At 44.0% G+C, this 141,373-nt stretch overlaps 7 protein-coding genes and 1 long non-coding RNA gene across 9 annotated transcripts in view; 3 read left to right on the top strand and 5 right to left on the bottom strand.

Annotated features, from left to right (window-relative positions):
* NOS2 (nitric oxide synthase 2) overlaps positions 1–10,563 on the top strand; it is a 72,023-nt gene extending 61,460 nt beyond the window's left edge. Inside the window, exon 29 of the mRNA XM_057416688.1 lies at positions 10,411–10,563. Within this exon, the coding sequence (XP_057272671.1) occupies positions 10,411–10,467 (57 nt within the window). The 3' untranslated portion in view covers positions 10,468–10,563. The remainder of the gene's footprint in view (positions 1–10,410) is intronic.
* The window catches only part of KSR1 (kinase suppressor of ras 1), a 52,567-nt gene extending 24,660 nt beyond the window's left edge, over positions 1–27,907 (bottom strand). Inside the window, exon 1 of the mRNA XM_057416697.1 lies at positions 27,499–27,907. Within this exon, the coding sequence (XP_057272680.1) occupies positions 27,499–27,756 (258 nt within the window). The 5' untranslated portion in view covers positions 27,757–27,907. The remainder of the gene's footprint in view (positions 1–27,498) is intronic.
* Positions 27,908–44,949: 17,042 nt separating this feature from the next.
* LOC130603164 (uncharacterized) lies at positions 44,950–62,619 on the top strand. Of its 2 annotated transcripts, none has more exons than XR_008973066.1 (2): positions 44,950–45,167; positions 62,001–62,619. It is a non-coding gene; the product is annotated as an uncharacterized LOC130603164 (long non-coding RNA). The 2 variants fall into 2 exon arrangements; XR_008973065.1 differs by lacking the exon at positions 44,950–45,167 and adding an exon at positions 60,865–61,314.
* WSB1 (WD repeat and SOCS box containing 1) lies at positions 51,776–60,295 on the bottom strand. The gene is made up of 9 exons (XM_057416681.1): positions 60,142–60,295; positions 59,430–59,598; positions 58,257–58,525; positions 57,355–57,486; positions 56,948–57,048; positions 54,604–54,776; positions 54,136–54,249; positions 53,420–53,527; positions 51,776–52,872 (listed from the first exon to the last, which is right to left on the bottom strand). Exons 1-9 carry the CDS (start codon positions 60,179–60,181, stop codon positions 52,713–52,715), a joined length of 1,266 nt encoding a protein of 421 aa, XP_057272664.1. The 5' UTR covers positions 60,182–60,295; the 3' UTR covers positions 51,776–52,712.
* Positions 62,620–75,894: 13,275 nt separating the features above from the next.
* NF1 (neurofibromin 1) lies at positions 75,895–139,302 on the top strand. Its single transcript, XM_057416680.1, has 59 exons — positions 75,895–75,932; positions 76,302–76,494; positions 77,744–77,827; positions 80,069–80,259; positions 82,503–82,609; positions 82,873–82,940; positions 83,181–83,256; positions 83,743–83,900; positions 84,534–84,707; positions 84,888–85,010; positions 85,308–85,382; positions 86,517–86,648; positions 87,562–87,606; positions 89,504–89,638; positions 90,183–90,296; positions 90,954–91,033; positions 92,323–92,446; positions 92,856–92,999; positions 93,422–93,668; positions 93,998–94,071; positions 94,184–94,267; positions 94,838–95,278; positions 95,712–95,851; positions 96,219–96,341; positions 96,753–96,836; positions 97,453–97,569; positions 98,123–98,304; positions 98,410–98,621; positions 99,240–99,401; positions 99,662–99,765; positions 100,613–100,748; positions 103,715–103,777; positions 105,682–105,840; positions 106,659–106,756; positions 106,885–107,031; positions 107,134–107,280; positions 107,395–107,505; positions 124,458–124,890; positions 125,113–125,453; positions 126,172–126,374; positions 127,090–127,283; positions 127,556–127,696; positions 127,924–128,203; positions 129,291–129,505; positions 129,707–129,768; positions 129,886–130,000; positions 130,844–130,945; positions 131,871–132,011; positions 132,328–132,454; positions 132,606–132,737; positions 133,270–133,405; positions 134,104–134,261; positions 135,157–135,279; positions 135,965–136,092; positions 136,786–136,886; positions 137,716–137,858; positions 138,273–138,319; positions 138,436–138,652; positions 139,011–139,302. Exons 1-59 carry the CDS (start codon positions 75,895–75,897, stop codon positions 139,151–139,153), a joined length of 8,574 nt encoding a protein of 2,857 aa, XP_057272663.1. The 3' UTR covers positions 139,154–139,302.
* OMG (oligodendrocyte myelin glycoprotein) lies at positions 110,259–114,382 on the bottom strand. The gene is made up of 2 exons (XM_057416699.1): positions 113,901–114,382; positions 110,259–113,160 (listed from the first exon to the last, which is right to left on the bottom strand). The coding sequence occupies exon 2, from the start codon at positions 113,152–113,154 to the stop codon at positions 111,844–111,846; it is 1,311 nt and encodes a 436-aa protein (XP_057272682.1). The 5' UTR covers positions 113,155–113,160; positions 113,901–114,382; the 3' UTR covers positions 110,259–111,843.
* On the bottom strand, positions 115,598–118,259 carry EVI2B (ecotropic viral integration site 2B). Its single transcript, XM_057416701.1, has 2 exons — positions 118,065–118,259; positions 115,598–116,931 (listed from the first exon to the last, which is right to left on the bottom strand). Exon 2 carries the CDS (start codon positions 116,808–116,810, stop codon positions 116,157–116,159), a length of 654 nt encoding a protein of 217 aa, XP_057272684.1. The 5' UTR covers positions 116,811–116,931; positions 118,065–118,259; the 3' UTR covers positions 115,598–116,156.
* On the bottom strand, positions 120,171–123,798 carry EVI2A (ecotropic viral integration site 2A). Its single transcript, XM_057416700.1, has 2 exons — positions 123,658–123,798; positions 120,171–121,547 (listed from the first exon to the last, which is right to left on the bottom strand). The coding sequence occupies exon 2, from the start codon at positions 121,529–121,531 to the stop codon at positions 120,767–120,769; it is 765 nt and encodes a 254-aa protein (XP_057272683.1). The 5' UTR covers positions 121,532–121,547; positions 123,658–123,798; the 3' UTR covers positions 120,171–120,766.
* Positions 139,303–141,373: the final 2,071 nt, after the last annotated feature.

Here is a 141,373-nt window from a genome sequence, read left to right as displayed (position 1 = left end):
TCTGAAACTGGTACAGCCAGCAAAGGCCCTGACAGGTCTGTGTGTAAAAGTCATGGCTCAGCTCCTCAGTCTGATTGTGATCTGTTACTTCAGTGTAGGGCCTCCCATCAGGCAAGAGCCATATTCCTGAATGAAGGATGAAATATCAGGATACTCTCTAATGCTAGAGCTCCATGCTTAGTTATATGTAACTCTAATTTTATGCCAATGCCTTAAAAGTAGCACATGACCCAGTACAAAGCAGGGAACTGAAAGCACTGACAGTGGCAAGAAGAGGTGTGGGAATCTGTTCCAAAACCCACAGTGGAAAGCAAGAAGCACTTAGCAGCTATTTATAAGTGGAAAATCACAAATTAAGTAAAAGAGATTATACAAAACTGTATGCCCCACATACACACATGCAGTATCATAAGGACAGCATGCTGCTTTGAGGAAGGATATTCCTGAGGTACAGCCACGATTCTTGCATTCCCCACTAAAGTTCTCCTCACCCATTCAAATGTAACCCCAGAGCATCACATTTAATGGGTAAGAGAACGGGCCTGGGCTGCAGGGAGCTGGACTTCACTCCCAGCTCTGCCACTGACCTGCTGGCTGACCATGAGCACAGTAACTAACGTGCCTCCTCCTCCCCACCCTGCCCATGGCTCTCCGGCTCCTACTGCACCAGCTCCCTGGAGCACGTGTCATCCTGAACTCCTTTTGTGCTGCTCAAGAAAACATGGTCAAGTATTTTCACTTGACAAGTCCTATCCGTAGCATAATCTCCTAGAAGGATACTGCTGGAAGGCTCTCTGTGCAGCACAGATTTCAGTGTCAAACTTCTCATCATTGTTGGGACATAACAGAAGGGGAAAGCAGGCTGACAACACAAGCCTGAGGATCTCGGATCACCAAGTCCCGTTTTCCCATGGTAACTCCTTCACATTTACTCTTCAAGTCCAAATTTGTTGTCTATAAATAGTGTATGTGAATTCTCTCCCACCCTCCTCGCACCACGCTTCTCCCCTAGGATGAGTTTAATTTTGTTATTTCCTGCCCAGACTTTAACTAAACTACAGGGTTCAGCTTTAATGGCTGAGCTCTTGCAAAACCCTTTTCTGAGAATATAATAAAAATTCTGGGTTCAGTGACGCACATAAAAAGCCACAAACAACATGCAGGTCTCCAACCACAACCTAGACAGAGCGATAAAGCCAATAGTAAGCTACTCACTGCCTGCCTGCCAAACGGCACATCCTACTCATCACAAATGGCAAACCCCACAACAGAAGCGGCAATACTCCAGCTGCCTCAAACCCACAGAGATGGGAAAGAGCAAGAGCAGAGACAGGATATGGAGCAGCTGGAGTACGTGGCTGCTCGCAGGGTGTGCTCCAGCAGAGCCCTCCTCCTCTCACTCTGCTGTAGCTGATGGCCAGGACACCCCGTTCATGTTTGCTCCAAGAACTGCACATGCTGCGAGGTCTGCTCCTGGGTGCACGCTGATCTCCTCCTACTCCACTCCTAAAATGAATGTCCCTTCACAGCCTGTGTGAGAATCAGGCCCAAGATGTTTAGGAAAAAGCTGCCAAGCTTGTACTTTTTTATTTATTTATACAAACTAAACAGCAGATCTCTTGAGATACAAGTGTGCCCATTTCCAGGACCTTAAGCCAATGGTTGGGAGTTTAAATGGTGATGAACAAAAGCCAAATACACACAAGTTCTTCAGTTCACTTCTGCAGGCATGGCACAAGAAAGCAATGGCATCTGTGAAACCACTGGCACTGGGGTGCAGAATTCAAGAGCCCTTGCCAAGCAAGGAGATACGAGCTGGAAGAATTCAGTATTCCAGCTGGAGCCCAAAAATTACTGACCTCTGGTTCATTGATCAAAATCACATCCTGACTCTGTCAGGGAATGTTAACAGTGGTGGTCCCTAACCAGAGAAACTGTTTCACACGTTTGGGGGTCAAGCTTCTTGTCAATTGTGGTTTATTCGTGTTTAGAAAAGTGGCATCTTATTCCAGCAGGCACTGAAGGGGAAGCACATTAAACCTGCTGCAGCTTTTGCACTTGGCCCAAACCCAATCGGTCTGAATTCAATGCAACTCATCCAAATAATCTGGGAGGAAGAAACAGAGGATAGAAGAGCGCATTTTTCTGAAGTCTTGACTAGCTTTTCACATGCTTTCAATCCACATATCTTGGAATACCCTATAAATGCAGAAAGAAGAATTCTTTTCCGTTCACAAAAAAAGGAAACCGAGGCACAGAATGGGAATTATACATTAGGCATCTTGTGGGCAGCCAGAGGGTTTCTCCCTTACCAATGTGCAAGCCCAGATTTCTTCGGAACATCAAGAGTTTGAGCCCAACTTTGTTTCAGTCACACATTTCACAACCAAATGCCATGTTTTCACACTTTCACAAACGGTTCTGCTCGCTGATGCCTACAGCTTTTCTCGATGACTTGAAACATATGCAATGTTTAGAAGAGGGGGTTTCACAATACCTAAACCAAACAATTGTCATTTAATCAACGAATCAAGCACTTGTTCAAAAGCAGATCATATTTCTCCTGTCCCAGGAGATGAAATCTCATGGAGTCTGAAAGCACTTGAAAAGACAATAAATATGAGCTCACACCAGTGCTCCCGATCCTACAGCCACTCACTGCCCTGCAATTTAACAAGCTGGCAGCTGAAGCTTTAAAAGGATCAGATCAATGCATGACCCAGCTCTTACATGTGGCCAAGAAAAATGCAAATCATCTATCTTCCTCCAGACAGGAATTAATCAGGAAGGAACTCCTCTATTAACCTCCTGCCAGGAACAGGCCCAGAGGGCAAGGGTGCACTCCCCGAAGCACCAGCAGTAGCTGCTGTGGGTGCAGGACACTGCATCAGGAGGTTCTGCCCTTCTGCATCCTGAACCAGAGACAAAACTTCTGAACTCAGAGCATGTCTGCATGGGACACTGGGGAAAGGAAGATGAGTCACTGTAAGGCATCCAGTGAAAGTGGATTCACTTCACACCTTTAGCTGACTCTTATCTATTTTCCCCAGTGCTGTTATATAGAGAAACCCTAAGCCAGGCAAGAAAAAAACCTTGAGCAACCTGAGCACTGAAGAGAACATAAAAAGGTCAGAATCTGACTTGCCAAATTTGTCTCTGAAATCATGCTCAGCAACCATGTGAGAATATGATAAAGATCTCAGCAGCATCAGGAGCCTGGCAGCGGTGCGGGTGTGCTTCAGGACACCTTTGTCCAAGTCAGCGGAGTTAAAAAGGCAGAGAGGTGCAGCTGAATTGATCCATGCAAAGGGAAGAACCACTGTTTCATTTCAGACCTTCTTCCTTGGGTTTGGAAAAGATGATCATAACAGAGCTAATAAGTCATCTGGATACCACAGCAACAGGGTGGGAATACCCAATCTATGGAAAGTAGCAAACACCAAAGCAGCAGAAGTGCTGGTCAGGATGCTGCATTTAGGGCCGAAGCGCAGTGATACCAGGTGTGTCCAAACTCAAACGTGTCTGCAGCTCCTGCACCACACAACCCAACACTGAACTGCTCCTTTTGTGAACTTAAGCTTCTAGCAGCTGATTCATGTGAATGCCTCCTGGCTATCTGAGCTGTTATCATCTGATCACAGCATCACCAAGTGGCAACCCAAGACTCAGAAAGTCTCATTTCCCCTCTGTGTTCAGAGAGCTAAGTTATTCTGTGTGTAGGTATAAAAATACCTTACAACAGCATGAACTGTTCCCTTTCCAATATAAGGCGAACTAAACTAATGCCTGATTTTGAGTGGTTTAAAACCAAGTCTGCCTGGTGAGACATGGAGAGTGGGTCTGTACCCTTTTAACATGGCATATGCTTGTTTAGCAGTGCAAACTCATCCAAACCTGTTCATAGAACATTTCGTTCAACACAGAAACCCATCGTTCCATCTGTCCTTTCATTAGGAACACTCAGATGATGCAGGATTCAGCTGGAGAGCCTCATAATCCCACAAACTTTAAAGCTACATTGAATTCAGCATGGAATTCAAACAGCTCTGCTCAAGGCAAGCACAAAAGCTGTACAGGAGGAAAATGCACAACTCAGAAAAATAAGAAAAGATAGAAAAAAAAGACATTTCAAGGAATTATTTGTAGCCTAAAAGAGTGAGGCCACTCAATGTCTCATCCATGTGGCTTTGCCCTCAAAACCAGGAGAACTGAATCCACTAAAGGATAGTACTTTAACATCTATCTTCATCGGCCCTATATGAGTAAGGCCACGCCAGCAGATAAAACATTACAAAGAACTATCAGGTAGCAGATTCACTTTTTATTTGGGATGATACCCAAGAAGAGGAGCTCACATTGTCAGACACTGACTTGCAGTTTGTGGAATTCATGTTCTCTTCCTTGGACCCATCTGATTCCTTCAGCAGGACTCCAAAGTGTGAAGCTTGGCTTCCAGCTCTGCTCTGCTGAAACAGTGGCCAGAGCACTCGCTTCCTTGGCTCTGTTTCCTGTCCCCACTGATGAGACAGGGCAATCAAAGGCACCAGGTATGTAGGTTACCGCTCTACTGGACCACTGGCACAGCTCCCTTAGAAGCAGACAGTTGGTAGAGCATAGCCACTGCTTTGAATGCCCAAACCAACCTATGACCATTAACATATTCACAAGACCTCATGTGGCAGCACCTTATTAAAAGTAAGAAAGAGGAAGAAGGATTAAAAATAATTTGCACAAAGTGAAGGAGCAGCTCTAAAAACAGGTCACAAAAGAGCGAACTCTCAGTGCTCTGATCTAACCACCAGATCACGGCAGCATCGACTGCACCAGAGCTGCTGAAGCACAGAGGAAATCAGCACAATGAAAGGCCGGGAACAGGCACTCCGAGTGGCACCAGAACTCCCTGGTCCCATCTGCAGGCTGCTAGGGCAGGGAGCATCACATCACTGGGTCACTCACATCACCGAGAGGCTAGCTCAGGGAGTTCCAGTGCCACCAGTCTCACTTGCAGCAGCTTCTGCACAGGAATGGCCGAGTGCCTGTGCAGAACCTACATGCCTGGGCTGGACTGAGGACTTTCAGTTTTGCTTACAGAAGAAAAGGAAATACTTTCTCAATTGCTAAACAAACGCTGCAAAACAGCACTCAGCACAAGCAGAAAAGTACACAGAGAAAGTCTGCAGAAGGAGGGGGGAAAGCCTTAAGAGAAATTAGTATATAAAAGCACGGAGAGGTAGATGGATAGGGAGAGCTGGAATACCAGATGGATGGATTTTCCTTTGAACCTTCAGTCATGCCTGAGGCTGACACAATAGCCACTGCCCAAACACTACAGTATGTTATTTCTGCTTTGTCAGATGATGCAGACGACATCATTTCTGGGTCACTTGGAGGCCACATACCACTGCTTTTCTTTCCCCTTCTTTCCTTTTCACAATCCCAGCAACTGAGAGCTGTAAACACTCAGCTGAGGCCTCCCAGCGAAGAGCATGAGTGGGAGGATGAAACTGCACAAGCAAGTGGTTCCCTGTGCCTGAAAACGATTTTCTTCAAGGATTTCATCCTAGAGAGGCACCCAAGCCTAATGCAGCTACAGGAACAGTCCTTTGCTTAAATATCAAAGATTTCACACCCACTGAACACTAAAAAAGGAAAGCCCTCCCCCTTCCTTTTTAACCTCAGGACATGCAACTGCAACAAAATGATTGAGAGGCCCTGCAGGACTGAGAACTTACCATTTGCTGAGCACAACCCTGCTGCTGCCACATCAGATCTGCAGCTCAACCTCCTCTCAGCTCAGACATCTCTCCAGCACCCATCTAGCTTCCTTAGCTCAGCCATGCTTCATTAGGCTTAACTGCATTTCCATATGGAGCACAGGAAGACTAATTCTTTCTCTTGCACAAAGCATATATACTGAAGGATATCATTACTCCAAGCTGGCCTACAGAACTGTTAAGGTTTCCCATCCACTCATTACATTAGTGCCTGTGCCATTTAACAGGCTTACGGGTTTACCCTGCTATGAAGAACTCTTCTGTTCAGGCACAGCACACCTCCTGTTCTCACTATTCAATCCCTTCTACAGGGTCCCCAGATCTTGTGTTTATTCACACGCAGCCAGATCAAAAAGAGCTCAGGCAAACCCAGTGACCATCTGGAAGAGAATCACCATCAGTCCGGAACCTAGTCCTCAGCAGCTGAGGCTTCACAAAGCCTAGTTCAACACAGTCTTGGCCCTCAACCAAGGTCTTTAACAATAAGTTAACAAGCATCTGTCAGAAATGCACTAGGCATAGTGGCTCATGCCTTTGGCAAGACAGCAAAAAGGATCTCCTGAGATCCCTTCCAGAGATTCTCTGTTGGCTGAGACACTGACCCACATTGTAACAGCACTGAAAAAATCCAGAGGCTCAGGAGCTCAAAACCTTCTATCTCCATGCAGCAAGCAAAGATCAGCCCTGGACAGTTGGGGAAACCTCAGCTCAGATCCTTCCTCTTCTTCCCGTGCCTTGCACGTTCCCAAGCAAACCACTGCGGAGCCCCTGCAGACTTCAATAGTGAGTTAGGAGCTTACATGCTTTGATGGTTCTACATCTTACAGTCTTCAAGGCTCAGTTCCTAGTTCATTAGAGCATACACAGTGCTCTAACCCTGCTTCACCCAGCTGGGGAAGAGGGAGGAGTTTAGACCATGCTCAGATGCTAATGCAACCCAGGCTTCTCAAAGGATCATGGCAGGTGAACAAGTACTTGTCCAATTCAGCTGTGCTAGTCCATAAAGCTGTAGAGAGGTGAATGCAGCCCAGAGATAACACTAATACTATGCTTCTCCCTAGAACTATAGTTATTTAATGTCTTGGCAAATTCATTGTATCTCTCCTCACATAAAGAAAACTACCCCACATTCCGTTCCCACCTACAGTGACTGCAGCCAGAGAGCAGCAAGTGATAGGGAGAAAGATTATGAAAGGTTCATAATCTGGGGAGGAAGCAGCAGGTCATGTTTTGGGCATCGGGGCTGTGTTACAACTCACAGATATATTTGTAAGATTTAAAACTTAAAGTGCCTTTAGAAAGCATATACTCCATCATTTTTATGACTGCACTGATCGTTCTCACACATCTGTAAAACAACTCTCAAATACATTTGGTTGTCTGGAGGGGGAGGCAAAGAACCCAACAGCCTGTGCATGTGTGAACTTACAGCACAAATACAGAATCAAGAGTTTACAGCAAAAAATGTAAAGCCAGACATTTCCTTCTGCAAGGTCAGGAAGGGAATGACTAATGCTGGGTCCCCGGCACATTCTTGCACTTCCCTTTCCTTCCCGTTGCAAGCCTCATCCTGCAAGGTACTGAGCACCAGCAGAGACAGCGAGTAACCACGGGGCAGGACATCGCATGTGTAGCAGTACTCTGAAGGAACTGAGCTCCTTTAATGAAGCAGTTTACTGCCCAGATGCTGTCCCTAATCCCAAAAGGGTTTTTCTTTTCTCTTCCCCTGCCCTCCCAGCCATCTCCCTTCAGTCTTCCACGTTTCTATTTGTGTAGCCTCAATAAAACACATTACCATTCCCTCAGGAACTGGCTGGGGAATGAGGTGGATTAGCAGCTTGTTCTCGACAGGACTCGGACTTATTATTAGGCCAAGGGAAAAAAACAAAACACAATCCAATCCTCTGCTTCTTTGACTCGATTACCTGAGCACTTCAAGAGTTCCAGCTTCCCCTCCTCACTCTGACACACACTTCCCCAACCTGCTGCTTTGGGGAAGAGAAAGTCACACAGAAAGAGAATCTTAGGCAGAAAAGTTTAAGCCTGTGCAGGAGCAGGTTGCAGGTCTCAGAGCTGAAGATGTTACGTCTCTGCACCCTGGGAAATCTCAACTAAGAAACCTTATTCTCTGAAATGATCCAAATTATTAGCTTTCCACTAGAAAGAATGGAGCTATTTTGGCAAGGGCTGGGGTCACATTTCTCCTTTCACAGACACTGCCTGAGAAAGCTGCCATGGCTCACTGCTCACATTCTGTCCTCCCAGAAATCTGTCTTGCTGGTTACCATTTGCCCAGAGCAGCCACATGGGGTTTCAGTCATTAGTTCAAGCATAGAAATGGTATTTAGAGTGGAGACACCTGAACTCAGATTCCCACCCAGAAAAGAACAGTTTCAGTTTGTGACTCTGAGACTTTCATCCAGACATTGCTGTGCCCATTTAGAAAGTGAAGGAAAATACAGCTGCTGACCTGGTAACAGTTGTATGGGGAAGAATACACAGGAGACTGATAAGCAACAATTGGCCATACAACAGACAGCCTTGCAACAGCTATTTGGCATCATAGAGCAGCCAGGAAAGATTTTAATCAACACTTGAAAAATGATCACACACATGCACAAAGACAAGCTCCAAGCTGAGGATCCTTAAGCCAGATACAATATCCATTATTTCTGGGACTTTCCACAGAAGCTCCACACAGCACATTTGTCCCTGAGCCTCGTCAGAGCAGGAGCTGGGCTCTGGGATGGTTTTTCTTTGGTTTTGTTTCAGAGAAGTGTATTGTCACAGTCACTCAGTGAAAACCAAGGCTTCTCCATGGAAGTGGGTTAGGTAGGTTGCTCATTTTCAAAGGGTTCTATGGAAACAGATCAAAGTTCTCAAACTGTATTTTTCCAATAGAAGCCTGCATTAAATGTATAATAAAAGGAAACGTGCCAGCGCAGGATCAGAATTGAAGCATTTTGTGTATGTGTGTTGTGAAACCTGAGCCTGAGTTTTCTCCTCAGCTGGGGATTGGGAAGAAATCTTTGGACCAGGGAAGTTCATTTGCCACCCCTTCCACCCAGATCACTCCAACAGTCAGAAAACAACCCCAGAGCATCAACCTGTAGAATCATTTCTAAAGTGATCTATAGACTTGCTCACCATCCCCTTTCTCTGCTGAGCTTTGCAGTGTTTTACATCTTTCACTTTTTGTGCTGTAGAGTCTCCTTCGGAAACACTCTTCAAAACACTTCATCACCCCTTTTGCATTCCATGTGCTTAGTTAGATCCTTTTTGTCTTAAAGTATCTCTGATCATCACTTGGTGAGTAAATCCAGCAGCCTTTGGGCTTCAGGATTTCTGCTCTGAGGAGGGGCTGCTGAGGGACAGCAACCAGACATGAGAAAAAACCATGACTGCTTAAGGGAAAATAAAAAGCCATTGTAAGAAGCCTGTGTGCTATTCTGTACTGGAAATCCTCCCCTCCTCAGGAGCAGGGGAAAGACAAAGGGATTCTATGTTGTATCTTTCTGCCTGTGAACTGACAGTTTTGAGTGCTGGATACAAATTCATTCCTTAAGCTTTGAGACTTTTCACTGCAGCAAACCAGCTCTTGGTCGTTACACAAAGATCACTCATGGGGTTTTTAGACTCATTTGCAGTGTTTAATCTTGACCTTTCCAAAAGGGACATGAATAAGTTGGGCATTACTGAAAATGCTAACTTCCTTAGGATGCTTTGAAAACTGAAGCACCACACCTGTACAGTGGAAGACTCTAAACACCACTGGTACCCTACTGCACCTCCTGCTAGGTGGGATATAAAACCCTGCTGGGAGTAAATCTTACAACACTCCTCCAGTGTAACAAGGCCAGAAATAGAAGAAGGCCTGCAGAGAATTCTCACTTCACGTGTTTAAGTACAGGGACGGGGGTTCTGTGTTGTGGTTCAGTTTTGCTGGGTGTGCTTTTGTTGTTGTTTTCCTCCTTGCAGTCAAATGGAGGAGGGAGATGGCTGAGAAAACCACGTGGGGTGTTTTTAAATATGTCAACTGTAGGAAATTGCTTAACTGGAATGTGGCAACTTGCCACGATCTCTGAAAGTGTCTTAAAACAGCAAAGCAGCTTTATTTTAACAAGCTGCAATGAGACTGCACTTTCTGATTGTCAGAAAGAACAAAATGCGCTAAACCTGCTCTGTTCAAAATGCTTGGAACCTACAAAGCAAACTTCCTTATTTCAGCTTTTAAGAGGAAAAGGGAAAATCTTTGGTATGTTCTGCCATGGAGCAGGGATCAGAGGGTTTCAGTTTGCTCATCAGTTCTGCAGAACACTTCCAGAGTGCTATGGACAATGTGCTGAGGCACGAAATACAGGAATGAAAAATCTGTGCAAGCATATCCGGGATTCAGCTGCCAACCAGAAAGCAGCTCCCCCACAGCTCGGCTCTGGAGAAGGCTCCTAAAGCAATGAAAAATAAAATGGAGTCAATGGATTATATGAGTTTTCTTTATCTTTCCTCTAGGTCTGGCCTGTCAGTAGTAAGGGGGATTCATACTGAGTTTGCTTCCTTAGTCAGCTCGCTCTCAGAAAACAAACACATAAACCCACACAACTTGTCATTCTGATTCCCTCTCTTTCTGTGTCCTCAGGTTTGCCTCCCTGTTCTCTCAAGATCAGGATCATCAGTCTCAGGAGATCTTCTGTGAGGTGTAGTTGAAGACAACGTAGGGAAGGAGCACCAAGCCTTAGGACATGCCTCCCATCAGTCAAGCATCCCCAGGCCTCCACTCACGCAACACAGTGAGTAAGCACATCTCCCAGTTAGGTTACAACACAATGAACACAAATTCCAGTGATGCCTGAGGCAGCCTCAGCTGAAGAATCACTTCTCCAAAGCACTCCTGGTTTCCTAGTGTGGAAGTGTATTCCCTTCACTGTGCTGGCTGCAGAAGGCTGATGATTCATGAGATATACCACACTTTGAGAAATTTACTTCCATGCAATCAGGAACAAGAGAGAACAGAATTCTGGATAGCTAAGCACCCCAAAACACAGCAGGGACAGGAGGGACTTCCCTGCAGGGGACTACAGGTAGAAAAGCCCTCTCTGAAACTCCAGCACCGCCCCCTGAAGCAGTCAGTGTTATTGTAATGAGAATGAAGGACTAGGTGAAGAAGTTTGGGTTTAATGTGAGATGGAGGGGAATGCTCTGAAGCAGAAGAGTGGTGTTGCAGGATGGATGTATTGATTGGCCTTTTCCTGATTTGGTTTGGCAGTTTCTGGGGTGAGCTGTGTGCATAAGCTTTACTGGTTTGCTCTGTTTTAAAACTCCTGTTTAGTTGCTGGGTTTCTTTGACTGTGTTGAATGAAGTTTTGTGCTGGACCCGTTCTCCTTCCTTCCTACTCCCCCTGCTATTCTGCAGGGACACGGACAGAAAGAGCGAGGCAACAGGAAGAGTAGGAGTTGCCTCTACAGAGACAAAGCAGGATATGACCTCTGTTCCCTAAATAGGGAACATGACATCCAAGCTGGTGTCTCCCCAAAGGAAAGACTATAGCAAAGTGAAGCTGTTAATGTTAGGTTAGAAACTGTTGATTTAATGACATCAGTGGTGCTTTGTAGGAGGAACTTAAGTATTAACTGCACAGAACTTAAATTAGTGACTGTTCTGATGGACTCTTGCTAAACAAAGCTCAAACACTCTAGTGGTACTTGATGGAGCCTTGACTTTGCTAAACTTTGATCTTACCAAGTACTGGTGCTGCTCCTACCTGAGAGCATCCAGCTTCCGCAGTCTTGGTGCTCTGCTCAGCTGGGACAGTGTCTGGAAACCAGTGGGACCTGTTTGTCCAGCTCAGAGGCTCCCCTTCCCCACTGTGGCTGCCCTATTAAACTTTGCCTTTGAATTTAACAGCCTATGACACTGGTTTGTTCCCATGAGCTGCCTGACCTCTGTTTCCCAGGGCAGCACACAGATTACTAGCTGGGACAAGGCAATGACACTGAATTACCCTAAGGTAGTCTCATCTCCAGGTACAGACACTGAGCTGTACTAAGCGTCATTTCTGCCTCAAATCTGCATTAGCATGCAGCAAAGTACAGCTGAAGGAGGCTTTACTGCTAGTAGCCAAGCATCTTTACTAACTCAGTGCTCCCGTGCTGCCTGTAGTTAGTCAGATCACTGATGCTGGGACTGTACAGACACCCACGATAGAACCCCAATACTAGAAGTTCATATTCTGAGGGTAATGATTCACCTAGTTCAGCTTCTTTAATCCCCAGTCTAGGAGAGCAAGCCAACAACTTCTGAATATGCCTTCCTTCAAAGCTAGGGCCTTGGGTGATCTTGTCTGTGAAGGATTCCTAGTAGTGTCCTAGATAATAAGCAAACAAAAGAGCATTGCAGTCAAGATGACTAGCCTGGTTAGTGTAGGTAGGATGCCTGAACTCCAGAGCAGCAACACCCACACACATACCACCACAGGGGTGTGACTGCAGGTGTAATTGCTCACGCCATTAGTCTCCAATAGCCACATCTACTGGGGCCACTGACATCTGGTCCCAACCCAGCCAAGTAATCCTGATGTGTTCTATTCAGCCATAGCCCAGTTCAAACATGGACTGAGACAAAGCTAAGAACTGTCCTCAGTATATCTCTAGAGACTAAAAAGGTAAACTTCCACTGGTGTTTTAGAGCTTAGTCCTCCATGTACATCTTTTCTACTGGAAGGGACTTTACTCAGTTTAGCATGGACATCTGAAGCGCTTCAACTCCATCTTACTATTCCTGTTTAGCTGTAACACTTGTGTATGAAGTTAAGTAAAACTGACCTAGAGTTTGTTTATGCTTTCAAATGGTGTATGTTCTATGCCGGAAATGAGCACCTCTAACCAGACTGACTCTGTACTACGATAATAACTGGAAATGAACTCTGGACCATTGGTTCCCAGCCACTCTGTGCTAGATCATGTTGCATAAATAATAGCCAAGTCTGGGGGGAGGGAACACTCAGTGACAGGGAGCAACCTGCCTTCTGCAGCCTTCTTCTAGCAGCTGCAGAGTGCTTCAGACCAGTGATGACATACGTGAAACCAGCAAGCACAGCAGTGGGAGAAAAGGAGAGAAAAAACCTTTTGGGTTACACAGCAGCTGAAAGGGATGAGGCTATAAAGCCAACCCTCTATAGTTTCACTTTAGCTTGAACCTTGAGACTAGCAGATAACCTGTCAGGAGTGTGCGCCAGATATCTAACCCAGATAAGCAATGCTAAGGCTCCATTTGTCTCATAACCGTGCCATCCGTAACAGCCATTCCAATACAAGTGCAGTTAAGTCCCCTTTTATCCCAACTTCCACATTGTTTTGTCCTTCAAATACGAAATAACTGAGTACCAGCCATTCTCTGAAAGGCACCTGCCCAGCTACTTGCCAAGAGAGGTTAGAAAACCTGTGGTTAACTGAAATGCTCTCACAAACAGGCAGGCTGCTTTCAGTTCCCTCCAGCTGAGACTATGGTGTCCTCAGCTTTCACTACAAACACCAAAACTTCCCTTCTTGTTGGTCATTCTGGAGAATGAGGAAGGATAAAAGAGCACAAGTTAAGTGTAACCAGTCCTCCCTCTTATTGCATGGGGAGAATTGTAGAGTACACAACTTCTCACTCCAATTGTTCATTCTGAGGAGCCTTTCAAAACATGCATCCAGTGTGCCTACGCAATAAGAGTGTAAATTTCTTTTCCTTCACAAAAAGCTTATAACAAATGATAATGACAATACACCATGGTCTGCTAAATTGTCCCTTGGTCCCTTATGGGACCTCTCTGAACATCACTTCCTAAATTCAAACATCTGCACTTATCCACTGAAAGGATACATGGCTTGTGTCATAGGAGAGTCACTTTCCTACATGCTATTCTTGATTCCTAACTATATTGATAAGTTCATTATCAGCCTCAGGGAAAGGTTCAAGCTCTTAAAAATGCAGAGAAAGACCTTCAGAGGAACTGGACTTTAAAGCATTCCTGTCATCATTTCAGTGGCAGAGATTTTAAAGCCAGGTATGAGCAAAGGAAATATTTATACAAACAGTGAATATCATTTAGGTCATGAGTAGCAGTAGTTGCATGTTTATGGGGGCATGGATGAGAGCATCATGTAAGAGATTTCTTGCCACTTACATATCTCAAAAGGGAGGAACACAAATACGAGCTGATTCTGGATGCTGTGAAGGGGCTGAATGAGCTGGAGCAGCAAAGCTGGCACACAGAGATAGGAACTAGGAAGAAGACAATAAGGGAGGGTCAAGAGCAAGACACAGGCTTCGAAAGGTAAAACACCTCTGATAGCATACTGTCATTGTCAAGGCGTTATGTCAATTTACTGTGGTATTGGTCCTGTATGTAAGTTAGTAGCCCTTGTCACATGGTCTTGTAATCTTGGTAACAGTTATTTGTCCTTATGCAGTGGTGTGGACATGTAGCAAGTTGCAACTTTTGGTCTCAAAGCATCCTCCTTTTGAGGGCAGGGCACTTTCTGTGTGAATGATTCAGGTTTTTATAGGATGGAGTCCTGCAGTGACAGAATAGCTGGAAACAGGATTCTGACAAACACTGTATTCCCTTTAAGCCCAGTTTTAAATACTGCGCAAGATCACTACATCAGATTTTGTACTTGGCTGTGCAACTACAAAGTCTGCACAATTTCTGCATCAACTTTTATAGATCAGATGTAGAGGGTAAGCCAAGCCAGGATTTACTGCCTTAACATGCATATGGCAGAAATAAAATCACAGTGAAGTCATAGGGCTAATGTCAGATATGGCCTTCATAGTGTATTAAATAGCCTTTCTCCAAACACCCAGTTGAGATTTGTGCTTCAAAATGACTATTACTGTCCTCTGTCTAGTTCAGATCACAAAGGTTCAGCTGAGCTGTATTTCTGTATCTCAGCACTATGAACCCATCAAGTGAAGTAAGACACCACCAAGAACCTGCAAAACTATTCTTTTAAATACTACACTGGAAGGAATTTGACAGAAACAAGAGACAAACTCTTCTTCAAAAGGACTTAGTAATTTTCCAGTCATGAATGGAACCTGAGCTGCACCCACAGACTGCACACTAAGTGTTAAAACCACACCCAAGCTCATGCTCATTGTAAATACCAAATAAGCATAACAAATACCTGGAATGAGGTTTCCATAGGTGACAGATCTGTAAGACTGATTATATACCTTCAAACTGCACCTCACTTCAGAGGCTATATGTAAGCAGGAATAGCAGATGGTCATTTCTGTGAACCCAGGCTGGGATCCTCCAGTGCTGGAGCTCTTACAAAGAGTGGGAGCTGAACTGGGGAAAAGTAATGTTGCTGAAACAAACATCCAACAGCATGGAAGGAGATGAGATATCCTATACCTGTAAAATTATCACCACTTAAGGGACAGGTGAAATGAGGCAGAGAAAGACTCCTTCTGTATTCTAAAAATACCCACATTCTCAATTTATTATCCACTGCTATTTGAGTGTTGTTTTTTACTACCTTGCCCATTCAAAAACCACTTACTTTACATCAGACCAAGCCTGAAGACAGCACAACAGCACTTCTGTTTAAATAGCTGGAGCTTCAAGTGAGGGTCAAGGCCACGCTGTTTAAGGTATTCAACCTTGAAAGGCACTTAGAAAAGAACTGAGCCAGCAGAGACTAGAGCTAAATTCAGCTCTTACCCTAGTTTTGAACTGCTTCAACAACTTTGTTTTCAGCACAGTCACACTCAGTTTCTACTATTGTAAAGGAAAGTGTGCTCACATAACCCCAAGGAACACAAGCAGGGTCCTAAGTTAAAGCCAACTGTACTCTTTGCTACAGATATGTCACTGAAGTGATCCCTTTAGCAGACCAAGTGTTCCATCAAGTGATACGGCTGTAAATAATTTACCAGCAACCCCATAATAGTTGATTAAAACCTACTGAAAGAAGATCTAATTAAATTGTCCCTGAAAGAACAGATCCTGAAATGACGACTGTGTAAGAGGCAGATGGCAAGCAGAAGCTCATCAGAACATGAGAGAATAATTTAGCAGAAGGTACCTTTATTTGTACTGAGCTGTGGTGATCCCCACCTGTCTGATGCTGGCTGTCCTGGAGGTCATTCCTTCTTTCTGCCTTAGGGCATCTGAAGTGACAGCAAGAGTACTGGCTGTCCTCAGGAGTGGCATTTGGGTACCTGTAGAGTTAAGTACCTAATCTCTTAGGCAACCAGGTTAGAAAGTGCTTACTGCATGTGTTAGTGATGAGCAGCAGACAGCAGGTCAAGTTGGAAACTGCAGGAGGCACAGAACAAGCAGTCTTTTTATAGAGGAGGTAGAGAGGACTGTTGGTAGCAGTGAAGCCATGAAGGAGTACAGGACTTGGTAGCCAGCACTGTAAGTGCTGCAGGAGGTGGTACCAGCCTTCTTAGATGAAAAGATCTCAAAATATTTTTTCTCAGAGAAATGAACCTTTCTTACTGATAAATTCAAAATCCCTCATCCATTCAGGATGGCTTCCAGATTTTCCCATGTTCTCTGCCCCAAAACTTGAGGCCAGACCAACCTCAGAGCCACAGCTACTTGTATTAGGGGCTGAAGGCTTCCAGATTTTCCCATGTTCTCTGCCCCAAAACTTGAGGCCAGACCAATCTCAGAGCCACAGCTACTTGTATTAGGGACTGAAGGCTCAGCATTTAGAACTCTAAAGAATTCCAGCAATGTGGAGACTTGCAGTGCCTGCTGGCACTGTTCCCACAGCACTGAGGCTTTGTCAGGAAAGCTGACACAGACCATGCTGCTAACCCACCCTGCAAAACACTGTTTGAGTGTGAGGACTTTATCCTGCGCAGCATAAAGGCGCCATGCCTGGATTGAAGAGACCTCACACCAGGCTCTTCTTGTCAGGAATACAGGAAGATGGAAAAGGCTGAGCCAGCCTATTTACATATAAGATCTATGAGGAGTGAAAGGGAGAGGCAGGGATCAGACCACGCATTTCCTCGTGTGTTTCCCCTTCCCCCCTGCACCTTGGTTTTACAGCTGCAGGAAAGATCAAGCCAGAACTGTGGAAAATTGCTGAGTCAGGCTATGGCTGTGGGGCCTCAGGGAGTCTGTCCACAAGGCTTTGGCCAGAGGAACAAGCTGAGTGGCTGGGAAAGCACTGCTGGGTAGAGACACTTGAGCTGTATGGGGCACCCACTGCAGGCACAAACAGGATTCATTGGGCTGAAGGTACATAGTGGAGCTCTGCCTAGGAAAGATTAAGAACTGGAAACATTTTGCATTAACAGAACTGGAAAAAGAATGCAGGTTAAGCCTAGTAGAAGGATTTAGGTAGTCCTGGCTAAGTTAGTGCAATGAAGGTAGACAGAAATGAGCATGGATGCTTCTCTGAGCTCCCAAGCAGCCCGCTCTTTCCAAAGCCCTGCACATCAGCAGTGTGTTAACCCTGAGCTCTCTGGGCAAGAGCACCCACAACCCTGCATGGTCAGCATGTTTTCCAGCTCTTACTGTCCAATTCCTACAGGACCTGGCATGCTGTCACAAACGCCAGCATGGGTTGATGCTTCCTCTCCTCAGTCTTCCTCACCCCCCCCCCCCATTCCAAATAGCTCCCAGTTGCTCCACTGCATCAAAGTTGACTACCACAGCAACAAGATTTCTGTACATAGCTTTAAGAAGGAATATCTTGTAGTTGTCAGCTCTGCGTCTTCTGCCAGTGCTGCCACAAAAAACCTGGGTACCTCGAAGACAGTTGTTAAACCTCTCCCAACTCACCCTTCTTGGCACAACAGTTCAAAAGGACACTGAAAAATCTGTTAGTAAAATGCTACAGGCAGGATCTGTTCCTTCATTAAGAACACAGTAAAGGCAGTTTGAGTGGACCCCAGAGAGGAGCTGTAAGGAGCACTAGCACTACCACAGGCTTCAGCTAAGAGCTGCATCACCACTGCACTGCTGCTGCCAAGCTACTCATTTCTCACTCAGTGAAGGGACAGACGCCACCACCTTCAATTTGAAAGCCAGTGTTGGAGGTGTCCATTAACGTCAAAGCTCTTCACCTCAGACCACAAACTAGTTATTCTTGGCAACTGGGGCAATTTGAACAACACAGTAGAAAAAATGAGGGAAAGAACACATCAGTGGAACTGGAGCATGCCTTGGCAGCAGAGTAGTGTTGTAGATTCAGTTTCCATAAGAATAAAAAGCTAAATATTAGTGTCACCCTAGTAGAGATACTCAGCTAGCTTCTTGCTGCTAGCTACGCCTTCAGTTAGAGATTGGCAGATGATAACTGATAAGGCCCATTTAGTTAGATGCAAATGGGTAATTACTGCTACAGTGGTGCCTTCAGCATCATTATAGAAAACATCTTCCCTTAAAGTAGGATTGTATTTCCTACAGATATGGTCTCAGCACAAGTTCAGCCAGTGCTTCAGTGCAACAACCTGGACTTAGAGCAGCTCTCCTTCCTCCTGCCAAACCTCAGTTTCCAGACTCCAATCAAGTCACTGGCCATGACTGCAAATGGCCCAGGAATTTAGAGTGCACACAGAGGTGTCCCACAGAAACTCTGCCTCGTTAATAGCCATACAAAATGCCACCAATACAACAGTGCTTACATGGGGCCTGTAGCCATCAGCCAGTGGTTCTTCAAATATTACACTTGACCCACAAAGCAAGACCAAACCAGTTTTAACACACATAATATCCTGGTTTGACACAAATGAGGCTGACAAGCCCTTTGATAACTACTTCGTTTTTTTTCCCAGCTTAGTTGTGTGAGCAAGTGCTAAGAGACTTTGGTGCTTGTGCTCACCTTGGTTTACTTCAACACTATGACCTCCTTCCTCTTCCAGAGAGCTTCCAGACACCCTGTGCTTCAAGGGAGAAAGAAGGGGGGAGAAGAAACCTTTCTTTTTCCAAAGGGAGCAGGCTGAAACCTATGCAAACCTCTCCAGCCAGATCAATCTCCTGATAACAATACCTGTGTATTTTAGTCAGTTGTTTCCTTAAAACAAGGGGGTAAAGGGCATAGCTTCCAGAATTGATTAAAATGAGGCAGGGGGGAAAGTACTGTCATTGCTCTACAGTCGGAGAGTTTGATACTACTAGCTGGTGCTGGCCTGAGGCACATGAACGGTCTCTAGAAACTGTGGGAGAGTTAAAGTCAGAAGCCTTCATAAGAAACGTTTTACTCTGTGGAAAGTTTCAGGTTTGGTCAGCAAGACAAAAGGCCCATAAACTGAAATGTTTTGCTTGGCAGATGAAGAACAGTTTATATGAGGGAGACATCTAAAAAAGTCAGGAAGCTTTAACAACAAAATCTTACTACTTCTGCTTATTTCAGTGGAGCTATGCAAGTGTATCCTAAAGCAGAACATGGTCCGCTAGCTTACTGGAAAGGTAAAAAGAAGAAAACACTGCTCTGGAAGATGAAAACTAGAAAAATTGCTAGAATATTCTCCATGCTTTAAGCCTGGGCAGGGAAACAGGTAGAAAGGTTCTGTTACGGCAGCCTGAGAGGCACTGACACACAGCTTCCAGTACTGTATTGACAGGTCCATGTACCTCCCCTACCCAGTATCTTTTAGCAGTAATGCTTAGCTGAAGTTCACACTCTGTAAACCAGAATAATTATTACTTCTTTCCACTTTATTCAGCATCATTAATAACTAAAAATAAAACCTCACACTGGAATCTCCAAGCCTTAACAATAGCCCACACACAGCAGCAGTGAGAAGCTTAAGACTTCCTTTCTAAATTTAGATTGCTTCAAACAGAAGTGAAAGTTATTTGAGAAATCAACAAACCATGTTTCAGAAGCACATCGGGAGAGCAGAACTGGGCAGGAAAATGCTTGTCTGCCTGTTAAACTCACTTGCAAAAGGCTTCTGAAAGTTTTCAGGGACAGGCTCCTGCTGCATTCTGAACACTGTGCTCAATTACCTGTCTTGGCAGTGTCAGATCAGATCCTGGATCTGCTCCATCCCAGCAAGAGTCCTCGGTGTCATGTTAATGACTGCTCTAAAGTGGATCGTGCAGCTTCTGCTATTAGAGGTCTTCCATTTGGGATAACTAATAATCATGAGAGGCAGTCCATAGCCCCTGATCAAAGCATGATTCCTTATGCTACTGATTAAGTGTCCTGTGATTCCTCTCTGCTTCTCCAAGGTGCACACAGTACAAATTAGATGATCTCCAGGCAGAAAGGCAACGACAGAGACCTGGCCCCTGTTCACTTTGGAATACATTCCGAGAGAAAAGACAGCTATGCTTTAACTTTAAAGCCAAATTTAAAAGTACCAAAAGCCAGCTGGCGGCAGTGGATCCAATTCTGCCTGCAGACCCTGAAAGCAGACAGGGAATGGCTAATGGGCATGAAGCAGCTTCACTGCAACTCCTCTCTGAGTTAGACCAGCAAATATCCAGGCAGGTTCTACAGAGGGTATTTGTAATTCCATTTACACTGACATTAAATGAATAACTACTCTTTAGCTACCTCTTGGACAGTCACTGCCCTACCTTGAGGCATGCTAGCGTTTCCCTGTAGACACATGCCCCAGTGGCAAGTCTGCAGACTTGGAATTAGTCCTTTAAAACATAGAGCATCAAGATAGATTCTCCCTACTGAAATTTAAAAGTAGGACATGCTGGAGAGTGGCTTGTTTAGCACTGTGATGGGCCAGGGCAGCTTTGTCTCTGCGGGGAGGGTTCAGAAGATGATGATGATACAGTCACAGAAAAAAGTTTAAGGCAATGACAAAGAGTCACTGATCTTATTCTTACACAGAGGATACCATGGGCCTGCAGTGGGGTTCAGTCCCGGCCCTTACTACTGACCCCCCAAGGATAGCCAAAAGAAACCCCTGAAACTCCTTGTTTTCTCCTTTTAGGAAAATCACTGCTAGAAAACCCCACAACAGGAAGCTGTCTCGTTTTTTCCTCTCATTCATTAAAGCATGGAAAGTGTACTTGAGTCACAGCCACCTAAGTCCACACTCTGCAGGCACCACCTGTGACACCCCTTCCCCACATCATGTTTGCTTGACCAGAAGTGTTGCCAGTCAAGCTACAAAAGTCACAGCCTGTATTTAGATGGGGAGAGTTCTATTGTAAAGCTGCTGCTTTTACCTGCCATTGTGGCTTTACTTCGTAGGAAGCAAGTAATTTTAGGTATTTTGAACAATATCCTGAGTAACATCTGAAAATGCTCAAATAGAGCCAAAGCAAGTAAATGTTCTGGCTTTGAGTTCTGTTTCAGTCTTTTCCACACTAATGTCTTCCTGCTATCATGTGCTTTAGAAGCAAAGCCACTAACCAGCTCCTCATCTCCTGTGCACCTGCATAACCACCTTGATTTCAGCAGCAATTTAAAGCATCACCATACAGGTTGTGTTGCTAGTTGAACAGTCTGGAGCTGAGGTGCATAAATCCAATGCGATTTGCACCTTCCATCTTCCTACAGCCCCAACAGCCCCGACTTAAGATACATGTGCTGCACTTGGAGAAAGATGAACAAAAGACTCTACTGTCAGACTGGGCTGTGATATTCACATGCCCAGAGAGATTAGGGCCTAAGCTAAGGTTTGAGTTTTCACTTCAGGAATGCTCCAGTTAAACAGTTAAACAGCTTGTGCGAAAGCAGGTTTAGAACACAGACAGTGAGCTCAGCCACAGAACCAGTGCCTGTCAACTAGCACAGGTTCCAGTGAGCACTACAGCACCACCAATTAATTACTTCATGTTCCTTGGACTGAGTACAGCAGGAGTACAGCTGGGCTGGGACATGCCTCCAGGATCTGTAGGTGGCACAGTTCTGTGCTGCTCTGGCTTGAGGCAAGACAGTATCTGACCACCTCTGTACGTTGGTGGTTCTCAGTTGTCCTCCCACTGTAGCAGCAATATAGAGTTTCTCTAGTTTAACTTGGTACTGCTCTTGTCCTAGATTCTGGGGGCTATGCCAGTAAGAAATAGCTGCAGTCAAAGGCAAGCGAGATTGCCAAGCTGTTTCTTAAGCATGTTGAGCTAGTTCTTGACTAGGTTCAGACTCCTAACAAGAAGCAGGAGTGCCCAGGACGCTTCTCTGCACAATTGCTCTCGAGTTACGTCTTGGAAGAACTGCCCACTTCTTTTGGAAGAGGTGTGTTCCCAAAGAGTCTCTGTTCCCCCCATTTGCTAGCTGTGGCAACACTGCTGCTGGTAGCATTGACTGTGTGGGATTACTCCATGGGAGCGAGAAATGAGGAGGGAGGGAAGTCTCTAAGAGATGTCTGAGTCAGTATCTCTGGGTGGTGTCATCTATATTTCATTCTGTGCCTTTCACCACAGCAGTAATCTAGCCAATACGTTCTCAACCCCCAAAAGGGTGAGAGATAGCCAGGTTTGCTTTCATTACATTTTCCTTTGAGAAGAATATTCCCTATGGGCTGAAAACAAGGATAAGAAGTCTTAGCCTTAAAGGAAAGGTGAGGGGTTTCCCTCAAGCATCGGAAAGATTACATGCTCTATGCTGGAAATATCATTTTAAGCATAACTACTCCCTAAATAATTTGGTGTGCCACATGGTTCCTTTTGTTAAGTGTTCCTATTTATGAACAGAACCAGGTGATACATCTGTGTGCCACCATGCTGACTCAGAGCTGTAAATGTGTCACTAGTGTGCAGCTGTAACACTAACCGGGGCTTTCCTGATGTAAGGTGCAGTGAAGAGCTCGCATTTGAACTTGAGTAGCAGACTCCGCTCAGGTGGTATCTGTGCAAGCATGAGTTCAGCAAGATAGAGCTGAGGTTCAAGTCAGACAACTTCACTGATTAGATCAATTCTGACCACGCAATAAACACCAGAAATGGTACATGGAGCCTGAGGTTTGCCTGGCATGACAGACTGGGGTTCCTGTCAGTGTGTGCAGGCACGTACGTACAGAGGTCTCAACTCCAGGCTCTGCCTAACCTCTTTATTGGAGTTCAGTTGCTGAAAAGGGTCTCTGAGCTGACTCTCCATGAAGATGAGCAGGAGTAATTTTATTTTAACATAATACAGTGAGCAAACAAGCAGCCTTCGAAAGACAAAGGCAGAACAAAGGCTTACTCTGATGCTTTCTTTCTTGCTTCTCAATCAGTGCATCTTAGAATCCAACCCAAGGCAAGAAGTACATTGACAGAAAAGTGAAGAGTCTCTTGTCATATCTTCATCTTGATGACAACCTACTCATCAGAGCTTGTCCAGAAACCCCATGTAAGTTACAACACTGCTGCTGACTTTTTGTGTCAACATTAATGCAAAAATCAATGGTAGGAGACGAGATAAATTCCTTTATGACATGCAAATTCTGATCGTATACTGAGATACACTATCACAAAGAAAAGGTGATGTCTACAGACTTGATGACAATAGATGATTCTCCCTCAACCAGAATCTCTGCTGAACCCTATCTTATACAAACAAGCACAAGTCTAAGAAAAAAGAAAAAGTCCTAAAAAAAAAAAAAAAAGACACCTTTAAGAAAACCAAATATCCTGCATATATGCAAAAAGTAAGATGAAGTAAGAGACTCTCTTCTTCTCTTACGTAAGGTCTGCTGGAAAAGGAAGTCTTTTCCGCTGAACAGGACTTATAAACATGTGGCTACAGGTTGCAGTTTGGCCTGAAATATTCACTACTCCCACTACTTCCAATTTACAAACACGCAGTCTTCCTTTCCTTAGGCATAACACATGCCCAACTTCCAGTCTGCAAGTTTGGATGATTACAATTCCTCTTCCTCTCCTTGCTTGCCTTCCCCCATTTTCTGAGCATTTGTTTCTGCTTAGGGACTGCTTGGTAAGAGATAAGCCTTTTCTAGCCAACTTGCCAAATGAATCGAGATAATGCCAGAGCAAGTTCAAACATATTTAACCCACAGTTATCAATCAGCCGATATGAAAGACTGATTTGTGGAGTAGTAACTTACTTATTTGTGACAAAGCACAGCTGGAGTTCGGCTTTCTGAGCTGGTGTGATATTTTCTGGAGGTGCTGACCAGAAGACATTCCTGAGGAAGAGGTCAAAGGGATCTTTGCATATGAGCCAAGAGTGTCTCTATCACAGATATAATCCAGCCAAAGAGCAATGAGAATAGGTTTTCTTAAAGAGCAGGCAGATCTTAGCAATGTGTGCCACCACCCCACCCTTACCAATGTAAGTCATGCAAGGCATTAGCATAGGGACAGAGTAAAGACCAAGTTGTTTCTTTCCAAGGATGCTTGAAGCAACATTGGATGCTCACTGCGTAGCAAGATGTTTTTCTCTTGTATGTATTGGTTAAAATTACCATTATTTTCCATTTCAGTTCTGTAGTCAACTTGAGAAGTGAGTAAACCTGCTGGGACAGAACTGAAAGCAAACCCTACACCAAAGCGCTAGGCAAAAACACTCAAGCACTTACTTGGCAGAACGTATAAAACTTTTTAAGATACACAGGACCTTGTGGCACCGGAGAACCTGTCTGCTAATAACCAAACTAACACAGTCTACTTTCCACTACAGTGAAACTCCCTGCCCTTCTAAGAAATGGCCTTCCTACAAGTGAAACAGTCAGCTCATGTAACACATGTACACTCAACGCATCATTTGCAAGCAATTCCCACAGCCCTTTCTTCCTGTATTACTGCACTCATTTGAGCTATCACAAGTGCTTATCTTTACCTGTCAAGGTCCCGTTTTGAAATCCTTATCTACCGTGTGCTTTATTTTGAGAAGAGCTTATACACAAGAGGAATGTGGAAGGACTTAAAGCATTTGAGTAAATTGGGAGGGACATAAGCATGCATTCAGATACCTTTAGTTAGGTTGATGTGCTTGACTTTGAAACATGCACACATTATGAATCATGTGGTGTACATGACAGCTCTCTAAACTGTGAACAGGCACAGAGGGAAGCGGTGCCAAAAGGACCAAACTAGTATGTCTGGTGTAAAAACTAAAATACCACAAGCACTTAGATGAATGGCACTGGTGGTTTAGGCTATCAATCCCATTCACATTACAACTACTTTACATCAGGGCTACGCTAACCGTGGGATTAGAAATAGCAATAAGCATACAGTGCTGTCTGACCTGAGCTGGTATAGAGCTGAAACAGCCACATCCACCAGAAAGCATTCACCCCTGGTCATGGGTTCACTAACAGAGAAGATTGTGGTCAAGAAAACATCCCTTCACCTGTTAAGTTCACGGGTTTGACACCAAAACTAAACATTACAGAAGTTTCAGAGGTGTATGAGCTAGATATGGATCGTATTATGGAAGCTTCCCTGCCTTTCTGTCCCTTCCAATAGAAATTGAAATCAATAAACTTATTTTTGACTTAGTACACTCGGCTGTCTTCAAATCACACACATCCAGCCTCACATTTGGCCTCAGGAGCTACTTCTTCAACTTCCAAAGTCCCCTCCCTTCCCAAACTAGTACTTCCTGCTTCCAGTTTTCTGCTTTTATCTCTCTCACGCTTTATCATTTCCTTGAGGCTTTGCTACACAGCTTACCAGTTATATTGATGCAGCTATATTTTCATCATTCTTTTCCCATTAAAAATTTCTGCTCAAGAACAGAAGATGCCTAGATTCAAATCCAAAGTACAGATGAGGCCCAGCAGCCACTAGCAGCCATTCTTCAGGATCCACTGGACTCCTCAGCAACTCGTCGTGGCCACTCTGGGAAAACCACAGCAGGCTTTGGACATCTCCAGGCCTCCAACTTCTGGGTGAACTACTGACTCATGAGGAGTTACCTACAGTGTGCACAAAGCTGTGCCGCAGTCAACCCATCAGTAACACTGGCTCTCTGTGAGACTGGAGCACCCATCTGCCCATGCAAATGCCCCTGACCACGTTAACTAGGGCACAGTAATTACACCCTGTAGTGCCACAGCCGTCTGTACTGTGTACTGAGACCACACTGCAGCCCACCACCCTCTGGTACACCAGAGGAAACCACAGACCTATCTCCAGCTTGGTTCTTCACTCTGCCCCTGTGGACAGACCCACTGCAGACTGGAACAGAGAGTTAAGCAGAAGAGTCAGGCTGTACTTGACAACACATATTCTGGTACAGGCAACTAACAGAGCAAAGGCTGCCGGCCCATATCCATACCCACAGCTTTACGTGATGGCGGAGACCAAGTACTTGGTTGAATTCCTAGAGAAATCACATACTGGACTGTGCCGTAAAAAGAATTCTTTCAGGTAAGATTTTTTCTGATAGTAGATTGTATGAGCATCATACAGTGATGATCATGGCACCCATTTGTTTAAACAGATAAATGCTGAAGAGGAATGCATGCACACACTTGACAACTGCAACTAGAAACACCTTTTGTTGCTTTCAGATGAATCCAAAGATGACAGCGGCCTTTACCCTTTGTGAATAAAGGTTTCCTTTCAGAAGAGGTCCCCAGCAAAATACTGATGATCGTTTCCCGAAATGTTGCTGATTGACATTGTTTGAGCATTAAAAAGGCCCTCAGTAGGGTTGCCAAAAGCCTGCACAAATATTGTTTTATAAAGAATAGCCTTTTGAACATGATTTGGAGGTGGCAGGAGGAAAAGGAGCGCTACAAATTTGAAAACACAAAACACGGCACAAAACAAACCAACCAAACAAAAAAGGCACACGAAAGGCAGAGGAAGAAAAAAGGAAGAACAATACATTTCCAAGAGGTTGTGCCAGAAGCCATCTACCACCTATTGTTTCACGATTTTTTCCCCAACCTTCATTTCTCATGTGATGGACCTTGCAGTATGCGTGTTTGTTACAGTTACACTCTTGTAATGATCCTGTTCCCTAAAGGCCAGATGCTGTAGCTCCACAGCCTCCAGTGTCAGGCTAGAGAAAAGGACCATTTGCCTTCACATGAAGCTTCTATCCCGGAGGGGGTGTCATTTACTCTGCTTAGAGCAACACTACCTGCACACAGGTAAAATGAAATGTTACTACACAAAAAAGAAATCTACATTCTGTTTCAAATACTCGTTCAGACTCGCGTACAGACAGCACCTCTTTGAAAGCATCACAGCAGCACGTTTCACGTTTGAAGAGTTTCATGCAATCTTTCTAAACAGCAAACATCTCTCCAGCCCCGGCCGTGATGCCGTTTGTCAGCCGCACCAATGGAGTGAAAACGAGGATCAGATTAGATCAGTGAAACTGAGCCAGGGATAGAAAGACAGGCTTGGAGTACAGGGTGGGAACCACCAGAAGCGAGCACCAGAGACCTGAGGCAAAGCGTGACTTGCACCAGCCTCCCAGGACAGGCGATGTGGGGACCCGCCTCTGCTCCGGAGCTCAGGTCACCTCTGGTCCCCACCTCACCGCATCTACCTTCACAGCGACACCCGAGCACAGCCACAGGCCCCATGGCCGCGGAGCATGGCCACACGCACCAACGGCGACCCCTCTGACAGCCCGGGCACTCCGTGCCCGCCCGGGACGCGGCGGCAGGGATGGCCAGCGCTGCCCCGCACCTGTCCTCAGCCTCCTCCTCCCGGCCGCCCTCGCCTCCCCTTCAGCACCAGCCCCGAGGGACGCGGTTCGAGCGGCGGGGAGCCGGTGAGGGGCGGGGGCTGCCTCACGGCCCTGACAGCCGCGAGGGCGGGCGGCCCCGGTGAGGGACGGGCTCCCCCGGGGCGGTGGCGGGTCTCCCCTCGGCGGCTGCCGAGCCCCGTACCTCCAGGGTGCGGATCTCCTGCTGGGTGAGGTCGTTGGACGCGGCGCACTTGGTGCGGAGCCCGCGCAGGTTGGACAGCGAGATGTCGATGAGGTCCTGCAGCAGCCCGCACTGCTGCAGCGTGCTCCGCACGGCCGGCAAGCCCCGCGCTGCCGCGCCCGCCCGGGGCCCCGCGCCGCCGCCGGCCGCCGGCTCGCCACCGCTCCGCTCCCTCCTCTCCAGCATGCCGGCGGCTCGCAGGGCAGCCGCTCTATCCATTCCTCGGCATCAGGGAGGCCGGGGAGGAGAGGCGGCGGCGGCGCGGGGGGAGAGCAGCGGGGCGGGAGCGAGGGAGGGCGGGCAGCCGGGGGATGGCTCCGCCCCACCTCGCCTCTCCGGGCAATTACCGAGCATTAACATGCGCGACGGCGAGGCACCGCGGCCGCGGGCGGTTCCTGCTCCGCCCAGCCCGCCTCAGCGCCCGCCTCAGCGCCCGCCTCAGCGCCCGCCTCAGCGCCCGCCTCAGCGCCCGCCTCAGCGCCCGCCTCAGCGCCCGCCTCAGCGCCCGCCTCAGCGCCCGCCTCAGCGCCCGCCTCAGCGCCCGCCTCAGCGCCCGCCTCAGCGCCCGCCTCAGCGCCCGCCTCAGCGCCCGCCTCAGCGCCCGCCTCAGCGCCCGCCTCAGCGCCCGCCTCAGCGCCCGCCTCAGCGCCCGCCTCAGCGCCCGCCTCAGCAGCCCGCCTTTTCTCCTTAGCGTCCGCCTCAGCCTCTCTCCGCCCGCCTCAGCCTCTCTCCGCCCGCCTCAGCCTCTCTCCGCCCGCCTCAGCCTCTCTCCGCCCGCCTCAGCCTCTCTCCGCCCGCCTCAGCCTCTCTCCGCCCGCCTCAGCCTCTCTCCGCCCGCCTCAGCCTCTCTCCGCCCGCCTCTCTCCGCCCGCCTCAGCCTCTCTCCGCCCGCCTCAGCCTCTCTCCGCCCGCCGCAGCCTCACTCCGCCCGCCTCAGCCTCTCTCCGCCCGCCTCAGCCTCTCTCCGCCCGCCTCAGCCTCTCTCCGCCCGCCTCAGCCTCTCTCCGCCCGCCTCAGCCTCTCTCCGCCCGCCTCAGCCTCTCTCCGCCCGCCTCAGCCTTCCGGCAGGTATGTCAGGACTTGCATTCGGTCTGGAGGAGCCTCGCCGCTGGTTCAGCTGAAGGAAGAAGGGCCGGGGCAGTGCTGGGCCTGGCCTGTCCGCCCTGGGCTGTGCAGCCCCGCGCTGTGGGCGACGGGCCCAGCCGAGCCCCTCACGCCTCTTGGCGCGGGAGCACAAGGTGAGCCTGCAGGCACAAAACACTGTGAGGATTTGGAGGTCCAGAGGTTAAAACCAGCATCAAAATGGCGTTGTGTGTGTCCACAGATGCCCCCTGTGCCTTCCTGGATGGGGTGGTCTGGGGCAGGCAGTGGAGCTGCAGCCTGCGGTGTGGCATGACCTGTTACCGAGTTCACGGACACTGGTGACCCCATTACACAAACCCAGTGCCAGCTAGAAACAAGTCACCTACTAAGGCCATGGAGAGTCTTCCTAAAATAGCTTTTCCCAACTGCTGAATAAATCGATCAGGTACATGTTTTGTTTGACACAAGTGTTTACTTGGTAAAGAGTAAGTGCAGGTCTAGTACATGAAGTGGGCATTATTATAAACAACTTTTAGTGACTGTAAACACTTCAGTGCAACAGTCATCTGGGCTCATTCGTATCACGAGTTGGAGGAACTTTATTAAGGCCTTGGGAACCACTGTGGTTTCAGCTTTCACAGTGGAAACACAAGAAAAAGGGTGCAGGTAACTGCTTTACTGGAGCATTGCTTGCATATCCTGTCTGATGGACTCACAGAAGTGAGGTGTTGGTGCAGGAACCACACATCTCCCGCTTGTTAGAAGAATCAGGACTGCTCATCTGATGTAAAGGATCTGGAAAGGCCTTTTCCTTGCTCTTTGCTGACAGAAGGATAGCCTCCTTAGTTTAGACTAGATAGACACCAGGTTTTAAAAGCTAAAACGACACCTGAGCTGCATGTGGTAGTACAAAGGAGATTTTTATATTAAAAACAAAAAAGGGGAGAGAGAAACTGAATCTAGGACATGAGGCAGTGAAGCAGGGCAGATTGTCTGACCCTGAGCTGTTTTTCTCATGGTCAGATGGTTACTGGTATCCACATTAGGTGGTGTGTGCTTGCATCAAGTAGTGTGGCATATGCTGTTTAGTAATTTTCTCAAGAATGTGGGTCAGGTTAAGTATTTGATTTCATTGTCATTATTCACATGCTATAAATGTCATACGCACTAAGGGCTTTGCTGGATTAGGGTTTAATTAGTTTGCCATCTGATGAGTCCTGTGGTTTGGGGAAAGTAACTCACTTTGCTTATTACCTCCATATTTCTGACCTTGTGAAAAAGACTTTTACCAGCCCCCTCTTCTTTTAGCAGCACTGGAAGTTTAGCACGGGAAATTTTAGTTTGTAGAACTCCAACAGTCCGAATTCCTCAAGTACAGGTGGCCATGGAACCAAGAAATAGTGGTAACAGGGGTATTATTCTTGTAGACATTCTCTATATACCCACCTGAGAACATCCATTTGCTAACAGACAAGAAACCAAGTGTATTGCGTAAGAAAGCAGACTAGGAAAATTGTGGGCTGTGCATCACAGGATACTTGGCATTCTCTGCAAGTGTTTGCTCGGCGTTGGGAGTGCCGGCCTCATTAACTGGCTACCATAAGTGGGCAGCATTCCAGTCCCAGCTACAAGACTGCCCTGCGGGCTCGCATGGAAAAATGTGCTGACTAAACACTCTGCACACGCCATCCACTCCCGGCCTGCTCAGCACTGCTGAGCGAACACGAACTTTGTGTTCATGCAGCTGTTGTGTTCACAGGAGAAGTGGGGAATCCTTGAGTGCTCCTCTATGGAAGCAGATTCCATGCAGGTGAGCTGCTCACATGCTAGGGAGAGGCTGGCACTCTGGTAGCACAGCTGAAAGAAGGGACAGAGGTGAGAACTGAACCATCGCCTCACGCTGAGGTGGATCCAGAGCTGGGCTAACATGGGGCTGCACCCTTGGGTGTCCCACAGAGTTACAGCCTGCATCACCCAAGGTGACCTCTGGACAGATGTGATGCTGAGGTACGTGTCTCCTGCCCACACAAGTTCTCTGGGACACAAAATTTCCCTTGCTGACTGCCACAATAAAGCCCTGCCCTTGCTAATCACCTCTACAAAATCCTGCCCTACAGACCATATCAAGGCTCTTCAAGCTCACTGGGGAAAAACAGAGACCTTTTTCCTTTTTTCCCCAAAGAAAGAAAAGCACTGATGCATTTCACATGCTGCTTTTCAGAAAAGCTGCTATTACCTTTTTAGCTAGCTTGCCCCAATTTCATTTAGCTATCACAACACTGAATTTAGATGATGAGACTGAATTACTCTATTTGATGTGTCTAACACATAATAGAAACCTGGGATTTGAAGAGCTGAAATGTTCAGTGGTTCAGATAAAAGAGGCCTTTATTACCGATGACTCCCCTCAAAGGCTTCCTCCTACACAGACAGTAAGAGTATTCCTTTCCTTTCCTTCTCATTGCAGTGCAGCACAATAACACACAGTAGTTCTGGCATGCTTGTCTGCTGTGAAGTTGAGAAACTTAAGTCCTATTTTTAGACCTGCTGCTGGATAATCTTTTTAGGATATACAGAGAGTAAAGATGGTGAGATGGTGATCATGGGGCAAATCCTCATCGTTTTCTGTAGTTTAAATGGCTCCATTGCCTGCAGCTGAGACAGACCAGTTCATAGCAGTTTAACATTTGGCCTGCACCTTCCAGAACTTTTTTTTGTGTACGTCTACGGAGTTGTTCCTGCTCAGCTGCGCATTTGAGCTCATGCACAAATTACAGGAGAAGCCACCTTGGGCAGGCGAAACACCCACTCCTTTCTGTCTGCGTATTTTTAACTTCTCTGTCACCTGTCATTAGAGAACCCAGGGATTTAATAGGAGTCTTCTGCCAGTTAAAATGGCAAGGTCAAAATTAAGGGATGGAACAACAAATCCACAGTAGAATGTGTCAGTGAGATAGGGATAGATACAGGAAACAGGACTGTATGCTGAGAAGTATGCAAATTAAACATCACGGTTGTTCTTAAAAATCATTTTCATGGGTGGGGAAAACCCATTGTGCTTGGGCAATGTAAGAGAAACAATTCCTGCTCCACAGAGGGAGGACATAAGTAATTAGCTGTGTAGCTACACTCAATGTTTTCTGTAGACAGGTGAACAGAAAGGACCTTTGAACTGAGACTGAAAGGAGGATCACTGGAGCGATGCATTCATCTTACAAGACCTCACCTCCTGGAGTCACGTGAGTAAGAACTGCAGCTGCTACAGCAACCAAACACTTTCTACCTTTAAGAAAGCTTGAACACATTTTAATAGTCTATAAAACAAGCAAAAAACTTACTTATTTTTAGAAAAATCTCATGGGGTTTGCAGCCTTGCTTTAAGATTAGCTGTGTCGCAATAATGCTGCCTCTTTGTCTGCTATTTGTCACCAGTCTCCTCTGTTTAGACTATAAACTGTTTGGGGCAGGAAGTGTCTTTTACCCTTTGCTTGCACAGCAACGCCTGGATCTCAGCTAGAGGCCTCTAGGCTCTGCTCTAATGTAAATACTAAATAATGGCAGTCCCAGAGGATGTAGCCCCCACCCCACTTGGAGGCCCGCCAGGCTGCAGGGCTTGTTCTAGCAGCAGACATGCCAGCAGGGAAAAGTGACAAATTCTGTTGGGGAAAGATATTCATAGGTCTACCAGGGATAAGAAACACCCGCCTCTAGAAACAGAGGCTTATGTCTCCCTGAGGATAAACACACCCAAGATTGACTCATGCTGGCATAATCCCCTTGTGCAATCTGTATAGTGGCGTTAGATGTGTGTGAGGCAAAAAGACAAATATTTGGTTAATAAAACAACACAGGGATAATAAAAAATAATTAGGCAGTTTTACCTTTGAAAACACTGCAGCAGGTGGGGTTTTGCTCATCCCTTCAGACAGGCACACCCCTCCCTGTGAGCAGAGCTTCCTTGTGCTTGGTTTGTCTGCAGCAAGACAACCAGTTCATTCGGTTAAATGTTATAAGGGTAAAAATAATAAATAAATAAATGAATAAATAAGTAAGTAAACAAAGTCCTGGAGCCCTCAGTCTGGCAAGGGAGGGGGTATACACTGTGGTGGAAAAAGCAGGCTCATGTTCCACAAGAGAGCTTTGTCAAGTGTATTGCATAAGGAGATTACAGCCCTGAGACTGAAATGCAGCTGAAGGTTTGAGTTGCTGCTACCTCTGTCATTAGCACTCTGCTGAGCTGCATCACAACAGCCCTTCTTTCACCTCTGTGAACAAGGCTCGAGGTCCATCATTACGTTTTCCAGCACTGTTACTGCACATGGCTATTAGCTTCATTCCCCAAGCTCTTTCTTGTTGTTGTTTTAAATAAAGGGAAAGGAGTTGGACAGGTTAATCATCTGTTCACATTATACCCTGTGCTTCTGGATTTCTTTGATGTGACAGGCCTGTGGAGAGGACATGAGTCCAGATTCTGCTGTACACGCCCTGTGTAAGGCTCATCCTGTGCTCGAGGTTTTGGTAATGTAGTTATGTTGAGTAGCAAAATGAGAAAGTACTCCTCACAGCCCAGTGTGCCATACTTCTGTCAGCAAAACCCTGACTCAGTGCCAGTTCTTCTGTCAAAAAGGAAAAAGATACAAACTTCTGATGCAGCCTCTTCTGTGTGGAAAGAGATTTTACCGCCAGTTCTCATATTGTTCTGTGGGAGGCCTCATTTCCAGTTCTGCAACCCTTCTTCCACATATTTATATGCAATGCCTCAGAAGTGGGCTGACCATGTACATTTCTCAAGCAATTTACAATGTCTCTCATCACACACTTAGCAAGAAGGCTGTTCTAGGCTCAGCAGGGCCTGCTGGATAATCCACATCGCTTTCCATGGGAGGAGCAGGACCACGAAGACCACTAGATCCAATATCTGCATTCTTCCCAAGATTCCTTCGCGCATCTGATGTAGCTGTGTCCCTCCACTGCATTAGTGCAGCATCAACCCAAATGCATCTGATTGGCATCGCCGGTTGAGTTCCTTCATAAGAGGTGGAATTCTGCAAGTAACTGCTTGGGAGTCCTGGTATTCTTCCTTGGCTCACAGCCTGCTCTTGCTCTACTGAGACCAGGTCTATGGAAAGCCTGCAGGTAGTCTAAAAGGAAACTTGCAACATTATTGTGAATATTTAGAAACTCAAACCTCTCCTCTGCAAAAAAAACAGCTCAGCTGTAGTTCACGGCAGTGATGGTAGTAGAAAGGACACTTTATTCACCTATCAATCATTCTAGCTCTTGATGACTTGAGAATTAATCTGCAGGAGGAAAAGCAAACACAGATCTTTTGTTCCTTCCGATTCTAAGTCCTTTGAAATCAGTGTCTTCCCAGTCAGTAAGTTTTGGATTAGGTCCTTGTTCCGCCTTCCTTTCCTCTGTCCCTACAGTACCATGAAAATTCAGGCTGTTTCTCTTGACTTCCTTCCTCTTCATAAAATGTCTAATAATCAGCCATCTGGTGTCCAAGATGCCTTGAGTATTAGGGCATTTCCTTTATCCAGGGGAGGCTTATGAGAAGAAAGATAAATGTGCTTGTGACCCATCCCTGCTGTGTGCTGATTAGGGTCTGGCATTTTTCCTTTGTTCCCAATGAGTTCTGTAGTGCTACGTTGTTTGGTAGAGAAACATATTGAAAAGAAGAATCTTAGTTTCTTAGCAGATTTCATGACATTACTTAAGTATTAATTAGATTCTGTAAAACAGTATCATAGTTGTAATATATATCAAAGACAGAGTGAGATTTTGAAGGGAAGATATATAGAAAATAGTGTGTATCCTAAAGAAGTGCAGTCTGGATTCATTCTCATTTTAATTCTGTCTTACAGTGACACCCTATTTTTCAGAACTAGCTAAAAATCTTAACCCTTTCCTTTCATTCAGTGTTGCAGAATGCAGCAGAGACACGGCTGCAATACAAGCTGTGTGCGGGGCTCTGCTCAAGTTAGTGCAGTCCCTGGGGAACAAGGGTTCTGTGTACCATGCTGTGGAAAACTTGGTCAGGTCTCAAGGTAGCCAGTGGATTGAGATTCAAGTTTCAGAGGACAGCATTGAAGGGCAAGAGAAACTGTGGCAGAGCATCCACTGGACCACTGCATTTTATTTGAAACAAAGCCTGGGGGGAGAGGGCAGATTTCAGATTGAAATGAAAACAAAAGCAGCAGGAAGATTCTGTGGCTCATAAATAGAAGACAAAGAAAAGTACCACCCCTTTTATTCTTTGATAACTTGTAGGCCAAATTCTTGACATAAAGGAGGTTTGTGTCTTGGTTTGTGAGCCCTTGCAAGTTCCAAGTTTTTGTTGCCTTGACTGCGGTAGCACAAGAGATGCCAATAAGGGACTGTTTGTATTCACACGGTGAGACTCCCTTCCCATCAGGGTGTAGACAGTCACTAAACCTTTGTACCAGGAGTCTTCACTTGATGGTGTGTTTATAAATAGTGAATGTTGGTCAAACAGGAGTTTGTCAGGTGGAAGAGAAGTAAGAATAGATGTCCTTAAACTACTCCGAGGTTATTTCTGTATACCTGAGTTCCCAGCAAACAAATATTTCTTTTTTTTTTTTCTTTTCAAAATCACCTTTAAGTGCATGTGCTATCCAAATTCCTGCTGGAACTCTGCATACAGCTCAGACTGTGGATCATGGTACTCATACCATACTTAAGCTATTCAGTGCATCCATGAATTAACGAGCTAATAACCAGCATGAGTGCAAGAAGTAATAAGATAAACTAAACTTTCTGTGCAAGACTAAGCAAATCTTCCTTCAAATGCAAACATTTGTGTCAGTCACTGTAAAGAGCCAGAGTTTCATGCATGTACTTAACTTCTCACACAGCATATAGTCACTGCCCAAACTACCCACCAAGCCCAAATGTACATGCAAATGAATGTTTTCCCAAAGATGCTACAGAAAATAGCCACATACTCTGCAAGTCCACCCCAACACAGTAAAAGTTGTTACAAAATCCAATGGGCATCATTTTTACATTAACATTTGACTTAAGTTCCTTATTTTGAAGCATACCATGGTACAAATGCTCTCCATTTTGGTCCTGTGGTTATAATGTATGGTATTCCTAAACATGCAGTCATAATAGTCAGAATGAAGTCTTGAAGAATTGACCATTTCAGACAAATAGAGGCAATATAAAACCATACACGCAGAAGGCTGAGTTCTGATCCATTTGTTGTCAAAAAGCTTTTGAGCTGCTTGTGCTGACACTTTTACTAACCTTTGCCTACAACAGGCACTAGCAGACACTGTTAGTTATATTTATGGTTGATCATTTTTAGCACTTCGTGGTCCTGCTTCAGTGCACTGGAACATTCTGGGGAGGCAGGATGGGTAAGGTCTAAACAATCTGAAGCGCTGGGGTGTAAAACTGAGCTGCACAGTGTTACCTTATAGCTCCTGATGCTGGCCCTGACTCAGCCAAGATTTTTAAACACAAGCTGTTGTGCTAGTGTCAGGCTTGGAGATACATCTCTGGGACTTGCTGAATCAGGGCACATACATAACAAGGTGATTTAGGAATCCAGCTCTGAACTGATTCTCATTTTGCAGTGGTCAAGCTTTTATTCCTGAGCTGTGTAGGCACCCTGCAGTCCCACTGCAAACTTGGTGCTGCAGTCCTGCTCTTCTGCCTGCTTCCTAGAGCATAGCCTGCTGCTGGGGCTCCTCCAGGTACCTGGGGTGGGTGGCATTGCTCTGATTTTAGAAAATCTCCTTAGACAGAAAGTGCTGGAAAGCACAGCCTGGCTCACTACCCTATTTCTGTCAGGAGCTGCTAGGCTGGTAGGGCTCAGCTGCCCCAGTTCTGCACAAAGACACATCTAATTCTGCTGATAATGGTCATGGCCAGTTCTGGTCAGCATTTGACTTCAGTTTCTTGGTTTTCTTCTTGGTTTTCTCTTCTTCCTTAGTTTCCACCACAATCACTGACTTTCTCAATAACACCATCTCTGGAAATGGGTTGCACCGGAAGCAAGATAAGCAGAACATGAATGCTGGCAGGAGCTGAGCCAAAGGCTGAAAATTCTGGCTCTCACCCACAGCACCAAATAGGAAGCCCTTTGCATTCATGGCAGACAAATGTACAGGAAAGGATAAAATAAACCCTTACCACTTTCCCTCATATTTGAGCTTTTTCCTGATCCAGCAGCTCACATGTTTCTTTACCTCTGCTCTCACTGCAAAACTGAAGAACTGAGGCAGCTGAGCAGCAGTCAGCTTGCCCTGGCTCCTGCCTGCTCCTGCAGTTCACAAGGAAGAAGTCCCCATTGTTTTCTGGCGGGCAGAATTGCCTGACAAGACCTGAACACTTGATCACAATAAGGACAGAGGTCTCAGTGCAGGAAAGTGGTTTTATTCAGGACATTGCATAAGCATAGACTTAATTTTAAGTCCATACTTAAGTGCTCCAGCAGTCAATATGACAGACACATTTACACTGAAGTCAAATTAGTATCTGATTTGAATTGCTGCTCTTCGGGCTTTGCCTATGCACTGCCTTGGAAGGCAGCACAAACCAGCACAAGCATCATTATTTGGCTAACTCAGAGCTTCTTGTAGTACATTTTCTCACTCTGGATGATCTCACTCTGCTCATGGAAGAAAGGAAGAAGAAACCCAGCTTTTGCTACTGGAATGATCTCTGTGCACCCCAAACTGCAGGTTATTTTCATTAGAAGAAGAGATGAAAAAGCTAACACAAAAGACTTTGTACTTCCACAGGGCACTGGTTTTTCAGTCTGTAAGTAGCTGTGTAGGTCCAGTTCAGAACCAGGGGAGAAACTCCCTTGACTTCAGTTAGCTCATGGTCAGGTTGTGAGCAGAAGCCGCAAGGCTGAATGACCTGCTTATCACTAGAAGAAGATGATTCACAGCCTCTGACTGAGAAGTCAGGAATTTGAACTGCAGGTCCTGAAATTGGTGCCACTCTATTTTCTGAGCATACTGGCAGGGGAGAGAAAAATCTCTTTCAAAGCAAACACCTGTAAAAAAAAACAGAAAGGAATTGCCTTAAGAAAAAAAAACCTTTTTCTTGTCTCCCATGTGGTGTGTTCTATGGGAGCTTGGACACTCATCTGGAGGAGGGGAGAGGGAACTTTTAGTCTTAGCTTGATACCATGAAGAGGCAGTTGGAAAGTTGGATCTGCCTGTGCTTGGGGATGACAACCAGTTTACACAGACCTCTACCTCTCTGGAATGCTCTCTCTCAACACACACACTGATAACAACCCCCCAGTGTCAGGAAGTAATACCAGCACATCCTCTTTGCAAAGCTATCTAAAAACACAGGGAGGAATTTGTTTCTGGCTGGAGTGACACCAGTCCTACAAAAGCCATCTGCATGCCTCTCCTGCTTCCTTCCTTGTTTTTATTCTCTACTCTTTTTATAGCCAATACCTTTCCAAGCACAACACAGGAGATTCTGAGTTGCCAACTCTCATGGTTTCTGGTCATTTGCATTACACTAATGTGACATATTTGCAGCAGCCCTCCTCCTATAGAATTTACCAATACCACTGGAGTAACCCAAAGCATAAGCACTAAGCCATGAGGGGAAGGTGGCAGCCTACAAGGGATCAAATAGAGCAGCATGGTGGGTCAGTTCACTAGCGTGGTGTCTCTCACATTGCAGGTGCTCATGTTTCCACCATTTGATGCAGTTTTCTGTTTGTTTTTTGCTCAATTTAATCCCCCTTTTCCCTATGAATAAAGTCACAGTTAAAGGGAAAGGAGATGCTGGCACAAAGCAGTGTGTTGTGTTTCTTTCCCATGGGAAAGTCCTGTTAAATAAAAATTGAGAAAGGCTTTCAAACTGAAATATCAGAACTACAAGCATTCAAGTGTTTCCATGGAAGATAATCAGGATGTTGGACTTGCTAATAATTTTGTAGGTGTTCAAGCTATGAAAGGACCCATATGGTCCTTTGCAGTTCTTACTTCTGTTACAAAGTGATGTCTGTCTAATTTCAGCAGTGTTGGCTGTCCTAGATGCCTTCAGAATAGCATGTGCTGTTCCCTATGCTGTGAGTCTTGGGATTGTAGCCCAGCCAGTGCTCCCTGTACTTTCCCTACACCCCGAGCCCTCTGTATCCTTCAAACTGGGAAAGTTTCACATCAGAAAGGTCGTTAGAGAAATTTGCCCAGCTCTGCTTATCAGCCTTTGTCCCTCTGGACCACAGGAGCTGCAGATGTGTTTCTGCTCGTGTCTTCCCACTCTGCCATGTCCCAGAGCTACATGACGGGGGAGCTGTTCAGGGTGTTGTGGTGCAGTTTTGCCTCCAGCTCTGTGCTGAGCAGATCCAGCCATCTGCAAAGAATCTACAGTTCAAGACACGCTGGTTCCAGCATATGTGAAATCACAGGCAGTCAGGAGGAGTGGATGCAGTCTGCATTGCCACATGCCTGGGTGCACTCATAGAATTGCATAATGCAATGTTGTGAGCCCTCTCTTCTCAGACAATGTGTTTTAGATATTGACTGCACAGAAGGTCAGCTCGTGCTAGAAAAACAAACAGGCTGCTTTGCTTAGCACAGCAGCACAGGGAGGGCTGGGAATAGGCTATAGCAGGAGATATTTTGCCTTGTTAATCATTGTTCCTGTGATGTGGTCAGAGTATTTCAACCAAGCTTTTAGCAGGCCAGACTTGATGTGCTTTTTTTTTTTCATAGGGTGATGTGTAGAGGCATTAATCCAGATTGGCTTCTGATGACATCAGTCATTACATAGGCACTTCTCAGGCCAAACCACTGTCTAAGGGCATGAGACGTACGGGTAAGAGGTGGATTGTGCATGAGGACACAGTGCAGCATGCAGGAACCTCTGTTCCACGTGGCTTCCTGCCTGTCCTTGTGAGAATCCTGGGTGCATCAAGGCAGCTCATATGACTCCCTGATAAAGTGTTAATTGATTTCAAGCAAATCTCATAGAAAGGAGAAGATATTAGAGAGAATTAAATCCCTACCTGCCTGGGGAAGATAAACTTATGATGAAAGTTTCAAGCTGTAGCATGAACTCATTACTGATCAGACACCAAAGAGAAGTTCTCATCAATGTCCCACCCATGAGAAGGGCTTTGTTTGGAGCACACAGTTAACCACAAAATCCAAATTGCTCTTTGCTCACAGAATTACTTGACACATCGGAAAGGTTCCACAGGCAGCCCAGCCAATTGTGTTAGGCCACATGCCCATTCGGAGATAAAGTGGAAATGAATGGCTGTTCCCTCAGTCATCCAGGCTCTTGCAGTCAGCACAAGAGGACATCCCCAAGCAGAGAATCTTTGCCCCCAGAGAAGCAGTCAAGAAATACAGAGAGGTATTAAAAGTGCAGTTATGCATTAGCAGCTGAACTGAGAAAAGCACGCAGGGTTTGTCTGCACCTGGAGCAAGGGAAAAATATCCATGAGGACTGCAATGTGTCAGGTGTGTAGGGACTTGTTTGCCTTACAGAGTATTGCCAAGGGTCTTAGGCTCTAAATATACAGGGTATTTTGCTAAATGGATGCAGGTAGTTTGACACAGCCTTCCCTCACTGGGGACACAAGAAAAGCAGAAAGAAAGGGCTTAATTAAGGCATAATTTATTTTTCTCTTCTGCAGAGTCTATTGCTATTCTGTGAGACACATAAAGCAAGACACAGAGAGGCACAGAAACCGTGCTGCCAGGGAAACCTGACTTCTGTTCTTGTTTCCTTGCTTCCTTTAATCCCACATACAGCATCCCTGCTGAGAGCAGGCTGGTGGAAGCTGGTGAATAATGGAGAGGCAGAACACTTAGCCAAGTCATCCCAACGGGCATCTGCTGCACAGAGAGTATTGTTATTTAACCCTTTATTTTTAATAGGTGATTCAAAGATACATACATGAGGCAATTATATGCAGAGAAATCAAAAAGGTACCACAACAGCAAGAAATAAAAATACCAGGAGATGCAGAATAGTTACTGTGGGGTTTTCCCTAGAGTAGTATTTTCTAAGATGAAGTGACAGTTGTAAGCATGTGAAGACAGCCTTTTTTTTTTCCTAGACAGATGAGCAATGCTATTTAACTTGTGTGAATTAGGGAGAACACTGCTGAGCAGTGCCTCGCATCAACCTCCTGTACCAGCACCCTGCTGGAAGAGACATTTTCTTCCCAGGAAACACAGATGTCCTGGTGAATTAAGTGAAAATAGTGCAGGCAATCAAAGATATAAAAATATGGGGTGTTTCCTTGATGGGAGGTGTGAAGGAGGTGAAGCAGTGTGGAGAAAGCACATGCTTCCAACATGTTTTAAAGAGAATCTGTATTGTAGAAAGTGAATTAAAGAGAGAATTCTGCCAAGAGAGTGAGGTGCTGCTGCAGGCTGGGTCTGGAGTCAATGCACTCCCTGGGGATCGCGACATGGCACTGGGAGAGGAATGCAGTCCTGGCTTCCCTTCTGGTTGTGCGAGATCTGTAGCTTTGGGCATATCTCACAGGTGATCTTGTGATCTCCTTGTAAGCTGGGGCTGATAAAACCTGCCTGGCTCTTTCCCCAGGTTTCTGGAAGGGTTCATTATTTCATTAGCAGTATTTTTTCCTGATGACTCCTATTTAGAGGAACTTTGAGAGGTCCAGGCTGGGCCCTGCGCTGGCTTTAGGGACAAGTGCTCCTCAAAGCCTTGCAGGACCCAGGACAGACAGGAAGGAAAGAAGGACAGCTGGTGTCTACCTTCAGCTGTGGGTTACTGGCAGAGCTGCCAGTGGGTGCAGCTCTTTCATCTGTAGCCTGTGAAATGCTCTGCAAGTGTGAAATGATAGAAGAAACTGTTGACCCTGAGCATCAGGAAAGAGACTGGACCAGCTCATCCCCACATGACTGGGCACTCCCTTCTGGCTGTTACCTGGGATCATGATAGCAAAGAACAGGAGGAGCGTAGTCAGGGAATTGCAGGAGAAGGCTCTGACCTGAGCTGTCCAGGAGATGTGTGCTGGATGACCAGGACAGCTCCCTTCTGTTCCCAAGAGCTGGGAAAACTTCAGTGGAAAGCAGTGGAGCTTACCCGCAGTCACTGAGGTTCTCTCAGGGATGGGCAGCAAGTAGGACTGTTAGTGCCATCCCCTGAACCTTGAGGTGACCAACAGTGAGCAGCTACCCGACGGTATTGCACAACTCTGTCTTTTCTCCCAGTCCGGGAAACCACTTGAGTAAGAAATCGAGCTGGTTGAGCCATTGTGTTTATTGCTACTGGTTGTGGCTTGCAGCCACCACCCGGGCAACAGAGCCCCTCAGGCTGTAAATCCCTCCCCACCCTCCCTTGTGCTGTGGCTGCCGGGGGGTGCCGGGGCAGGAGCGGGGTTCGCAGCAGGGCCCCCTCACCCGCACGGGTACAGCTGGCGGCTCAGCAGGGACGGGACCTCGCCGGGTCCTCCCCGATGCTCTGGTGCCCTCTGCAGCCGGGCGGAACTCGGGGTTGCTCCGCGGGCGAACGCAGGGCAGGCAGAAACGGGACGGTGCCGGGACACAGCTCTTACCATGGGGTGAACTCAACACGCCGGTGTGCCGGGGCTGAGAAGGGAGAGTGCAGCCACGGAGAGTGCCCGTGCGTGTGTGCGTGCACGGGGCTGGGGGGTGACGGTAGCTGCGCTTCTTTCCTCCCCTTTATTCTGTGTTTTCTCCACCCCCGTCCATGAATTCTGAAACATACAACGCAGAGAGCCTCCCCCCACGTGCTGTAACTGAGCCACATGCAGGACAGATAAAGGACCTGCTTTCTTTAAACGTGCATAAATCAAGAGCAGCCCCCCTTGCAGCCACTGGAATAACAATGTTGAGGTAGGTGATGCTCAGATGCATGGTTAGTGAGGCCACAGTAGCTATTGTCCATGCAAAGTAAGTGAGAGGTAAGGGTATCAAGGCACAGAGGTGCTCAGTTGGCCCTGACCTGACTTGCAGTGCATGTCATGCACGTCACCCCATGTCCCCTCCCTCTGTAAATACCACTCATGCATTTTCCCAAGCATTCTCCCATGCTGTTGCTATTTTTAGCCTCCACACTCCACTGAAGAGGCTCTCTGGCACCCTCAGGTATTTCATGTGACTGTGTGAACTCCAGCAGCGCGCACTTCGCTATCTTCATCTTTATAACAGAAACAAGTCCTCAAAGACTCGCTCTTAAACTTCCGGTTCAGGCTTCTTCCTAAAAATAGTGCTTAGATTGCATGTGGGCTGGAGACATGATTTCATACCTGCTATTCCTGGAGCATTTTCCTGACAATGAGCACCGCCGGTTATAACCCTCCTAAACACACTTCCTTGAGGAGACTTGGAAAAGATAAATGAGGGGTGTGATGTTGCAAGCCTGAGGTTGCTTTGTCAACAGGGAAGAGGCTCTTTGTCCCATCCCATGCTGTGATAACCACTGAGGAAAAGTGTTATTGATACAGGTATTCCAAGAGACCAGGCGTTCCCACCACGCCTGTTCTACATGTGTCTCCTCACACTGAGGGTGGTTTCTATTACTCCTTTCTTACCAGAGCATACATAATAGCTTACATAGTAGCTTCAAGTCTGTCAGCTGCATAACTCAGCCCCTCATACTCATCTGCCTGGTCCCATTACTTATGCTTAGTGTTACAGTGTTTTCACTTAAAAGCCCCATTTCCATGTAGGAGTTGTGTGGTTTCATGTGGTTTCATGGGGTTTTCACCTCAGCTTTCACTTTAATAACAAGAAAATAAGCAAATTCTTCATGACTGCAGAAAAGAAAAAAAAGAAGCTTGCAGGTCTGGTGCTGGATCCCAGGAGAAGGCGGCAAAGAACGCATTTTTATGGAAGACTTTTAAAGGTAGCTTCCTATTACTTTTCAGGTGTTTGAATGCATGTGTTTAACAGGTCATACACATAGTAATAGGTTAGGAACTGAGGCACCAAGCTTCATGAAACTGGAAGATGATTGCAGAGATGGAAATGGAGTCAAGTTACCTTGAGTCTTAAATCCAGCTTTCCCACAGCTGCCCAGCTGGAAAGGGAACTGTTACTTTATGGCAGTGAAAGATGTTATTTGCAAGACTTGCTTGGCCTTGATGAGCAAAGCAGAACATTGGGACGTTAAATTGCAACAAAACCTCAATTCTGTAACAAAATGTCATCTCTGTGTGGCAGAGAAACAAAGTTGTTACAGAGCTGGAAGCCTCTGAAGTGGTGACTGATGGCTTCATTGTGTTGGGGCAATTTCAGAGCACAATTCCTCAATACTTGCTGGAAGAACAGTGTTTCTACTCTTCCCTAGGCCAGGAGCCAGGCTGGTCTTTCCCAGAAGTGATGAAAATGAGCAGCGTTAGCTGGAACGCTCCTGACACTTTCCAGCAAAAGGACTCTTCCAGTACAGCCCCACCAAACAAAAGCGCATTGTTCACAGGCCCATACAAATCCTGCTGCAGATGTCAAGTGAGCAGCTTCAAAAGGAGGAACCATGTTCTGATAGATGCCAGTCTCTCGTCACCATCTGGCTGCCATCACGCTCTGAGGCTTCACAAGCAAAGTGTATCAAGACAGGCCTAGAAAGCTGTTCATAATGTGTCATTTCCTTCCTCTTCCTCTCCCAGGGCAGCAGTTCACATGTGGCCCAACTGACCTTTGCTCTCTGAAGGGATCAGAGATAAAGGCTGACAGAGGTGTTTACTTAGGGAAAGAAAGCACTCAAGACTTACATTTGTTTGTTTTTCTGGGGCTGGTGGTGTTTTGTGAGTTGATCCTTTCCGCATTAAAGTGGGGAAACAAAAGATGTGAGAGGTTTGTCTCCCAGCCTTGCCGAGCTCTTTCACACTCACTGCTGCTGCTGACAGTGCATGCGAGCAGATCTCCACTCACAAGAAGCCAGGGCACTAATGGGACAGAAAATCCCACCCCACTCAGTTCCCTCTGTAGAGCTGACACATGCTGTGTGCAGCAGGGTGCTGTCATGGTGCAGGGTGGAGGTGCTGCAGGAGTCTTGCCTCCAAACCCAGGCCAAGCAAATCCCTCTGCAAACACACCCTTGTGGGTTTATGACCTGCTAAAGAGCCACTTTCTCCACTGTGACCTCAGTCTCTGCCTTGGTGCATAAACATGGGCTTCCTCACCAGTCTCCTTTCCCAAATGTCCTCAGAGTGGAAATTCTGCCCCTTCAGCTGGTCTGTAGGAGAAGCTTGACAGCTGCAGCCTCACAATACCTTTTGAGGAAAGGCAGTAGTAGAACCGTTGTACCTACTGAAAAGTGAGGTCAGGAATACACTCCTGGATCTGGTCCCATGGCAGCTGACACCAAGCACGTGAGATGCAGAAGAACAGAGATTTGCTACCCCAGGATGCTGTAGTTTTGGACACATTTCTCTTGTTCACAAGCGATTTCTGCAGTTACAAGCAGGTGGCACCTTGAAACTTGACAACAAAGAGTTCACCGGGGTTTTTCCGAGCTGTGACCCAGGGGCCGTGCCCGGAAGGAAGCAGCTCCGTCCGTTTCCATCGGAGGCAATTCCCACTTCCCACCAGGTGAGCAATAGCGTGTGCCACCGGCAGAGAGCACTGCACACCCAGCAAGGGCGCTGGGAAGGAGGATTCTCCCGGCTTTTCCAGTCGGATGAATACAGCAACAAGTGAAACCAGTCCCGGCTTTTGAGGAGAGGTTGAACAGATCCCAGCCAGGGTCAGATGTGAAAGTAAAAGCTCATTAGGATACACACAAGTTCAGGGCTGTAGCTGCACTCCTCTGAAGTGTGGCGGGCAGTGTAAAATGCTGAGCCTATCTTTAAGATGATTCAGGTTTAATGTTGATTCAGGTACTTTGATAGCTCTTGACTTTGGTACAGAAATAGAGGTCTTGTTCTCAAACATTTCTTCAGAAATATAATACAGTTCTGCTCCTCCTGCTTTGAGATGAGATCCATCTCAGATAATTTTCCTCTGGAAATTGAGCTTTCAAGAGTGTTGATTCTTGGTGTGGAATCACAAGACTGGTGTGCTGGAAGAGCAGAGGAAACCAAGGCAGCAGCAAAGCTAGATCTGTGATGAGTGAAGCAGTCCCTGCAGACCTGTGTTGACATTTGCTGTCTTCTGAGGTGCCAGACAGCCGTGTGCTACAGGGACCATCTCCCCACAGCAGGGAGGGAAGTCACATTCTGAGTCTGACTGCTCTTTCCCTTGGAGTCACTTTCTGTGTCTCATTTATTTACCTGTAAGTGAGGGATTTTGTTCGCTGTTCACAGCTTTGTCTCTTTCCTGTTTAACTTGGGGATCTTTGGACCAGAGAGACGTGTTTATTAAAGGCTTGGATGCTGCTGAATGGCTCTAATGGGGATAATTCAAACATTTACAGATTTCCATAAACATTCTAAACACTGTTATCTTTACATTTCTCAATAGATGCTGCTGCCTTACGTTATGATTAAAGTATGGTTTGAGATAATTGGTTATTCAAAATACTAAATAAATACACAGTTAATCACATCTGCTGGTGAAGCCAAGAACAGTTATAGAGTTAAGAAAAAAACTAGACTAAACAACCCTCAGCACCACTCTTCTGATGAATTACTAGACAGAACTGATACTAAAAAGAGGAAACCATTCTCTATACAGGATATTGCACAAAGCATCCTTCCAGCTGATATCTAAGGATCTCTGGTGAGGGGAATCTGGGGTCTGGTGCTGGCTTTGATTTCTGGGGCAAAGAACTCCATAGGGCAAGGGCAGTGTGAGAAGTTCTGCATCCACAGAAATGGACATCTTGAATTCATTTCTTTTGGAGGCTGTTGCCAAAAGAACTCCTGATCTGGCCTGTGGACATTGTGCAGACAGTAGCAGCTTTGTTTAAATCAAACCTTCTGAGTCTGATTGTGCAGATTAGCTGCAAAGAGACCCTTCCTGGCCAGGCTCAGGCTGCTGTGCAGTGTGAGTTCCACTGCAGCACTGAGTGTTAGGCCACGGCAGGTCATTTCTGATGCGAGGTGGCTCAAGCCTTTACCTCAACAGGGTCACATCAGTAGATGCAACACTTGTCTTGGCTGAATGCCTTTCTGGCAGGTCTTCTCCAAACACAAGCCCATAGGCAGGTCAGTCCCCTGCCAGCTTCCCTCCTGTCTCAACCAGTGGACACAGTAAATAAACATTGTGTTGTCAGATGGTGTCTCTGCATCCCCTGGGACACAGTTGCTACCTCTCCCAAAACAATGTTGTCCTGCCAATCAGAGCACAAGTGCTAAGCTTTTCCCAGGCCCAGGAACCAAACCTGGTGGTCAGTTGGCACCAGCATGTTTGAGTTACACACAAACATGTGGATGGAGGCACACATCCCACATCAAGCCATAGTAGAGCACAATTGATACATCAGTCTTCCCTTTCTTTACTGCAAGTCTTTCTTTGCTGTGAATGTGACTCATTAGGACCTGGCCATTCATTGATCACGTTGCTGGCATGATGTACTCTGCTTATTCAAGATGTTATGTTGAAGTGTAGTCAGGAGAGGCTTCTCTAGGTAGCGGGTCAAACTGTTTGGCAGTGGCCTTGCTGGGGTCTCTAGGCCTGGGGTGGTTCCTCATCTGCCCCTGTTCTTGGAGGGAACCTTAGTTTAGAAATGTCAATTGCCTGACCAAACCCAGAACAGCTCTCTGCACTGGGATAGCAGCAAACAGACACCTCAGTCTTGTGACATGCCACATCAGGAGCAAAGTTCTTCCCAAACTAAGGCTTCTCACTCCTGTTATCAACAGTGGACCTTGGATTTTTTCCCTAATTTTTTTCCTTTCCCCTGATGCAATAAGATGAAGCAACCTCTTAAACCTTTCCTCTGGATGTGGTCCTTCGGCTGGGACCACAAGGAGTCAGTCAATAACGAATAGTCCCACCGGAGCACAGCCTAATGGCTACTGTGCAGGAGCACAGGGAGGTGTGAATTTACACTGCTAATAGTACACAGCCATATAGTGTTTTCATATAATTACAATTTCATTTTTCCATCCTGGAATTTATTCTGGTACAAGACGCTTTTCTGCAGTGGCTGTTATGTCATTTGAAAGCAGATTAAGAAAGTCTTCCCAAAGAGGTGCTTGTCTTTTGGAGCAGGAGGTAACAGAGAAGGAGGTAGCATCGGTAAAATCTTAGTGCTTCAGTTGTATGGTATAACTGAAAAGGGAATGTGTTTCCATAGATCTCTGACCTGATGAGCTTTTTGGTTTGCCATGTATATGTAGCACAATGGGATTTCTGTGGCCTGACATGATTGAAATAGTAACAAAAAGCCATAAAAAACTCGTTTTGAGTTGTCCCAGCACTGGATGTGAGCAGAGCTGCTCCTCCCCAGCTCAGCTTAGATTTTGAAGCCCCCTCAACTTTGAAATATTAGTTACTGCAGGTTTAAAATCATATGTAGTGCACAAAAATGCATTCATTTACAGGATCCCTCTTCATGTGTTATAGCAACACATCTTTTGTGTTTTGTTTTTTTTTAGGAGTCCAGTTTCCATAACTTCCTGGCAGTAGGAACATTACTCCCTTAGCCAGGAAGCAGATCACCTTTCCCCTCCTAGGGATCCAGTGCAAAACAGTGCCCCAGCCTAACAAGTGAGACCTGTTCCATAGCTGCATTTACAGCACAAGCACCTCTCTTTGGTCATCTTCTGACCTCATGTTAGAAATGCATAATATCTGCCTATTCAGAACTTCTGTCTGGAATTCTGCTAGTTATACATAACCTTGCTGATATCCAATCCTGTTATAATGACTTACACAAAGTTAGTGATTGCTTATCTGAAGTTTACACTGGCCTCCTTTGTGTTCCAGTACATCAAGAATCAAACCTGTTCTGAAACAGCTTATTGCAGCTGAATGTGTGCTGGGTTCATGGTGCTGGTAAAACAAAATCATCCTGTGTGGGAGCCAGCCTGATACAACAGCCCCATCTGCTTTGCTTAGGTGGCTCTAATCTGGATAAAGTTTCTGCCTGACATCTTTACCAGATTTCCCATGGGATCTTACAGAACCTCTGGCCTTTAGGAGAATATTGCAATATGTGAGGAAAAGAGATCATGGAATTCATGCCCCCCATTTCTAATCTATTCCAATGGAAAACTTTATTCAGTATTAAAAAAATTACTCACACAAACACTTTCCAGTGTTCTCAGTCTGTCCCAAAGTAGTTCAACTAAAATGCTGTATATGAACACAGGCTTCTGCCTGAGGTTCCACTTTTCCCTGGCCCTTGCTCCTCCCTCCTGCAGCTCCACCCAGTGCTGCAGGGCAGATACTTAAGCAGAGGCCACTCTGTCCCCTGGCTCCCAAGGCAGGCAGGCACTGGAGCCAGACTGTGAGCTGTCCCTGCACCTTTGGGCCCTCCTGCTCCTTGTCTGAAGGCCAGAAGGATGGTTTGTGGGGATGGAGCTCACAGGAAGCTACGTGGAGCTGGATTTTCAGATGAAAATCTATTTATTCTCATGGTATTTACACTGTGAGAATTCAAGCTAATAATTTTGGTGCCTGCATGAAAGAGACTTTGGCAGTTAAAGCACAGACTTTTCCAGGGCAGCAGAATATGGGATTTCCTTTGGAAATGAGAGGAGCACGTTGTCTGAAATGCTCCTTCCTGCTTACTCTCCATAGTCACTCCCAGTCACAGCTGCTTGCTAAGGACTGGGCTGTAAAAGGATCTTTCTCCCCAGCCTGCCTGAGCCAGAGTTTACCGCAAAACAGAAAACACCCAACTCCATGCTTGTCCCTTCCTGGATCATGGCACAGGGGCTTTATTGTTAGCTCAGGTTGCCTTTTTTCTTTCCTTTTTTTCCCTTTTGCCTTTTTCCCTGATTCTCCTTGACAGCTGCCACTTACAAAGAGCTCAGGGGAATTGGTACCAGCTGGGAATAGGCCTAATTGCAGTCAAGCCCAAATTGCATCCTCCTGAAGAAGATCCTTCCCTACACCTTTAATCCTTCAGTTCTTCCCACCCAGCCTTTATTAGGGAAGGGCTTCCCTGGGGAATGTCCCATTTTGTGTTCTGCATGACAGCTGCTTCTCCATAGATGCTTCTCTGCTGACTGCATGCTGGTCCTCACTGATCCCCAGACCGGCCTGCTGCAGCTCCTCTGTAAGTCATTTGTGGGTTTTTATGCTTCTGGAAATGTTATTATCAAAGTTTTAACTAGCTTCAGTCCTTAAAGTTTGTGCTGCTCAGGCATCCAGGTCTGTCAGGAAGTGCTATGAGCAAGGATAATGCTACAAGGGATACCAGCAGCTTTGTAACTCATCTATCATGGCACTTCTCAACCAGGATTAATGTCCTAAAGATACCTGACTCTGTCAACCAAGGCTTGAGACATGGGTGTCCTAGAACAGAGTCATGTGTCACAGTGATACTAGGGCTTTACTGTGCTCAGGCAGAGGAACAGAGCAGGTTAGTTAATACTCCACATAGTACAACATGCCCCCAGTAGAAACATCTGTTCTATAATGCTGCATGGATTTAATAAGCAGTAACAATAAAAATGAAAGCCCATCAGCCTTTCCAGTAGCAGTGCCCAGCCACAGAGGAAATGGCCAAAATCCTCCTCACTGAATTACAAATTGCCACTTTGCTCCTGCCTGTTTTGATTTCCTCTATTGCCCTTGTATCCTCAACACCCTTTCCTTTTAAAAGAGCTTCTGGGCCAGTGAGTCTCAATCATTTATTTGTGTCTTTCTCTCTTCCCTCGCATTATGTTTCTGCTCCTGCCAGGAAATTCTGCAGGCTCTTGCATCATCCTTCTCCTGTTAATTGCCTTTGCTGCCTGCCCTGGGGAGCTGTGTTCCGGTGTGGTGCTGTATTGCAGGACAGCTTCTGGCTCCCTCTGCTCTGTTCCTGTCAACTTTGTTGGCTCTAATACCCAGAGCACGCCTCAGCAGAGGATTGCAAAAGGATTTGTAGACATTAATTACATTCACCACAGAAATACTTGCCACGCAGAGCATGTTTCTAGATGGCTGTGACCGGATCTAAACCCGCTTCTGCTCAGCCCCAGCTAACAGCCACCAACACCGCAAAGGTGCTGCTTTGCTCACTTCAGATTTTCTCTTTATGAGCCATTTTTAATGAGGCCAGACTGGTTGCAGCAAAGTGTACTTCAGTTCACAAGCCACTTCCACCCATCTTAATAACATTCTGGGGTACAGGTTATTCCCTTCACTCCTACTTTACACTCAAGGGTAATGGCCTTGGCAGTTTCTGTGTGATGTTCTAAGGTTGTAGAATTATTTCCTTACTCGGACAGAGCTAAGTACATACTTTAAAATCACAATCGTTTACACCCATCTGTTTAATCTTTGCTGATACAGTGATGCTGGTGAAGAGGTGCTTTTTGGTTTGGGGTCTCTGATGGGACAATGCAAATGAACCTCCCAGCAGAGAGCACAGCGTGCAGTGCTCGAGCTGATCTGAGTGACTGTTGAGAGATATGGAAGCTCCCTTGCAGAAAACTCTGTGCCTGGTTGCTGTTCTTCACTCATATCTATGTTCAAGTTGAGAGATGTTCTAGGGGACAGAACTTGCAGTTCTTCCTTTACGTGGGCAGTGTATGAGAAGCCATGTCTTAACCATATATATTTAGAATAAACAGAGGGAAATTCTTGCTTTAATTAGGTAAAAAATATTGTGTCAAAGGAGTGAGTCATGGAGTAGCCACATGTGCACTTTCTGCGTCTTTGCAAGCCAGGTTTTAACCCCTGAGGAAGTTGTGTCCATTGTTCTGGAGTACCTTGGAAAGTGGAAGTTGATTTTTGGTGTTTGGAAACAGCAGGCAGGGAAATCTTCCTGGAGAGTAGGGCTGGGGCTCACCAAAACAGCACACAGGGAGAGCAGGGAGTGAAGAGCCAAGGCCAGGGTATGGCCCTGGACAGTCAGTGACCACCAGTCCAAACTCCATTTCCCACAGAGCAGGGAAACATGAGCACCATGTCTGCTTTTGACCTCTGCCCACATAACAGGTTGTGAGATCTTACTGTAGCTCACAGTGAGTTTCACCACGATCAGTGTGCTCTGTCCTGAAAAGGAGCTCTGGAGGGTTCTGCAGCAGCAGATCCCCACTGCAGCTGTTGCAGGTGGATAGTGTTGATCCATCAGTCACCAGACAATGTCAGGAAACTTTTTATACAAGTTTTTAATAAAAAAGTCCAACAAAAAATATATATAATGAGGCATTTTCTGCAATGCATACATTCTTTGTATCTGCAGGTACAGATAAATAACAGAAGGCAAAACCAAGTATTTTGCTTATCTTTGGCCATTAACCAATAATCACCCTGAAGAGGTATTACAGGGTTGAAGAACAATAAACCGAGTCTGTAACTTCTCATTACATACCAAGCATCAGGCAATGATACAGTAGTTAGATTTTCAGACATGTAAGGAAAATTGCTTTAACACTGCCCAATACTGAATTTAACCTGGTTTGCTGCTATAGAACTTAAGGCCTTCTTGAGCTGATACACAGTCAACATTCCTGGGTTTACATTAGATGTACTCCAACCCTTCTCTTTCCTACTTCCCCTCACCATACATTGCACTAAAAGCCAGGCTGTACCTTCTCATGACATCAACCAGCATGAATTCTATCTGGATCAGTTTCCTCAACCAATGTACGTAAGGAAGCTTAACTGCTCTCTGCCTATAAGTCAATACTTTTCTAGCTCAGTGTCCCAGGAAATAGCTATCCCTCCACTTTACAGCACGGATGCAACTGATGGCTCTATCAAAGCAATATATACACGATACACATTAAAATCAAAAGCAATTTTTAAAGGTACATTGCTAACATGTAGCAGCTTATGTCTATATATGTACATGTTTTCACAGTTACAGTTTAGAAAATTGAGAACACCAGGAATACTTCTACTGTGTTTTCTATAAATAGTAAAAATTTACCTGTCAGGCATTTTGACAAAATAGGATTTAGGTATCACTTTAAATAGCTCTTGAAAACCTGTAGAGTTTTAAGCTTAAAGGCTGTAAAGTCTGAGGCCTCTTCAATGTGTTCAGCCAGTTTCAGCAGCTGGGCCCCCTGCCAGTTTGATTTTAATGATTCAGATCTGGTAACAAAGGAACTCCACCACCTTGGATGGGAGGGGCAAGTTCTTGACCTGGGGGGTGGGCATCACTCTGCGAATTGCCATGCGACACAGATGCTGGAGACTGGAAACTTGTCTTGGAGTTGCCCAGAAATACACGCTGCCATCCTGTGTCCTGCACAGAAACAAAACCCACCAGGATTATCCCACCTGCATGATTTTAGCTTAGTACAAATGCTCTCCTACGTTGCTAGTTAGGGGGAAGGTGCTCTGGGCTCTCTGTGCTTGGTTCTGGCTGTTCCAGCTCAGTTATACTAGATGCCAGTTCTTCATTTAAGCTACAGCAGCACAGTAAGCCACTTCTGATTATCTGTGTGACAGGCCTGAGCAGATCCTCCAACAGCTACTGAGGGCATCACCTGAAACAGAGCAACTGCCCTTGATTATCTACTGGTCTCTTGCCAATCCACATGTTTGTGGCTCTGTCTCTTATTTATTCTCAGAGATAAGAAACAAGTTTATCAGCTTCTTGATTTTACTGCTATTCCAGGCATGTTTAAACAAATAGTACCAGAAATGCAACCTGGTGCTTCCGACCTGGTTTTCAGTTGTCAAAACTGAAGATGTTTACAACACTTTGCCAATGTTCCCAACCTTCAATGTTCCCAACCCTCTGTACTACCTTAATATTTTAGGAAGGAAAAACCCCAGTATATGCTTACCCTGCAGCTAGAACACTGCCATCAGTAGAAAAAGTACAGCAGAGCCCATTGTTCAGAGGTGCAACTTGTACAGGGTATTCTTCATCAATTCTCCAGAATCTTACCATTCTGACAGGGAAGAGCAAATGAATGAGTTATCAGAGTAGATGTTTAATTCAGTATTTCCTCTCATACTTCATGAGTCTGCAGCAGAGCTCAGGGAATGTTTATAAATACTTTCCTATACCCACAAGGTGTTTCAGATTTGGCCTGAAAAACTATGACTTCTTCATTCCTGATACAGACCTTGATCTGTGTTTCTGCAACCATTTCAACACCACCAGTTAGAATAAGACTGCCCTCAAAGCTGAAATCCAGTTCTCCCAATACTACTTGCAGTGTTGGTGGAAGATTGTGAGATCACAATACTTTTTACTTTGGAATCTACTACTATACAAAAGATTTATATGCACTAGTAACTCCATCTACTTTTTTCAGTGCTTACAACCCCTCTCTTCCTGGTTTAAGCTATTACACACTTGAGTTATTCAGGTCCTCTACTCTATCCACGTCTTTCTACATTCAGAATGAACATTAACATACACCAGACAACTCAGCTACTTTTACCAAGTCCATTAGAAGTCGTTTCTCCCTTAAACCCCAAAAAGCTGACTTAGTATTTAAGTTCATATCATCTGGGAATAATCAGAGGAGTAAAAACCTTTCCTCATACTTACTTATCATCAGCCAGGCTTGCAATGTGTAGTCCATCGTGACTAAAAGATACTGATCTGACCCACCGGTCATTTGCACCTCCAGCAAATATTGGAGTAGGAGGAGGAAACAAATGCCTGGAGACAGAGAGACACTGAGTTAGTGGTGAAATGCTTAAGGACTAGGAAGTGTTTCCCTTCAGCCCCGACTAGCAAAGCTGAGGAAGAAAAACCAGACTGATTTCTCCTATATGGTACCAAACACTTCAGCTTTGTTGAAGATGCTTAAATTAGCACATGTTAAAACATCAGTGCTTTTACATTCCTTCTCAGATAGAAAGATGATCTTCACTGCTCTGACATTCAGGATTTCCATCAGCTGCTGCTTGATTTTTCCCAAGCCTGATTTTCAGTTAAACACATAAATCCATTCATTTTCAGGAGTCATCTCCACCCCAGAAGAAAGTTCCCAAATTTGATTGCTTCACTTACCCAAATTCCATAAGAATAACTCCAGTATGTGGATCCCAGACATAGACTCGGGTATCATAAGATGCGGTAGCCAGTAAAGCTCCATCAGGAGAGAACTCACAAGCTACAACATCATTGTGATGTCCTTCAAGTTTCCGTATCATGGAGTATTTATCCATATCCCAGAGAAAAACCTGCAATTAAATAAGCTGATGTTATAGCTCTGCTCAGAGCTGCAGGGAAGCACTTACTTTGTTTTAAAGTATAGTTGCTAGTCTTATTTAGGATTATATTAAAATCAGGCATTATGAATTACTACAATTAAGGAATATGCTCAGTGTCATACTCAGATTAAAATCAAGGGTTTTATAAAAATAATTAAAGCAGACATGCAAGTTCTAACTCAGGTTTGTTAAATGTTATTAACAAAATAAGCCAAAATATAAGATAAAGGCAACTCAATTTAACCATGTAGCTTACTGAAATTCATGTATTACAAAACTATTTTATTAAAATATGCAGAAATAAATAGGGTTAAACTCTACAGTCCCCTCTTTTTGTAACTACCAAAATTGTAAGAAATATACAGACAGAAAATGTAAGGTTAACATATTGTTACTCCAGTGGCATCCCTTTGAGTTTAAGATCACTTGTTTACAATTGGCTTGGATCACCAACGTCAGCCTAGGAAGAGAAACAGATACTGCAAGCAAAAAGAATTTTCACAGCCAAAAGTCATGTCTTTGGCAAAACAACAGGGAAGTCTAACCATATTATTAGAAAGGATTTATGCATTTTAAATCAAGTCAACAGTAAAATACAACATTAATATTACAATTTATCCAGGTAATTGCATATTATATTATATTATAAAAATCAATAAAAGCTGGTAGTATTCTGGGATTTTACATGCACTTATACATTAGATATAATATGGATAATCAACACTGTGCAGAATTATTTAATAGGAATGAACTATGTACTGCAGCATAATTTCATAGAAAACTAAGACTTTAGCACAAGATGTTACATCCCTAAACAGCTCATTAGGGTCCTTGATGTCCCTGATTCACTTTTACTGCACAGATTAAACACTGACAGCTTGGATAAATGTATATGTTTGAACAAAGCAAACAGCCTTAGTGCCTCATGTACTTCCTCAAACCGACCCATTTATGGTCTGTTATAAACATGTTGACCAATTTCTCCAAGGAGACCCCAACATTCCATACAAGTGGAAGCTAAGTTTGAGGAGTCAGGGGGTTTCATTGCTGTGAAAATTATTAAAAAACAAAAAAAAAAAAAAAAGAAAGAAAGAAAGCAGAAGGTGGACATCAACCAGCACCTGCGTACGTACAGGACACCTTGCAGCCGAAGGCAAGGTTACTTCGTCCTACGGTAAAGTTCGCACCCAGCCTGGTAGCCAGAGATGCCACTCTCTGCCCAGCTAACACCATTGTGCTCCTGTGTGAGTGGTGCCAGCTTAACCTCAATCACACCAATATTGCTGCCACCACCTGTGACAGGGAAAGCAAGAAGCTTATGGAAAACACACAGCCTAAAGACAGCAACGTATACATCCATATCTGCTCTAGTTAAAGAAAAACCAGACCCCAGACCTCAACTATTCTCTACCAAGTCTGCACTGAATTTAAAGCATAAAAAGCATTTGAACAGTCACTCATATAAAGTAGTATCTAAGGATTAAATTGTGCTTTTTATTCAGCATCACTAGGCTTCATTAAACTACCTACAATGCCCCTGCCACTAGACTGAATTACCCTCTCTGTTTTATCCTAATTCTTCAGTGCCAAGAAAAGCAGCGTATGGCATACATGCTTTACCTGCACTGCTTTCAGTTCTCTAGCAGGGCATTAGAATAGGAGTGAAAACAAAAACAGTATGCTGCTCTTCATTCTAGTCTTTAGACATAAGGACCATTTGTATTGAAAAACAGGTAGAAACATTTTTGTTCAATGGGTGACACAATGCCTGGCTCAGCCTTTGAAAATCCCCTTTCATTGAGTAGGAGGTAGAAAGGATAACATCAATAACAAAATAGTTCTATGCATTAATCTAAGCATCTTTTAACACTGGAAGGTTTAGTCTTTGGTTTTATACTATGAACATGTGCAGAACTATTTCTCAAAGAACTTTTACAGTTTCTGCAGCTAAAAGCAGTGCAAGTTCAATTCTTAAATCAGTGTCTTGATGCACCATTTGCTTGTTTAATTTCATGCACTTTTACATCATCATAAAACATTAGAAGTTCATGACACCGAGCACAAGCTTGATGTTACTTAGATTTAAAATGATTATGCACTCAATTCAGTAGATTTAATGAACAAGGAACTCTGACACATACTGCTTTACTAGCTCCAACTGAACAGAGGATGGAAGAGTCTGGAGAGAATGCACAACCGTATACCCAGTTCTGATGTCCTCTCAACACTTTCATCATGTTTCCTAAAAAGACAGGTATTCCCATAAGAATTGGTTAAATATCACACATCTTGCAGAGGCATTTTACAGAGAAATAAAAATTCTGTCATGCAGCCTTTAAATCCCAAGTCCGTGTTAAAAGAAGTCACTTTGCACACTCTTAACTTAATGTGATACCAGTTTATACCTTTAGGAGACACACAAAGAATTCCAACAGAACACACAGGGTGATTGATTTTTTTTTTTTTTTTTTACCTAACTTCATTTATAGCAATATAGAGTATGTGGTTATTTCTCCCACATATGGCAGCAGATAAACTGAATTCCTACCATCATCTTTCAGATCCCACACTCGCAGTGTTTTGTCTCTGGACGCAGACACTAAAATCAGGCTCCCGTCTGGGGCAAAGGTTAAATCTCGAACAACTTCTGTATGGTCCATCAGGTTAAGGAGGAGTTTTCCTGTTAAAACACCACAATTCCAAATGAAGGACAGCTTTTTCATTCAGATCAATGCTTTATGGATACAAAATTAGAGCAAATAAAGCCAATGTAGAAATGCTGCCTCGGCAGGAAGCACTTTCAGACTCTTCAGGAAATTGCCTCTTGATACAGAAAGCTAGTAAATCTCTACACTAAGCCCACATGCCTAAGAAATAAGGCAAGTCTTGTCTTTTGATATGCATCTCTGTTCTCAGCTTAAATTTACAAGACAATGTAAATTACTCAACAGTCTTTAGTTTCATTTCTCTAAAGCTGAGAAGTTCTCTCCTGGCCTAGCAGCTGTGCCACCAGCTACTTGAGACTCCCTCATCTCAAATGCAGTCTCTTATTTAAACAGTTACATACTTTTAAAAGGTTCTCATCAACATAATCCCTCCCTATACTCAAGAACAGAGAGCAACTTCAGCTTTTTGAAGTTTCCTTTGTTTGAAAGTATATTACCACTAAAATCCAGGGAAGATTTTAGTGTAAACTACCATTCACAAAGTCAATCACACACATAACCATTTTGCAGCAATGAAGCTTCCTCTTATGTCACTCACATCTTGAAGCATGACCTGAACCTGTTCCTTCCTCCAGCAGTCTTTGAACATTTCTAGTTGGAGGAGTTTATGCTTTTTTTAGATTAATTTGTATTCAAGATTCAATTCCCAATTCATTCTGTGTGTGAACAATGGCACTTCACTGTCACTTTGTGCACTGGTAACAGTTCCTCTCTCCCACTCTACCTGTGTATACATCCCATATCTTGATGCGCCCGTTGTTCAAGCCCGTGGCCAGGAGGAGCTGGTCCTGTCCGAACTTGAAGCGGTGCCATTCGATGTTCACGCAGCGGCTCTGCTTCTCCGGCACCGAGGAGCCAAACGCCAGGCTCCACACGATGTCTCCACAGTCTATGATATGCTCACAGGGTTTGTTTTTCTGAGCACTGTCACTGTTCTGCCTTGGAAGTCTTGTGCCGAGAGAGTTGGCAGCATTCTTTGTGCCGTGCACCAAGCTGCAGAGCAAGCACAAAAGAAAAACAGCAATGGCATGAAGTATCTTGAGAAGGAAATAGAACAGAGAGGTCTTTAGGATGTGCTGAAATCTAGGAGTTGCTGTAATGTATGTTTTGGAGATCTATAATGGTGTGGGTTTAATGTCAAATTATAAAAGCAGCTTTTTATTGTAACTGTCTTATAACTAACGCCTGGAAGCTTTCTTATACAGTATAATACTAATACTTCTTTATCCCGGTTTACCTCTGCAGGAAACAATGCATGAACTAACCCACTGTGAAAACAGTATTTTTAAAGCGTTTACAGAAACAATAGTTACAAAAATTCCAGGCTTTGGGCTAAATGAGCGGGAAGTTCCCCGCAAATCACTTCCACAATAAGGGATACTGTGACCAGATCATGGAAACCAAATAAACCCTCACCAGTAGAGGGAAGAAAGAAAGGGGAGGCGGCATTTGCTGTGAGGGGAATGTAACCAGCTACAGAAAATGCAAGTGCTGGTTCCTGACCTCATTAAAGTGAAAATACAATGTGTCTTTCGGACCTTCCTTGCATTCCAATGAGAATGAGGAAAGGGTTTGCCTTCAAGTGAATTCCTAAAAACTAAATAGCTTTCTGATAGGAAATTTAAAAGTCCAGCTCTTCCTGAGTCTTTCCATCCCTTTTCACTGTAACTTCCTCTTATTTAAGAGCATCTGAATCAAACACCAAGTCCCTCCTGCACACCCTCTGGGAGGCTGCAGTTTCTCTCACTGGCCCCAGAAGAAAAAAATAAACCAATAGCTGTTCCTTTCCCCAAGCCTGAAAAGCCACTATATGTGTTTAAATCTGTTGAGAACTTCCCAACAGAAGACAGCTGTTAAGCTTCTTGGTTGAATGAAAAGCCAGGTAGTTTTGTCTTACAAGTTCCTAAGGCACTGAGACCAGGGGACCAGCTTCACCACGCGGTGCCCTTGTGACCAAGCAAAGTAGGATCCATCCGGAGCAAACGCCACGGTCCAGTTTTCACGTCCACACTTCTTGTCAAAGGGAGAAGTTGGGGCCAGGAGTTCTCCCACCGTGCGTGATCGTGCTGAAAGAACACAAGAGATTCCTGCTTTAAAACCCGACCACAGAGCTCCCAAGGTTGTAAGGGAACCTGACAATGGGATAAGGGTATGACTGTTAGTGCATGTTAATTTCATGTCACTGCGAAGGTGTTTCACAAAAAGCTCAGCTGCCAAAGGGACTGAGTCACTGCAGAGAAGCAGCTCAGCGTTAAAACGTCCTGATCATCGTGTAAGCGATGGCTCATCTCGCTATCAGAGGCACAACTCAAACACACCGAGGCCCCGCCGCCGCCCTGCGCTTCCGTTGGGGAAGAAAGGGCCAGCGCCTGGGAAGGGTCCGATGTCACCTCAGCGCCGTTTAACGAGCCTGTGCCCGTCCCTTCTGCCCAAGGAAGCTCCGAATAACGCATGTGGCTCGCTACCGGGGCTGTGCAACCCCCGCCGCCGCGCGGGCGCGTACGGCACCGCTCTGCCGGCAGCACCGCCGCCACCCCGCAGGGCCGGGCGCGAACCGGACCCGCTCCCGCTGAGCCCGCCCCGCCGCGCCCGCCCCATCCGCGCCTCACCGATGAGCTTCTCGTTAACCCTCGGGGGAAAGCTGGCCATCTACGGGGCCGCCCTGCGCTCGCCTCGGGACCTGCAACGGAGCGACACCGACCGTGCTCACCGGGACGCGGGCACTGGGACAAAATGGCGGCGGCGGCGCAGGGTGAAGCGCGGGGCGGGGCGGGCGGTGGCAGCGCCCTCGCTGGCTCCTCCCACCGGCCCCGGCCCGCAGCGGGGCAGAACCGCGGGGACCCCTCCAAAACTGACCGGAATTGGGGTTTTCTGGGTGCTTTAGTGCAGGGGTACCCGTGGGGTGCGGTGCGTGCACTGCTGACGGCACGTCGTGTGCTGCTTAAGTGCCCCGCCAGCAGCCGGTGACATTCTGCCGCAGCGAGTTAGATAGAGGTTGTCTCCATTATCTTTGCGCCGGGTTGTGACACCCTCGGTGGCTGTTTGACCATGGGGCTACAAGGCAACACGTAAACCAAGAGATATACAAAAGCTTGTGTGACCGTCCTGTGGAATGTGTGTAGCACGGTGAAGTGCACCCCTGAGCGCATCCTCCCTGAGTGCATCCTCCCTGAGCGCATCCTCCCTGAACGCATCCTCCCTGAGCAGCGGCTGGAAAACTCTTGGGAGTTTCCCACTCTTCAGTGTTGATTTCTTAATATGTGTAATTCAGCGGCTAAATCCAGCAAGGTCTGGTTTGTGATAAAGCGTTGAATTTACTGTTAACGTAATGGAGTTTTCCATGACAACTTGGAGAAAGAAACCCCAAGGCCATGTCCTTCTCTGTGTGAGTTTGTATTAACATCGGTGTATTCCCTCATCGCCTTCCTTTTCCTCTTTCTGCATCCTTTTGCCTATCTAAGTCCTCCCCTCCTCTAGACTAGGTGACTCTTCCTTGCTCCTTCTGGACTTCAGGAAAGCACAGAGCCAGATAATTAACTGCAGGGAATAACAGTGATTTCATTCCAAAGCCTTGGCCAAGCTGGCAGAGGCACTGGAATAGCTGCATGGGTTGGCTCTTCAGCTGCTGCAACACCCAGAAGTCACCCTTATGTAAGCAAGGCCAGCAGAGCAGACTTCAATCCTGGAGCGAGATGATGTCAAAGATAGGAGAGGGAAGAAGTTTTGAATACTTCTGGTGGCCTAAACGCCAGCACGGATTAACGCTGGTTTGTATAAACCTGGTAGCACATCACAGCACTAATCTGACACTGCTTTTTAGCAGCAAGATCCTGCTCTATTAATCCTCTGCTGCCTGCAGATGGAAGAGCCCTATCTTCACTTTATCCCTCAACAGCTTCTTATAACAAGGCAGATTTGTGGCCAGTGAACATTGTGAAATGCTGCTCTGCAGTTACTCATAACTTGTGCATGTTTGAGCGAGGCCAGAGCTGAGATGAGTCACGTTGTAAGATTCCTCCTGAGGGTCTGAGCCTCACACACAGCCAGGATGAGGCTGGATTCTGTTTGCTTACCTTGGGGCTGGTGTAGCCAGGGGGAGATAGCAGCTGGGTTACGCAGCTCTGGGGGAGTGTTAGCACTTCTTGCTAGTTTGGTTTAGTTTTTAGGCAAAGTATTTGGCAATTTATTATGCCTTTCAGTCCCTGTGTTTCTGTAAGTACTGTTCCTCCGTGTGCTTTCTGCTCATTAACGTAATAGATTTGAGGGCCAGAAGGGACGATTCATTAATCTGGTCTTGTGTAACAGAGGAGTATATTTTAACCTAATGTAGTACGCCTTCAGAGAACGAGGGTTTCCAGCAGTTACACTGTTCAGCCTTTACAGCACTGGAGTCCTAATGCCAATCCTTGAACTTCCCAGCCCACATTTTGTGTGTTATGGGCACCAATTGTGAGATGTGAATTCCCAGGTGCTTGCAAGTTTATTAGAAGGTGTTTGGTGCCACAGGCTGTGCTGGAGACACTTCTGTATTCATGCCTGGCTGGAAGGGCTCTTGCGCCTGAAGCACAGAGGAGAGGTGGAAAGCTGGGATCTGCTGCAAGCCACCAACCCAACCCTTCTGGTTGGTAAGATTCAGTCAAAGAGGATATAAAGAACCCACGCTTCCCTTGCTCAGCACTCTGGCCATGTAAGTGGGCCAAGATGGTTTCCCTGCTCTCCCTGGTGAGGCATAGCTGTGGAATCAAGGGTGGCACCAGCTGCACACCCTGCACAGTCACATGCTGCAGGGGCCTGCAAGGCTGCCCCATGACTCCGGAATGATTTATGTGTTTTCCATGATCCTCCTTTTCAGATGCAGTTGCCAAGCCTGCACAGCACTGTTCAGCTGGGAGGAGGCTAATACACTCAGTGCATCTGCCTCCAGACTTTACACACTGCGAGAAGCTTTCACAAATGAAAGGACTTTTGTTGTCTGCCTGCCTTGGAAATACTCTCCAAGATCCAGGTTCTGGAGCTCTTTCCCAGGCTGCTGAAGCAGCAGGATCTGCTTCTTTCACATTCTCCTGTGGTGAATCTGGTTACACTCATCTCAGTTATTTTTTCTTCTTTGATTTTTTTAACTGATTTGTGATTGTGTGTTTCTTAATCAGCTTTGCTGAAGTCTTTTTGACTCAGTCATTAGACTGCACTAGGAAAGGCATCTGGAATTAGTGCATGTCCCAGATAAGGGATGGTGCTGCTTTTACAGCAATTAGTTTGGGTGCTGTTTTCTCTTTGTATCCCCTTGTAACATTACCTGAGGTTTGTAAAATAAGCCCTGGTGTTTGCCTGTCTTTTAGCTACTCGCAAGACTCAGCAGTGTGTTTGCTGTGCTCCATTTCCATTGCTATGGCTTCCTGCTGGAAGGCTTCCACCAGTGAAAAGCCATTCGTTCCGGTGTGTGAGCCCTCAGATCTCCAAGTTCTCATTGTGCTGTTCCCCACTCAGCTTGCAGCAGACACCCCACTAAGGTTACCCTGCTCAGGGCTCACCAGGGCTATCAGTTCCTGTTAGCTGTGGGGTTTGGTCTCTGGGAGGAGATCAGCACAGCAAGTGTGAGATCCAGAGGACCAGAAAAGCCTGTGGTGCTTTTGCAGGCCGTGAGTTATGTTCCCCCTCCTCACAGCTCTCATTCCATAAAGCACTCCTGACAAATGAGAGGTGAGGGAGCAAACAAGGCCAGTCACACTAAGATCAAGGTGGCTGATGTGTGCACCAGGGCATGCATCTTAGTGGTGTGGCTGTCATTAAATATTACACTATTTGTAGTCTACACTGTTAATAATTCACAAGCTCCTGCTTGTTTTGAGAAGCCTCCTTGGGATGGAGAAAGTTCAGCAAGAGTTTGTGGAGGAACAAGTGAAGGTGAAAGGAAAAAGCAGAATGGAAGGAAGAGAAGGCAAAGAAAGTTGAAGAGGAAAAGGGATTGCAGTGAAGAGAATGGTGAGAAGTTAGAGAAGAAGCACCACCAGAGTCCCCAGACGGGTTAGCTGCTGCTATTGCCCCAGTGCACACCGGAAAACTTCTGTCACTTCTCTGTCCCCTTCTCCCCCGTTGTTCTGTACCTTTTACTCCCTGTGGCTTATTGTGGAAATTAGAATTAGTTTTCTGTAGGGGGTTATAAATTGATGCATGTCTGGTATCTGAGGGGTTAATCTGTAAAGGTCTGCTAGAGGAGTAGCTGTGGAGCAGTTGCACAGATGGAATAGCAGAGATAGACTGCAGTCATTCACATTCTTTTGGTCTCTTTGGGATTTTATAACTCTTGGACCACATCTTTGGGTATAATAAACAGAGCAGATGGCTTCGTGTGTGTGTGGTGAATTCAGCCCTTCGTGATGAGTCACTGCGCTGCAATAAGGGAGACGGAGGTTGGGGGTTATTCCTTTCAGGTTCAAAAGCATCCCTCTTTGTAAGCTCACCAGGGTGCCCTGCAAGGGAGCTGCTTCCAGGAACATCTGTGCTAAATTTACCCACTGAAGCTGCAGGAGCTGTTATCTCTGATGGCTGAAGGTCATGCTGAGGGTTTTGAACTTGAACTGTCCTAGATGAGGATAACAGAAAAGGGTCCCTGTGATGCAGAGAAAGGTGCTCAGCCTTGCTCGAGGCCACCATGCCCACAGCCTGCTTTATGTCAGTGTAATCTCAGTCACTGACCTCTACCACAGCTATTCCACTTCTCCTGTGAAAAATGCTTTCCAAAACATTCTGGTTCTGTGTGTTCCTCTTTGGCCTGGATTTACCCAGCTGCCAGTCACTTGCATTGTCTGGAGCTCAGGCTCCTTGCTAGAGGAGCACAGTGCCCCATGGGCATCAGGACTCAGGCTGCGGCGTTCCCTGGGTTTGGAATGACACTCCTGTCCACTGTGCAGTGAGAAACATTACTGAGCTGATCGGCGTTCCTCTGACTCCAGAGGAGCATAGGATGTAGTCAGCAATCAACTGCTGACCGTGTTTACGGTAGGAAGAATAGGTTTTGCTTTTCATGAAACCTGTGTTTGGCACTGGGTGAGCAGGATTACACAGAGGGAAAATCAGTTGCATGCAGGGTGTCACTGTAAACTTCAATACATTGTCTGTAAGTGCAATTTATAGATGAGCAAGTTGTGTTTAATAGGAACAATGAAAGGCACAGACCACCTTATAGTCTGTAAAGCAGATCAATAAAATCGTAAGGACAGAAAAAACTGGCATGTTGGGGAATTACAGGGTTGGGTCTGACAGCTTCTGCCTGGAAACAGAGGAGCTGCATTCCTGCTGCAGCGGGGTTGGGAAAGAGCAGGTTGCTTGTAGATAAAGAGTGTTTGCTCACGGATCAGAGATGGGCCGGAGCTGATGTGGAACTGCGCTTGGAATACTTGGGTGGCTCATATCCAGGCCTGTTGCTACAGGGAATGTGTGCAGAGGGCAATAGAGAAGAGTTTGAGGCAAATGGAGGATTAACAGTTTAAGACTCACAGTGTCTTTGACTGCTGGGTAATATTAGCATTGTTTTATAGGTGGATATGCAAATTCAGACTGAAGATCAAGGATTTACCACAGTTTGTATGGAACAGCCTAAACAGCTAAAACTCCTCCACAGCAAAAGGCCAGCACTTCAACCTAGGGACTACCCTGTTATCCCTCCTGAGGCTGATGGCAGGAGCTTCACATGGGCGCTGAGTTTTGTGGGTTCTGGACACTCTCAGCAGCTCTCCCGAGCTGGTGCTTCACTTCAGGCCAGAATCAGTGTTAGGGCACACTGCTGGAGCCTGCCCTGCCTCTTCCAATGCAAATATCATGTGGGAATGGTAAAGAAAAGCAGCCCCTTCGGCACCCTCACACATGTGCAGAAGAGCAGCCCCTGTGAGAGGACAGGACTTGGGATGGGTGGTTTGTCCTGCTGTTAGTGAGGTGGGACTGATGCAGGTGTAATGCTGCTTCAGGGAGTAATGCTGCATCGCCATGTGATGGTGCTTGTCAGGCACAGCCATAGACATGGCAACAATCCTGGTCTCGTCCCAGTGACAGTCCAGGCCTCCAGCTTTCTTCTGGTGACTCAAACTCCTGCCCTTTCTATGAGATCACACAGGAGAGAAGCCAGAAAGTGCCAGTCAGTGCTGAAGTCACAAGGTCTCTCTGGTCTTCCTCTCCTGTGAATCCTCTTCTCTTTTTGACCCCTGTTATACAATAAATGAGTAAGGAAACAGAATGGCAGGGAGAGGCAGTGATAACCTTGAATTATCCTTTGGGACAGTGTGACAATCCAGGCTGAGCTGATTAGTCATCCAGAACAATTAAAATGCTGCTTTATAGTATTATGAGTAAGAACCTCTGGAGATGCTGTGGGAAAGGCACTGCTTGCAAGGGGAAGAAAAAAGTAGATGCTCAAAATGATCTCATTCCTCTGCAATTTTTAGAACATAAACCCAGCGAGTGGGAGTGATTGTGAGCAAACAAACTCCAACAAGGACTCAACAAGGAGCTTGTTTATACCTCTGGGGCCAAACGGCAAACACTGACTGTGTCTTTATCCATTTCCAGTGCATGGCACAAGTCTCCTGTTCCATTAAGTTCCTTTAGAGTATCTGAGCTCTTGTGACATCTTTATACTGCCTCAGATCAGGTATCAGGAATTAAACTCCTGCTGGTTTACATCCAAGTGAGATTTCTACTGGAATAGAAATACTTGCATTTAGAAACTGATTGCGTGAAACAGTGTGCTACAACTTTGTTGATTAGACTTTCTGGGATGAAGGATCCGGTGTGAATATTGTGTGTGGAATCTCTGCTTTCTCTGAAGTATAACCCATCATTCTGTGATCACTGTTAACCTCAGATCAGTTGTATTTAACAGGTCCTGTTGCAGTCAGACAGAATACAAAGGAAAATCCACTGCTTAATTTTTGAGGGGAAGCTTCTTCACATATTGAAACCCATCCCGCACATGTCAGGTAAGTCAATAAGAGACAAGTCATGGGAAGAATACAAAGCCACCGCTCACTTGTCAAACAAAACGGAATATGGGCCACTCTCCTCTCTGGTTAGTTCGGAATTCAGGGATTTGAGTGGCCTCTAATGCCCTCTAATGGACAAATCTGTTGGAGCACTGTCCTCTCGGGGTGAAACCATCCAGGATCCGCAGCGCTGCCAGGAGCCTGCCCAGCTTTCCCTGGGAGCCTGCCAACTCCCAGATTAAACCCATGTTTAAGGGTTTGGAGCTGAGAAATATTAAGTCACCTTTACCCAAAACTTGGCAGCTCTTTCCCTCCCTCCCTTCCTTCCGCATCTGCCCGGGTTTGTTTGTTTGGCTTCACTTAAGAAAGGTGGGAAAATGTTTTTTGTCCCTGATCCCAGATTTGGCGCAGTCCCTCCAGGATGGAACCCTGTCCATCAGGAATTGCCTCTGTAAGTGGCTGGGGGTTTCTGGAGCAAAGCTGATACATAGAAATCAAAGAGTGTCACTTGGTCTATTAGAGCCACTTCTGGAGTGTTTGACAAATGTGGTGAGAACGAGAAATGGGATGGGAGGAATGCAGAGGAGAAATGGCAGTATGAAACACAGACTGCTGGGAGCAGGAGGGAAAAAAGATAGGCTAATAAATAAATAATCTGAGTTGAAAATACACGGCAGAGAAAAGCAAAAGGTACAGAAGTGGGAGGGGAAAAATCCATATTGTCAGGGACTTTCCTCTTATATGTGACTCCTAACACCAGTGCCACTCTTGACAGCCACAATGGGACATTTTTAGTGAGGAAAACCCACTGTCATTCCCACAAAGCCTGACAAGACCCTGTGGATGCCTTAGGCTGTAATTTCTCGTTTTGGTTTGCACATAAGCTTAAGGAAGTGCATTAAGAAGCTCTTGCCAAAGTGTCTTAAAATAATCCACCAGCATAACCAAGAGGCACGAGATTGCCAAGAGCTGCCAAATAAATGGTTCCACAACTCGGGAATTATCTGGGGCTGGGGAACTTGGTGTGATTTACCTTCAGATAATACCTAACCAGCAGTTACAGACTGGTATGTGTCTGCCTGCTGGGAACAGAAAAGTCTGTGTGTTCATGTGGCCAACAGATGGGATCTAGCACAGCAGTTAACAGAGACACTGGTTTTTCCTAGGCCAGCAGATCCCTTCTGGGATAGTGGGTCTCAGGCACTTTATATCTAGCCTAGGGAGAAGAGGAAGCAATTAAAAGGAAGCAGAGAGCTTTGGGAAAGAATCGTCTTGATCAAATACTGGCTGGAATTTTCCAGAGAGTTTTGAGGAAACACTGTGAGGATTTCTAGCATCACCATTCAGCCTCTGAAGCTGCCCACTGTCTAAAATCTGGGAATACTACAGCAAGCTGTGTTTGCTTTTAAGGAACAGATTTGCTTTGGGAAAAACACTAAGAGAAACAGGAAGAAGCACTGTTTGTTGTGTTTAGTAGGTTTTGAATGGAAAAAATAGCCTTTTTCTACCTAAGTCAGGAGTTCCCAGATGCTTTTCTCTGACCAGCCCTGGTTTCTTTCTTGGTTTCAGGACATGTTTTCAAAAGCCTATCAGTAAGCTGAGGCCCTTTCCTGCCCCTGCATGGATTATTATTGTTTAGATTTTGGCAGAACGTAGAGATCCCCATGAAGATTGTGGCTGTACTGCCTTAAGTGGATATTATTCCTGCTGGATTGCTACGGGATACTTAAGGATCAAGTATATAAAGATCTGAAAAATGAGACTGGGCATGTTGATGGAGGAGCACACCACTGGTGTTCTGTGTTCATTCCCTCTTGCACTGTTTGTGACAAAGCCTTTTCTGTCAGCCCCAACAGATTCTGGATGTGAACCAGGGGAACTCAGAGCCATCCCCGTCCCCAGATGCCTGCACACCTCCTGGGGGAGCACAACCAGCAGGGCTGGAAGTCCTGGAGAACAGATCCCTGACCTCATCCTGTTTTCTGGAGTCCAAGTAACCATTTACCTTTGCAAGGGGAGAATAACAATGTTTACGGAATGGTGTGGGGATGCAATGTGCCTGTTTGCTTGGATTTTGGTGGAGCCTTTCCTTGTGCTCACACAAACATGATTGGGAAAGGCCTCAGGGAGCAGCTTTACTTACAGTCTGACCCAGAGGAGATGTCTGTAATTAAGCACATATATACATGTATCATGTAGGTTTGACTCTGATATGAGCATACATAGCCAATACATTAGAGGACTTTTCTAGACCATAAGACAATGTTTGTTTTAAAATCCTTTATGACACATATTAATGCTGACCATTGTAGAGCACTCTGCTGCAGAGGGATCAATGGCCTTCACACCACAGCTAGTTACAGCAAATGGATCATACCAAATCCAGGGCACTTAAGAGCCCAGTATTGGTCTCTGCAATTTGTATAAATCAGAATGCCCTCTGCATTTCCTGAAGGACAGGGCCATGAGTACAGACAGAAACTACAATTTATTCTTCAAACAATTGTTTTTTTTTCCTTAAATAAAGTGTTTGCAATTGATTTTCATCTTTCTATAGGACAACTGCCTCTTCAAATACGTGCTATGAGCCACACTCCTGAGCTTATTGCTAGAATGCAGTGGTAGGGTTCATATTGTAAATCTGGATTGCAGGAATGCCATCGTTTCTTGTTTACAGGGAACGTTTCACAAAACGAGGATTTATTTGTGTTGCTGTTGCTGGTAATAATTCATATGTGCTATGACAGTGGCAAGAGTCTCTGAGCGGAACCGAGGCCCCGCTGGTGGAGCTACAGCGAGTGAGTCCCTTTTACTCTCCAGCTCTTCCCCGTGTGTTTGACCGTTTGGGAGGTTTTACCTCAAGTTCCATCTTCATTGACACGGCCAGGACCTTCACCTGGCTCTGCCGCAGCGGGCGTTACCCGGTGCTCGGGCCGGAGGCGCGGGGCTGGGGCGAGCAGCGGGGGTGGCTGCCCCGGGCCCGGGGCGCAGGCGGCGGTGAGAGCGCTGCCTCCCGCCGAGCCCCCGCCGCAGGGCTCCGGGCCGAGCCGGGGGACCCAGGGAGCCGCCCCCGCCGCTGCGCCCATTGTGCGGGGCCGGTGGCTGGGTGGGGCCGGTCGGTCCATCCCTTCCAGCACACCCGGGGCTCTCACCGCTCCTTCGGGAGGGGACCTGGGTTCGGCGGCGAGCGGCTCCCCTGCGCCAGCCTGCTCGCGGTGCAGTGTGTCAGCGGGACTGTGCCGGGGTGAGGTGCCTCTGCTCCCTTGCGCTTCCAGAAGTGTTTGCTTTTCATAGACATGCCTGGGAAATTTGCTTACTTGCTTTTACACCATCTTTCTCACTATGAAGGCGATAAAGCCTCAAGAGCGAGTTTAAGGAGGGCTCTGTGGCACTGCTCAGGCCATTCTGCCTGGTTCCCTATAGTGTAACCGTGGATGTTGGTGTGCTATTTCACCCACATCACCGGCAGCACAGGCGTGTGGGGTGAAGAGTGTTTTCTAACCAGTGCTGTTACAGTGACAGGCATTTGCTGCTCTTTACAACAGCCGGTGCTCGTAGTTGGCAGAAGGATTTTCTGAATGGAAGGATGAGGGATTTGTTGGCCTTAGACTTTGTGTTTCTCTGATCCACATGCAGAAACTGCTTACTGGGATTAGGTGACATGACTTCCTCAGGGAGGCTAAGCTCAGTGCTTGGGCTCTGCATTTCTGCTCCCAGGATGCTCTCCTGACATGAGTTGTGAGCTTGGTTTGGGCTGAATGATCAGCTTCTGGGTTGCCTCCTTTTGCTGCACTGTGAGTACAGCCGTTGTGCCACACAAGACACAGCTCTGTGAGCTCGTGTCACGTCTGTCAGAACCATTAAGCTGGCTTTATAGACTGAGTTTTGTTCACCTGCCTCGTAGCCTCGTGTCCCCCTCGGTGATGTTTGGCTCTTGACAGCTCGCAGGAGGACTGGCCTGGTTGAATAAAAATAAGCTCTTCCTCTTTACATTTCTATTAAAGCTGCTGTAAACGGAATTTATTTAGTAAAGGAAAACATCAAACTTTGTCTTTTGACATTAAAATGATGCAGATTTTCCCAATATATTTTAGGCATATTTGCATACTTATTCCCCCCCTTATCTTGAGTCATAGATCATTTTTCCATAAGCCTAAAAAGCATGGTACTGATTATGCTACCAGTAACACAAGAAAATGTTTCTTTGTGTACTGGTGTTAAAAGGCCCAGGGCTCTGTTGATTGCTTTGTTATGTATATGGTGGAATTGGGCTTGCCAACATCTGTTAGGAGTTAAGAACTTCAGCTTTGAAACAGAATTATTTCCCTATATGTTTTATGGGATAATTGCAGATAGGTGAATGGGAGGGATCCTCTCTTGGTAGGAAGAAAGCTGGGCTGAGTTTTGAGATGCTGAAGTACTGGATAGTACACACCAAATAGTGTTGACTGTGGTAGTCATAGTACAGCTGGTGCTGTAGGGGCTATTTACACAATTTCGATCGGTTTATTGCATATTTTTGTGGAACCGGTGCACTTTTAAGGGAATACTGCATTATCAAGCAGTGAATTGAGGATGAGGCACTAATCGCAACTTCCTTGTGAGGAGTTTTCTCTCTCATTCATTAATTTCAACTCAGGGTCCTTAATTGTATGTGTTTGCTTTTAATAACATCATTTCTTCTGCCCTGCCTGGGCTGCCAGTGATTGTCACGGTGGAGAGGTGACTGTTCTTAGCTGAATACCCAAATGCCAGGTTATGGTGACACCATTGCTACTACTGGATGTGCTGCCAACCAGTGGTGATATTTACATGCTCTTGTAACTCCTTACATCTGTGTCGTTCCTGGGTAGTTGTGTGGTCATTAAGTTTTCTACTTGTTACGTTTTACACTGCTCAGTTGAGCATCAAGTTCATAGTCCATGAAATATATTGAATATATGCATATTATTTTAGTGGTGATGATGCAGTTTTGAGTCTGCGTGCTACATCGGCTTTTCTAAATGCAGGACCTCTTGATTCAGCACTGAGGAAGCCACTACTAATTGTATCATAGGTATGTTAGAATGAGGAAGGGGAGCTCCTCTTTGTTGTGGGTTGTTTAGTTTTATCTTGTTTGGGTTTTTCTTTCTGCTTGGGAGAAGATCAAGCTTTTCAAGGTTTCTTCCTTCCTCTACAAAGGAGGGAAATGTTACCATCTTTCACCAAAAATTATGGATGTAGGCAGGCTTCTCATTCATTTGCTAAGGGCTTGAATTCATTTTAAGACAGATGAAACAACAAACTGAGAGAATGCTAATCTGTATTGAAAACAAGAAAAATCAGTGCAAACCAGTCTGCTCTTGTCTGCTCTTGTTTATTGTTAGAAACGCTGCTTTAACCCAAATCTGCCTTTGTGAGGACAAAATGACTGGCAAGAGCAGCACTATGAGTTAACCAGTGGCTGGCTCCCTGGAGAGATTTCTCAGATATACCACGTTGGAGATGACAACTGCTGCAGTGGCCTCTTCCATGAGCCACTCTTGAAGGCTGCGGGAAGGGTTCAGCTGGTGCAGAAGGAGCCCGTTGGTGGTCCATGTGAGGCCACATCACATTCCTCATGTCACACCTGTGTGATCTCTCGGCTCATTTCCTATGTGGTACTAGTTGTTAGAATTTAAAACTTCCCAGGGATCAGGGTAGCATTAGGCTGCAGTAGCACAAAGAGGCCAGGCTGTGTTTAAGGGCAGTTCTCTGTGATTTCAGGGACAATCAGGTCTTTGTAAAAGAAAATTATCTCTTCTTTTTTTTTTTCCTGTGGAAATGTTCACTTACAATTTCATGTGCTGTATTTTTATAGCATTTTTAAATGTGTTACAAGCTGAAATCATGGGAAGGCTGATGCAGGGGTGAAGTAGTTCAGAGCATAGTCAGAGGAGCCTTACTGCCTAAACCATTTAAATCTAGACTGTTTTTAAACTGTCAGATGCTATAAAAGGTATTAATCTTGTATAAACTTGTGGTGACTTAAGTGATTATGATATGTTTTAAAGAAAAAAAGCCCTTTATTATGTGGATTATGATTTAGGCTTCCTATTTGTAGTTTATGAGATCTGATTGCTTTCAGTTAAGAAAGCTTTTGTATAAACTGAAAGCCAGTAGGAACATTCCACTCTTACTTTCATTAAAAGGCATTAAATTAAAGCAAATATTCTGTCTTCCTGTTGATTCTCTCTGCAGCATCTGAGATCTGTATAGAGACCTTGGAAAGCACTGGTTGCAAGCACCAGCTCTGGGGTTTTCATTGCTCTTGTGCATCTTGGTTTGTTAAGAAACCACCAGTAGTAAGTTGTATTTGAAGTGTTTCACTGAGTTACAGTGTCTTGTCCTGTAAGGCAGGGCTGGTCTGTGCAAGAGATGGAGCTCTTTTCCACAGCTGCTCTGCCTGAAACACATTTCCACAGGAGCAAAGAACAGAGCCAGATGATAGCACTGCCCTTAACCACACAGGGTGCTACTTCATCTGTCTCTAACATAAACCTGGAGCAGCTTTGATCTTATTTTTCTAAACCAGGGTGTGTAATGTATTTCAAACCTAAGTGCTGTACTGCACACAGATGGTGTCCTGCGGAATAGATAAAGGAATGGCCCACATGCAACAGATGTTACCTGAATCCAGTAATGAGCTGCTGACAAGCATCAAGGTGCTTTGATGGTCCTTCTGTGTGTAGCACAGCAGTTTGTGTTAGCAGTAAATACACGTTTGTTCACAGTGCCAGCTTCTAGTTAACCTTTTGAAAATACTGGTTTTAGGCAACCGATATGAGATACTTTCAGAGTTCTGTGTTCTTCTGAAGGTTTAGTTGTGAGGTTCTTTTACTAAATAATGCCTTTGGTCAAGGTTTATAGTTGGGAGCACTATGCCTCTTGGTTTTTAAAGACATTTTTATCTGGTTCTCATCATCATCTGATCATCATCTGTCCTGATGCTGAGGAAAGAGTGGTGCTGTGTATAGTTTGTCTCTCACCAGTACGTTTGCCCAGTTCCAGTGCTGCATCAGCAGCAGATCTGGAGAAGCTATAGAAGGTATATAGGGCTGTGTACGTGGATGTCAAATGCATTTCTAGAGACAGGGTTTGACTTAATCTGTGTGGTCAGCAGATGTGTTTTAACAGCCAGGGACCTTGCATGGCTGGTGAAAGCTGGTACATGCTTCAGTGCAATCTTATAAGTTTGGTTTTCCAATTGTTTCAGCAATGCCTGATACAGAAGATGACTTGTGTCCTGAATTCGGGACACACTGCATCTTGTACTGTACTATTGCAACTGGCAGGCTCGGCTACTTAATGGCTTTTCCTTGTCTTCTGCAGCAATGTTCTTTAATTGATCCTAAAGATTCCGGATTTCATCTACCTATTTTGTCTCTGTCCACTGCATTATATAAGGCAAGCGGTAGTCCAGAACACCGTTGCCTGTGCTCTGGAGCTTGTTAGACACCTCAGTGAAACACAAAGCGGATTAGAGGTGTATGGCAGCATGCCAGCTGTGTGTGCATCAGTGTGGTTACAAGGCTGTTGGTTGTTGCTTCCTATTTCAAGGGTGAAAAGAGCTCAATTAAAGCACTGGACCGTCCCTTTGCTGAACAGTGATGAGAGAAAATGGTCCATGTGTTCATACTTTGAAGCTCCAGTTATATTTAAGTTTTTTGCTTTAATTTCTGTTTCTAATTCTAATAAAAGCTGTCCAGGAAACCATTTGTATTGGTCCTTCTCTTTTGTAAAATAAAATCAAAGGCAATGAAAGTAAAATTTCAACTTTTTCTCCCTTTTTGGTCATGTTGAAATTTACGGATATTTGTATAGAAGTGAAATAGTTTCATTTTGGTCACTCAATACTGGCACTGCGTTCCATGTGAGGACATACAGTGCTTCAGCATGCCAGTGAGCAGAGAAAATAGCTGAGAAACTAAAAAACCCAAACCAACAGTGCTAATATTTCCTTCTTATATAGTATCCTATTTTAAATGGTAGTATAAAAAGCAGTTTTACTCCTCAGTGACCTTGCTGTTGTGGCAGGAAGCTCCAGAAGTGTGCAATCCGATGTTTCTATAGCATGGAAGCATGCAGGACTAGATCTATGACACATATTCTTTGAGAGGCACTTCTGAAGTGTTTTATCACTCAGTGCTATTGAGCTTTTCTGCTGTTGTCAGCACGGAGACTTGAGAATTCAAATAAAATTACTAGAAATGGTGAAACTTTTAATTAAATGTATCTATCTTGTACTAATGACTTCCGAAAATGTCTTGTAAAAATAACATCCAACGATGAAAACAAAGCTTGAGTCACAACTGCTGTTGGTTCTGCTTTTTCCAGTTTTCCAGTGAGCACGTTGGGACACATCTCCCTGGTTTAAGCCATTCATTGCAGCCTGAACACTAGCAAGAGAATCACTAAATGGAGTGGAAGGTACCTGGGGTGTCCTGTGGAACACTGTGTGGCTGTAGGAGGCTGTGCAGGCAGAGGGGTGCTCCCCTGATGCTGCACTTGCTGCAGAGATCCCACAGCCACTTTGTGAGTCAAAAGTGAGTGGAAATGAGGAGTCCTCTCACCAAGTCTGCAGAGACCCCGCCTGGCAGGTTGATCTTTAGGCACTTTGAAGCTCTAAAGCTGATTGTAGCTCCTTGGAACCCTTGTTTTAACCTCTCTGAATTTACTTTTTTGTTGAAGACACCCTTTCTAATGCAAAAATTTTACATCGTGGTACTCACACCGAGCTGTTGGTGTCTTGCAGAATCCACATTTATCAAGAATTCTAATTAAAATTGGTCAAAACACGTAGTAGCAATTCAAGTTTCTATAGGCAGTGAATTCCTGGGTCACGTTTTAAAATACAAATGGCATATGTGAATTATAAAAAGAGGTGACGATAGTGATTCCTTTGTAGTTCCATTTGCTTTAAAAAATCAGTAAAATAGAGTTTCTGGAGCTCCATTCCTCACATTTTCATGTTCATGAGGGGCTGGTGCTGGTGGGGAGCACACAGGGCAGGTAAGTGTGAGCCTGGGAGGTGACTTGCTTGTGACCCTTGTAGAGTCTGGGTATGGCATGAAACAAAGTGCCCAGTGTTTGTTCACACAGCAGGAGAAGCATCTTGGGTTTGTGCAGTCACTCTGAACCTTATGTGAATGGGAGCAGATGCATCAGCGTGGGGCTCACAAGCTGTGGTTGGCTCCTGGGTGCTCGAAGCATGTTTGAGGCTGACACCTTGTTGCCTGGCTGGTGGTGGGGGTGTTTGTGGGACCTCCCAGTAACCCATGTACTGCAGAGGCTGTTGGTGGTGGCTCCTCCGGGGACTCAGTTGTGCCTCTTGGTTGATTCTGTCCTGTGAGAGAGAGGAGGACATGCATGGAGCCACTGTTCCCACCTTCCAGCTCGCCTGCTGGGTGAGCTGCTGTGGCTTTGCCTCCTGTTACGTTTCAAGAGGGAGATTTTTTCCTTGCAACTCTCGGCCTTGTGAAGATTTTTGGTATTTAACAGCCAGGTATTGAAATAAAGAGACTTTTCTTCTCAGAATCCTACCTTAGGTTTTTCTGCTCCTTTTGATGGTTCTGACATTTGGTTTGTGGAGAATTTATCACAAAATAGAGGTTTAGTTTCCATTCAGATAAAGGAATAGGTGAACTTCAGTATTTTGTTTTATAGAGAACTAAAAGAAAGTTGAATGTAGAGAAAATGAAATAACCAAAGTGTTCGTAGTTATCTCCTGTAGAACATTTTTCAGGTGATTCAGAATCTTTAACCTATCTTTAAAGATGCAGATTTCCATGTAGAAAAGCTGACAATACTTTCCTCTTCTTGCAGCTTCCTATAAAGGCTGGCCAGCAAAATACCCACACCAAAGTCAGTACGGAGCACAACAAGGAATGTCTCATAAACATTTCCAAGTACAAGTTTTCCCTGGTCATCAGTGGTCTCACCAATATCTTAAAAAATGTTAATAACATGGTAAGTTTTCTAATTTTGGATTGTTGGGTTAGGGTTCATGTGGGGTCTCCAAAGCAAGTAACAAAACTGGCCATACCCTAGCAGTACTGGGGTTTTTTGGCTTTAGTGGGAGACTTTGCAGCAAGCTCTTCTGGATGTCAGCTGTGTAAAGATGTGCTAAAGCACTACAAAGGATTGATAAGGTCTGAAAATAGATTGTCCTGATGATGGGGGTTTTAGGCTGCTTAAAGTTTGTGAGAGAATTTGTGTTAAACTCCATAGGCACGAAGGAATGTGTTGATGTGTAAGATGATTGATAAATGAGAACTATGCAGTTATAGCAAGTTTCTGTATGTGATATATAGATTTTCAGAGGAAAGACCTAGCTAAGAATGCCAATAAAAAAAGTCAACATTTGCTTTGCACAGAGTTGTAAGACTTAACATTTTTTGTGTTTGATGGATGGAGCTACTGTATGAATTGGCAACATTTTGGAAGGATTTCTGTAGCTGAAACCAGAGAGACCAGCAGACTGTCAGCATAGTCTTAGTTTAGCACACAGAGGGTTTGCACTCTGCTGAAGTTGAGGTAACCTCTCCAATGGTTTAAAATACAGCTTCCTTTGGGTGACTTCTACACGTGTGCCTTGTGTAGACCTATTTTTGGTGAAATCTTTTCTGCTTTATTTTGCTGTCTTACTATTGCTGGAACTAGTTGCTACTGTTGGCAGTAAAAGTGGGTGCTGGCTTCAACAACCAATGGCACTCTGCCTTCCTCCTGCATCTGAAGCGTGGGGTCTCTTTGGAGCCTCTCCTGTGTTTGGTCCTGTGGTCTGTGCTAACTTCTGCAACACTCTAATAAGCTTGTCAGTATGGATTTGTCGTAACATCAATTCTATTAAGATGTTGGCAACGAAATAGGTAAGTGGGAAAGAGTCAGCAGTAACTGATACCAAAATAGGTTCTGGAAAGGTATAACCTTCATTTCTGAGTACATTACAGGCCTGATGGAGGTAAGGGGCTGCAGTGCACCTCCAGCTGTGCTTTGTGGTAACTGTTCCTTGTTAGACTTGGCATTGCAGACTGGCCAAAGGTATTTCTTCAGCAATAATGTTTTAATTCCTATTTTAATCTGATCTTCGTTGGCTTTGTTTCTAAGCTCAAACCCAGAGCTGTAAAGGAGCCATAACTTCTGTGTCACTTTGCTGCATTAATGCATTACAAGTCAAATTTCTGTGTCTCAGATGAATCTGTGTCCTTTCTACTTCTAGAGAATATTTGGAGAAACTGCTGAAAAGAATTTGTATCTATCTCAGCTGATTATCTTGGATACACTGGAAAAATGTCTGGCAGGGGTGAGTAGGCTTGCACAAGCCACTGCTAAGCTGGAATTAAATGAGTTAGAGCACACAAGTCAAATGCTTGTGTATCTGTTACTTCTGGTGCTAAAGTTAAAACTCATCTGTTTAGAGCAAAGTAGGATTAATGCCATTTAGAAAATTCTAAACCTTCCTGTAACTGCAATCACTTGATACAACTGAGAAATGAAGGATTTAGGGGTGCTTTTTTCCTGCCTAAAATCAGTGGTTTTTTTTTCAGCTAAAAAGATTCAAATAAACTTTTGAATTTGCCCTTCCCACTACTCAGCTGATTTATGGAGCTACAAATAATGTTTCTCTTTTAATAACTTGTTAACAAGAACACAGCCATACTCAGAGACATGTGTGAACTGGAGGAAGGGAAGCCACAACCCAAAGGAAGAATGAGATGTGGCTGTGAAGCTTCACTAGGTTTTTTAAAGCTTTGAATGCTTGTGGCATGTCCTGCTCACTATTTAAGTAGATGCATCAACACGTTTTTGTCTTAAACACTTCTAAACAATTTAAACAGAAAAAGTAAGGGATAGTAAATCATGTTAAAAGTAGCAGATAATTCAGTTCAAGTGTCTGTTTTCTGCTTACAGTGGTGATTTTTCCTTACCTTTCTTAAAACTTTCAGTTTTTGAAGTAATTTGTCATGAGCTGCTGTATACAGCAGAGACTTTGCTATCACTATTCGAAAGATTACTTTTGCAGGTGTTTCCTAGATTGCATTAGTTCACCATGTCCAGACTTCCACTGGGAGTCCAGTCTTGAGCTTTCCAGCGAGAGCTGTGCTGCAAGGCAGTTTCTATTACCTTTGGGATGTAAGCGGTTCTACAACTTACTGTGTGAAGCTGTGTAATTGCAAAGCCAAACTTCACAGTGAGCAAGGTTTGCAGTGGTTTATTCCTTTAGCAAGAAAGGAACTTCTTTTTGAAAGCTGTATTCCTGGAGGAATGGCATGGAATCAGCTAAGCTCTTTGCTGTTTCCCTACAACAGTTTCTGAAGTTCTTTCTTTATAAAGCATTGACCTTACTATGGTTAGCTTTGTCAAGCAGCATATCTTGCATTACAGTACTAAAACAGGCTGAATAGTTGTGGATTCTTCTAAAATCACAGAAGAGCCAGGTAAATACCTTCTCCAGAGTAATTTTCAGGTTGTACAGCTGAGATAAATGCTGCTTCTTGGCGTTTCTTGTCTTTGGTGCAGAGTTGGAAAAGCTGTTTTAACCTCAGAAGTTAATTCTATAAAACTATTCCTTACATGCATGTTGTTTGAAATGTCAGTGGGTTTTTCCTGATGATGATATTTGAACAGCCTAAAATTGCGCTGAATACTTCTTGCTTTGTCAGTTTAAATGAGAGCAAGTTGAGCCAGTGTATGTTTAATAAGACTTGAGCCAAAGTTCTATACAAAGAGCGTTGTGTTCTGCGCTATCTTCAGCCGTATTTCTTGCTCCCTGTTCTTGCTCAATGTTTCATCAAGTTCTCATGGCAACAGGACTCAGGTCAACTAAGTGGGAGTCTCTGAAACTTCCCAATTCCCTATGGTAAATTCATTGGTAGAATTTTAGAAAGCTTTAATGCTGACCCTCTGTTAAAACTTGCTTTTAGTAGAGCAAAGTTTCACTTTGAATTCTTTTGTAAATAGTTTCCTTATGTCTCATACTGTGCAAACTGGCAAAAATGAGATGTTTCTGTTGCAGGAAAGTTAAGCCATTTTTGACTCGTGTAGAGCAATCCCAGGCAAGAGAAAGGGAGAACCTCTTTTTCAGCTCACTTTTTTAATATAAAATACTTGCTGTCAAAATACAGTGGTTCAAGTCCTACCCAAAAGAGAGGTAAGGGTGGGTCTTTGCTCTTTGAGCTTCCATTCCAAACCAAGATAGTTAATGCTCTACTGCTAATACTTTACACAGATCAACAGGGATAAAGATGCTTTGCTTCAAAAACTAGTTTGATCTTTTGCTTGGTCCTTGATAACATTGATTAACCCAGTGTCCTGTATATCTTGGAGACTTAGCTGAAAATGTAAGATGGTTTGAATGACATGAGTTACTGTTCAAATGGAAAGAAGCCTGTTCTGTGCAGACTACTCACACTATGGCCAGGGCTAGCCTTCAGGCAGTTAGAAGTTTAGATTCAGGTCCTGTGCCTACTTACCAGTGGCAGATGCTCCATGTTTTTTTGCCTCCAAACCGGAATTTCATGCAATACTGCGTGTTTATTTTTAGCAACCAAAGGATACCATGCGACTAGACGAGACTATGCTGGTGAAACAGTTGCTGCCAGAAATCTGCCACTTCATCCACACCTACCGTGAAGGGAACCAGCACGCAGCTGAGCTGCGGAATTCGGCCTCTGGGGTTCTTTTTTCTCTGAGCTGCAATAACTTCAATGCTGTGTTCAGCCGCATTTCCACCAGGTAGGTGCTCTCAGTAGCCTGACATAGTGTGTTAGAAGATCTGCTACATAGTGGTGTGTAGAACATCCATCATGAGGTGTAGTCTTCCTAAGTTCAGAAAAGTTAACTGTTTAAATGATATCTGACAAGATGGTTCCTTAGTTCCTAAGTGAAACTACCTCTCGAAACTTCACTTGAGTTTCTGGTTACCAAATGAACCTGTTTCATACCCATGCTAGGTCACCGCCAGCAGAGTTTCTGTGAGCTGCATTTACTGCATTTTTAGTTTGCTTTCATAAGTACATGTCAAATGCTATTGTAGACTGAAAATAGTGGTAACTCAGTTGAATAAGTTCTTGCAAGGTGTTTTGGAAAACAAAGGCTGCTGAAGATGATGGGTTGCATACATTTGCCTGTGAGTTTAGAATGCATGATTTCAGCTTGTCTGCAGCTTGACTGGAGCCCCAGGGCTGTTTTCCTTCTGAATTTTTCCTGCCTGAAGGCTTTTATGTCAAATCTGTCTTAGGCCTGAAGGGGGCAAAACAGCTGGGCAGTTTGTTAGTTGTTGGAAAAGACCCATTTGTCTTCTGCCTGACTTGAGTTTCACAGCACATTGACTGTAAAAATAACTGTCTTTGCTAAGTGAGAAGAGAGACAGGCCCAAAGTTTCCATCTATTCTTTGCTCTGTTTGCCTTGTTCCACATCCTTCTGATGTTTCAGCATTTGCCAATCCACTGGAGTTGTGCTTTTTATTACTGAAATACTTAGATGTTTTTTGAAAGATGCTTGAGGCAGCTTAGCTCCAGGCACATGTTGTCACAACTAACATCACCCTTGCTTTGCTAGGAGTGGAGCTTGGGCAGCCTCCTGTGGTCCCATAGCAATGAGTGTGCCAATTTAATTGAGACAAAGATTTATATATTCCTTCTAATGGAAGAACAGTTCCTTCCCACATGCTGGAAAACACTTGCATTTTAGAAATCAGTCTAAAATTATTTAATAATTTTAAATTTTAAGTATTTTTAAAGCTTTTGCAGAGCTATAATAACTTCTGCTTCAAGAACATGGACTTGGCAGCTAGGATGGAGGATGTGGTTTTACTCAATAGGTTGATTATGTTTTGTTGCTTATGGAAATGGAAACAATTTCTTTTGCTCCTTTTATAGGAAGTATTTTTCAGTTGAAGTCTTTTGACAGTCTTTGAATCTGGTCCATGGATCTATATTTATTCACATGTCTCTAGCATGGTTTAGTTCTCAAGCTCCAAATCCCTTCCTGCCATCCCTCAGAGCTGGCACACAGTGCTTTTTCCCTAACCTGTTTTTCGCTTCAGATGGCTTGTACATGAACAGTTAAATATTTGACCAGTTGTTGCTGATCTCCACAGGGGTCAGCCTGCCGACAGTTAGCATTGCTGATCTTTTGACCTGTGCTTCCTGTTTAGGCATATTTCTAGGCCTTGTACAGCAGCTGGGGGATTTTTGGCATGAAAAGCACAGCACTGGGGACCTTCCCATTCCCAGCGAGGGCTGTTAAATTGAAGAAATGAAGAACTGCTTTTGTGTGTAGTACTAGAAATCACATTCCATGTCTAAAACACATCTGTAGCTTTGGAACAAGACATGGCAATCTTTAGTTTGTGAGAACATACGATTTAGTTATTAGTGGCTTAGTATCTGATGAGATGTTTAGTAAATCATCAGATGCAAAAGTGTAAAAGATGCTGTTCTGTTTAAACTGGTGTGATTAAACTTTGATCAGACCAGAAAAAATGTGGCCCTCCTTTAGCTTACAAGGGGTGGTTGTAGCTCAGTGATGTTAAGTACCTTCAGTCACTGCTTTAGTCTTGAGAAATGACCTGGGGCAAGACTTGCTGTTAAGGAGCAGTAGTCTGAAGGTGTCACGATTCCACAAATTTAATATTTAGTTGGAAAGATGACAAGATTACTGCTACAGTATGGTAGATAACAGAAGGATTTAGGCAACTCTTGGGCATAAACAGACTGTCACCAGATGGTGTTGGTATCCTGTAAGACTCATCACTGGTATTTCTAGATCCATTTTTCAGTATGAGGATGGAGCAAGATAAGATGTTAACACTTAATCATTCAAGCTTCATCTTCCATTTCTAAACCTGGAGAAGTTTATCTGAGGAGATCAGATAATCCTCCCCTGCTGTTCCAATGTGTACAACCATAGGCATGTGTTCATACCTCTCTGACATAATCCCATTGAGAAGTTAGTTTACTTTGCATATTTTTAGATTACAGGAACTGACTGTTTGTTCAGAAGATAATGCTGATGTTCATGATATTGAACTTTTACAGTACATCAGTGTGGATTGTTCCAAACTAAAGCGACTCTTGCAAGGTATGATTTGAGCCTGTGTTTTGAAATACTGTTAACTTGAATATGGCTAGTTAGAGCTGACACAATGCTGTTGATCTGTGTATCTTTTTATTGCCGTGGTTTACTCCAAATAGTCACATATTTACCAGTGTATTTTAGAATATTTAAGTCACAGAAACACATTGGTTTAAAAACGGCTTTCCACTTCAGGTGTCTTTTATAATCTGTGTTGCTTTTTAGAACCAGGTGTCTTTCCTAAATGCAGAAATGTTTTACCTTTACAGAGACGGTATTCAAGTTTAAAGCCCTTAAGAAAGTAGCTCAATTGGCTGTTATCAACAGTCTTGAAAAGGTGAGTATTTTAATGTTGTCTTCTGTTTCATTGCTTATTTGCGGACTTGCTCTAATTAAGGAGTAGTTGCGATTCAGTAATTTACGATGAAGTGTAAGTCGGTGCATCCCTTCGATGCATGTATGTTCTGCAAGAGATGTTGAGTGATTAGAAGAAGAAAATCTCGCTTTGTTTGAATACATAATTCAGAGAAAATATTTGGAAGCTCTGGAATGTAAAGATGTTTTGCATTATCTGCAGGCATTTTGGAACTGGGTGGAAAACTATCCTGATGAATTCACAAAGCTGTATCAAACACCTCAGACTGATATGGCTGGTAAGGCATAACCAATGATACACTGTTCCAAAGACACATTCCCTTGCATTTTTGGCCCTCTCTGCTTCTTGTGCAGCCTACAAATAAGAATAACCCCAAATTTGTTTCAACCCTTCCGAGGGCAGGCAGGGGTTTATCATTGTCTCTTGTCTCTCCTGACTCATGTTTTAACTAAAAAGTGATTCATTTTGTGGTTCACAGCACAAAGAAATAAAACCTAGAATGTGGAAACTCTTGAAATGTATTTTTTCATCTTGATACATGAAAAACCTTAGAGACCATCACCTGCGTTTGTCTCTAGGCAAAAAGAGAGGAAAACTTAACGTTTTCAGGGAAACCATGTCTTTAACTGGGTTGAGACCATTTTGCCCCCAGTAGCGTGCCAGTAATGTGCAAACCAGAACTTTTCTTCTGTGTAGCTGGAGCTATCCCTCTTTATACCTTTTATACCTTTTGTACCTATTCTTGGGCTTATATTTTCTACAGATTGTGCAGAGAAGTTGTTTGACTTAGTGGATGGCTTTGCTGAAAGCACAAAACGTAAAGCAGCAGTTTGGCCACTGCAAATCATACTCCTGGTCCTGTGTCCAGAGATAATCCAAGATATAGCAAAGGACGTAGTGGAAGAAACTAAAATGAACAAGGTAAGAGAAGAAAAGTATCTGAATTTGGGTTCTGATTTCTAGAGGATGCTTGGTTTTGCTTGTTCGGTATTTCAGGTGTATTTTGTCTTTACTGCTTAAAAAGCACATTACAATTCCATATGTATATTCATGCACCCTTTTTAAGTTCTCACCTAACATATGTTCTGTCACTGTCAATACTTCATACAGATAGTGTGTCCCAAACAGTGTTACATCAGAACTTTTACATCTCCTTGGAGATTTAAATCCCAGCGATGTGATTTTTCCCCTGGTAGCATTACTTCTAGCTGGCCGGTGTGGTGCTGCCCTGGATGTCTGCAGTGTGTGTACTGGGTGGTCCCTAATAGCAGCACCTGTGGCAGATGTTGAATTAGATGAGGCTGCAAACCCGACGGTTAAGAGTAAACAGCCATCTATCTTTGTACCATTCTCATTGCCCCAGATAATAATGAAGTTTAGTAATCATAACATTTCTCCAGAATGCTGCATCAAGTTGTTTTTTGCAGTCCCAATATCCATGATTTCCAATGAGAAAACAAAGTGTTGTTTGGTTTTAATATTTAAGGATCTAAAAACCCTGCCCACAGATTACCAGAGCTCTGGCTATAACTATTCCTGGTTTGAATTGTGCAGAAGCTGTTCCTGGACAATCTCAGGAAGGCACTTGCAGGCCACGGTGGGAGCAGACAGCTGACTGAAAGTGCTGCTATTGCTTGTGTCAAACTGTGCAAAGCTTCTACGTACATCAACTGGGAAGATAATTCTGTCATTTTTCTACTAGTGCAGTCCATGGTGGTAGATCTGAAGGTAAAACTGTCTGTTTCCTATTTGCAAGGAAGAAATCTGAATTTTAAGATACTGAAATACTTTACATTTCTCCTTAATTGAATACCATAGTGGGTGGAAGTGCAAAATGTTGTATTGACAGTAGACATGGGTAATCTTGGTGTCTGATTTATACATTTCTGTTTTTTTTGGAACACACAGAATTTGCTGTTTAATCCAAGCAAACCTTTTTCAAGAGGCAATCAAAATGCAGATGTAGACCTTATGATTGACTGCTTGGTTTCCTGTTTCCGCATAAACCCTCATAATAACCAACACTTTAAGGTGAGAATGCTGCCTACTGGTAAGTCATTCTCCACATACTGTTGATGACCTGTCAGTTATGAAAGATACACTAACAGCAGCTGGAAGCTCACGAATGAGTTCAACTGTATAGATATCTCTTAGTAATAAATCCCTGCATGTTTTTATAACTCTATCCTTAGCTGATTTCCTTTCTCTTGTTTAGATTTGACAGCTTTGTCAATTTAATAAAAAGGCTCCACTCTGTTGTTCAGTATGATAAGAAAGATGGCAAAGACAGAGATGTTCCTAAGTAGCTTTTATGTGTTTTTATTATAGATCTGCCTGGCACAGAATTCCCCATCAACATTTCATTATGTGCTGGTAAATTCGCTCCACCGAATCATCACAAATGTGAGTTCTGAAAGTATTTCATCAGCCCAATCTGTAATTTCTCTTCACATCAGCATCTGCTTATTAAATACAGTTTGAATAGTACACCATATTCTGTAGCCAGAATCCACGCAGCAGGAGTTGGTTGCTGGTAAGGAAGGACATACAAATCTTTGTTCATGCTGTCCACCAGTTGGGTTCCCAGTTTAAGAGCTTGTGTTCCTGTATAACATTTCAGCAGAGATATGCTTTGATACCCTCTGATGTAGGATGACAAACGAATCTTTATGTTTTCTGGTTATATAGTAGGTAATGCTTTATTGATGCATGAAAAACACTCTCAGGACATGCAGAGTTACTCCACATCTAGCATATTGACATGAGAACCTGGGGGAAGAGCTGCCCTCATGGTTTCGTCCAGGGATTTGATCAGTATGAATTGAAATAGTGTAAAATTTGTAGTAAACGCTGAATACCAAAAGTAGTTTGAAAGTTTGTACAGTTGCTGACCTTCAGTTTGTTACTTGCTTTAAGTCACTAAAATAGCACTTTAATTTTCATTCTGTTCAGTATGAAAGGAGTCAGTGTCGAGCAGCCAGCCTAACTTAACTTACAAAACACGTTCTATTTCATTTATCCCAACAACATAATGAAAAAGCTATACTTCAGGAGAAACAGTATTAGGCACTTTAGCAAATGGGGGAGAAAATGTTCCTGTAGATGTGGTGGTGCAATACAGCTTTTCAGATATTATCAAGTACTTCAGATACCAATTTTCCATTTTGTTCAGTGTATCACAGTGAATTGAGTGCACATTGTTTGTTTTGAAGTATTACATCGGAACACTCAGTATCCTGAAATCCCCAATGGCTGCCTGCATTTGTGGGTACAGAGTTTGTGCTTGCTCAGAAAGAGTAACACAGGGAGCAGCTGAGTTGGAAGTCTTGCTTCTGTTACATGTTTAAGTCACTAACGTTTTAAATCATACGAGTTTCACAGTGAGAATACAGGATTAAGGTGTGGGTGATGCAGTGTAAAATACTCCATGTGTAAAGGTTGGTTACACCACAGCTTTTGTAACGTTTGGAGGTCTGAAATGAATGATAATCCAAGTCCTGCACTGCCAGTTTGAACACTGCTGTGTTGTGGTTGCAGTCGGCGCTGGACTGGTGGCCGCGGATCGACGCTGTGTACTGCCACTCCATGGAGCTGCGCAGCATGTTCAGCGAGACCCTTCACAAGGCGATCCAGGGCTGCGGGGCCCACCCGGCCATTCGCATGACTCCGGTAAGGCTTCCAAAGGAGCTCTGCAAACACAGCCCCTCGGTTTTCCTGTGTCTCCATCCCATTCCAGCTTTTTTATCCATTAACTTTAGACTGGAAACTAGAGGGGGGGAAGAACATTGCGATCCAAAAAGCAACAGAGAGCCATACATGCTCTGTAAACCTTGCAGGCCTTGGTGTATTGACTAACTGGTTTTGGTCGGTTAGTGATGTATGTTTCTCAGTTTTCATGCTGCTTTTAAATGGGCAACATAGAAGTATTTCTTCTGTAACTGTCCTCTGTGGCTAACTGTTCATTTTAAGCTTTCTTGCTGTGTGCATAGCTAGGTAATATGTCCATTCTTGTTTAATCTGACAACAAAAGCATTCTGTATGTGAAGATAATGTCTGAAAACTGCAATGCTTTTCCCACGATTGACATGAGTATCTCTTTCATTTCTCTTGCTTTCTGTTGAGCAAATTGACTGTTTGGTCTTGGTGACAGCATCAAAGTGAAAGATTTTTCAGGCATTATGAAATAAAGTCAATATTCTTGCTTGACTTGGAAAAAAGTCCTTGGTAAATGCAAATTTGTAGGTCATCCAAATTTTTTAGTAAGTTCACATGCAGCTGCGTGGCCTTTCTTCAGCAGTTCCCACTGAGGACTTTGGATGTGGTAAGGGAACTTGGTTGTTTTGAAAGGCCTAAAATGTTACAAATGAAAATACTCTTATTGGGCTTCTCAAATGAAAGCAAATGATCAAAATACCTTTAATTGAAAGCTACAACATGTTTAACTTGCTTTTTACATGTCTGTATTCATCTGTTGAGAAAATAGCAGGGGTTTTGTAATGGCAACTCGGACATTGATTGGTGGTGCTTTGTCTTCTGCTTCTTATTTTCCGTTCTTATTGCCTGCTGTCGCTCACATGGTCAGATGCCAACCAGTCACTGTTTTGCATGGCAGTGGGCCTCTGTTGCTGTAAGTATGACCCATTGTAACTACCGCAGAAAAGCCCTCCCTTGCTCTGACTTTTCTGTGCATAGTTACCACTGCAGTCACCTCACTTCATCTGGGGACAGAAGGTAGTGTGGTTTACACAAGAACATAGGATGGGAGGAGATCCCAGCACTGCCTCTGGCAACTGCAGCGTGATCCCTTGCACAACCAGCTGAGGTCCTTCCTGGGAGTAACAGCCTTTACTTGGTTCTGGTCTTTTCTTTCTGCCCCCTTTTCCATCACGATGCTCTTCCAGAATCTCCCCGCTCTGGTTGTTAGAGCCATATCTAATTTCCAGCCTAAACTTATTTATGTCTAACTTGTCCCCGTTGTTCTTGTTCCAGTGTTGCCTGTTAGCTTCAAACTGGTGTCTACCCCCTTGCTGTACCTGCAGAGAGCAGTTATGTCCCTGTCTTTGTTTAGCATAGGCTTTAGTTTTGATTGTGTGAAGTAAATAAATTGCTTCACAGAACAAGTTGGCTTCTTTTGCCATGTGCCTCTTCTCAGAACTCCCTTTACTGTAGCTTTAGGAGAGAATTAGTTAACTTGACCAGTGTGGAACCAGTTTCTTGATTGGATGCTTTTTGTGTGATAGATTTTCTGTGTATTTTCATAATAGTTCTATCATAATGAGGTTCTTATTTGCTGTAGAATTGAGTTATACGATGTCATATCTCTTCAGTCACCATGAGGATTATTTCCAGCTAATTTGGGTGGGTTTTTTTTTGTTCAAAAGTCGTAAAGTTCAGTGAAAATAAAAAACCAGTTACTGTTCGAGCTTCACAAACTATAAACTACACAGGATACTTAAAAAAGCTGAGTGTCCAAAGAGCCTTGTATCCTCTCTTGTGGTGAATATCCACAACAGTGATTTGTTTGTCCAAGTTACTGTCCTGTAACTATTTTGGTACCTATAAGCAAAAATGCAGTTTCAGTCCCTCCTGGTATAAGATTGAAATTAATGAAAATACAAATTCTGTAAAGTAATTGAAGAGATGAAATTCTTTTGATTTTGGACATAGTGGGGATCACTCAACACAAGTTCACCTTTTTAATACATGTATTTATATGTGTGTATATGTGTACAGACATGCACACATACATATATCGTGTTCCTCAGAGGTTAGCATGTATCCAGGTTATTTTTGGTTGAGATGAAGGAAGAGCAGTCGCTTGCCATACAGCAGTAGTAGAACATGATATGGTTCATCTTGGAGTCAAACCAGAATACCTAATGTGAAATCTCAGTGCATACCTTGCCTGTCCAAATGTCCTTCATTTCACGAAGGAGAAGGAAGTTGTCCAGAAGTAGTTCACTGCTTTTTCAGATGGAGCTAGATTTATTTCACCGAAGCAATGCACTGCCTACCTTGTGAGAACCAAAAGGTTCATTTTTCAGAGGTCGCAGAGATGAAAATGCTAAAATCCAGACTGATGATGACAGAATATAAAGAGAATTATTTTGCCTTTGAAAGAGAGTTCCCTGCCCTCCCATGTGTTCAAACTCACTTGGAAACTTGGAAACATTTACTTTTATTTCTTTCTCAGACCAGAGAGAATCCCTGTAAATATTTTTGGTCCTTTTATCCATTTTTCCTTGGCCACAATTCGTCTTATGCATAAACTTTCCTTATGCTCACATGCAGCTCACTAGAACAATCTGGAAGGAAACTGTAAAGATACTAAAGGGATAGAGTATGCAGATGTAAAAGGGGATTTTTAAGGAGACAGCTGTGTGCCTGTACTGGAGTGAGTTTTAGATACTTTCAAAGTTCTTAATGAATTATGGATTATAAAAGCAATACACTTATAAAATGTTTCATTACAGCTACTGTGTAGCCTGCCTTACTGACAGTGACTGTGGTTTTCCTTCTGTCAGAGTCTTACATTTAAGGAGAAAATGACAAGCCTTAAATTTAAAGAAAAACCTACTGATCTGGAAACCAGAAGCTACAAGTTCTTGCTGTTATCCTTGGTAAAGCTGATCCATGCTGATCCAAAGCTGTTGCTATGTGTAAGTATATCGTACTACTCATCCATAGGAAAATTTACTTTTGAAGCTACTGAATAAATACAAACTGAAACCATAAACCTGGCACTTAGGATACTTTCCTACTCATTCTTTTCTTGGGTTTTAATGCTGCTTTGAAAGGAAAAAGGCAAAAGTAAAAAGAAACTGTAAAGAGTTGCAGCACAAGGAAAGGGATCATAAAGCTCTAACTCTGGAGGGGGGCAGGATGAGAGAGGAATAGAAGAAGAAAGCTAAACTAAAGGTTGGGGGAAAACAAGTCATCATTTCACTGAGTAGAAGGACAGGTGTGGTCTTCGATCTCCCACTTTTCTCAGGTCTGTTTATTGTTTCAATATTTCAGTTGTGTCAAAGATCTGATGTGCACAGGGTGTTACAGCTTAAAACTGACATAGTCCCTAAAAGATCCAGGAATCCGCCTGGTTAATCACAGGGAGTGGTTGGTCACTAAAATGTTTTACATTCAAAGTAACACGGTCGGTCAGTAATAAGTTTTACAACTTAAACTTTGTTTGCCTCTTGCTGTTAGAATCCAAGGAAGCAAGGGCCTGAGACACAGGGGAGCACGGCCGAGTTAATTACGGGCCTCGTGCAACTCGTTCCGCAGTCCAGCATGCCAGATATCGCACAAGAAGCCATGGAGGTAAGAGAGCACGTCCTCTGTGCCAGGTGAGGGGTGCACAGGTAGATCAAGGCTTTTGCAGAAGCTCTGAAGTTCTGTGTTTTGGAGTTTGGTCTCTATTGATACTTTTCTAAATGCCTCCTGCACTAAAAGTCTTCCAGGAGGTTCCAGTTACGTTACGCTGCTGTCTTCAGATTCCTGTTCTAGAAAATGCACTATAGTGTCTGTGCTCCATTGGCATCTTTCATGCTTTAGGTTTTCACAGGTAGACTGAAAAAAAGGGTTAACTATACCTACATGCTATTAAAGCTTTGTATAAATAGTTGAATTTAGTAAGTAATTAAGGCTTTTTTGTTTAACTTTCCCCCAAAAGAATTGCCACAAATAGCGTCAATATTCTATTACCTATCAATATATGAAGTACATATTCTTGATAGTTTAATGGTAGAATTCAAGAATATTTCTTGTATAAGAATAATGCTTTTCAGTGTGAAAGTCTCTGTGCGAGTTCACATTGGGTAGTAACATCCTGACAGTCATTCACAGGAGCTTAGAGATGGAAAAGTCCCTGCCATTATGTAATTTGATTTCAGTGTACTGTTCAGTCTTGATTCTTTCAAAGGTTTCTTTAAGGTAAATCTACCTTTTAAGTGAAGCTCTACTTTGTTTTGAATTTAGGCCTTGCTAGTTCTTCACCAGTTAGACAGCATCGACTTGTGGAATCCTGATGCACCTATAGAGACATTCTGGGAAATTAGGTATGTAAGTTAACTTGTGTGAATTAGAGAATGGCTGGTTTGATTTGTCTTCTCTTTTGAAATAGCCGAGAGTGTTTTGGGAAAGCTCTGCAACATCAGCATGAATCTGCAGTCAAAATTGTTATGTGTATTCGTGGAAAAGTATCTTGCTTGTGCTATATGAATCTAACAGAAATGAAAGAGGAAACATTCTGCTGGTTTACAGAATGACCCTTCAGCCTGATGTTAAGGTGCCCAAATGATCATTAGTTTGAAAAGTCAGAGACTTTTCCCCCTCATTCAAGTGTTTACTACTTGTTTAAATTCTGTTTTATTCTTTGGGGGCTGAGGGAGTTTATGCTGGCTCTGTAAGTGTGTATTTGCTGATCTTGACTCTGAAGCCCTCACCTAAAGAAAGTAGTAGCTTGTGCTGATCCAAGATCTCCATTTGTCTTTCCTTTGTATTTGAAGAACTTTTTATAACTTCACAGCAGCTATTGCAGTTACTTCTTGGGGAATATTAAGGGAAATTTAAGTTCTAAACTAGGAATCTGTAAGCTCAAAATGCTAAGAATTGCATGAGCTGAATAATAATAATGATTGGTGATCTAATCTGGTTGGTACTGGTGTTTGAGTTAGAAGAAAGGGAGCAACAGCCTAGGAGGAACTCTCACAGCATCAGCAAATGGGCCTGCATGACTGCTGAGTGTGGCTCAAGGGGCTTGTTATGGGATAGGTTTGGGGCTGAGCCCTGTGTAGATGGGCAATAACTGGAACTCATGGCACTAATTCCTAGCAGTAGGAATGAGTTTGTGCTGCTCGGGCTGGGGGAAACACCCATTAAAATTGACACTAATTTGGACCCTTTGGCAGTTTTAACAGAGAGTGTGAGGCCTGAATGGATATGAAGAAGGAACATCCCTAGATGTGTTCCTTCCAGAACAGAGTTGAGACACGTTGTCAGAGCAGTGTAGGTAAACTTGTACTGCCACTGTCTGTGCTGTATCTGTTCTGGGGATAAATGGAGGATTCCGAAGCGGCAGCCCTGGAGTCCGGACTTCTAACAAGTACCCAAATTGCTTAACTTCCTCTAGGGAGCTGGAGAGACAGCTGGGCGGTGGGAAGGGTCACAGGGGAGCTTCTCATTTAAGCTACACACCTATCTTCTATCTATTATACATTGTAAAACATGATGCTAGTATACGTATAGGATATTTGTGCTAATTGCCTATTTCTATGTCAAATGTAATAATATCTTCAAATGTTGTTGCTAGATTATAAAGCTAATGCTGAGTTTCATTTTGCTGCAGTTCACAAATGCTTTTTTATATCTGCAAGAAGCTAACTAGTCATCAGATGCTGAGCAGTACAGAAATCCTCAAATGGCTGCGAGAGATTCTCATCTGTAGGAACAAATTCCTTCTAAAAAACAAAGTAAGGAAATGGTAACATTTATCTGTGTCAGTTCCTGCTTTTCTGATCAGATATAGAATGTGTAGAATGAAATGTACAATACTGCTGAGCTTGGCTTCTTCAGACTTAATTACATCTAAATTATCATTATGTTAGCATGTGTTCTGTAGAGTAAGCCCAAGAAGCCTGTAGGGCTTTCAGGAGGCAAAGGCATCATTGTGTGCTTACCTCAAGGTGATGTTTTTTGAAGATGACTCTCCAGATAATTTCTTAGGGGGATAATATCATTCTAAGATACATTAATATGGGTAACTATAAATCCCTGAGAGCACCAGCAGTAGAAGTATTGTGTAAATGGTGAAGAGCTTTTCCTTCCTGAAATCCATCAAAAAACGATGTTGATTTATTGTTTTCTTCCCTCTCTTCGCAGCAGTCAGACAGGAGTTCCTGCCACTTCCTCTTCCTTTACGATGTCTCTGGAGGTGGAACTAGTCAGATTTCTCTTGACCATGAAGAGATGATACGCTGTACTCCAGGAGCTACCCTCAGGAAAGGGAAAGGGAATTCTTCCATGGTGAGTAAGATATGATAATAATTCTTCTTAACACTTGGGGAGGAAAACCTGTGTGCAGTACTGTAAAGGATCACAAAATCCAGTATCTGATAAGGTATACCCTTTGACAAACGAGCTTCTCGAGCCTAATTTTTCCTGCTAGTTTTAGCACATCTTTTTATGAGCAAAAATACTAATTCTGGTTTTTAACGTGATCTTTTCCAATAGATTTTCCAAAGTATATGGTTATCCTTATGAAAGGAGCAAGTTCTTAGCCACTTTATTTGTGCAGCAGCATGGAAGAGCTTTGGTCTTGTTTAGGATTGCTTGTTCCTGCTAGAATAAAAGCAGTTTTAAAGAACAATTTGGATAAAACTGGATTTTAATGAAGGTGCCATATTCATAAGGAATATTACCAAATCCTGAATTCTCTGTTTCCCAAGGAAAGCACAGCCGGCTGCAGTGGAACTCCCATCTGTCGCCAAGCCCAAACAAAATTGGAAGTCGCCTTGTACATGTTCTTGTGGAGCCCGGACATCGAGGCAGTGCTCGTTGCAATGTCCTGTTTCCGGCACCTCTGTGAGGAAGCTGATATCAGATGTGGGGTAGATGAAGTCTCTGTGCATAATTTTTTGCCAAACTACAATACTTTCATGGAGTTCGCATCTGTTAGCAATATGATGTCAACAGGTAAGAGTCACGGACCAGTGAAATACCTTTGTACCTGTGTGCTGAGACTGTTGTTTGTGTTTTAGCTTTAAACAGGTTGGGATTCTTGAGTGGATTGCTGCTCCTGTTGTCATTGGAATATCTTAATCAGTGGAGTCGCTAGAAAGAGCAGGGAACTTGGGTGACTGAGTTCAAGATTTTAACGTGTAACAAGAAGAATCCTTTTCTGAACATGTTAAGGGGATGTGTTCCTCTGTTAATAATTTAATTTTTATTACTTCTAAAGATCTCATAATTGATGTGGGTGGGTTTTTAAAAATCATGGTTAAATGTACTGTGCCCCTTTGCAGGGAGAGCAGCTCTTCAGAAGAGAGTGATGGCGTTACTGAGGCGTATTGAGCATCCGACTGCAGGCAACACAGAGGTAACTTCTGAATTGATGTAGTCTTGGCATGCATATTTCTTGAAAACAGAAAATACTGTTGCTGCAAGTGGTCTTGAAGTTAAATCTTGACACAATCTTCCTCTTATTTTAGGCCTGGGAGGATACACATGCAAAATGGGAACAAGCTACAAAACTAATCCTTAACTATCCAAAGACCAAAATGGAAGACGGGCAGGTGACTATGAACTTTTCCATAGTTTCAACCCCTAGAAATTCACAGTAACTCTTTAAGCTTGCTTATTTTGCTAGATTTGAATCTAGAACATGAGCTTTGTAGGCAGACTCCATGAAAGTGCCCCACAAAAATAATTGCAAGCAGTCATTGACTGTGCTTACCAAGAAGTAATTTGACTTCAGTTGCTGTAAGGGAGGTGGAGGCTGAGCTTAAAAATTTGAGTAGTGAAAACTCTGGACTACTACTAGAGAAATGGTGAAATCCCTTTCATTGGAGGGTTTTAAACAAGCTGCTGCCTATCATGATTTAAACACACTATCTGGGTGCAGAGCAGCGGATTGACCAGGCAGCCTGTTTAGTCCCTTTCAGCCTTGCTTTGTCAGCTTGTTTATAAGCAGAGCCTCTGTGTAGATCTCTGTTCTGCTGTTACAGTAAACTGCAAAATGTGAATCTTCAGAAAGCCTGGAATTGTAAACGCAGGATGTGTCACAGAATACTTTAAACTTCTGATGTCTCTCCGTTGGTTTTTTATTAATTGAAGACATTTCATCTCCTGCCATTCTCTTTCAGGTTACTGAAAGTCTTCATAAGACAATTGTGAAGAGACGAATGTCGCATGTCAGTGGGGGAGGTTCCATAGACTTGTCTGACACAGACTCTCTTCAGGAGTGGATCAACATGACAGGGTTCTTATGTGCCCTGGGAGGAGTGTGCCTGCAGCACCGCAGCAATGCAGGGCTGGCCACCTACAGCCCACCCATGGGCCCGGTCAATGAGCGCAAGGGCTCCATGATATCCATGGTGTCCACTGAGGGAAACACAGAGACTCCTGTCAGCAAGTTCATTGATCGGTTATTGACTCTGATGGTCTGTAACCACGAGAAAGTGGGACTTCAGATACGGACTAACATTAAAGATCTGGTGGGTTTGGAGTTGAGTCCAGCACTTTATCCAATGCTGTTTAACAAACTGAAGAACACCATCAGCAAGTTTTTTGATTCTCAAGGACAGGTAAAATGTTGATATATTCCTCCTCATTTGTGTCTTAACTAAAAGCATCAGTCATGTCTTTCACTTAGGAATTGACACTGAAACCTATTGGTGTTCTGTACAAAAGACCTGCAAGCGTTGGGATTGAATTTTGCAGCGTGCATTAATAATTACTGTGCTTGTGATTCCAAGCTATGGTTAACATGGAGTAATTGAAACCATTCTTGAATTCTTAGTGAACTCGGAGTACAGAATCTGTGAGAGAGTTCTTGGAGTCTTTATGGCTGCTAGTATTGACATACTTAGTCTTGACACGCATTGGAATTCTTTTGGCTAGGTGGTAACTAGAAAATGCTTGTACGTGAGATTTTTGCAATGCTGCAGTGTATTTAGTACCCTTTATTTTTTATTTTTGTGTGTATAAAGAACTAAGACCAGCGTTTTCTTTCTGTAGGTTTTGTTAACTGAGACCAACACCCAATTTGTAGAGCAGACTATTGCTATAATGAAGAATTTGCTTGACAATCACACAGAAGGGAGCTCAGAACACCTTGGACAAGCTAGTATTGAGACAATGATGCTAAATCTGGTTAGGTAAGAAATCCTGTCCACCTTCCTGTACAAAGTAGTTCTTGTAGCATTCCTGGTTTCCTTTCTGTACAGTGCTGGTAGTGGTTAAAAACCAGCTGAAGGGTGGATTTCTGCCCAGTCTTACACGAACAGAAAACTTCTTTGGCCAGATGAAATTTGTTGCTTGTCTTCTGTTGATACAGGGCCTGGTTTTCTGGGAGGGCAAAAATAAAGGTGGCCCAAACACTTGGTGGGTGATTATGCACATCTGCTGGGTCAGCCAGGTTGCAGGTTCCAGCATGGAGCTGAAGAGATTTATCAGCAGTGTGAGCCTTGGAGTGTGAAGTAGCATTAAGTATTTCGTTACTCTCTTTGCCTTTTTTTTCTCCAGGTATGTGCGTGTGCTTGGAAATCTGGTGCATGCAATTCAAATCAAAACTAAGCTCTGCCAGTTAGTAGAAGTAATGATGGAAAGGAGAGATGACCTTTCCTTTTGCCAAGAAATGAAATTTAGGTAGGTATTGATTGCATTATGCATCTTCTAGGACAGTGTAAGGTGGACAAGTGTAACTGTGTTTGGTTATGTGGTTAAAAATATAAACCAAACCCATTCTCACCTATTCCTGCTATAGGGATAGTTTCCCTGTCTCTGGCTTCAGAATAACTTAGAGCCTGGTGCTGCATTAAAATGTTATTCTGATTGTGGGGATACTTAACACGTGTAAAAATGTGTGTGATGCAGACTGGGGAATTACTTGGTATAATAAAATCAGTTCATCTTCAGTGTGTGGGGTCATTCAGTTTGCACTGAACTTGTGATAATTAAGAATGATGCCAGCAGTAGTGAGTGTGTTTGAGGGAAGGGCTATTTAAAAACAAAACCAAGCCTCCTCCAAATCTAAAGCAATGTATCTGTATGTAACAGGAACAAAATGGTCGAGTATTTGACAGACTGGGTTATGGGAACATCTAATCAAGCAACAGATGAGGATGTGAAATGCTTGACAAGGTAAGAAAGAATACACTTAAACTGTTCCTAACGTTGCTAGCTGTGTTCCAGGTGGCATTTCATATCCACAGAGGAGCTGGCACATGTGGACTGCCATAAGTGGTAGTAATTGGAAGGAAAAGAAAAAGCCAGAAACATAAGTTTTGGAGAGCATCGGCAGAATTATATTTAGTGCTAGTCTTAACTAAGGTTTTTATGGCTCTGTTTTGTTTTTTTAGCCATTGAGTTTATTTAATTCCTTTTAATATCCTTTCTGATTTAGCATTAGGACTGAATGCTTTATTTTGCTGTATCTTCATTTGATGCCCTCTGAATAAAATCATCAAACACTATAGTGTTGAATTTGTACTTAACTGGGTTTTTTTTCAGTGGCAAATTTGTGTCGCAGTTGTTGTCCTTAGGAGATACATTGCTTGAACCTGTACCACAAAATGTAATAGCTGTTTTCCTGATGGACAGAGCTTTACTAGAATAACTTCATTCTTAATGATTCTTTTCACCTACAGTTGGATGTATAAGGAAAAAAGACTTGGTACTGGATGGGGAAATTATCAAGGGGGAGGAGAGACTAATTCTGCTGAACTGATTCACAGCTTCTTATAATTCTCTTTTTCAGAGATTTGGACCAAGCAAGCATGGAAGCAGTGGTCTCTCTCCTTGCTGGGCTTCCACTACAGCCTGAAGAAGGAGATGGTGTTGAGTTGATGGAAGCGAAATCTCAGTTATTCCTTAAGTAAATAGTGGCTTTGAACTATTTTTCTGTACAATGACATGAAGTACATGCACTGCGTGACACTTACTGAATGCTATGATTTTTCTTATAGCAGAGATTGTTCCATTATCTGAACAGGAATTCTCTTCTATATATCTCATCTCAAAAATCTCTGCCTCCTGGGTTTATGCAAACAAGTTCATTTAGAAAATAATGATAAAATTGTTTTTTTTTTCTGCTTAATGCAGGTGTATGCTTATTTCCTGGAGGGACTAGCTTGCTTTGGTATTCTATTTTTACCATGAAACCATCTCTTACAAGACATCTGTTTGTAAAGGCACACCTGTGGAGTTCACTTGCTTGGTTTAAGAACACTTCCATACACGCTAGGACAGTGCCTTCTGGTGGATACCTCACATCTGAAAGTTTGGACTCTGCTACAAGAAAGATTACTTGGGGCAGTTAGGAGATTTTTGGGGAGAGAGTCTTGTTGTGTATTTGCTCCTGTATGCACATCATTTCAGACAGTTGCCTTTGCAGGATCTGTTTTACTTATCCAGCTTATTTTCCTTAGGTACTTCACGCTGTTCATGAACCTTCTCAATGACTGCAGTGAAGTTGAAGATGAAAGCGCACAGACAGGAGGCAGGAAACGTGGGATGTCTCGCAGACTGGCTTCGCTCCGGCACTGCACTGTCCTTGCTATGTCCAACTTACTCAATGCAAATGTGGACAGTGGTCTTATGCACTCAATAGGTAAAGTAGTTAGAGATCACTGTGTATAAATGAATACATAATGAAGACATTGGTATTTCATTTATTTTTACATCTTCCTTAGTAGTTCTGGGTTTTTTTGATCAGGCTTGGGCTATCATAAAGACCTCCAAACAAGAGCTACGTTTATGGAAGTCCTCACCAAAATTCTGCAGCAGGGAACAGAATTTGATACCTTAGCAGAAACAGTGCTAGCAGATCGGTTTGAGAGATTGGTGGAGTTGGTTACAATGATGGGTGATCAGGGGGAGCTTCCTATTGCTATGGCTTTAGCCAATGTGGTGCCTTGTTCTCAGTGGGTAAGTTGATTCACACATTTTATTTCCTACATTTTTGAAAATGTTAAGACTTGAAATAAAAAACAATGCAATTATTAAAGGTGTAACAACAGTCTGCTGAAGAGATTAGATCTACCATGCATTATAGATAGCCCTGCTTTAGAAGAGTACTGGATCTGATTGTCGGGTCCTGGTTATAAGCTACATTTTATAGTAAACTTCTAGTTAATGCCTAGGAATAATTTTATACACAGTTATTATAATAAATGCATTTGTTTGGGCTGGTTATTTAGTACAGTTAGTATGTGCTGTAATGCAGACAAACAGAACTGTGTTTGCTCCTCTGGGTTTTAGCCAGATGAATTGGGCTTTGTTACGCAGCGGAATAACTGCTTATCTCTCTGTGCAAACCATTATGAATTTGCATGACTTAATATCATGAGGCAGATTTGTAGACAAGCAATAGCATAGGAGAGATTTAAAGAGATTGTGTGTGCTTAGTTTGATATTTGTATGCAAGACTCCATAGCAAATGTAATGCATTAATAGAGACTGCTCAGTGTTTTTGTCTTGGTTCTTTGTTTTGTACTTGGCCTGGCTCACTGCTAGTCAGGTTAACATCTCATTGCTTCTTTTAAGGATGAGCTAGCTCGTGTCCTGGTCACACTCTTTGATTCCCGGCACTTGCTCTACCAGCTCCTCTGGAATATGTTTTCAAAGGAAGTTGAGCTAGCTGACTCCATGCAGACACTCTTCCGAGGAAACAGCTTAGCCAGTAAAATAATGACTTTCTGTTTTAAGGTGAGTTATTGAATCTTCCTCCTGCTACAGATCACCTCAGTGACAGGAAAAGTTTAGTAATGTGGAAATACAAAACTACCACTGTATAAATTGATCTGTTTCAGAAGGGAAACTATGATACAGAAACACCAATTTAACAGAAAACTGGCTTGTGCCAAAGCAAATCGAGTGTTTTCAGGCTCTTTTAACACAGAATTGTGGAGTGTTCCTGTGAATTTTGATGTTAACCTGGCACCCATTCGGATTTTCTTTCTACGCAGGTGTATGGTGCTACGTATCTGCAGAAGCTTTTGGAGCCTTTATTAAGGACTGTGATCACATCCTCTGAATGGCAGCATGTTAGCTTTGAGGTGGATCCAACAAGGTTTGAGATTCAAGGGGGGGAGCAGATGTATTTGTAAGCATGAGTCCCAGGCATTGGAAATGTAAGAGGATTCCTTTTTCCTCATTGCTAATACTTTTCTCATACTGTTATACTTTTCCACTCCTCACTTTGCCAGACACATAATTGTATCTGCAATCCTTATACCCAGAGCTGCCCAACAAAGCAGGATGAGTTTTGCTGCATGTCCTCTAAACCCTGAGAAAGGAGGATAGAGAGCTCTTGCAGGGCCTCTTTTACTTGCTACTTCAGGCTTTTTTGTAGGACACCAATATGGGGATTTCCTGCAGTACCAGAAAGCATCTGCTTTAAGTCATTGAGTTAATTACAGAAGCAAGATGGAATGAATGCATGTTGTGTGTCGTGTTTTTGCTTTAGTTTCTCTTCTGTCACTTCAAGACTTGCATTCAGCAGCTGCTGCTCTGTTGCTTTGAATTAACTGCTGGGATAACTCTTAAGTATTTGTCTTTGAAGTAGCTTACCAAAAGCCGGGCCTTCTATTAATAGTTAACTCTCAAATATCTGTCTACCTCAAGAATTGCTCTCAGAGAAACCATCGTCAAACTGATAATGCAGTTATCAGTTGGGGTTATGTTATGCATGTCTTTGTATGGAACAGTGTGAGAGAATCCCACTTAGAGCTGCCTGGTTGTTGCTGAGTTTTAAATGACCTTATGTTTGTAATTTGTGGTTTAAAATACTGATGGAAACTTGTGTGTGAAAGATTATAAAGATTTCTGTTTACCCTGGAAATAAGTTACTACCAAACATAAGTACAGCTAATATCATTCGCTTGATTGCTGGCCATACATGTGTGGGTCTGTTTCAGGCTGGAGCCCACGGAGAGCCTTGAGGAGAACCAGAGGAGTCTCTTGCAAATGACAGAAAAGTTTTTCCATGCCATCATTAACTCCTCTTCCGAGTTCCCACCACAGCTCCGCAGTGTGTGCCATTGTTTGTACCAGGTATGCTGGCACTGGGTGCCTCCCCAACCCCTGGGCTTTGCTCTTGTCATTGTAGCAGTTTGGAGCTTGGGCCAGTACTGGGTGCATTGTGTCATTGTTAAGGACTATTTTCAGATGTTTGTTAAATAGCAGGGATCTAAACATAGGGACTCTGCTCTGTCTCGCTCCTGTTGCTCTGTGTAGCAGCTCAGGAGCAGGTTGCTGAGTCCAGAACACTTACAGGTCTGTCTGTTCTTTGTGTGTTTCTGATGGATTTAGCTGCTGCTAAAAATGCCAGTGGGGGATACTCCTGCTGCCCTCAGGGCTCATAGGAAATACAACTTCTAGTCCTGTTGGAGGGTCTTAGAGGAGAGCTGTGCATGGCATTGTATTTGAGCTGTGGTCTCAGTTAAGTGGTCTGAAGAGCTGCTTTTGGCCTTTCAGCCATGGAGTCTGTATCTCAGGTCTGAGGTGAAGCAAGGAAAAGAGATTTTCAGAGCTGTGTGAACTCATTGTGAGCAATAACAAAATTCCACCCAAGGCAGTCTGGTTGTATTCTTACAGTGAAGCTGTATTAATAAATACAACTGCTGTAATTCTCAGAACTTACAAGTGGGAAACAGTGAATTTTGTGTGGTGACTGTTGTGGATCTTGGGTTGTTATTGTGAGCTGCTGGAGTGAATTGGGCATGTAAGTGACGTGCCCAGTATAAGTTGTCTAAATGGCTTCTAATGTCATCAGTTTCTTTTCCTGCCAGTGGCTGGGTTCAGGTTGGTTTGGGGTGATTTTGGTTTCTTAGGATTTATTTTTGTTTTAAACTGGGAAATAAGGGGTGAGGTTGGTTTCCTTCAAGTTCAGATGGCCACAGTATCACAGGCATTGGCTGGGAATATATTTGAGTGTTACTGAAGATGTCACGCACAGCCTTGGGTGTTGCTTCTGTTACTTGATGCTCCATTATCCTTATGTCTGTTCCTAGAATTGCTTTTCTATGCTGGGATGTATCAACTTTATTTCCACTTCAGGGATACATTGCTAGAAATTCTTTTCTATGCAAACCATTTTTAATTCCTACATGAAATGGGATTCCTAAGAGGTACTCACCAGTGGCATTGCCAGAGGTTGTCCTATGGAAGCATATCAGTCTGTTTGCTTTACTTTTTATTGGTAACAAGGGTAGTTTGTTCCTGAAAGAGGTGGTTTAGTGGTAAATATACAAGTGGTATTAACTGATGCTTAGCTTCAACACATATTACTGTTTCTAGTAACACCTGTATTTGTATACAAATAGTGTATCAATTATTCTGTACTTTGAAATTCCAGAGTTTTGAAGAGTCTGAGCTTTATCTGAAAGTACAATTGAAATCTGATTTTTTGTGGGTATTAATCTATTTTTAATCTTAAGAACCAAATAGGTGATTTTAATAAGGTAACTTCATTTTTGTACGGTGAACGTGTGCCATCCCAAGCAATAGTGTAAGTCTAAATGAGACTGAATTTTGTGGTGTCTTTTACACTTGGATTATTAAAGTAAATGTGTGTGTTCTGTAACTGATTTGTAGCTAATTTTAATTAGCATAGTAACAGCATGGCAGTGGTTCATTTAGTTGGATATTGGGCCTACACTGGGTGTTTCCGTTAGCTGAACAGAGCCCTGTTTTCATCTGGGAACATCATGTAACAGTTACTGTGACAGATGTGCCCTGGCTCATTCTCAGGTAAGGTACGTACAGGAGAGTTATGTGGTCATGAACAAGCCTGATCCCAGTAACTCGTACAAAGAATTTGTGCTGGATGCTTCATAAAACCCACACAAAAAGATGTGATTTTTCTTAACAGAGGGAAATTCTACTTGCTTCCAGTGCAGTAGCCAATGGATAGAGAATGGATACGACTGATCAGAGCTAGCTCTGTAGAGCTTGCACAAAGAAATTTGGCAGAGGCACCTTTGATTCAATATTAATAGGTCTTGCACAAATTGGAGCTATTTAATGTAGCGGGGTTAGCAGCAGAGCTGGCCCTGGCTAGCTTTCACACTCCCAACCCACCTTTCTTTTTACTCTGTCACATTCTAAAGTTGTAGAAATTCTCTTCCGGTTCCATTCCATGTGATATTCTAAAGGTGATTTGAACTATTGCTCTCAAACTGCTCACTATGGCTAGCTGTCTGTTGCTAGAGGTGTTGCTTGCTTAGGGGTGCTAATTCACTGTTACAGCTGCTAGGGAGGATGTGGGATGAGGCACAGAGGCCAAAACATACCTCTGAGCAGGGGAGCCCAGCGCTGGTGGTCTATAGCTTTGCTCAAATCCTGATGGGAAATAATGAGAGAGTGTGATGCTTCTTGGTGGGTCCCTTTACATTTAGATGCAATGCAGAACTAAGCACCAATGAAACAGTCGGATACCTTGATTTGGAAATCTCTAATAAATTAATGTAGCCCCGCTGGCTTTTTTCTTCCTTTTTCCACAGAGTGTTTTGTGGCAGTGTTTAGCTATCAAAGTAGTAATAACCATGACGATTCAGATCTCACTAAATTGAAGGACACACAGAGAAACATTGGGAAGATTTAAAACTCTAAATTTATTTTAAAAGTAATATGTATTTCAAAGGTATAACGCTTTACTATTTTTCATATTAACACTATTTGGGGATGGTGAAATACATTTGAAAGCTGAATATACCATTTAATGCCCAATATCGTGTATCATGAGCACATTAATGTGGTTTGACATTTAATCTAGCCAGAAATAGTAGAAATGATTGAAACGCAACATTTGCTTGTTTTGTATTTAGTGCTTTGTAAATAAGATGTAATAAAATTGTGGAATAAAAACTCCATCATCAGTCTTTAGTTGATATATTTCATTTTCTGTTGGTTATGTTTGTTACATTTTACTGTGTAATTTATGTACAAGTCAACATTGGTTTTTTGTTGCTGTATGTAGTTGGTGCTGTGACTTGTTTGTGCTCATCTCTGTTCTGTAGGCAACTTGCCACTCTCTACTGAATAAAGCTACCGTAAAAGAAAAAAAGGAAAACAAAAAATCAGTAAGTTTGGAGACCTTTTTCTTAGCCATTTCTTTCAAAGCACAATGGAAACCTTTTGCTGTTTGTTCAGAACATCTTCACTTCAGTCTATTTGACCTCACTGTAAAATCATTCTACTAATTCTGGCACAAAATAGCTTTCATTTCAATTAACACTGGAATTAAGTTATATTTAAAATATTCTCTGTGTGCCTATTTGAGTAAACAAGAGACATTTTAACGTGACTGCTTAGTGTTTAATACTCTGGTTCTTCTGCCCTTGCCACCATCTTCAAATTACCAAAAAATGCGGAAGAAAAATGTTCTCTTTGGTTTGGGGGAAAATCTGAGCCTGCTTTAACACTCTGGCAGATAACTTGACTGCAGCTTGCTTCCTGGGGGAAGAACAAGTAATGCATATGGCTTACTGAAAAGGAAAGAGCTTTTTATGACTTGTTTCTGATACATTTCATTTTGTTTGCCTTGTGACTGAGCAATAAAATTCAGCGCTTGTATTTATTTACAGAGAAAAGCAGATTTCCCAGGATCAGCACCTTGCTGGCTGAGAGAGATTGGATACACAGATAGTGATAGCGGTGTCATTAAAAGATAAGACTTAGCTGTTGACAGTGACCTCAAAATAAAAAGTATGAATAAAACAGAGGCAGAATGGAAATTCAGGCTTTCATTAAATGCTCCCTTATTTTTTGCTGTAATTGAACAGAATAATAACCATGTTTAAATGCAAAATCTGTGTGCAAAGTAGTGTTTTACAGGAGAATATTATCAGTAATTGCAACACAAGGTAACTGAATGAAGCTCCTATGGAACCAAAGTGATTCTTCATATATAGTCTATATACTAATGCCTTTACCTGTTTTAAGAAGCATGATTTGAGATTGCACTACTTACGTGTTGAAGTGTTTCGGTAAAATTGGGTTTGGTTTTTATTTGTCTTAAACAATATAACCTAAACTACAAAGCCTGCTAATTTTATTCTGTGAAAGGTAGAATCTGTCTTGTTTTGATTAACTGTTGTTGCTCATAAGAAAATTCACATATAAATGTTGGACCATTCTGGAACCACATGTAGTACATTTAAAAATATCAGGGAGCTTATCTTTAACTTTCCAAAGTCAAATGAAAGATACCTAGAAATAGATCATCCTCTTAGTAATATGTAGTTGGTATCCTAAAAATAAAGGAGATTTCTCTTTTCTTACAACATTTTCAGATTATTTTATTTTCCTAGATAGCAAAGTATATTTTAAATCTGTAGTTCTTCTATCAAATTCCTACTGGGTGATGTTGGACAGTGTTGGCAGAGTAGAGCACTGGCCATGCAGCTCTGGCTCAATCTCTTTCCTCCTTTGGCAAATCTGTTGAGATGTAATGGTTCTGAAGAGTATTTCTACAAAGATCTCCTTCCCCAACATTTGAAAATCCTCCTGAAGCTTTACAATGGGTCTGGCTGCTGGAGAGGCTCTTGAAGCAGTGCTGAGATTATAAATACACAGAGAAAAGACCCACTAATGTAAACCAGAATTGTCTCTATTTGATGGGAAAGACTGTGTAGCCCAAGTACGAGCATACAGCATTTGTCTGCTGTACTGTCAGTGGTAGGGTGCTGGAATTAAGGGTCTGTAACACTAAAATACACCTTATCTTTGTCCAGTAGCTATTGTAGCAGTTTCACCCTAGCAAGGACGGTGGGTGAAAGCTGCAGTAAAGCCATTTAGTGCCCTGTTGCCCTGATCTGGCTGTCTTGTGATCCAGACCTGTCAAGGCAGGAGAGCCCTGCACAAATGTACTGAGCTTGATCCATGTGACAAGAGTGCTAAAAGCTGGATTCCCCGCGAGGCTTTGCTCAGCTTGCTTTCCCTTTTCCTGAACGCAGAAATATTGTTTGTACTCTCAACTTCATAGGTGGTTAGCCAGCGGTTCCCTCAGAACAGCATCGGAGCCGTCGGAAGCGCCATGTTCCTCCGGTTCATCAACCCTGCGATCGTCTCCCCTTACGAGGCAGGGATTTTAGATAAAAAGCCTCCACCAAGAATTGAAAGGGGATTGAAACTGATGTCAAAGGTGAATCAATGAATGGGTTTGTTTGGCCGTTTTGTTCTACCTGGTTAAGTTCTGCTCTTTGACCACTGCGACTACCTGCAAGTAGGTAAAACTTGTAGCTGTTTGTAGCAGCCACCCAGTTCCCTTAAAGCGCAGAGTCCCTACTGAGTTTATACGTCATGACATTAACATTGCAGCTCACAGCAGTGTAAGTATGGGGAACAGTCTGTATGGAAAAAGCTGCTTTGCCAAAATGCTGTGTAAGGTGACAGAATGCCTTCTGCTCCTCACTGGAGCTTCTCACCTTGCTTCAGATCAGAAACCAATGTTACTTGGAGCACAGCGAGAATAATAGCAGCCAGCTATCGGTTAAGTTCATACTGGTGCCAAGGAAGTGATTTTTCCCATCTTTAATCTCATTTGGTGGGGTTTCCTGTAGAAATTTAAAAAAAGGTGTAATGATGGAGTACAAATTCCGTGCATATCACCCATTTAATGTTGTGAAATTACAGTTTTCTTTAAATAGGCATTGCCTGTACGTGTCTGCACCATTTCCAGAAGAAATAGTTAACGTGTAATAAATGGGTTTGAAAGGTGTTTTATTTTCCTTGTCTAAACCCAAATAAGGTTTATAAATGAGGGAAGTAAATTTCTAGTATTAAAAGTATTTGAAAGAAAATACTTTGCAAGTGAACATATTTTGGGTTACTTGGCTTATTGGTCTTTTCTTGTCCTGAGGTTTCACAGCAAGTTAAAATGAATATTTCTGACAGTGAAGTTACACTAACTACCACAACACTTAATGCATTCAACCTCTTTACCATCTTTTTATGATGTAGATTCTTCAGAGCATTGCCAACCACGTTCTGTTTACAAAAGAGGAACATATGCGGCCTTTTAATGATTTTGTAAAAAGCAATTTTGATGCAGCGCGAAGGTAAGGCCTTGGGGGAACTTGCACAGAGAGTGTTGGCTGTAATGTTCTTCCAGCCTTTTAACTGACGTTGAGTCCTGTTGGCAGATTTCCTTGCCACGCTTATGGTTATTACTGGTTTTGAACTCTAGGTTCTTCCTTGACATTGCATCTGATTGCCCAGCGAGTGACACTGTCAATCACAGCCTGTCTTTCATCAGTGATGGCAACGTGCTGGCTTTGCACCGGCTGCTGTGGAACAACCAGGAGAAAATTGGCCAGTACCTTTCCAGCAACAGGTGAGTCTGCACACCCATGGTGAAGGGAGTTGCTGATGGGAAGCAACCATAGATGTGTGTGTATGATTAAAGAAGGACTTTTAAGTAACACGCTGTTTCTAGGGACCACAAGGCTGTTGGAAGACGACCTTTTGACAAGATGGCGACTCTTCTTGCCTACTTGGGTCCTCCTGAGCACAAACCCGTGGCAGACACCCATTGGTCCAGTTTAAATCTCACAAGTTCCAAATTTGAAGAGTTTATGACGAGGTAATGAGATTGGGTGAACTTAAAAGTTGCAAATAAAGAGGGTTTGGGATTTCTTTGTATAGTTATTTTTTACAAGGCTGTTGTTGAAGCTGATGTCAATGTGTTCCTTTTCAGGCATCAGGTACATGAAAAAGAGGAGTTCAAAGCACTGAAAACATTAAATATTTTCTACCAAGCTGGGACATCGAAAGCTGGCAATCCTGTCTTCTACTACATTGCTCGGCGGTAAGCAATCTTTCACCTTTCTTGTCTGGAATTAGCATGTAAAGTCAAAAGGATCAAGTGTATTTAAGAACAGGGCCCCAACTTGGTAACAAACAATCTGAATATAGATGATTCGTCACATTTTGGTGACAGTACGATTTCTGTGTTGGCCAAATATCAAGTGCAGGTGAATCTGCTTTACATAATCATGCATAAGGGCTGTTGATAATGAGAACTGTGAGGTTTTATGAACGGTATCTTCATACCCTTCACTTACAAACAATTCAACTTCTTTGGTTTGCGTCCTTATCTGAGATAGCACAAGACCATTAGCATCATGAAATGCTGATTGGGATTTGGGTGTGCGATATTCCTTGGAAAAAGGTGCCAGCTCAGTGGGTGACTGTTTGTACACAGATGCTTGAGAGTAAACCTTTCCAAGTCTGGGCAAGCTACTAATGGGCCCTAATAAAGCCAATGTATAGATGATAAAGGAGGATTCCTCTTGTTTATCATGTCACCAACTGCTGAGTGCAACTACAGTAATCACAGTGTTGTTGTGTTGGGGGTGTACATTGAAATTTGGCTGTGAAACACATCCAGAAGAGAAATCGCCTGTTGAGACAATATGTGTAAAATTGGAAAAGGAGAACATTAAACACTAAGGACTGCAAAGTACTTTTTAATTATCAGTTTACTGGAGCTGATCACACAGTGAGATGGCACTCATATAAAAAATGACAGGCAAATGCCCGAAATAAGTCATTTCATCTTCATCTTTGGTGCTTTGTCATCTTTCCTACTAAGAGGGATGTGGCCAAGTGGTGCCTATTTGTGGTGTTTGTCTTGTGGTTCTGAGCCTGACGTCGTGTTTAAAGGTGTGAAATGTGGAAGGACAGTTTGGATCGGAGCTGCCAGGATGTTTGAGGGCTGGCAGCAGTCTGGGGGTTTTTGGTGGGGTTTTTTGGGGGTAGATTGAGATCTTGTTGCTAGGACATTGTTGAGTCATTTCACTGATCTCGCTGGATGGGTTTATACCCTTCTTGTGCTGTGAAATTTAATTCCTTCTGTCATTTCTTCTTCACATTTTGTTTCCTGGGCAACAACCTGGCTTCTGAAGCCGGTGTTCTCCTGGTTTTGATCTCCACACTGTTAAAAAATGATCAATAAATATTGATCCTGAAGTCCTGCCATGGAGTTTTAAAGCTGATCCCCAGCTAATTAATAGGAACACAAACCTCTGAGTTATTGCTTCAGACCGCAGCAATTTTAACCTTTCAGAAGCAGCGTGTTGCTGTTGCACCATGTGCCAGACCTTTTTTTGGGTGTTTTGAACGTTGTGCTGAAATGCTAAATGGTGGTTTTGGAAAAAGGAATGTCGCTGGGAATAGATGGTTTGGTATTTAACACGGAGTCACTGACCAGCGTGTTTAAAACCCGGTGGCGCCAGATTCACATCTGTGTCCATCAGTTTCCTTTCATTTTGACTGCACTGTTGCCAAGCAACAAGTGCACGACTCCCACGATTCCCAGCCCACTCCCTGTGCCGATATCACCTCATTTGTATTCCAGAAAAATACAAGGAAAACCAAATCGCAGTCTGCTGTGTTGAAAACAGTCTCAGTAAGAGCCCTCCTGCTTGCACCGACCCAGGCAAGGTTTGGGTGGAGGGCATGGCCCTGGGACTTGGGATGCCATCTTGCTTTGAAACCCATCCGCAGTTGTTTTGTATCCTAGCTTCCCAGTCCTGAGTGTGTGGAAATCCTGTGTCTTTGGAAAAACCCCACAGCCCCATTTGCACTTCCAGGATTTGAGCAGGATGCTCAAGACTTTGAAGTCATCCATTCTGGGGACTCAGTTTGCCCCAAGCACCTTCTGGAAAACAGTGTTTTTTCATAGCGTTCCCTAAATCATCTCATTATGGGTGAAACATTCATAGAGCTTTTAAAGCCAATTCCATGCAGGATTTTTGCATGCAGTAGAATTTGCTGTCCTGTATTGCATTGTTCAGCAAAGACACGTGGAGTATTTGATGTCATTTCCTCAGCTCGAGGCAGTTGAGTCACAGCACCTCATTTTGTGATGTCTGTCCTACCTTGCAAGCAAAGCTGTGTGGGATGAAGCCATATGGATGGGATAATTCTAGGAAATACCTAGTTCTCAACACAGTAAGTAGGTTGATGCTGTTTGTAGCCAGTCAGTAGTTGGCAAATACATTGTCCAAAGAGGGTGGCCGGCAGTGATGGTTTTTAATGCTGATCCCAGGGAAAATACGTGGAACTTGTGCAAGTGGGCAGCTCTCTTTCACTGCCAGTAGCCACTTGTGCTGGCCATTGAAGGTATTGTGCACAAGCTGCTTGTGGTGTAGGTTGTCTAAGCTTTGACTTGGATAACTAGTTCTTGTATAATTAAAATGTATATGAAATGTCTTTAGGGTTTTATAAGTTTTCTGCTCTATTAAACATTGAGAGTCATTTCTGAGATGGAGAAAGAGCTTCCGTTTTCTGCGGGATGGAGACATGCCTTAAGTGTTTGCAAGTTCTAGATGGTGGGAAGGGGAAGGGCAGACCTGTTACCGTTAACTCATCAGCTTACTAATAAACGATATTTGTGATCAGCATCCAAATAATATGATTTGATTTAACCACAATTTCCCCCCATAAGAAATGAAGATTGAGCCAAATGCCTTCCTGAAGTGGGTTTGTATAATAAACCAGTACCTGTTCAGGGCTGCTGCCACACTTGTTTGGAAAGAAGGACTGTCACAAAATCAGTTCAATACAAACGTAACTTTATTTTTACTGAAATGCCAATGAAATAACTGTACAAATTCGTTGTGTAACATTTACTGTTAGAAATTAAAACACATTTCTGGTTATAGAAATACTGTTCACAATTGGAAAGTTGTGATTTCTCTGATACCAGTGGTTGTAAATGGTCTACAGTCCTCATTGACACCCAGCAGGAAAGGTAGAGGACTCCAGTGTTGGTAGTGAGGTTTCCTGGGTTTTGCAGCACCTTCATGCTACAATAACTGGAAATTAAATGGCCTGAAATGAATGGAAAACGTTGTATAAAGATTTGTGATTTTAGGTGGATAATACTTTTTCAATGAACTTGTTCTTCAGTTTTCAGTTCATGCTGTTTGCAAAACTTCATCTGTAGCATATCGGGTACCTTTGCCACGTAAGTTATATTATTTTCCTAGAGAGGACAGGACCATGCGTGCAACTATTTCTACTCGCTGGTGGTGCAGGTGCCAGGGAGAATAGCTTTCATGCTCCCCCTTGGAAAGCAGGGGGTTGGCATGTTCAAGGCCATGGACTGAGTTCAGTTCTTGTTCAAAGATTCCAGGGTTGTTTCAGTGACAACTAATCACTTCATTGATTTGTTACATAACTTGTATTAGAAATTGGCTGAGATTTCATTTTACCGATCAGAAAGTAGTAGTTTGATTTGCGATGTTCTTCTAAGCATAATACATTAATGTTTCAGACCTTCAGATAAAGTTAAGGAGTTCCAGTTCATTAAGGTGTGTAGGTAACTCCTGCTTGTTGGAGTGTCATGGCATTGAACATCTTGTGTTTTCCTCTACTTTTATCTTTTCTCTTTAAATACAGAGAGTGAGAAATAACTTGCCTGCAGCCTCCAAGTCAAGACAGAGCAAAAAGAGGTATCAGCCCCTATCACTTTTCCCATGCTTAGTTAGACCATGTTGCCTCTCAGTTTACACCCTCTTAGCAGACATCATGGCATTGTCATATTTAATTCCTAAATTCAGAACTGTTGTTCTTCACAGTTAAAATATGCTAATACATATGAAGCAAACATAGATACACATGCTAGCAGGTTTTCTCAGGAATAGCTTCTGGTTAGTGGAACAGTAGGTTTAGTGCCTTTATTTTTTCCCTTCCTTTTGCATGTCATCATAACTTACAGAGAATCTGTGATGCTATATTACAGGAGTTGCTCACTGGCAGGTCAAGCAAGACAATGCAGATATGATACAGGCCTTCTTTTTTTTTCCAGTTGTGTAATGACAAAATCATACATTAAATCAGTACTTAAAATTCGGATGGTTTATTCTGTGCAAGTAAAATGAAAAATGTAATTACAAAATAAGCACATCTTTAAAACCAAACATGAGTTAGTTGCACTCAATTAAGACATATTAAAATAAGTAGCAGCTTAGTATCAAGACATTAATGTGCACTTCTTCAGTTAAGAACTGTTATTTTCTATAGATCAGAGTCAGAACCTTGAATATCTTGTATTTTGATTCATCATTTCAACTGGAAGTCTGAACTCCAGCTATGTATCACAGGAACAAACTCAGTGATTCTCACAAGATACAGGCTCTTAGTCAATAAACACTGCCACTGCACTAAGCATCACGACACAGAGCAGACACATCTCACAGGTACTTGCTTGGGAGGGCACGTGAGTATTCAAAACGTTTGTAGTGGCTTCCTCCTTCCTTAAGGTAGCAGTTGTGCTTTGAGGCATTTTGGAGTAGTTTGTTGGCATTCCACTGGTGATGCTTAATGTCAGAGGAGTCGTGGAGGATCCCATGGGAGGCGTCAGGCTGGAGTTCTCCTCAGTTGAATCTCCAATGTAGATGGTGTGTGTGGCTGCTGCTTCTTGAGAACTGACCTGCCTCGTTGTCAGCTCTTCTGGGTAGAGGAGCAGTGGTCGGTCTGTGCTCGTGAACACTACGGTTGGGCTTGAGGTCGCCAAGGTGGTGACTTCCTCAGCTTTAAACTGTTTGTGCATTTTTGGCATCTGGCTTGCCCCTGGAGAAGCAGCTCTGTCTGCTGCCTTCATCCCTTGGATCATGGAGCCGGAGTCTGACCCTCTGGGAGCTGCTGATGTCGGTGGGGCATCCACCCAGGGCACAGAGTGATTGGCACAGGGAGCCCCGACCACGCTGGCCGCGGTTCCTTGCACCCATCTGAGCAAATAAGGGATGTTTTGTTTGTCGCTGCAGGACCACGGGTTGTTATAAAGTGTTACCACTTGGAGCTGAAAGAGCTGGTCAAAGGCTTTGTCAGGAATGTACGTGAACTTGTTGTTGTGCAGGTAGAGGCTGGTGAGGTGCTGTAGTCTCACCAGTGTTCCCGGAAGTATCTGGGACAAGAAGTTGTTGGATAGATCCACGGTCTCTATGTTGTAGGGCATATTGGTTGGAACCGTCCACAGTTTGTTGCTACTGAGATTGAGAAACTTGAGACTGCTCAGGGTGTTGTTGATCAGAACAGCTCTTTCCACCATATTCCTGGAAACATCGAGCACTCTGAGATTCCACTGGTAAGCTGTATCAAGTTTCTGAAGAACTTTAATGTTGTTGTTTATGGCATATAATTCCCATAAGGACTTGGGCAGGTGAGCAGGAATGTTCTTGAGCCAATTATTTGAAATATCAAGGGTCCTCAAATTGGTGAATCTCGTTAGCTGATGGTCGAGATCTACAAACTGGTTAAAGGACAGATTTAAATAGGTGATGTTGTCCTGAAGTCCCTGTGGCAGCACAGTTAAGTTTCTGCCTGAACAGTCCACATTCCTGTCGTTTCCTGAGCATGTACAGTTAGAAGGACAGATACCCCAAACAGTGGGTGTGAAAAACAGAAGGACCAGCAGACAGGTAGATGTACTCAGTATCTGGTATTCCATTGTTGCCTGAAAACAGATATACCAAAATGACACCCTTTAAATCCATGTAGATGTATTTTATTTGTGGTTAAGGGCTGTCTCTGCAATGGCCACTTGCAGGAGAAATGAAGTAAAAACATCAAAAACCCCTTTGTGGCATGGTCCTTTTTAGAATTGTTCAAGAGAGACTTTACAAAGCATCCCTTCATAGACTGTCATGTTGTCTGGCAGAATGAGACTTGTTTTTTCATCTCCCTTTCCCCCTCAAGCTCAAATGAGGGCTTTCTTCCGAAAATGCAAGTCTCTTCCAAACGTTATACAATGTCTGCTTCTTGTTTTTAGTGATTTCAAGCCTATATTATGTTTGGAATAATGTGTTCTTTTATACAGGATGAAAAAATGGCTGTCAACTGGATCTGCTTTACAAATCTCTGCAGTAATGTAGCATCCCCCCCATACATGCATCCTGTTTGCTTAAGTAGAATTGGTTAAAAATACATCTTAAATTGTTCGGAATTCAGTCTGAAACCCCAATTCCATGCTAATGCTCACATGCACGTTGTTATTTTCCCTTATTATGGTGGTAATGACATTCTCAAAGCTGGTAACACATGTTTGGAAGCTGAATTAATGTTAGTAAGAAATCTCTGACGCTGCAGCAAATTTCTGGTGCAAGCATCTATCATCAACTGAGAATTTCGTTCTTATTCCATCTCGGGTTCGGGAGCAGGGTTTTGTGATTAAAGGCAAAAAAAGCCCCAACTTACCGGGATCCTTCTGCAGTATCAGCACATCGTTCCTGGGAAAGATGGGAGCTTAGAGGTCGCCCTGTTCTGGAGAGTAGCTCCAGTTGCTGCCTGGGTTGTGCCTCTTCAGCTGCATCGTATTGCTGCTGGCCGGGCTCTGCAACCACCTGATCTGCTCGACACGGGGACTGCAGCGCTGGCGCTGACTCTCTTCAGTGCAAAGGGAGCATGTTCAGCAGCACGGATGGGGTTTATAATTCCAGTTAGTTAACTTCTCCATCTCTGTGTTTTACGCTGTGTTAATGCCTCACAGCACATGCGAGATCCCTGCAGAAACAGCACCGAGTGCAGTTCCTTTCGGCTGCTTCTGCTCCAGCTCTGATTCCATTTAACCCTTCCTATTTAAAAAGTCACGTTGTGATCTTTCTTTCCCTTCCATTAACCCCTCCTCCTGTAACAAGGGTTAGTGGTAATTTAGGCTTCCTGCTTGAAGCTTTTTTTATGCTGCTGTGCCAGAATATCCTTCCCTAATTTTAAGTCACTCCATGCTGTGCTCCTCAGCTCAGTCTGTCACTGCTCTGTCAGGTAGGGAACACTCCAGCCTGTGGGGTTGTGCAGATTTCTGGAGGAATTCGTTATCTCAATCTCTCAAAACAATGTGGGAAGAGTGGGTACAGTTTATAATGCTGCTAATTCTAACACGATGCAACAAGCCTGAAATCCTTGTGTCATCGGGATGCTGTTCTTTAGGTATATGCAATCCCACAGCTTATATGAATGGTAAGAAGAATCTTATCCTATGTCCATGGTGTGCACAGCAGCCTGGATCTGCTTTGTGAGGCTGATTATTAAGCAGTAATTTAAACATTTTAATCTTTATTGGTATAATATGTACAAACGTGTACTCTGTGCAGCATCCACAAGTACGTTCCCTCCCCAGGCAAACTCAAAACTACAAACTCTTTGCCACTGTGCAGGGCGGGCATGGAAAGCTGCCCTCAGCACCTAGCAGCTTCTTTCCATAAACCAGAACATTCAGTGCTGGTTAACAAAATATGGAATGAAATGAATTTACCTCTGAGACCACCCTCCTGCCTCGCACCAGAAAGTCACTGTGCCAAAGTCCATGAGTTTAGAGGGGACAGTGAGCTTTGCTTGTGCTCAGGACCCAGGAAGGAGCACGTCACACACTTAAACACCTTGAGTTAGAAGGAGTCTGGCATCCACACAAGCTAAATTAGTTGTAAAGCTCTATTAGGAATATTGAGTGCAAACACTGCTCCAGAGGAAGAAATTAATGAATGTGCACAACTATTTCTGCTAATCATTTACTGAGTGCTCTGCAAAATGTCTCTGTTTTACCCATAAAGATCAGAAGTATTGAGGTATAAGGCAGCCTTTTGAGCTTGTTCTTCAGGTGGTTGGAGCCATTTCAGCATGTTGGTGACCACTGTGTTAACTGTTTTCTCACGCTATTCTCTGCTTTACCCAACCATAATGTGATGGGATTGTTGATGGTGCATCCAAGAGCTTATTGGTGATATTTGGTCTAAAGGAAATCTCATTGATTTTAGCAAAGAACAGCTGTTCAGAGGGTTTACTTACGATAGCTGTAAGCCATCGTTACCCAGTCACACATGGAAAATGGGCTTTGGTTTTGAATTCAAAGCTTTATGTCTAAGCAAATACTCAGTTGTACTTTATGTGACCAAAACATCTTTGAATTAGAAAGCTTTATTAGAATTCACTTACATTCACTGCATTCACTTACACAGCCCAGTAGAACAAACCCTTTTTAGAAGCCCCAAGTACCTCTAAAGCTGTACTCTTTCTTGAAAGTTCCATGTCCGTGTATGTTACATACATGTGTGTACTGGCACACAGAGGTGTGCATGCTCCGTTTCTTTGGTCTTCACCATCTGGAATTGCTGGTCCCAGATAACCAGTGGGCACAGCCCATATTGTGTTCTGAAATGGTTTGTTTCAGTCAGGAGGAGGTTGTTGCCTTCTGTGAAAGCTGAAGTTAAGAAACGCTGGGGAAATGCCTGTGCTGGGGGCTCCTGTTCCTGTGGCCGTCAACTTCTCCTTTCTTCAGCTGGTTGAAGAGTACCTCATTCAAGACAAACGTGAAGTATGAATTTGAGCACTGTGCAAAAGGTGCTGTGGCTGGGGCAGTGGTTGTGAATCTCTTGAATAAGTAACTCGGGTGACGGGGGCAATGGTTCCTCTGGTTCTGCATGAAATTCCCAGTACTTGCTGGGATCTGATCCATGATGCTTATGGTTCCGTGAGCCAGTCTGGTGGAGGGGGCAGGTCTGGAGAGTCATGTGAAGGTGCTGGGTGGAGACTGGAGTCTCCTGCACAGCCTGTGGCTTCTGGGATGGGAGCTGGAGATGCCTCTGTGTCGGAAGCTGGACTAGCAGCTGCAGCGTGGTCCTCGGCCGGTGGCGGCAGTTCGCCGTTCTCACTGCAGGTAGTGCAGTCGGGTGGCTGCTCTGAGGCAGTGAGCTCCTGCTGCAGGTTCGGGTCTTGTTTGAATTTCCAAGGCAACGTAAATAAAGCAGAGGAACGTTTGGTGGCCTGGTCAGAGTCCATGGGGACCTCTGGTGTGTCTCCATCCGCAAAGGGAGAGCGGCCAGCCCAGTGCGAATAAGCTAGGCCTGGCCTCCTGCGGCATTTACACAGGAGGATTATAACAATAGCCATTATCATACTAATCAAAATGATGCCAATTATCAGTGCTGCTACCCAGCTTCCATCACTGTCTTCTGCGGGGGCTCCGGGGAACTGAGCTGGTGGTGTCACACCCGGTGCTTCAGCCGGGGCTCCTCCAGCCTTGGGGAAACTGGCTCTGGTTGCTTGCAATGGGTACAGAGGAGCTTTGCCCTCCATTGGACTCCCCATGCTGGCGGATGCATTTTTTGTACTCATGGAAACGTTTTGAGTTGTTGCTGTAGAAAGGGATTTCCAGATTTCCCCAGAGAGGAGAACCGGGAGTACCGGGTTGCTGCCTGTTTTCCTGCAGCCTCTTTGATTGTGTCCTCTTCTATAGCTGGAATGAAATAGAACATATTAACATGAGAATTGCATCAGTGTGTTACCATCCACTGACACCAGACAATCTGTTAATACTGTCATAGTGAAAACACTGTCAGACCCCATGTTCCATTTGCATCAGCAGCAGGCTTGTCACAAACAAGCAGATTTCCAACATTATTGATCACTGTAATTAAGTGCCTTTTTTGAAGAGAATGCCTTGGTTACTGTAACCTTTATTCACCTCATCAGGAAAAGGCATCAGCAGTGAAGTCCAGCCACTGTTTCAAACTAACATTTATCAGTCATGTAAATGATTGTGGACCTGGAACACTTGCAGCAGCACTGACAAACAGGGTTGTCAGGAGTAAAGGCTGTCTTCTTGTGATGGATATAAGCCAAAACTGAAGTAAAAGCTCTTCACAGTTCTCTTAAACTTCTATTTCCTGCTCTTGCCTCCCCTCAGCAGTTTTGGGTACAGTGTAATAGTTTTTGCACGTTTGCAAATAGCGATGCTGAAATGGACCCATGTTCTAATGTGAAACTGGTTTTAGAAATAACTCCCTTTATGTGGGAGGGAGTGTTTCTTTAACAACAAAGATCGTGTGAGGTTGTTGGCATGACACAGGTTTCTCTTTCCTGTACTGTTTAGAGTTCAGGTCTCTCAATGTCTCTGTGTCAATGATAAAATGCAGCTACTATATAGAGGGTTTCTATGTGAAGGTACTGCCGTGCAGTTTGAGCTCATTTATTAGTTACTCAAGTGGTAGTTATGGGAGGCTGTTTCTGGGAAATGAATATGCATAAATCTTTGTGGGTTTACAAATATGCAGAGTGAAATTTCAGCTGCAACAGTGAAAACACGAGCAGGGAGTTAATGCTTCTGGAGCGCATGGAGGGTTAGAACAGGTAAAAGTGATTCCATTTAATTTTCATTCTGCTCCCCTCTTTCCAGTATAAAGTCACATCATAGGAGTTCATGATAGTTCATAGTAACAGCATCAAACAACATGCGTCCCAAACCCGAATACCTTTAAGACAGACACTGCCCAAGAGCTTTGAACACACCCTGCGGTCAGACATAGACAGCCCAGTTTCAAACCAAACCAGACAAATACTAAGGCTTTCCCTGTTGAAGCTGATTCTTACCTGCACGTTTAGCTTGTGTCAGGCAGGCATGGTCTCACTTTTCTGTTGGAAACCTGAGGAACACGGACTGTGCTGCAAGTCGAGCAGCTTAAAATGGCTTGTTTCATGTTCTGTAGGTTTCTGCAGCTAAAGAGGAAGTTCAGCGATGCTTGCTGCAGGAAGTACCAAGAGTGGGAGAGGTACCAAGAGCCTGGTCTCGGAGCTTGCATGTTACACAGCGGACTTTTCAGCCCTGTTGTTTTTATCAAACTCAAATATTTACATGTTTGTGGCTTTAGTTGGGATGTGTTATGTACAAACTCACATAGACGCATTGCCTTTGTTGAAAACAGTTACAGGTATTGCTGTGTGAGTCAAAAGTTATGCAGATCTGGGTGAATTTGGATCTCACTGATTTAATTTTAGTGCTGGGTTTGGTGTTCTGCTGTGATTATCAGTGGAGAAACAACCTCGGGCTGGTTGCAGTGAGTCATGGCGAGCTCTGATCACAGGGTGCTGGTTTGCACATCTTCGTTTGTGCAGTTGCAGTGAAAGGAGATAACTTCAGATTCACTCCTCTCCTGCCCCTGCTTGCCAGGTTATTGTTCTGTGGAGACAGTGTTGGAGCCTGCTGCCATCACTAACAGCAGCTGCTTTCCCATACCTGCCTTTGTCCATACCTCTGTGTGTGACCCAGACTATTTCCTTTTGTCTCCTGAATCATTTTTGCCTGGAAAGGCTCCTTGGCAAAAAGAAACCCACATCTAATACGTCCTCATAGCATTCTGCAAGTGTATTTCTGCCAGTTCCAAGTAGCTGCTGCCAGATCCTTCTGCAGCTTCTCCCATCTCCTCCTGCTTTTCTTGTACCACCCTTCTGACTGCACCAGTTCTCTTTTTCTGCCTCTCCTGCAGCAAATCCTGATCCCATGCTCACCCTGTAACTCAGTTTCTTTCTTCCTGATTTCTTTATCTCATCCCCATTCTTGTCAACCCTCACTGTCTCCACCGCTCTTTTGCCACAGCTCCCATCCTGTTGAAGGTTCTTTCTCCTTCCTCTTTTTCGTTCCTTCCACTGATGTGATTGTGATTCTTGCTTTTTTTGTCTGCTTTTCTCATGACCCTGCTGGTTTATCTCTGTAATCTGCTGCCTACGAGCATCTTACTGCATGCAGTGTCTCACTCTTACAGACCCTTCCCTTTCAGTTCCATACCCGCCTGGCTGCGAGCAGTTTTACACCAAGTTAGATTCTCACATTTGCTATCTCAGATGCTTTTTTTAGTACATGCACAGCCTCTGCTGTTGCCCCCTGTGCTTGTGGTCATTCTGGGGAAGGAGAAGGTGACTGCAATGCAGCATCCCCCTGCACTGCCCTTCAGCTTTGCTTCTGTCACCAGTGTGAGATATTCCTCGGTTCATCTCCCTTAAGTACTAGTTGTCATCACTGATCTGTCACAGTTTGATCTCATTCTTTTCCTGGCCTTTCCCATCCTGTTTAAAACTGACATAATCCCCTGTCCTCTGGCTTCTCCGTTGCTTTTTACTTGCCCTTTCAGCCACTTTTAGGGGTGATGTCATGGAATAGGAACTGGGGACTCAGTGTTTTGTCCTGAATCATCCAACCACCTCTTGTGTCGAAGATGCTTGGTACAGCTGCACAGGATGCTTGGCGCTTCACCATCGTGTGCTGTTAGCACATGTAACCAAGGTACAACAGGTCGCCTTTGATCCAGGGGGCAGCCTGTGGAAAGCCTCTCATCTTTCCTTAAATCAACAGAGCCCTGCTGTAGTGGGAGCAGACTCAGCCCTCCCCAGATGTGGGGAAGTGGAGTCTCTGAGAATTAAGAAACGAGAAGTTGTGGTGGGTTTGAAGACACTTTTGGTGTGTTGTAATCGGTTGTATTGGGACAGACTGGAGTGTGTGTCTGTGGTGCAAGACACGCCACAGCCACTCGTCAGGGGAGAGAGACCTTTAGTGACCTTCAGCAAGTGGTAGAGGAATATAATATCCCAAACTGCTTTGTCTGATGCGTATTTGGAGTATTTTGACTTAGAGAAACAGTATCACGTGAGTTATTTAAAAATGGATGTTGCTGGTTTATTGCAGATAACAAATTGAAATCATTATCATATTCTAACATATATAATATAAATGCCCTGTCTTCTCACACAAACTCAACACAATAAATATGATTCATGTCTCCATCTGGTTCGAAAGCAATTAAGCTGGTTTCAGAAGTTCTTGATGGAAAAACCTGAAAGGGCATTTGGAGAGGGACTAGTTCCTGATGCAGTTATTGCATCAGTGGTGACTGAATTACAGCTTTCTGGAAAAAGCAGCTTGGTTTTACCACGTACACCTCATGGTGTGCTGCATTCATCACACTACCAGGCCTTCCCTTTCTTTTCCCAGTGACCTTTGAGAATGGGCAGGCTTCTGTTCTTTTTTGTTTGATTCCCTTCAGCCCCTACCACCCTGAGTTCTGGTCACAGGAGTAAAGCTGGTCTTGACTCTGGTTTATAGAAAGCTATTTAACACAGTCTTATTCCCTTCTAGATCTCCAAGTTGCTGCAGCATTCCCACTATGCTAGATGGAAAACCCTAAGATCTGAATTCAGCTTTCTTGTGTTAAAATTCATGTTACTTAAAAGTTAAGTTTCTACCTTATATTAATGATGTCAAAAAGGCAAGAGACAATTTTGTTTTTTTCCTTGAGTATGAATTAAATCTCAACCACAAAATTGGTAAAAATGGGTTTGTGTGACTTCAGTGGCTCTTTGCTTCCCTGCTTGTTGTCTGCTTCTTTAGAGAATTTCTTGGTAGTTTCACCTTCTGTTTCTCTTGGGATTGCAGTGTCTCTCCCTGGTATCAAGTCCTGCATTACCAAGTCAGCTCCAGTTGTCTCCTTCATCCTCTGCCATGTCCCTGCAGCCATTGGCCACAAGCTGTTGGTCGCCAGGATGTCGCCGTTGCTCCTGGGCCTGCGTTTTCCCTGCTGAGCTTTCTTGAGATAAGACATTTTGTTGGCTATCACAACTGTGCACAGGAATAAGAAGGTGCAGATGAGCACGAGCACAGCTATTACAATGAAGCAGATCATTATGAGAGACTTGCTGTCTTCACAGGTTTCATTTGTCCCTGTACTCTTGGGTTTGCTGGAATTCCTGGGTCCTCCAGTGGCAGAAGTTGCCACTGCAGTGCTGGCAGGGGAAGATGTGAGATTTTGGGCCATTGTGGAGGATAAGTATTGCACGGTCCCTGTCTGCATTTTCAGAGTAGTCGTTTTGCTGCTGAAGTTGATGCTCGGAGGAGAATCTGTATTGGCTTCAGTTATGTTCTGGCTTCCACTTAGATTTTGGCTGGTAGGATTCCAGGTTTCATTTATAACCCTCGGATAATTGGTGTGGTTTGCACTTGTTTGCAGACACAAAGCAAAGATTATCAGGACAGGGAAGGCAACGTGTGATTTGCTGTGTCTGGTCTTCATCTTCCTGTTTAGTCGCCTGCAAAAGTACAAATGATGGGATTTGTTTAGCAAGGGCTGGTTCTCAGAGGTTTGAGTTGGGCTCCTCAGGGAATAGCAGGCAGCAGCCTTTTAGTTAGAAAAACGTGTAACAACCACATTTGTAGTGGATGCAGGGGGTTGAGGGCAGGTATTTGGTACTCTGAAAGAACCGGTTGTCAAGAGCTTCTGACAGTTTGAGGTTTATAGAGAATATATGAGGATTGAAAAAGAACATGGACCCAAGCACAAAGGGAAGTGTTCCCCACTGCCTGCTCTGTGATGTAGAGGCAGACTCTGTAGTTCCCCCTCTTTGGTAGTTCCTCCTCTTTAAAGCTGGCCATACTACAGATTGAGGTCCATCACTTCTGCTTTTACACAGCCAAATGAGAAACCCATGTGCAGGTTACAGATGGCTGCTGCTGTCTGCACCCACCTGGGTGTGGGAAAGGTAGCCATGCATGTAAAGATGGTCAAGTGAAAAACCTCAGTCTGAAATGTTCTTGTAACTGCTTTCTTTGTTCTTAGCACAGGTGTCAGGAGTGTTTCACAGAAATCTTTGGTCTCTCATTTTTCTGCGTTATTGTACAAAAGGCTATTTTATCACAAACGTTCTTCTCCTTTTTCTCACAGCCGTGCTGCAGATTGTGACATTTTCTGTGAAACGCCTGAGATTGATGCAAATGGTACTACCAGTAGCATGTTCTGTCTCACATTTGTGCAGTGATCAAATCTGTACCGGTTGAGCTTGTCTGGAGGGCAGGAAACTGAGCTTTAGGTCAGCCTGATACTAAGTTGATAACCTCAGCTTTGATACCAAGTTTGATAACCTCAAAATGACAGTGACAAATCAGAGTAGGAGTGAAGCACTTTACTGCTGCTGCCTCATCCAGTCTGCATGTGTGAGACACTGTCAGAGTTTAAGGCTTATCCCATCCAGTGGCTTTCCCCTGTCTCTATTAACAGAAGAAAACATTTGCTTTGAAAGTCACAGACTGTTTGGTTCAAATATGAACAATGCAGAGAATGACCAGAAGGAACAGTGCTGTTCTTACAAATGCATTTGCTTTTGGAGGTACTGCTTTCCAGGTAACATGTATGTTTGTGGGGTTAGGTCATTCAGAGATATTCCAGACAACACTCACTTCTATGATAGTCAGAAGCTGCCATGCCTGCCAGAGAGCTTGCCCCATTCACTCCCCAAAATCAGAGGGTGAACTTGCCTATCTTGCAAACCCCTGTCCTGCTGATGTCCTCCAGGAGCACGAGAGGTGACATGTCTGGTGTGTGAGCAGGGAACAGCGATGGGTGCCTCTCCTTATGGGACAAAGGAGCAGCAAAAGATAGACGTAACTTTGCAGCTTTCCTATGACATGCAATTAGACTCATTCTGAGATGAATCCTTATTGCTAAGTTGGAACTGGAAACTGGTTTAGAAATCAACTGCAGCTCAGGTAGGACTTTTATCTTCATATAGTGAAGGTTCCTTTGACAGTGCCTTGTACTGTAATTTTAAAGGAAGAAAGCAAAGCCAGCAACGCCTTTCTTTGGGAACAGAACAACTTTTCACACCAAGCTTCTGCATGGCCTGCAGAACTGAGCTCCATTTGCCAGTACAGATCTACTCCAACTTGGATGTTACTGCCTGAGAGCTGCAGCTCTGCCTGCTCCCTCGAGGGTACAACAAGTCCAGTGTTAATTGTGGTGTTCAGACCAAATGTGCTTTTCTTAAAAATAATAAACTGATGTTAAAGGCTTCACTTACAATCATGAGAGCAAAGGAACTGCATTAAAGAGCTGCTTTTTCTTTTTTAGTTCAGCCCTTTGTGCCTAGGTACGGACAGGGTCATCTGTGAGAGCTCCCTGAAATCTGCAGTAACAACAGAGCCAAGGACCGACTGTCACTGTTCATTCTTTGGAGTCTGATTGTGATTTTAGTACTGATTTAACAGTACTAAAAATACATGAGCCTCCGAATTCAGTTGGAGATATTTGTACAGGGTGTTTCTGAGTCACCTGAACTTCTTTAGAAATACTTCTGCATGCAGTTTTGTACATCCTAGAAACTTCCAAGGGGAACTTACAATTAGAGAAAGAAAACGTGCACCTACCTTGCCAAGATGTAGTCAAAAGAAGATTGGTGTTTCAGGTATTTAGTCCTTCAACAATAGCATTTCTTTGTGTGTGCATTTGCTGTTAGGATGCAACGACCATTCACACAGAGCGAGTCGGTTTAGGCAGTGCTGGTATTTTTTAAGGCGATCTGTAACTGAAATTATATGTCATTTAAGTGGAGAGCTAAAACCACAGCGATGACACACTTCCTTTTTGTAACAGCTCTGCCATGACACGGTAGAGGGGGGAAAACACCAACTTGCCCAGATTAGCTCTCGGAACAACAGGAAGGTGCATGGGAGGGAAGAGAGTCTCTTTGGCAGATAAACATTCTACCTTCACGAAATACACCTCCTCAGTTACCCTGTGTCCCACTGGTTTATCTGAGGTGTTCCCAAGAGCAGTGTCCCAGCACACTGAAAACTACATCCATGCTGACAGTATTTATTACCTCCTTCTGCGGTCACTTTGCCTTGAAGGAGTGGAGCTCATGCTAGCTTGAAACAGTGGCAGGTATTTGAAGTACCTCAGATGCCCACGAGATGTTGAGTTTGATTTTCAGTTAATCCTTCCTGGTAGACTTTTGTCTGATGTGTTGGCTCTGGAGGCTTGGTTTTGGCTGATGCAGGGTCCAGTCTCCTGAGATTCAAAGAATCATTAAAAGAGAACAAAAAGGTTCTTAATATTTTACGTTATGTGAGGTCCCAAGTCAACTTCATGATACTGGGCATTAACCTTGGAGTTAGTGTGAGCCATGGCACGCAAACCCAACCGTGTCTGCCTCGTTCTCTTACAGATTCAAGACTGGTCAGATCAACGGAGATCTGCTGATCTACCATGTGCTGCTGACTCTGAAGCCATACTATGCAAAGCCATATGAGATTGTGGTGGACCTCACTCACGCTGGCCCCAGTAATCGCTTTAAAACAGACTTTCTTTCTAAATGGTTTGTAGTTTTTCCAGGCTTTGCTTATGAAAATGTCTCAGCAGTTTTTATTTATAACTGTAACTCTTGGGTCAGAGAATACACCAAATACCATGAAAGGCTCTTGACAGGTTTGAAAGGAAGCAAAAGGCTTATTTTCATAGACTCTCCAGGGAAACTGGCCGAGCACATAGAACACGACCAGCAGAAACTCCCAGCAGCTACCTTGGCTTTGGAGGAGGATTTGAAAGTATTTCACAATGCTCTCAAACTGGCTCACAAAGACACCAAAGTCTCTATTAAAGTAAGTCCTTCGAATGCTGTTCCTAGTGGATTGATACATTTTCATAAGGATTTGAATAGGATTTTACTGTCTCTTAATTCTCCTCTCATGTCTTGAGGAGAAAACACAAGTTATTAGTATGCCTCTTTAGGAAGTGTGTGTCTGTAACATCAGAGGTGTCAGACTTTTCTCTCTGCACTGTTAACAGTAGGTGCTAAACCACTTTTCTGTTCTCTTCCTAAGGTTGGGTCGACTGCTGTGCAGGTGACATCAGCAGAACGAACAAGAGTCCTGGGACAAACAGTGTTTCTAAATGACATCTACTACGCCTCTGAGATCGAGGAAATATGTCTCGTGGATGAGAACCAGTTTACACTGACCATTGCCAACCAGGGCACACCGCTCACCTTCATGCATCAGGAGTGTGAAGCCATTGTCAGGTCCATCATTCACATACGGACGCGGTGGGAGCTCTCACAACCAGACTCCATCCCCCAGCACACCAAAATTCGCCCCAAGGATGTCCCTGGGACACTGCTGAACATCGCGCTGCTCAACCTGGGGAGCTCCGACCCCAGCCTGCGGTACGGACCTTTTACATTAGCATCAAAGTGTGGATCCTTTCTAGGCTTTCCTCAGTGTGGGCAAGTCTGACTTGAACAAAATGATTTCTCTTTCACCACAGCTCCATAAAATGTACATTTAATTTAAGCAAGCTTGTGTTTTCTATAGAGGAAGAAAGGCACGTGCACTGTCAGTTACTGGAGGTGTGTAGGAAGCTCAATTTCTCTTTAAAAGGAGAAATACTTCTGCTTTCCAGTATATGTTTGTTAGGTACATCTGATTTCCATGGTGTTGAACTTGTTTAACACCATGGGAGCTGCCGCTGGTAGAGTTGGCTCTCAGTGGTGGCGCTAAGCACTGCCTCTGCCTGCAGGCCATGGTGGTCTCTCTCCTATTAGCTCAGGTGCACGTGGAAATACATAAAAATTCCTAGAGCTGAATGCTGTTCTGAGAATTCCAGTGCCAGCTCCTTCAAGCACAGTCTTTAATCTCATCAGGAATAGTTTAAAGCAAGTGGAGGAGTAATTTCTTTTGTCTCTTCAAGGCAAATGTTTTTGTCTCTGAGTCTTAACTAGTGCAGGGAAAGAAGTTCAGGATTTAAATGTAATCTCTTGCATAGCAGTAGTGCTGTGAGTTGTCAAATGTCAGTATTATCACTGTGGTGCCTTGGTGTAATGCATGTGTTTTAATATATATCCAAGAAAACTCTCACAAGTCACGTTGCTTGCTTTGTTACAGGTCTGCTGCCTATAATCTTCTATGTGCCTTAACATGTACCTTTAATTTAAAGATTGAGGGCCAGTTACTGGAAACGTCAGGACTGTGTATTCCTGCCAACAACACACTATTTATTGTATCAATTAGTAAGACTCTTGCAGCTAACGAACCCCACCTCACCTTAGAGTTCTTGGAAGAGTGCATTTCTGGATTCAGCAAGTCTAGTAAGTACCTCCAGTATTCCTTATGCATTGCAACTTCGAAATGAACATGAAAACCAGTTCCACTGCATACCTCCTTTGTTTGGGGGCTCAAGTTCATTCAGAGAGATCACAGTCCAGGTTATTAGTTTCGTATCGCTGTTGATAGCTCTGCACAGTGAGTACTTTGGCCAGGTCTCTGTTACTAATTCATCAGAAGTAGATTATTGCAGAATGAGAACCAAAATTTGATAGTGAAGGTTTGAACTCTAGAATATACACAGAAGAGTTACAGGGCTCTTTAGTCCTGTCAAGATCAATCTCGTCAGGTTGACTGTATCTCTCAGTTGGACATCTGGTTCTGTTGCACTGCTTATTACTGGAAAAAAAGGATGGCAAAGTACAGCTCTGCCTTTACTGTTGGAAGCTGTGTTTGGAATACATTCTCAAGATTAAAAAGAGATTATCTTAAATACTCCTGCCTAATCCTGAATGTTCACATCTTTGTCACGTCTATTAGTAAGAGATTAAATGTCAGCATCTCCTTGCCAGATTGCAACCAGTGTTTCTTGGATGTCGTTGACAGAGTGTTTCTTTCTGAAGCTGCTCTGCTTGCCCGGTGTTATTTGCTCAATTCTGACAGTGATTATTTTGGACAATAAAACCGAGAGGAAAAGTGCTGACAAATAATTGTTTGCTTATAAATAGAGACCAGTGTTGATTCTGTGCTTTACTGCAGGTATTGAACTGAAGCACCTCTGTCTGGAGTACATGACTCCCTGGCTGTCCAACCTGGTGCGGTTCTGCAAACACAACGATGATGCCAAGCGCCAGCGGGTCACGGCCATTCTTGATAAGCTCATAACGATGACAATAAACGAGAAGCAGATGTACCCTTCCATCCAGGCCAAGATATGGGGAAGTCTTGGACAGGTACACGTTCTGCATAACCTGTTGCATTGTTAATAAAAGTAATACAAACTGAATTTCAGTTTCTCTGCAGTTCTGTAGCATTGTGATCTGGAGTAAAAGTTGGTAGAGCTTTACACCTCTAAAATACACAGTAGGCTTTTCTCCCGAAGGACAACAGATCACTGTGGTTGTTATGCATCTTAAAAAGGAATGATTGCTGATTTAACAGGCTGTTTACTGTAGAAAAAGGAAGTTAATCTGACTGAACAAACAGAATTTACCGTCTCTAACAGATAACGGATCTCCTGGATGTCGTGCTAGACAGCTTTATCAAGACCAGTGCCACAGGGGGCTTAGGCTCCATAAAGGCTGAGGTTATGGCAGACACGGCTGTAGCACTTGCTTCAGGAAATGTAAAGCTGGTTTCAAGCAAAGTGAGTTCCCCTTTTGCCTTGATCTCCTTTTATATAATAACTTAATCTTATATAATGATGTGATAGAGAGAAGCTTTCTGGTGACTCAGTACAGGCAGTAATGCAAAGAACATGATAAAACTGGTTCCAAGCAATAGGATAATCCCAATATTAAGTTGTAATGGGGTTTACTGAAATTCGAGCTGTGCTTTTCCTTTAAGTGAAACAAAACTGTTCCATGTTTTCAGGTGATTGGGAGGATGTGTAAAATAATAGACAAGACTTGTCTGTCTCCGACTCCTACCCTGGAGCAGCACCTGATGTGGGATGACATCGCTATTCTAGCACGCTACATGCTGATGCTCTCCTTCAACAATTCTCTGGATGTGGCAGCACATCTCCCCTACCTCTTCCACGTGGTCACCTTGTTGGTGGCCACTGGTCCCCTTTCTCTCAGAGCTTCCACTCATGGTCTCGTCATCAACATCATTCATTCTCTCTGCACTTGTTCCCAGCTTCACTTCAGTGGTAAGGGTTTCCAGTTAAGCCAAATGCTCCTTCGTTTGTTTGAGAAATTTTGGAGTTGTTTTTGCACTGTTCTGAGAGTGTGAAAATCCCATGTTGTGGTTCAGCTTGCTGAGGGTTTGATCTCCAACAAACGAGTTTGGTGTTAGAACTGTCTGGTTTAGAGCAGGTGCATAATGTGAGTTGTTTGTATAACAGGCTTTAGAAAAAAGAAAGTACCAGCAAGATCCTGTGATGCAGAGAAAGGAGAAAATAAGGTCTGTGCTAAAAGCAGCTGATGTGCATCTTTTGAGTGGTTGCATAATGTGGTAACAAAAATAACAATTACATAAGGGAATTGTGAAACTATACTGTTAAGACAGGTATTTTGCATGCTGCTCTTTTAGCAGTCCTATAATAATCGGTGTAAGCAGATAAGTAGCTGTCACTTCTTACCACAGAGTGTAAAACTAGGGAGGAAAAAGTCAAAGTTTATGTAATCTTTTTATGATCTGAAAGCTCATTGTATATCTATATATATTGACAGTGAGTGTGTGAATACACATATGTATATGAAAAGAAAAGCTCTGATTTGATGCAGAGAGAGAAGGGCAACCCTTCCTGTTCAGAGGATGAATTGGAAGTGCACTGAAATGAACTGGAAGTTCAGAGCTGTAAAAATACTCAGTGCTGGGAGCAGGGCTGTCATTTTCCTCTGAGTTAAGTGGCTTCTTCAGTGCCAGAGCCAAAAGCAGCATTTGATTGCAGCTTGAACTTACAGCAGGGTTGGGATTTCAGAGCAGGAGCTCTCCAGGTTCCCGTTTTATGAATCAGTGTGAGAAGTCTCACAGAACCACATCTTTAAAGAAGCTTCCTTCAACCTGTTTTTAGAATACACCATCCCAGTGGCTGGCTTCAGCAGTCTGTGCAGCAGACCAAGGTGGTTGTGGGATACTCTGGGGGAAATAGCAAAGAAAAGAGTGATGGAATATGCAGAGTGACCTATAGGATGATTATCTGCTTTGGTGTTCATGGGGGGGTGAGCTGCGGTGTTTGAAACACGGGTTGAATTTCAGTGCTTTAGATCTAATACTAAACATTCCTTCCTCAGAGGAGACCAAGCAAGTTTTAAGGCTGAGCTTGACTGAGTTCTCTCTGCCCAAGTTCTATTTGCTGTTTGGAATCAGCAAAGTGAAGTCGGCCGCGGTCATCGCATTCCGCTCCAGCTACCGAGACAGGTCCTTCTCTCCTGGCTCCTATGAAAGGGAGACTTTTGCCCTGACCTCGTTGGAAACTGTTACTGAGGCACTGCTGGAGATCATGGAGGTATGTGGGTCAAAGCAAATAACCCCTGAGAGCCAGTGGCACTGCTTGTGCTTCCTGCAGGCGAGTGGTGTAGGGGCACTGTTCCCAGCATGTGGTAAGGGATATTGAAGTACTTGGTGTGTGAGAACTGCTCTGGCTGCACAGTCTGAATTTTAAAACCACTTAATGTTACACATATTCAATCAATATAATTCTTTTCAGGCATGTATGAGGGATATTCCAACATGCAAGTGGCTGGACCAGTGGACTGAACTAGCTCAAAAGTATGTGACAGCTCTAAGACCATAACCCCTGCCTGCCTGAGTGCACACCTAAAATTGTCAGGTCCTCCTTACGCAGCCTGGCTGCTGTCTCTCCATTAATGCTCTGTTTCCTCACAGGTTTGCATTCCAGTACAATCCATCCCTGCAGCCGAGAGCACTTGTTGTCTTTGGCTGCATAAGTAAGCGTGTATCTCATGGACAAATAAAGCAAATAATCCGAATTCTTAGCAAGGTATGTGGGTCTGTGTCTGTTTTCCTACATGACTCCTAAATAGCTATTTTAGCTATTTTTACCTTTATCTTCCCATCAAGTACAGAACTTGGTATAATTTGAGGATAAATATATTTTCCCAAGCCTGTTTTATGGAACTGACTGGTTGGAAATGCACTTCATGTAGGCCATGCACTTCATTTTAGATCAATTTGGTGGCAGTAAGTTTTGTCACTGCTGTGGCTCCTAAAGTAACAGTGGCTGTCAGTTTTGAGTTTGTGATCTGAGATGATGAGATGGATGGAGAAGCTGCTATTTAAATAAATGAGGAATGTTCTGTTAAGGCATTTGGCTGCATGCACATGATTCACAACTTCCTTGTTTTTAAAGGCAGTTAATAACCTAATGTGTTATAAATAAATGCAATAAAGAGCAGGACAGTCACTTAAGAAAACTCTGAGCAGACTGCCTCGCTTGGTGCTGGTGCTCCATGTTCCCTGAAGGAGGCTGCATTCCGTAGCACGGACACCCTGTGCTAAATGTGTTTCCTTTGAGCATTTTTTGAAGTTCATATCCATAAAACTCTCAAATTGAGCAGCATCTGCACTGTAGAAGAGAGGCTCTGTAATCCTTGCACCCTTACTTTCTCAACACACGCTGTGCAGTTGCTTTCAGCAGTGCCTGTATCACTTCTGTGTAAATCTCCATTTGGAAAAGGTCTTGAGAGTTGCTTTAAAATGAGCTCAAGCTTTGTAAGCTCATTGAGAGTAACAATTATTTAGAGCTTTGATCCTCTTTTTACAAAGCAGAATCTAATTATGGGTTTATTTTTAATTACTTTTTCTCTTTTCCCTCTGCACAAAGGGACTCGAGAGCTGTTTAAAAGGGCCTGATAATTACAATAGCCAAGTTCTGATAGAAGCTACGGTTATAGCCCTCACCAAGCTGCAGCCTCTTCTTAACAAGGTAAAAACCTGGGTACGTTTCGTGTACCTGGGTACACGAAAATTAGCAGAGAACACAGTTTGTAAATGAAAACCACAATTATGGGTATAATCTTAACAAAATAAGTGAATGCTGGGGCCTCTGAAGTTCATGCTTCACTGCTATGACTCATGCCCAAATGCTGCAGATGGGCAGTGTCAGATGTTTCCATGTGGGACCTGTGAGATGACTTTAAAAACACCTCAGCCTGAGCTGTTCTGCTCCATCAGCCACAGCACTGATGGAGCACAGGCTGCCAGCGGCTGTCTGAAGGTTCTCAGCCTTGGCTCTCAGTGTTTGCCAGTACAGGCCTGTCAGGGCATGGCTTGCAGTAAATGTCAGCCTGCTCTGATTTGCTGCTAACTTGGCCATCTGGATGGGGCTTTCAAGTTCATGATATGAGCGGTATTCCAGTAACAAAGAGCCTCAGGCACCTACTATTAGTACATAAACCTTGTTCCTAGAAAAATCTGCTGCCTGAGACCCCAAGGTCTGCATTCCTCCTGTGTGCTTTTTGATCTGGAGTAGAAATTGCCTGGCCAGTTTTGTGTGCAGAGTTGCAATCCATTTTCAACATGTGCTTTCAATCTGAGGACAGGTTTTTGTTCAGTCAGGTGTGAGGCATGGTGTGTCGGATGTGTTGTGAGCAAGGGAAGGAGTACTAGAGAGAAGAAATGGCTTAGGGGGAAATAAAAGGCTTGAAATTAGTTCACGTTCTACTATTCACCTGTTAAGTGCATGAAGATGACAGGTTCACATGACCATCTGTGTGTTGGAGTGGATGTGGTTGAGGACAGGACTGGCTACAGGAAGGGTTGTAATGATGTGCAAACCGTGTGTCAGTCCCATTTGTCTTTCATTTACAGGAACTGACTTGACAATCATGGCTTTCTCCCTTTCCCTCCAGGACTCGCCGATGCACAAGGCCCTCTTCTGGGTGGCCATGGCAGTGCTGCAGCTGGATGAAGTAAACCTGTACTCAGCAGGTACAGCCCTACTTGAGCAGAATCTGCACACCCTGGACAGCCTTCGAGTATTCAATGACAAGGTGAGCTGTTAGCAACCAGCTCTGACTGACACAGGGTTTGTGTGGGCAGTTGTATCTGTTAATACAGGAAAAGCCCACAGCTCCTTGTCCTCCTGGACACTGGGTAAGCAACTAAAACTGCATTAGGGATTGTTTCACTTGGGTAATACCAACTGCGATGTATGTAATTGTGTTCTGAACTGGAACAGCAATGTACAGATGTGTTCAAAGGTGTGTTTGGTATTTCAGTGTAAGCTCTTAAAATTACTCTGTCACTTGTAAAAAGAACACCTGGAGCTATCATGAGCAGCTCTTGGGTTTTCTTTTTCCTGGACAGAGCCCGGAAGAGGTGTTCATGGAGATCAGGAGACCCCTGGAGTGGCACTGCAAGCAGATGGACCATTTTGTTGGGCTGAATTTCAACTCCAACTTCAACTTTGCACTAGTGGGACACCTCCTGAAGGGTAAGAACACATCTTACATCTGGTAGAGTTGTGCTTCCTTACTTACTCTTCATGTGAAGTGTCCTGAGAACATGCTAATGAACATACTAATGCTTCTTAAATATGCACTGAACATTAAATACAGTATTTGGTTTTTAACCCTATTTCCTAGGGTACAGGCACCCTTCTCCTACCACTGTAGCAAGAACTGTGAGGATTTTACACACACTACTAGCTCTGGTTAACAAGCACAGGAACTGTGACAAGTTTGAGGTGAACACCCAGAGCGTGGCTTACCTGGCAGGTAAAGTCAGACAAACCAACGTTGTTCTCAGTTTGTGCTGACTGCAAATGAACGGATTCTTGTGGGAATTCTTGTGGGTTTGGGTTGATAAAATGGTACCAACGTGAAGGACACTTGTGAGTGGGGGTGGCCGAGGGGCTGGGCTAGGCTGGGGTGCATCAAAGACAGAGTTTGGGGGTTGAAGGCTTCACCTACAGGGGAGCGGCTGTGCAGCAGTGGAAACCCTTCAGGGAGGCTTAAGGTTTCTTGGTTTAAGCCCTGCAGTGTGTGCCTTACAGTGATCCAGTTCCCAGTGATCTACGAGCAGAAACTGTGACCATGGGGGGCAAGTGTTTAAGTCCTGTAACTGTGACTGGATGGGGATCAGCATTCTTTTTAAATGACTTGCTTTGAATCAGAACAAAGACGACCACTGGGACGTAAGCACACTGCACTGCAGTGCACACAGGAGAAGTGTGAAGTGGGTGGAATGCTGCTTACCTTCAGCATTGCCTCTATGCAAAACTTACCTTGGCTTTCTTTGGCGTTTTAGCTTTGCTGACAGTGTCTGAGGAAGTTCGAAGTCGCTGCAGCCTGAAGCACAGGAAGTCTCTCTTGTTGACGGACGTTTCAATGGAGAATGTTCCCATGGATACCTACCCCATCCATCACAGTGACACTAGCTATAGGTTGGTTGTCTGACTTTTAGATAATTCACACGCATTTCAATGTCTATTTCCTTTAATAAATCACCCAAAGGTAACCTGTGTTCTGTTAAAAACTCAGTCACAGAGAAATGTGGGTATCAAAATTCATACAGATTTAATTCTGAGGTCTGTATCGCAGAGCTTAACTGCTTTGGAGGTTGTTAAACTCTTTGCTAACATCTTTCTACAAGACCTAATTTCATCTCATTTATATTTTAGAAGGAAGTTTCGTTTGTCCTTCTATAAGTAGTCACTTTATCCTTGTCATTGGAAAATCTCAACACCTTAGAGTCTGTCTATCTGCAGCCTGCAGCACAGATATAAGCTGAGAAACCCACCTCAAAGTGATGGGGAGAGCCAGTTTCTCTCAATGGGGAGCACTTTACTCAGTGTCTCTCTTCTCAGCATCCAGTTTCGTCTTACCTTGTAGGCTGATTTGCTTGTGTTCTTTTCATTGCTTTATTGTTTATCTCTTCAGCATTACATCCATATCAGATTGTTAGCCTTCACTAGTCACTTTTGCAAGCAAAGTAGTTACTATTTCTTTGTATGTGTTTTGGGGAGATTAACCTGCTAGGAAAGATGGGTTTAATACAGGATAGTTTGGCTATTTGAACAATTTATGCCTAAATATGCACAGTTTTAAAGATTTTCTTAATTGAATTTCTCTGCACTTTCAGGACACTAAAGGAAAACCAGCCCTGGTCATCACCAAAGGGGTCAGACAGACACCTGGCTGCCAGTTACCCGACAGTGGGACAGATAAGCCCTCGAACACGAAAATCCATGAGTTTGGATATGGGGCAGCCGTCACAAGCGAACACTAAAAAGCTTCTAGGTTATTCACATAACTAATTCACTCCTTTGTCTGCAGAGTACCCCAGGGAGTGTTACTGGCGAGACGTTATACTTGTATTTGTTCTGACTTTAAATGCTTATTCCCTATACAGAGGAATGTATGCAGTTCCTACAAAGTATGATTACAGAACACTGTACAGTTAGAGAGGACTAACTCGGGTCTTTTGATCACAAAGGGGGGAAGCAAAAGTGACACTCAAAATATGTGGAGGAAAAAGGGAAAAAAGGAAGAAAAAGAGATACTCCAGACGCTAAAGATTCATAGTGCCAGTGTTCTGCCACCAGCCCTCTTTCACCAAAACCAAGAAGCCGAATACCTTAGCTTAGCTGCTGAGTTGAGTTCTCTGTCTTGTGCTAGAAGAGAGGGTCCCAAAACATTTTAGAAGTTTTGTAAGCAATCTGATTTTTATTCATGGCCTCTCAGTGCATCCTGTTTACAAGCAAAGCCTCAGTGTCAGAGAAACAAGATGAGTTGCTTGGTGTAACTTGTGGGTACCCTTTACATTCCGTGGTGCACGTGGATGAAGAGGAGAGTTATTTCATTATGATCCTGTTACTGCTTCCTTTTCAGTAGTCACATTTTGGCATGTTTATTGGATGTGATGTGGTGACCAGGAAACCATAGCATGCCCCAGCATACATCTCTGAGTAAACTGCATGCTTCCCTCATACATACTGTGAAGCATTTTGGAACCTGTGATGGAGAGCGGCATGGTGTGATCGTATTTTCTTTACCATCCCTGAAAATGGTGAAAACGTCCCCAGATTCCTGTCAATGCGTTGTAGATAGGAGAGTAGCGTGGCCAGAAAATCAGGAAAAGTTAGAATATGGATCTAGGTTTAATGTTTTTAATTGCCTGATAAATTGTTTTTAGGTACAAGGAAAAGTTTTGACCATTTGATATCGGACACAAAGGCTCCTAAAAGGCAAGACATGGAATCTGGAATCACAACGCCTCCCAAAATGAGGAGAGTAGCCGAAAATGATTATGAAATGGGTGAGAAACAGGACTAACATTTTCAGAATAATACTAATTATAAATGCTTTGTATGCACATACAAAGAATTATTTCTAAATTCAGTGTTTATTTGCCTAGGACACTACAAGGTAAGGGAGAAATATCTGTCTCAGCAGTGGCTTCTGGAGAGCAAAGTCTTCCTATCATTAGCAACTGAGGTTTGAATTGGAGTTGCTCAGTTTGTAGCTGTAAAGCTGCACGTACAGGAGTGGACTGAAATAAACCAAATCTGGCTTTTTCTGAGCTAACAAACCCAAGCTGCAAATTCCTGCAGGAGATGGAACATGACCTAATGCCTCGAATGCCTCTCTTCATCGTCTCCCACATCTGCTTCCTGTGCCCCCACCCCCAATTGCAATGCAAGACCAGGGTTCTGCTCTCGTGTCTGATGGCAGTCTGCTGCCAGAGCCGGAACGTGGGACTTGCCACCCCTGGGCCTGTATTTCACTGATGAGGAAATTGGGGTTATTGTTGACCATTTGATAACACATCCCATGGAACGGTCCAGTGCTGCCGGCATTCCAGCATAGCTGTTGCTTTCCTACCTTACGAATGCTGGTGACCTCAGAGTTTGCATATGACCGAGTTTGTTGTGCAAGAGCTGGTTCTGGTTTGGTTGGGGTTGCTTTTGCTTTGGATGAGTTGCTCTTTTTTTATCTGGCAGAAACCCAGAGAATATCACCACAGCAGCACCCGCATCTCCGAAAGGTTTCTGTGTCCGAGTCAAATGTCCTGCTTGATGAAGAAGTCCTGACTGACCCCAAAATACAAGCGCTGCTGCTTACGGTTCTTGTAAGGTTTCTTTCTGTCTATTCCCTGTTATTTTCTGAGACTGTTGTGTTATGCGTGCTCCTTGCAGTGTTTCCAGCTTCACATGGATCAGCATCCCTGTGATGTGCAGGTCGATTCTTTTGATCCAGCTTTCTAGGAATCACTGTTAGAAATGTGTTTAAATGCTCCTCGAGAGCAGGTACTGAATTTTCATTATTCCACCTTGCTTTGTAGAACTTGTCCAACAATTATCCCTTTTTCCCTGGCAGATTATTATCACAGACTAATTTTATATGATAAAATGATAGCAATACATTATACTTCTAAAGTCAAGAAGTGCAAGCTGTTGGAATCCCAGCGTAATTCAGTTTTTCAATGATTAACTGTTAATAGAGGTACAGTATGATGGTGCTTTCTACAGCTGGACCAATCCAGTCGCCATTCCTGAGGTAATTCAGACAGATTCAGTTGCCTGCTTTTGACAAAAAACAACTAGCTAAATATTTATCAAAATAGAAGCTATTGCCAGCTGGTTTTATTTCCCACATAGACACAAAATGACTCGGCTCCATGTCCAGAGAGAACACAAATGAATCTTTTGTAATGCTGTTTTCTGCTATTCAGAAATCTTAAAACCTTAAACTACAACAACAAAGCCTGTGTAGAACTACTCAGATTGCAAGTGTGCTCATTTAATCCTTTTCCTTGTAACAGGCGACATTAGTGAAGTACACTACTGATGAGTTTGACCAGCGGATTCTGTACGAGTATTTAGCAGAAGCCAGCGTCGTCTTCCCAAAGGTCTTTCCTGTTGTGTAGGTATCCAACACTGTTCATGGGGACTCTCGGCTTGGCCCTTCCTTTAAAAGGTCTGCACCAGGACAAGCTTGTATGAAGGACTCATCTGTCCATGGCTTGCTGGGACAAGTGTCCATAGCAATTTGAGAATCATCCTTTTCCCCTGTGTTAAACTAATCCAGTGTTCTTCCTGGACCAGGCCTCCTCAGGTACTGCTCCTGGTGCTTCACCGCAGTCACACTCAGGTTTTGTACTTAGCACTCCACGTGCCAGTCAAAACTGATTCAAAGCCAGGCCAGGACACTCTGGTATTTCTTCAGATACCTGTTAAAAGTAGTATTTGCTGGAGTCAGTCTGCGTAAGAGGAACCCAACCGTCGGGACTTCAGAGGAGGAGACTTAAAGCTGACCTGAGCATGATGTAAAAATCATGCTGCTATTTTCTGCCTTTATAAATGGGTAAAGCACATACAAGTTGTGTGAGTTATTGAAACCACGGTTATAAGTAAGTGGCATTTGTATTAACAGAGCCCAGGGAAGGAACACTGCCACAGGGTGAAAAAGCTGCTTTGAAACTGCAGCTCTGAAATGTTCCCAAATCCAGTGAATTGGGTTTTGGTTGAAAATAATGAAACTCTTTGCAATGTAAAATGTAAGGTGAATGCTTCAGTGGGGCACATTTTGAGCGCAGCCCTTTGTCAGCATTACACTGAACACGCGTAGGAATTGCATTGTACTTCTGAAGTCACCGAGGTTTTGAAAATCTCACCTTAGCTGAAGTCATTTGGGAACTGCGGCTGGTTTGTGTTTAATGAACAACAAATAAACTGCTTCTCTTTTCCTTCAGGCACAATTTACTGGATTCCAAGATCAATACCCTCCTATCTCTGTGCCAGGATCCAAACTTGCTGAATCCAATCCATGGGATCGTTCAGAGCGTTGTCTACCATGAAGAGTCACCGCCCCAGTACCAAACTTCTTACCTACAGAGTAAATACCTTTCCTTGGGTTTAAAAGCAGCCATATCTGAAGTTAGATTTACTACTGATAGTGGTTTAGAACTGCAGCCCTAAATAGAGCCTCAGTCGGTCTTGTGTGGCATCTTGCCAATGTCATATTCTCGTAAACAGAAGAGTTTACATATTACAAACCCTGCTGCTGTGAATATTAAAGCTGCTCCCTGCTATTGTGCACTAAAATTCAAAGTCCTACACCAGCTGTGTGTGTCAAAAGAAGCTGAAAGTCGGTATTGTGTCTGCTAAGCAATTTGAAGGAATACAGACCAGGAGTGGGGGTAAATGATGAGTTTCAGTTTAACCCTGGAAGGCTGGGCAATTCCATAGTTTCTGGTTGTTTTCTGTCAGTTGAGAACTGTGTGTGGTAACATTTGATTTGTTGTTGTAGGTTTTGGATTTAATGGGTTGTGGAGGTTTGCTGGCCCCTTCTCTAAGGTAAGAGCAGTACATTCCCTGCAAGTTTCTGTACACTGGTGCTCCAGGAAGGATGCAGATCACAGAATTTCTAGAGAAAAGAACTAGTCTCTTTCTTCTTGCCCCACCGTGCACAGCAAACACAAATCCCAGACTACGCTGAGCTCATAGTGAAGTTTCTTGATGCCTTGATTGACACGTATTTGCCTGGAATCGATGAGGAAACCAGTGAAGAATCTCTCCTGACGCCCACCTCTCCGTATCCCCCGGCAGTGCAGAGCCAGCTGAGCATCACTGCTAACCTCAACCTTTCCAATTCCATGACCTCGCTTGCAACCTCCCAGCACTCCCCAGGTCAGTGGCTGTTCCGGTCCATCTTGAATTCACGGCTTTTGTAGCCACTCGGCCTCGTTGTTTCTTTGGAGGGGTTTATGCATCAAAACTCATTGCATTCCTGAATCAAATGAATATTAAACTGTTCACTTAGCTATTAATTACACTGATATTTCAGATGTTGGGTTTATCCAGCACAAAAGTTGTCTTCCAGGTCGTTACACGTAAGCCATTACCCTGCTTAGAATGAACCAGAATGTGTCACCACGGCGGAATTTGGTGGCATCTGGGCTGCACTGTCCCTCTTGGTCGAGGCTGTTGGTCCCCTCTGGGGCTGCAGGATGCAGTGAGCTTAACCCCAGTCCTTGTGTTTCCCCAGGGATCGACAAGGAGAACGTGGAGCTGTCGCCCACCGCCGGGCACGCCAACAGTGGGAGGATGCGCCACGGCTCCGCGAGCCAAGTGCAGAAGCAACGCAGCGCGGGCAGCTTCAAGCGGCACAGCATCAAAAAGATCGTGTGATTGCTCGTCTCTGACCCCTTTAACTTTCTGTCTGGAGACTGACGCACGCGGGCCCTCGCAGGGGCCCTCACCGGTTGCGATGCTGCACTTAACTTTTCCAGTTCCCATCCTGTCAGCCATGTTGCCAGATGATCAACTCCTGAGACATTGCCTGAGTTTTAATGCCTTCATTTCCTCCCTTCTGTGTCTGGTTTCAGTCAGTGTTTCAGAACCGCTCCTGTAGATCCTGACGGACTTTGCAGCCGAAGGAGGTGTGGAGTTCTTTAACACTGCAGATCCATGTCGTGTCCAAACTCGAAAGCCATTGCCTGTAGAGAGTTCTACCTTGCTTCTGTTGTCTGCCTTGGTTGCCTCTCTTCTAGAGGGACGTGTTCGTCCTTAACCCTGTTTGCACACATTTCAAGGTGGTGGCTTTATGAGCCAGAGGAAGTTCCTGTAATCCTGGTTTTAATTCAAACCTGTAAGATTTTTAGCTGTGGACTTTTTTTTACCATACTTTAAAAGAAACTTAGGATAGCTGCAGTGCAATGAGCTTAACCATCGTGGTGGCTTAGGTTAAATTCCTGGTAAACAGCAATAAATTTGAGAGAAGGAGGCCACACGAGTCTCTTCCATTCCCCACCCCATAGCTGCACATGCCTGGACTGCGTATGGACCAGACTGGACACACTGGCTTTCTTCCAAAGCAGATTTTTTTGCTTGTCGTGGTTTAAGCCCAGCCGTAACTCAGAACCACGCGGCCGCTCTCTCACTCCTCCTCTTGCTCCCCCCTGCTCTTGAAGGGATGGGGAGGAGAATGGAAAGAATGTAACTCCCACGGGTTGAGATAAGAACAGTCCAGTAACTAAGGTATAACACAAATCACTACTGCTACCACCAATAGTAGTAATGATAAGGGAAATAACAAGGGAAGAGAATACAACCGCTCACCACCCAGCCTGACTGAGCAGTGATCTAACCCTTCCGGGTAACTGCCCCCAGTTTATATAGCAGGCATGACGTGCTGTGGAATACTTCTTTGGCTAGTTTGGGTCAGGTGTCCTGTCTCTGCTTCCTCCCAGCTTCCCTTCCTCCCTGGCAGAGCATGAGACTCACAAAGTCCTTGGTCAGGGTAAACATTACTGAGCAGCCACTAAAACCATCGGTGTTATCAGCGCTGTTCCCAGGCTGAAAGTCAAAACCACAGCACTGCACCAGCTGCTAAGAAGGAGAAAAAATGACTGCTACTGCTGAACCCAGGACATTGCTGTACTTGAACTGCACTAAACAGGTTGTATAGTGGAAAGAAACCATCGAGAACTGACCATAATGCTGTCATTGTAGCAGTCTTGAATACTTACTGCTTCTTTCTTCCATTTAGCATCTACTTTAGTTTTGCCCTTCCTTTGAGGAATTCCTGGCAGCATAACCCGTGGGGTGTGTGGGGAATTGAACCTCGAGCTCTGGGAGATGGCGCTTGCCAAAGCTGCTTCCATGCTGCCCGAGCAGCGCTGTAAAACCAGCAATGTTTGCTTAAGGTACATGAATCTAAAGCCAGCCGATGCCGTGTGGAGCGCAGGTTACGTCTGAATGTCTGCAGTGCAATTTCTGGTGTTAGTCCAGGCATCTGCAGCCAAACCCATCTCACAGAACTCCCCTGGGCTTTCAGTTCATGAGGGTTCGTGCTCGGAGGTGACACAGAACTGAAGCTGCTGTCGCTGTGAAGCACTTGTCAGCTCAGTCATGCGTCGCGGTGGACGGCTGTGAACGTGCTGCTATGTCAGTGAGGTGTCAGGCGCAGCGCTGGGTGCTGCGCCTGCTCAAATGTGCTGGGTGCTGATCTTGGGGTGAGCAGGAATCCTGGCCAAGGGCCCATCCATCAGCTGGGTGCTCGCTGGAGGGCTCTGCATCTCCTGCTAAAGAACAGCTGAACTCCCCAGTGCCAGAGCCCTGGTTTATGTTAGGTCTGCAAGTGGCTTCAAAGGAAAACAAAAGCATATCCAGTAGCTGCAGTAAAACCCTCCAGTGCAATTTCCTTAGTGGCTTTCAGTAAATCAAACTCCACAGCTAAATTATTAGAGAATGGTACAAGTAAGTGTTGAGACTTTATTGCTATCGCACATAATTCACATGTATCCACACAGTAACGATGTAACATGTATGTAAATAAAAATACCTTTATTGTATTGATTCCTAACATAACAATTTAATTTCTTTAATTTGTTTACAGTCCTGGAAAAA

This window comes from Pezoporus wallicus, unplaced genomic scaffold, assembly GCF_028554395.1.
Source record: "Pezoporus wallicus isolate ANWC-B61680 ecotype Strahan unplaced genomic scaffold, APGP_CSIRO_Pwel_v1 contig_13961, whole genome shotgun sequence".
Lineage (NCBI taxonomy): Eukaryota > Metazoa > Chordata > Aves > Psittaciformes > Psittacidae > Pezoporus > Pezoporus wallicus.
Note: the sequence above shows the minus strand (reverse complement) of the source record. Positions and strands in the feature narration are given on the sequence as shown.

Bases quoted from the DNA above. Each gene is read 5' to 3' on its own strand.
- WSB1 (XM_057416681.1), bottom strand. From the start codon at position 60,181: ATGGCCAGCTTTCCCCCGAGGGTTAACGAGAAGCTCATCG. The intron at 57,487-58,256 runs GTAGAGTGGGAG...GTGTTTTAACAG, and splicing joins GATATGGGATGTATACACAG to GAAAACTCCTCCTTAACCTG. The intron at 54,250-54,603 runs GTAAGTGAAGCA...CTCTGTCTCCAG, and splicing joins GTTATTCTTATGGAATTTGG to GCATTTGTTTCCTCCTCCTA.
- NF1 (XM_057416680.1), top strand. From the start codon at position 75,895: ATGGAGCCACTGTTCCCACCTTCCAGCTCGCCTGCTGG. The intron at 92,447-92,855 runs GTAAGGAAATGG...CTCTCTTCGCAG, and splicing joins AATTCCTTCTAAAAAACAAA to CAGTCAGACAGGAGTTCCTG. The intron at 137,859-138,272 runs GTAAATACCTTT...TTGTTGTTGTAG, and splicing joins CCAAACTTCTTACCTACAGA to GTTTTGGATTTAATGGGTTG.
- OMG (XM_057416699.1), bottom strand. From the start codon at position 113,154: ATGGAATACCAGATACTGAGTACATCTACCTGTCTGCTGGTCCTTCTG.
- EVI2B (XM_057416701.1), bottom strand. From the start codon at position 116,810: ATGAGTACAAAAAATGCATCCGCCAGCATGGGGAGTCCAATGGAGGGC.
- EVI2A (XM_057416700.1), bottom strand. From the start codon at position 121,531: ATGAAGACCAGACACAGCAAATCACACGTTGCCTTCCCTGTCCTGATA.